General features: G+C 35.9%; 19 protein-coding genes and 1 pseudogene across 35 annotated transcripts; 12 read left to right on the forward strand and 8 right to left on the reverse strand.

Moving 5' to 3' along the window:
- Positions 1-9,631: 9,631 nt before the first annotated feature.
- LOC110611947 (xyloglucan 6-xylosyltransferase 2) lies at positions 9,632-11,513 on the forward strand. Its single transcript, XM_021752531.2, has one exon. The coding sequence runs from the start codon at positions 9,893-9,895 to the stop codon at positions 11,273-11,275; it is 1,383 nt and encodes a 460-aa protein (XP_021608223.1). The 5' UTR covers positions 9,632-9,892; the 3' UTR covers positions 11,276-11,513.
- Positions 11,514-13,756: 2,243 nt separating this feature from the next.
- Positions 13,757-20,538, forward strand: LOC110612056 (probable histone-arginine methyltransferase 1.4). Of its 2 annotated transcripts, XM_021752702.2 has the most exons (16): positions 13,757-14,212; positions 14,810-14,878; positions 15,212-15,311; positions 15,998-16,141; positions 16,346-16,449; positions 16,557-16,655; positions 16,742-16,811; positions 17,127-17,223; positions 17,505-17,559; positions 17,742-17,825; positions 18,056-18,133; positions 18,547-18,650; positions 18,780-18,952; positions 19,035-19,186; positions 19,881-19,937; positions 20,216-20,495. In XM_021752702.2, the coding sequence occupies exons 1-16, from the start codon at positions 13,988-13,990 to the stop codon at positions 20,297-20,299; spliced, it is 1,695 nt and encodes a 564-aa protein (XP_021608394.1). In that variant the 5' UTR covers positions 13,757-13,987; the 3' UTR covers positions 20,300-20,495. The 2 variants fall into 2 exon arrangements, with proteins under 2 accessions (XP_021608394.1, XP_021608395.1); XM_021752703.2 differs by lacking the exon at positions 19,881-19,937 and having other exon boundaries at positions 13,760-14,212; positions 20,216-20,538.
- A 607-nt stretch (positions 20,539-21,145) lies between these two features.
- LOC110611383 (isoleucine--tRNA ligase, chloroplastic/mitochondrial) lies at positions 21,146-33,533 on the reverse strand. Its single transcript, XM_021751677.2, has 22 exons — positions 33,309-33,533; positions 32,365-32,551; positions 32,061-32,212; positions 31,883-31,984; positions 31,311-31,380; positions 30,817-30,929; positions 30,581-30,649; positions 30,217-30,324; positions 29,070-29,220; positions 28,509-28,737; positions 27,916-28,202; positions 27,653-27,789; positions 27,309-27,456; positions 25,200-25,331; positions 24,818-24,946; positions 24,136-24,257; positions 23,884-24,048; positions 23,583-23,708; positions 22,938-23,011; positions 22,534-22,780; positions 21,912-22,091; positions 21,146-21,666 (listed from the first exon to the last, which is right to left on the reverse strand). The coding sequence occupies exons 1-22, from the start codon at positions 33,381-33,383 to the stop codon at positions 21,424-21,426; spliced, it is 3,246 nt and encodes a 1,081-aa protein (XP_021607369.1). The 5' UTR covers positions 33,384-33,533; the 3' UTR covers positions 21,146-21,423.
- A 3,261-nt stretch (positions 33,534-36,794) lies between these two features.
- Positions 36,795-43,527, reverse strand: LOC110610360 (translocase of chloroplast 101, chloroplastic). 4 transcript variants are annotated; one of them, XM_021750245.2, is made up of 3 exons: positions 38,984-43,527; positions 37,325-37,385; positions 36,795-36,833 (listed from the first exon to the last, which is right to left on the reverse strand). In XM_021750245.2, the coding sequence occupies exons 1-2, from the start codon at positions 43,125-43,127 to the stop codon at positions 37,351-37,353; spliced, it is 4,179 nt and encodes a 1,392-aa protein (XP_021605937.1). In that variant the 5' UTR covers positions 43,128-43,527; the 3' UTR covers positions 36,795-36,833; positions 37,325-37,350. The 4 variants fall into 4 exon arrangements, with proteins under 4 accessions (XP_021605937.1, XP_043811446.1, XP_043811445.1 ...); XM_043955511.1 differs by lacking the exon at positions 36,795-36,833 and having other exon boundaries at positions 36,852-37,385; positions 38,984-40,106; positions 40,209-43,527; XM_021750246.2 differs by lacking the exon at positions 36,795-36,833 and adding an exon at positions 36,853-37,183.
- A 251-nt stretch (positions 43,528-43,778) lies between these two features.
- Positions 43,779-43,958, reverse strand: LOC122723388 (annotated as a pseudogene).
- LOC110612088 lies at positions 43,804-46,893 on the forward strand. The gene is made up of 4 exons (XM_021752749.2): positions 43,804-45,201; positions 45,491-45,747; positions 45,859-46,059; positions 46,229-46,893. The coding sequence occupies exons 1-4, from the start codon at positions 44,121-44,123 to the stop codon at positions 46,367-46,369; spliced, it is 1,680 nt and encodes a 559-aa protein (XP_021608441.1). The 5' UTR covers positions 43,804-44,120; the 3' UTR covers positions 46,370-46,893.
- A 65-nt stretch (positions 46,894-46,958) lies between these two features.
- Positions 46,959-48,598, reverse strand: LOC110612089. Its single transcript, XM_021752750.2, has 5 exons — positions 48,252-48,598; positions 48,047-48,153; positions 47,796-47,940; positions 47,436-47,630; positions 46,959-47,347 (listed from the first exon to the last, which is right to left on the reverse strand). Exons 1-5 carry the CDS (start codon positions 48,459-48,461, stop codon positions 47,114-47,116), a joined length of 891 nt encoding a protein of 296 aa, XP_021608442.1. The 5' UTR covers positions 48,462-48,598; the 3' UTR covers positions 46,959-47,113.
- Positions 48,599-49,525: 927 nt separating this feature from the next.
- On the reverse strand, positions 49,526-53,206 carry LOC110610938 (pentatricopeptide repeat-containing protein At3g06920). The gene is made up of 2 exons (XM_021751020.2): positions 52,956-53,206; positions 49,526-52,861 (listed from the first exon to the last, which is right to left on the reverse strand). Exons 1-2 carry the CDS (start codon positions 52,972-52,974, stop codon positions 50,181-50,183), a joined length of 2,700 nt encoding a protein of 899 aa, XP_021606712.1. The 5' UTR covers positions 52,975-53,206; the 3' UTR covers positions 49,526-50,180.
- A 109-nt stretch (positions 53,207-53,315) lies between these two features.
- LOC110610939 lies at positions 53,316-59,084 on the forward strand. Of its 2 annotated transcripts, none has more exons than XM_043955190.1 (12): positions 53,316-53,735; positions 53,845-54,028; positions 54,132-54,200; positions 54,286-54,384; positions 55,198-55,277; positions 55,377-56,181; positions 56,523-57,217; positions 57,648-57,732; positions 57,850-57,901; positions 58,018-58,067; positions 58,261-58,337; positions 58,432-59,084. In XM_043955190.1, exons 1-12 carry the CDS (start codon positions 53,476-53,478, stop codon positions 58,433-58,435), a joined length of 2,460 nt encoding a protein of 819 aa, XP_043811125.1. In that variant the 5' UTR covers positions 53,316-53,475; the 3' UTR covers positions 58,436-59,084. The 2 variants fall into 2 exon arrangements, with proteins under 2 accessions (XP_043811125.1, XP_021606714.1); XM_021751022.2 differs by having other exon boundaries at positions 53,319-53,735; positions 58,290-58,337.
- A 1,295-nt stretch (positions 59,085-60,379) lies between these two features.
- LOC110612093 (ubiquitin-like-specific protease ESD4) lies at positions 60,380-64,897 on the forward strand. Of its 4 annotated transcripts, none has more exons than XR_002487422.2 (9): positions 60,380-61,600; positions 61,717-61,796; positions 61,874-61,967; positions 62,064-62,162; positions 62,656-62,751; positions 62,846-62,965; positions 63,281-63,331; positions 64,071-64,143; positions 64,452-64,528. XR_002487422.2 is itself a non-coding variant. In XM_021752756.2 (9 exons), exons 1-9 carry the CDS (start codon positions 60,812-60,814, stop codon positions 64,512-64,514), a joined length of 1,518 nt encoding a protein of 505 aa, XP_021608448.1. In that variant the 5' UTR covers positions 60,382-60,811; the 3' UTR covers positions 64,515-64,897. The 4 variants fall into 4 exon arrangements, 2 of the variants coding, with proteins under 2 accessions (XP_021608449.1, XP_021608448.1); XM_021752756.2 differs by having other exon boundaries at positions 60,382-61,600; positions 63,281-63,384; positions 64,452-64,897; XR_002487423.2 differs by lacking the exon at positions 62,846-62,965.
- A 304-nt stretch (positions 64,898-65,201) lies between these two features.
- LOC110611714 (kinesin-like protein KIN-13A) lies at positions 65,202-73,383 on the reverse strand. 3 transcript variants are annotated; one of them, XR_002487378.2, is made up of 15 exons: positions 73,111-73,383; positions 72,939-73,037; positions 72,552-72,816; positions 71,865-72,086; positions 70,509-70,694; positions 69,706-69,807; positions 69,480-69,557; positions 69,045-69,126; positions 68,486-68,648; positions 67,918-68,247; positions 66,933-67,151; positions 66,254-66,845; positions 66,113-66,178; positions 65,614-65,888; positions 65,202-65,524 (listed from the first exon to the last, which is right to left on the reverse strand). XR_002487378.2 is itself a non-coding variant. In XM_021752106.2 (15 exons), the coding sequence occupies exons 3-14, from the start codon at positions 72,762-72,764 to the stop codon at positions 65,706-65,708; spliced, it is 2,436 nt and encodes an 811-aa protein (XP_021607798.1). In that variant the 5' UTR covers positions 72,765-72,803; positions 72,939-73,037; positions 73,111-73,378; the 3' UTR covers positions 65,202-65,524; positions 65,658-65,705. The 3 variants fall into 3 exon arrangements, 2 of the variants coding, with proteins under 2 accessions (XP_021607798.1, XP_021607797.1); XM_021752106.2 differs by having other exon boundaries at positions 65,658-65,888; positions 72,552-72,803; positions 73,111-73,378; XM_021752105.2 differs by having other exon boundaries at positions 65,658-65,888; positions 73,111-73,376.
- A 1,409-nt stretch (positions 73,384-74,792) lies between these two features.
- LOC110611267 (pentatricopeptide repeat-containing protein At3g61360) lies at positions 74,793-78,408 on the reverse strand. 2 transcript variants are annotated; one of them, XM_021751474.2, is made up of 3 exons: positions 78,232-78,408; positions 76,590-76,773; positions 74,793-76,476 (listed from the first exon to the last, which is right to left on the reverse strand). In XM_021751474.2, the coding sequence occupies exon 3, from the start codon at positions 76,414-76,416 to the stop codon at positions 74,887-74,889; it is 1,530 nt and encodes a 509-aa protein (XP_021607166.1). In that variant the 5' UTR covers positions 76,417-76,476; positions 76,590-76,773; positions 78,232-78,408; the 3' UTR covers positions 74,793-74,886. The 2 variants fall into 2 exon arrangements, with proteins under 2 accessions (XP_021607166.1, XP_021607165.1); XM_021751473.2 differs by lacking the exon at positions 76,590-76,773.
- Positions 78,409-79,929: 1,521 nt separating this feature from the next.
- Positions 79,930-92,287, forward strand: LOC110611268. Of its 4 annotated transcripts, none has more exons than XM_021751475.2 (6): positions 79,930-80,243; positions 80,576-80,733; positions 81,822-81,856; positions 82,118-82,164; positions 88,601-88,874; positions 89,234-92,287. In XM_021751475.2, exons 1-6 carry the CDS (start codon positions 80,129-80,131, stop codon positions 89,583-89,585), a joined length of 981 nt encoding a protein of 326 aa, XP_021607167.1. In that variant the 5' UTR covers positions 79,930-80,128; the 3' UTR covers positions 89,586-92,287. The 4 variants fall into 4 exon arrangements, with proteins under 4 accessions (XP_021607167.1, XP_021607168.1, XP_021607169.1 ...); XM_021751476.2 differs by having other exon boundaries at positions 81,825-81,856; XM_021751477.2 differs by having other exon boundaries at positions 79,931-80,243; positions 82,139-82,164.
- A 3,503-nt stretch (positions 92,288-95,790) lies between these two features.
- LOC110610423 (condensin-2 complex subunit D3) lies at positions 95,791-101,768 on the forward strand. The gene is made up of 9 exons (XM_021750337.2): positions 95,791-97,475; positions 97,677-98,402; positions 98,987-99,481; positions 99,693-99,784; positions 99,896-99,983; positions 100,087-100,201; positions 100,298-100,424; positions 100,509-100,683; positions 100,817-101,768. Exons 1-9 carry the CDS (start codon positions 95,958-95,960, stop codon positions 101,522-101,524), a joined length of 4,044 nt encoding a protein of 1,347 aa, XP_021606029.1. The 5' UTR covers positions 95,791-95,957; the 3' UTR covers positions 101,525-101,768.
- An 839-nt stretch (positions 101,769-102,607) lies between these two features.
- LOC110612312 (chaperone protein dnaJ 49) lies at positions 102,608-105,842 on the forward strand. 2 transcript variants are annotated; one of them, XM_021753066.2, is made up of 3 exons: positions 102,608-102,797; positions 102,984-104,069; positions 105,251-105,842. In XM_021753066.2, the coding sequence occupies exons 1-2, from the start codon at positions 102,775-102,777 to the stop codon at positions 104,065-104,067; spliced, it is 1,107 nt and encodes a 368-aa protein (XP_021608758.1). In that variant the 5' UTR covers positions 102,608-102,774; the 3' UTR covers positions 104,068-104,069; positions 105,251-105,842. The 2 variants fall into 2 exon arrangements, with proteins under 2 accessions (XP_021608758.1, XP_021608759.1); XM_021753067.2 differs by having other exon boundaries at positions 102,610-102,797; positions 102,920-104,069.
- Positions 105,843-107,211: 1,369 nt separating this feature from the next.
- Positions 107,212-107,926, reverse strand: LOC122723195. Its single transcript, XM_043954669.1, has one exon. It carries the CDS (start codon positions 107,818-107,820, stop codon positions 107,458-107,460), a length of 363 nt encoding a protein of 120 aa, XP_043810604.1. The 5' UTR covers positions 107,821-107,926; the 3' UTR covers positions 107,212-107,457.
- Positions 107,927-110,790: 2,864 nt separating this feature from the next.
- LOC110612309 (putative E3 ubiquitin-protein ligase LIN-1) lies at positions 110,791-117,744 on the forward strand. Its single transcript, XM_021753063.2, has 17 exons — positions 110,791-111,758; positions 111,974-112,040; positions 112,154-112,411; positions 112,497-112,570; positions 112,669-113,817; positions 114,053-114,194; positions 114,365-114,610; positions 114,693-114,987; positions 115,204-115,325; positions 115,419-115,538; positions 115,646-115,777; positions 115,870-115,992; positions 116,105-116,215; positions 116,391-116,537; positions 116,615-116,740; positions 117,331-117,447; positions 117,533-117,744. Exons 1-17 carry the CDS (start codon positions 111,013-111,015, stop codon positions 117,548-117,550), a joined length of 3,993 nt encoding a protein of 1,330 aa, XP_021608755.1. The 5' UTR covers positions 110,791-111,012; the 3' UTR covers positions 117,551-117,744.
- Positions 117,745-118,547: 803 nt separating this feature from the next.
- LOC110611866 (protein pleiotropic regulatory locus 1) lies at positions 118,548-124,347 on the forward strand. The gene is made up of 17 exons (XM_021752397.2): positions 118,548-118,772; positions 118,860-118,884; positions 119,001-119,118; positions 119,733-119,814; positions 119,948-120,010; positions 120,348-120,429; positions 120,837-120,929; positions 121,133-121,196; positions 121,282-121,367; positions 121,482-121,583; positions 121,734-121,817; positions 122,016-122,076; positions 122,190-122,256; positions 122,369-122,446; positions 123,236-123,300; positions 123,780-123,857; positions 123,941-124,347. Exons 1-17 carry the CDS (start codon positions 118,639-118,641, stop codon positions 124,111-124,113), a joined length of 1,455 nt encoding a protein of 484 aa, XP_021608089.1. The 5' UTR covers positions 118,548-118,638; the 3' UTR covers positions 124,114-124,347.
- Positions 124,348-126,164: 1,817 nt separating this feature from the next.
- Positions 126,165-127,435, forward strand: LOC110610705 (60S ribosomal protein L22-2). 2 transcript variants are annotated; one of them, XM_021750752.2, is made up of 3 exons: positions 126,165-126,321; positions 126,418-126,683; positions 127,097-127,435. In XM_021750752.2, the coding sequence occupies exons 2-3, from the start codon at positions 126,445-126,447 to the stop codon at positions 127,239-127,241; spliced, it is 384 nt and encodes a 127-aa protein (XP_021606444.1). In that variant the 5' UTR covers positions 126,165-126,321; positions 126,418-126,444; the 3' UTR covers positions 127,242-127,435. The 2 variants fall into 2 exon arrangements, with proteins under 2 accessions (XP_021606444.1, XP_043810550.1); XM_043954615.1 differs by lacking the exon at positions 126,165-126,321 and having other exon boundaries at positions 126,324-126,683.
- A 1,873-nt stretch (positions 127,436-129,308) lies between these two features.
- Positions 129,309-130,217, forward strand: LOC110610555 (late embryogenesis abundant protein Lea5). The gene is made up of 2 exons (XM_021750533.2): positions 129,309-129,542; positions 129,803-130,217. Exons 1-2 carry the CDS (start codon positions 129,481-129,483, stop codon positions 130,032-130,034), a joined length of 294 nt encoding a protein of 97 aa, XP_021606225.1. The 5' UTR covers positions 129,309-129,480; the 3' UTR covers positions 130,035-130,217.
- Positions 130,218-138,300: the final 8,083 nt, after the last annotated feature.

Genomic DNA, 138,300 nt, shown 5'->3' on the forward strand with positions numbered 1-138,300 from the left:
GGCCTCACCTGGACTTCTCTATCTGAGTCAGGTCAAACTGTCTATCTCATAGTACCAGGAGCGACCTGGACTATCCAGGGGCGACCTGGTATGGCTACCTCATGCCATAACTCTATATCTGTACTCTGTGCTCTATCAAGGGCTAAGGATCATCCAACATTCATCCACATAAACAACATCTTATGCAATGCATCATCTTCGTGAATTCTAATGCAATACAACCTAATACATAACATGGCAGTTTATGATGCATGGATCATGCTAGAATCGTGTCATTTTTCAAAATAAAATATTCAGTTTAGTTCCACTCACCTCTGCTCTTCTGGCAGATACTGTACTGACTCTGATATCTCTAACTCTGATGACCTCCTCGAACTCTCGGGTCCAATCCTACACAAATGGACTCGAATGAGGTGTCACACATACTTTGAATAACTCTTAAACAAATCCCCATAATCCCCTCTAAACCTCTGAAAATAATCACATAACTCATGCAAAAGAAGGCTGGACAGAACACATTCGGCAGCAGGTTCGGCGGCCAAATGTCCTCTCCAGAGCCGAAACTCATGCATGTTCGGCGGCACCTTCGGCGGCCGAATGTGCATGACAGATCCGAAAGTCCATTCTTTCGGAGGCAACCTTAGGCAGCCGAAACTACCTCCACAAGGGGTTCGGCGGCCGAATCTTCACTTCGGCGGCCGAAGCTGGGTTCTCCAGAAGGCAGAACCTTGCTTCCTCTCATGCACAACGTCTCCAACACACTCTAACATGCATAACTCAGCGTCTTCACTCACATATACTCTGGTATATGCACAAAGGGGTCCCAAACTACCTATTAACCCCAACAAAACAACTAACACAACACATAATCATGCTTTCACCATTAACACATCAAAACTAAACTCTAAACCCTAAACATACAACTCTACCCGTAACCGCTTTAAAAGCTGTTAAAACCATAAACAAGTATCAAGACCTCTCTTACCTCCTGAAACTAGAAGAGGAACAACTTGAACTCACCAAATCCCCTTCACAAGCTTCAAACCACCAAAACCTCTTTTTTTCTCTTGCAAACGAGCAACCCTCTGCATGAGCTGCTTAAAAGCTTGCAGATGAGTCAAGGGAGACGTGGCCTAACCTCTGGTCATGATCTGGAGGTGAACACCTGGCCAAACCACGGACTGAGGAGCATGCACAACGAACCGACCACCTCAGCTTCGGCTGCCGAAACTGCATGCAAAACCATGCAACTTTCGGGGGCCGAACATAACCTTCGGGGGCCGAACATTGGGCACTTTCGGCGGCCGAACTTAACCTTCGGGGGCCGAACATGACAGAAACTCCTTTGGCCAATTCTCCACAAAACTCAACTCGTTTTCTACCCTAAACCTTTAAAATACTTGAAAATATTTTAGAAAACCTTTCTCTTACCCTTCTAGAAACCTCTGACATCCTTGAATTCCACCGGACGGTAGAAATTCCGATGTCTGAATCTGCCGGGTATTACACTCATCCTCAGGTGGCACTCCAGTCAATCTTGCAGATCGACGAGTTCCTCTCATCCTATTCTCTGAAAAACAGCTCATAACAAGCAAACATTAGCATCATATGGTTCATGTGGGCACACATGAACCCTCATCACATACATCACATAGCATATCATATCATCAATGCACATGCATAAAGTCATGGCATTTCACATCATCATGCAAGACAGGACTCAACATCCTATCCTAGTGGACATGACTTTTCCTATTGTGCTTGACCTTCTATAACATCTATGAGCCCAACACTCTAGGTCCGACCATATGAACCTAGGGCTCTGATACCACTCTGTAACAGCCCGAAAATCCGGACCGCTACCGGCGCTAGGATTCAGATCGGCATAAGGCCGCCGGGAACCGTAGCAAGCCTGACATAACCTGTAATCCTGTTTTAATCCCATACATGATCAACAATACTCATAAACCTGTAAACATTTTCATATAACAACCAAGCTCAACCTGTACATAAGCATAAACATAACATAAACCTCCACTGGAGCCCTCATCAAATGCTCCAATGGGGTATCTCATCATACATCAGCTTGGTTGAAACATAACCTCATATCTCATATCATAAAGACCATGTACATACAAGTGGGATTAACAATCTGTATTGGTCAAGCACAACTCTATTCTCAATATTCAAATTACATAACATAACTTAAAACTCTTTTACATTACATCATAATACAATTTTCATGTCCACAATCTAACTATTACATAACATCACTTCATACTCTGGCTAACCTCCTGGTCTACCCTGTACCTGCACATCTGGGGTTAGGGGAGAGGGGTGAGCTATAAAGCCCAGTGAGCAGAATAGAGAAAAACATATATTAATTATTTCATGCTTCCATGAAATGCAACACATCACAAACATATCATATAAGGATGGTATTGTCACCTATAGTCCTCAACATAGTCCATTCGTGCCAGGGGCGTAGAATGGGCCTCACTGGTCTTTCTCTTACATACATAACATAACATAACATTCCAATATGCCAGGGGCGTAGAATGGGCCTCACTGGTCTTTCTCTTACATACATAACATAACATAACATTCCAATATGCCAGGGGCGTAGAATGGGCCTCACTGGTCTTTCTCTTAACATAGTCCAGGGGCGTAGAATGGGCCTCACTGGCAATCCATACCGTATCATCATCATATCATACCATAGGAGGACTAGAGGATCATTCAATAGCCAATCCGCATCCACATCATATTATGCAATGCAACATATTCGTGAATACTAACGTAAACAACCTAGAATATATCATGGCATATATGATGCATGAACATGCTCCAAAAAGTTATGTTTCATTTATTTAAAAACTTAAGGTTCATTCCACTCACCTCTGGCTGAAGCTCTACAAACTCTGAAGCAGCTATCTCACTGCTGAGGTCCTCGGTTCCTCGGGTCCGAACCTACACGGGTGGACTCCAATGAGGGACCAATCATACATAAACATAACTCTAATAAACTTCCCTAAAAAACCCCTAAAACATCCTGAAACATTACATAGAAATATGCATGAAATGGCTGAACAGGGCACTTTCGGCGGCACCTTCGGCGGCCGAAAGTCCTGGACAGATCCGAAAGTCGGGCACTTTCGGCGGCACCTTCGGCGGCCGAAAGTCCCAGACAGAGACGAAAGTCTCTTTTCGGGGGCAACTTCGGCAGCCGAATGCTGCCTCCACAAAAGGGGTTCGGTGGCCGAAAGTCACTTCGGCGGCCGAACCTGAGCTTCTCCCGAAGGGCAGAAACTCAGCTCCTCTATGCACATTTTGCCTCCCAAGCTCAAATCATGCAAAAACTTGCTCTACAACATGTATACTCTACATACATTACACCTAGGGGTCTCAAACTATCCTATACCCCATCTACAACACTTCAAACACACAAAAACCAGCTACATTGTGCATCAAAGCATCAAAACCCATAAACTCAATATATATACCCTAACATGCATTTCTACCCATAGATCTTGCATAAAACTTAGTTAAAACACATAAGGAGCTTAAGATCGGCTCTTACCTCTTGAAGATCGAGAGAGAGACGACCTAAACTTGGAGATCCACAAAAGTGAGCTCCTGAGTTCCCAAAGCTCCAAAACTTGGTTTTAAAAGCTCAAAACTTGCAATGTGAGTTTAAAACTCAAGAAATATGGAAGAGATTTGGAAGAAGAACACAAGAGTTGCAAAGGGAAGGTCAGAAGCTTGCTGTGGCCGAAAATGGGAGAAAGCTCACCCATTTCGGCTAAGTGCCCCTTTTATAGGTGGCTGGCCAGGCCACGTTCGGGGGCCGAACATGCCTCCGCATCCATGCAATGTTCGGCGGCCGAACTTGACTTTCGGTGGCCGAACCTGGACTTCCCCAACTCATGTTTTCGGGGGCCTAACGTGCCTCCAAAACGCATGCATGTTCGGCGGCCGAACTTGACTTTCGGCGGCCGAACCTGGGTTTTCCTCCAATGCTATTTTCATGTAAAAACTCATTTTCTTTTATACTTCAAACATTAAAATACATGAAAACATTTTATAAAACATGCTTTTACCCTTCTAGAGGTTTCCGACATCCGAGATTCCACCGGACGGTAGAAATTCCGATACCGGAGTCTAGCCGGGTATTACAGCTATCATGAGCTCAAACCAATGCATGAGACTAGCATATAATACAACTAATATAACAAAAATAATGAGGAATCATATTAGCTTGTCATTGAACCCTACTCAAAATTCAATCTGGTTTTCGCATAAAACTTGCATAATTTGACCAAATTCAAAAATATTGTTCCCACCGGAATTAACAACAGTCACACAAGAATATTGTACCCACCCGAAATAACCTTTTTGGCTATATATAAAGTATATTTTTTTATAACATATTTTTACAACCAAACAATATAAGATGAGAATAAGCATTGAAATGTAATAAATTAATACTTAAATAATGTTGATTAATTTTATTTTTTTTATTCTATTAACGCTTTAAAAAAAATTTATTCATCGAATTTATTCTTCATATATAAAAATTTTAACCATACATTATTAAAAGAAAAAAAATTTTAATACACAATATGAAAGTTCAACATAAGATCATTTTATCTATTTTTAATTCTCTTATCGTATCATGATAAATAAAATTAAATATTTAAAATATATTTATATTAGATGTTAAATTTATTGTTAAGGTATTTCTAAAAAAAAATATCAAGGTGAAATAAATTTTGCATATTGACATTAATTTTTATATTAAAAATTGAATTTCTAATTTAAATTACATTCTATACACAATTTATTTTTATTTAAAAGAGAAATAAATGCCAAATATAATAGTTAGGTCGGGAGATTGCACTCAATGTATACTCCTAATTAGATTATATATACGAGTTACATATATTCAAAAGAAATAATTTTATAATTTTTTCTTAATTTTAACATATAAATTATTATTGATCACGCCTTTTGCCCTGTGTGTTAAACCAAATTATTAAAATGGGAAATAAATACACACACACAAAGAGAAAGGATTCCTAAAGAATTAGGGATAAATTTGCTCAAGAACCGTAACGTTTCCCTCATCAAATGCTTTTTATTTAATTACACAACTCACAAGATCTTCCCCACTAAGTTTATTTGTCTCCTCTTCTTCTTTGAATCTGTCACGATCCTCAATATCCATTATCAATGGCTGCCAAAACTCATCAAAACGACACCAAATACCACCAAATTTCCCCCACCAAACCCAAAACTACAAAACCTAAATCCAATATTCTGTCGTTTTGTTCACTATTTGTAATCACAGTGATTCCCCTCTGCCTAAACATTGCCATAATTTATCTGTTTGGTTCAAGCAAGAAATACCAAGCCATAGTCAAGCCATTGTGGTTCCCTTCACTGACCTTAATCCACATAGCCTCCGTGGGTTCAACCCTCCTCATGGGCGTGGCGGCCTGGCTGGTGTGGGTGGACGGCGGGCTCCTTGTGGATTCGGATGCGTTGCCTCTGTATATTTCTCAAGTCTCTTTGAGCATTGTTTGGGACCCTCTTGTGCTGCGGATTGGGGAGGCATGGCTTGGAGTTATCTTCTGTTTGGTCAATTTAGGGACTTTGTTCGCTTGCTATTGCACCTTCCGTGATGTGAGCCCTTCCTGTAAATATCTTGTTATGCCTTGTTTGGCTTGGCTTGGGTATCTCACCCTTTGTACTTCCATGCTCCTTTAATTTTTCGTTTTCTATGACAAAAAAAAAAGTCAATATCAAATATTTTATTTAAATTAATAATATTCTTATTGAAAATTTGTTTGGTTTTATTGCAGTAGCTCTTAATATTCTATGATTTAAATAATAGTTTTTAAAAAAATTTATTATTTAATTCATATATTATAAAAAAATTCATTAATAAATTTCTAAATATATTAAAATGTTGATAACATTTTAAAAAATTTATTAATTAATTTTTTTCAAATCATATGAATTAAATAGTAAAATATATTAAAAACTTAATTAAACTACTAATTTTTTTTTAAAATGTAATGAATTAATCGATAATTTTTTTTAAATTATAAAAATTAAATTTAAAACTTTAACGGCTAAAAATTAACGCATAATTAACTAATATAATTTTTAAAATATTAAAGACATCAATTAATTATTACTTAACCTGCTAATTATTTAATTTATTTCATATAATTCTTGTATGGATTAAATTAAAAGAAATAAAATAAAATAAAATATTAATGAAAATTATTATATTTTTTAGATGTAGCTCTAACTATTAATAGATTATTGTTATTTCAAAATCAATTTTTTTTTAAATTGTAGGCTATAATGCATTTTTAATACGATCTATTTTATGCTGGAAAAATTGTAAAATTACCATAGTTTAAATGTCATAACATCTTGCTCCCTCACCTAATCACTTCTACTTTGAAAGTTCAAGCTTTAATTAAATAATTTTTTGCTGAAACACAACTTTAATTTAATCTAGAAAGAACAATAAATTAATAAGGATTTACAAAAATCAATAATATTAATATCTATTTATTAAGCTAATAAAATATCAAATTGATTGCTTAATTGATTAACTTGATTCCTCAGATATTAACGTGGGGTTATATTATTGACAGAATTAAATTATAAAAAATATTTTGATTTACATTTGAATTTACAGAGATTTACATATCATAGCTCATATTAGTTCGGTCGATCGTCATTTTAAAGGTTTTTTTGAGAAATTTTTAACTTAATGTGGTTTACTATACACTCAATAAATATTAAAATGGGTGATATTTGTTTTTAATAAAGTGACAATTTATTTATATACTGAAAGTATTTTGATTTATAGTAAATCGGATTAAGGTAAATATTTTTAATTAATGTAATTTTATTGTATTTTTTAAAATTTATTAAATTAATATAGAAAATTAAAATGTTAGAATATAATCCAAGAGTTCAAAAGAAAATAATCCAAATTATAGTCCAAAACAGTCAAAATCACTGTTCAAAATTTATAAATCAACTCAGTATACAGAGTGTCTAAACTTAATTCAGACCAATCCACACTCGTATTTTCATACGTTCATCAAAACACTGAAATATTATATGAATCACCAAAGATTAGGGCATGTGAAAAAAAAGCTAAGAAATAAAAATGGCAACCCAAAGTCCAATCCATCGACAAATAAACAAACAACTAATAGAAATGGAGTAGGGAGAACAACAAGCATGCATACAACCAAGACAAGAAAGGAAAGGAATGTGGCTAGACAGAAGCAACTCATTAGAGACTATGCAAATAAAGAGAAGGTGCAACAGAACTTTTGGCTACTCATCACCTTACAAGAGCATAACCCATTGAATACATCGGTGCAATGCTACAAAGTTAAAAGATCCTCCCCAATAGCCAAAATCATATAGCCATCAACCCTTGAATAAGATATAGAAGAAATAACTCTCACTGAAGAGCAAAGCAAAGGACTTGTAACAAAAAATAAGAGTAAAATAGAATTAAAACCAACAGCGACCATCTAATTGTGATGAAAAAAATCGATGAATGGAATCATTTCTCTTATCAGAGATAAAAAAAAAAAAGAAAAAATGAAAGGAGGTATGAAAAATAAAAACAACCAACAGACACTGAAGAGATGCAAACCCTTGTCGACGCTAACTATCGCTTGTCTACCCTTTCTCCCTAGGGATGTCAGTCGGGCGGGTTTTCGCGGGTATCCGATCCGCCCAAACCCTATTAGGACGGATTTGGGTTTTTACAAAACGGATTTGGGCGGGTTCGGATTTGAAAAATGCTACCCGTCTCGGATTCGGGTAGGGTTCGGGAATAGGTGCTCGGATACCCGTTACCCGAACCCGATTAGCTATATTAACAAAACTAAGTGAAGTAACCCTAATCCCTAATTCCTTTTTTCATTTTACTCTGCTTTCCTCTCTTCGTCGGCGCCTCTCTCCCTCTCTTCCCTTCCCATAGTTCTCAGTCACGCCTCTCCCCCACTTCACTGACGACTGCCGGCACCCCAGTCGGCACCGGCGACGTCTCCTTTCTCTCCCCAGTCAGCAATCTCCCCAGTCAGCGATATCTCCTCTCTCTCCAGCGGCGACATCTCCGACTTCCCAGTTGGAGACAACTCTTCCCTCTCCCCGGTCGGCATCGGCGATATCTCCTTCTCTCTCCAGTCGGTGACATCTACTCTTTTCAATTGACGCTTCTCTCCTCCACTTCACTGATGCTAGAGACAACCCTTCCCCTCCTCAATCGGCGTCGGCGACATCTCTTGGAACTCTCTTCAGGTTTACAATTAAATTTTTTGATAATCAAGATCTTTTGTGTGTATGTTCTTGAAAAATTTTTAGTTGCTATTCAAGATTTTTAGAATTTAGGAACTATTTATTTAATTATTTGGATACTGTTAAAAAATCTAATTATTTGCTATTTGATTAATGTAATACTGTTGATTTTTAGAATTTATGGAATTAATCTGATTATATGATTATAAATCATTATTTGCTGGGTTGCTGAGTTGCTGGTTCTTGTTATTGAACACACTGCTGGGTCTGCTGGGTTGTGCAACTGTTAGGTGTAGTTTATTTGTCAGTTTTTCTCATCGAATTGAATTAAAAAAATCGGGTTCGGGTATTGTGCGAGTATTGTTAAACGGGTTCGGGACGGATTCGGATAGTAAAAATAAAATATTAAACGGATTTGGGACGGGTTCGGATTTTATAAATATAATCGGTTTTCGGATTTGAATACCCTGAATTTCGCGGGTACCCTACCCGTTGCCATCCCTATTTCTCCCGCTTCTTCGTTAAGGGCTTTTTTAACTGAGCAATTTTAAAGGCTAAACAGGAGCTATAGTGGCAAATTTTAAAGAAACCGCGAAATCATTTTGTCAAAATATTTACTTACATGCTATTAAAAAATAAATTACAAATTTTCAGTTAATATTTAAAAATATGTTTTAACAATAAAACCAAATAATTGGTTAAAAAAAAACTCATCATGACCCACGAAGCTGACACAAGCGACGCAGGAGAAAAGGTATGAAATATCTACTTGATCTTCGCTTACATCTGAACAAAATCAAATGTGGTTAATCTCGTAGACATACATGTGCTTAGTATAAATGCGTGTTCACACAGACATGTGCAATCTGTCTTTTTCCTCCACCATCTAACAACTGCTTTAGCCTTTAGAAATTTTTACTTACATATATAACACTTTAATTTCTAATTTTTTTAAAAATATTAAATAAAAAAACAAAGTAACTATTCGCTAAACAAACCAGCAGTTTTTACGTTAGTGTATTTGCCTTTTTATTTTAAGAAAACTAGATTTATTAATTATTATTATTGGCTGGACCTGCGAACTTTGCGAAGCGTAGATCACAGCCAGCCAGAACCGCGTGATCCGCAGTACACAGTCCCAACGTGTACGATTTACCGTTTACGCTCCACATCAAGTGATCATCCTTTCATTGATTGATCTCATCAACGTGCTTACGTGCAACATTACACACAAAAGAAGTTATTCTGCCCAAAAATAAATAAATAAATAATAAATCAAAATAAAAAATTATTTCTGCCCTTTCTGTCTTTCTTCTTCTTCCTGGATGAAACCTTTCCGTTTCGAGCTCTCACTTCCCCCACTCAATCCGCCGGCTCTCTCCTTCGCATTTACCCCTTATTCTTCCCTTATTTACAACCATACCCTTTTAACAGTTTTTTCCTTTTTCTTCTTCGAACAAAGCCAAAGCGAAATCTTCGGTTTTTGGCTCAAAGGAAGGAGATTAGGATTAGGGAAGGGAAGCTCTCCAACTCGGGCTGAGTCAAGATGCTGGCGCGGTGTCTCGGGACTCACCGAGTCCTTCGTATTCGGCGAGCAATTCGCCAAGGAAAACTCACCCTCTTTTGCTTCTTCATGACCGTCATCGTCCTACGTGGCATCATCGGCGCCGGTAAGTTTGGTACTCCAGAGCAGGACTTCAATGAACTCCGGGATCGCTTTTATGCCTCCCGCAAGCACGCTGAGCCCCACCGAGTCCTCGTCGAAGCCCAACCCGCCACCGAGACAACTCAAAATAACATCAATAGTAACAACGATCCAAACAATTATGCCACATTTGATATCACTAAGATCTTGGTGGATGAAGGGCAAGACGAGAAGCCGGATCCCAACAAGCCGTACAGTCTCGGACCCAAGATTTCGGATTGGGACGAGCAGAGAGCTGACTGGTTGAGGAAAAACCCTAATTTCCCCAATTTTATTGGACCAAACAAGCCGAGAGTGCTCTTGGTGACGGGATCTTCGCCTAAACCTTGTGAGAATCCGGTCGGGGATCATTACTTGTTGAAGTCGATTAAGAACAAGATCGATTACTGCAGGCTTCATGGGATTGAGATTTTTTATAACATGGCTCTGCTTGATGCGGAAATGGCTGGTTTCTGGGCGAAGCTTCCGTTGATAAGGAAGCTATTGCTGTCCCATCCGGAGATCGAGTTTTTGTGGTGGATGGATAGTGATGCCATGTTTTCAGATATGGCATTTGAGGTCCCTTGGGAGAGGTACAAAGATTCCAATTTTGTGATGCACGGGTGGAATGAAATGGTATACGATCAGAAAAATTGGATTGGATTGAATACTGGGAGTTTTCTGTTGAGGAATTGTCAGTGGGCATTGGATATTTTGGATGCCTGGGCGCCAATGGGGCCTAAAGGGAAGATTAGGGAAGAAGCTGGGAAGGTACTCACTAGGGAGCTTAAGGATAGACCCGTTTTTGAAGCTGATGATCAGTCTGCAATGGTTTATCTATTGGCTACACAGAGGGATAAGTGGGGTGAGAAGGTTTATCTTGAGAGTGCTTATTATTTGCATGGTTACTGGGGGATTTTAGTTGATCGATACGAGGAAATGATCGAGAATTATCATCCAGGTCTTGGTGATCACCGGTGGCCACTTGTGACTCACTTTGTGGGTTGCAAGCCATGTGGAAAGTTTGGTGATTATCCAGTGGAGAGGTGTTTGAAGCAGATGGATCGAGCTTTCAATTTTGGAGACAATCAAATTTTGCAGATGTATGGGTTTACTCATAAATCACTGGCTAGCCGAAGAGTTAAAAGAGTGAGAAATGAGAGTAGCAATCCACTTGAAGTAAAAGATGAGCTTGGGTTGCTTCACCCTGCATTCAAAGCTGTCAAGTTATCAACATCATCTTAGAGCTAAGGTACCGACGTCATCTTGAGGGCTTTGAAACTGTAATGTGCTGCTGCCGCTGTCTGTTGTTGTTTAAAGTTACAGTACATGTCGAAGTGCACGTAATTGCTATTTATTTCTTGTGGTGGAAATGGATATTGTATTCTCTCTTTTTCTTTTTGGCTTTTTTCCTAATTTCTGTATTACTAGTGTTTAAATTGTATTGATTCTTGAAAGATAAGAAAATTCTTGCTTATAGCACTATGTTCTCTGTATTCATGCTAACAAAAATAAGTGAAACTCTCAAGGGTCTGGGTCCTTGGTACTCCACTATCATGCTTGGCTAGGTGAGCTTTCTTAATTTATCATTGCAACCGTTACATGAGGACAAGTGGACAATGTTTAGGCAGAAATATGGAAGATCTATTGAACTCACGAGCATGGTAATTGTTTGTCTTCTTATATGGTTCCATAGTCTGGGTTGATCTAGTTCCACTTTTACGTACACTGAATACTTTTTATGGGATATCAAGCCTGAACTCTGATATGCTATCGCATTCCCTTCAGAATTCTTTTAGGATAAAATTAGGATATGAGGCTCATTTCCTCTGGTTGTTTATTTGATTGATCCTGCTTACCCTTCACATTGACATTGTTCAAGACAAATGCATTGAATTAAGAATAATTTTTGAATGGGAAGTGGATGTGTTTATTTCAGGGGTAATAGTACACAAGGAATTGAAACTTCTGCATCCAATTCATAATGAATTTCTATCATTTAAATTATTATTTGCTATAATTTAAATATTACCAAGAAGCATCACTTATGCAAATGTTGGAAATTTGTAGATCGTCTCCCTTCTTGCTAGGTTTATACCATTGCTAAATAAATCATGTGCTGTCTACATTTTGTCCGGAGTTGAATTTCCTACCATCATATTCATATGGTCTTTCTATGAAACGGGTGGGGAGTTTGGGTTGGTGGGGTTGGGCTTCTAATGGTGTATAATATATTAATGCTATTTCATGATTCAGTGTTCAATGGAATGTTAATTTCCTAGTAAAGAGTACTCGCATTTGCACTAGGGATGATGTAATTATGAAGACCAATTGCATGTATTGGGGTATTTTTTGGCTTATTGTTGAATAAGCTAAACGTGCATTAGAATCAGGTTCCAAGAAAGGGCAGAATCTATCATTTACACAATGAATGTATTTTCTTTAAGAAAAGAAATCAATTTAATTTAATTTTTATAAAATTTTTAATTCTAAATGGAGTTATAATTCTGAAAACTTTTTCACTTTATTTTGAATTTAAGTTTAGATTTGTTTGGTTTAAATGTTTTGCTTTTGATAATCACCTTATAAAAGTAACTTAACTAGATTGGAATAAGAAATAAAAACTATTGACCTTATAAAAAGTAAAAAAATAATATGAAATAATTTTTATATTTTTTGAAAATTTTAAATTCTCTAATTAAGTTACTCTTAACTAAATAAGATTTTAGTACCTAAACTGTTTAATTGCTTCATATTGATCTCTAAAATGAACGCAACACCGAGTTTGATTAAAAGCCATTGTATGTTCAAAAGGGCAAATTTTTCCCCAAATTAAAGGGAACCGAAGATGTGTATATGAGTTATATTCTGAAGAAACAACTGGCTATTGTTTCTCTCGCCCTTGTCCAAATCAAAATCTTAAAACTCAAAAACCATATAACAGACATGGTTGATGATGTAAAAATTTTGGAGAAAACCCTAAAACTCAAAAATCATATAATAGACATGGTTGATGATGCAAAAGTTTATTTTTAAGAGGCATATGATACAAAACAAAAAGAAAAAAGTGCTTCTGGTTAATGACTTTTGGCGATGGTTATTTGGTGAAATGTAAAAAGAACGAGATCCAAACATCTCTGACTTGGTCATTTGAAGTACAGCGTCATTGCCTTAACTGGTTGAGGCGTTGGAGATTTGTTTGTTACCGTTGAAAGCGACGGTAGAGCTTTTGCTCAAGCGTTTCTGGTTCACCGATTTCAACAAACTTCTCATCATGTCTTGGAATTTCTTCCACACCTTAGTAATTGAAAAATTCAATTTATGCTTTAAAATTAATTTTAATAATAACGATAAATTTAGTGGATAAATTGAGATTTTTTTTTTGGGGGTTAATTTGATTAGAAAGCTTAGAATAATGCGACACTTTTAAGTATGCGATGGATTAAAGCTCCATAAACGCTTCCAATTGCAGCTCTCCCACGTGGTCAAAAGTATAGTGAATATATCCACTTTCCCACTTGAGCAAAGTAGCCCAAACGCATCCTCGCCGATCATCCTTGGTCGCACAATCAAAATATAATCGGACGGCTCATTTTCACTTCATCAGATCCATTAGATGCTCACACGTCATACTGTGAAATCACCAATTACAAAATCATGATTAAGAAAAGTTATGCTCTTAATATGGAGTTAAAGACTGAAATGAAGCAAACAAATTTATTGAAACATATGGAGTATAAAATGCCGAGTTAGAGTTTTTCATTGCTTTCTCCTTGGCGGCCCTAAGCTCTCTCTCCTCCGCTCTCTCAAGCTTCGCGCTTTTTGTAAAACCCTAATTTCACTTGGTGCATACGCTTCATATGCCACCTGCCTTATAGCTGGGCTCTCGAGTATATCTCTTTTTCTTCATTTTTCTATATATTTCAATTAAAGGGATTGAGCCTGGAGGAGGCTGTAATGGAGGTTTCAGCTGCCCAAAAACATAACAAACAACAACAGTTTGCTTTGGCATCCATAACTGATTTATATCCTCCTTCATCATCATCAACTTCTTCTTCTTCTTCTTCTTTAGCTTCTCCAGTGGTTGCTAGGTTTAGCGCCGATAATGGAGTTGTGGAGCTTCGATTTTTTCACGAGTCTGACGCTACTGATTCTATTAATGTCGATCTTAATACTGCTCAGGTGAGTGTCATTTCTTGTTTCGAGTATGCAAGTTGTATTTTTTGTTCTTTTGATTGGTTGCTGAGGAAGTGGAGAGAATGTCGAAGAAAATAAAATCAGTGAGGTGGGTAGTCTTCCTTGATCTTTGTTCAAGGAATGCAGAGTTCATTTAGGCTTGTGAATAGAGAAGTCTGGTGTTTTTTTTTTCGGATTCTGAATCATTGAGAGAATAGTTTTTTTTCCCCTGATTTCTTTGTCGTTCCAAGCTCATCGTAAGTAGTCTTTTTTTTTTTTTTTTTCTTTTTCTAATTATTTCCCCTTTTTAAAGAAAATAGGTGCTTTCCCTACTGTCAATGGAAAAGTTTGGAAATTGTAAATCAAATATAAGTTGCTGTGCCGTAAGTGAAATAAGTCTTTCATAAGTTTTGAGCCTCTCACTTGTTCTGTGTATTTCTCACTGACCAAACTAATGCCAAGTATATAAGCATGTATTCGTGTATTATTTCTTTGATATTTGTAAAAATCAACGACTTGTAGTCTAGATACGAAGTTTGTGATAGATTGTGGCTAAAGAGTGTGCCTGACCATATATGTTTATTAAATTTAAATGTTGACCAGTTATTCAAGCTAGGACCTGCTCAATTAGTTTGCATATGTGAAGGTTCAGCATCTGATACCAGTAAAGAGGTACTGAATTCATTTTATAGTTGATTTTTTTTTTTGTTCTTCTATCCTTCCCATATTATGCAGCTAACCTTGACTCACTGTTGTGTTGGATGCTTTGTATTTTTGCATTATCGTCTTATTTTATTGGATGAGAATATGGGACAACTGGAAATTCTCTAATAAAAGGACAATCTTTTGAAAAAGATACAGCCAATAGAAATATAGCAATATCTCCTTGCCACAAGTTACTTTTTAATGAATGTGGACAATGATTGGTGCTGCAGCAGAATATGCTTGTATGATTTTTGAAGTGTTACCAGATGTCCATGACTTAACAGTATTACTTTTTACCAGAAATATTCAAGAGGAATCACTGTCCAATTTAGAAATGAGGAGGAGAGCAGGGCCTTCCATTGTGCATTTGAGCAATGGAAGAAGGAAGTCATTGTTCAAGGTGCTGCTTTGGAAATTTTTGTCACAGTTTATTGCAGATGTCTCTCTAATATAAGTTGTCATGTAAAGTTGGATGTTGGAGATATCCCATATAACATTTCCGAATTTCATCTTTGCTGATTCCCTTTTTCTTGTTCTTGGAAAAAATAATTTCCTGTATATTTAGTTTGAAATTTGCGTTAATTGCAATTGAAATTCTAGTGATTGGAGGCCTAAAGGACTTGAACTTTTTCATTCCTAACAACATTTACAGAAGCATGCTCATAGGGATTCTTACTATTTCTCAATATTAATATGGAAGAACTAAGCATTTGTTAATTGTATAAAATTTGGAAGGGTAATTTCCTTCAGAAATGTACATTTTTAAATGAAGAAAATAGTGTCATATTTGTATACAAAGTCCAATTTGTGAATTGAATATTAAAAGAATTCTCCTCTTCTCAACCAGAAAATTGGTATAATTGCAATCACCTATGCTCAGACGAAGCAGAATAGATTGGGATTCATATCTGTACCTTAATCTCTTAAATTGAATGGAAATGTTTCAAAATGGATTCTGTCCAATCCGCAATCAGTTCTGCTGTCTGTCCAGTTCATTTAGCTTTCTCCACAAAGATGCTTCTACTTAAACTTCTGCATTTTATTATGCCGTCATTTGCTCCTTATTGTTTATTATTTCTCTTCCAGGAATAAGTTTACCAAATGGAGCAGTCACAACTCATAGAAGCAAGTTCGATAATAAAATAGAGGCATCATCAGCTAAAATGTATTTTCATTATTATGGACAATTGCTACATCAACAAAATATGCTGCAGGATTATGTGAGGACAGGTTATATCACTTGCTGTACTGTATTTCTCCCTTTGATATTGTGCTCCTATTCATTTTCAGTTTTGTTGTTCAGAAGCTTGATTAAGCCTCAACTGTCATGACTCGTTAGTTTGTTTCATGTACTCTAAATGCCTGGAAAAATAAATTTATAATGGATATCTATTATTGGTGAGTATAACTATGACGCCACACTGTTTGTTTCAGGAACCTATTATGCTGCTGTCATTGAGAACCGAGCAGATTTTTTTGGTCGTATTGTTGTTGATGTTGGTGCTGGTAGTGGTATTTTGTCTTTATTTGCTGCTCAGGTATATGAATTAAAATTTTTATCTTGTCTGAATATTACATATGTGCATTTTTTTTGTAGATGTTACTGTAGGCTAATCTTGTATTCACCCCCCTTCTCTTTCATCAGGCTGGTGCAAAGCATGTTTATGCTGTGGAAGCATCTGAAATGGCAGAATATGCTCGCAAACTAATTGCTGGGAATCCATCACTGGGTGAAAGGATTACAGTAAGATTCTGTCATGCTATATTACTTTGTTAATTTGTTTCCTACAAGTTCCATTTCCTTATGGCTAATGTTTATTTTGAATGTAGGTAATAAAGGGTAAAATCGAGGAAGTTGAATTGCCAGAGAAAGCAGATATTCTGATCTCTGAACCAATGGGTAACCACATGCATCTTCTTTTTATTTTTTATTTTATTCTAGTGGATGGTGATTCTTATTTATTGATGTTGCACCTGCTTGTTCTCCACTTAAATTTGTCGATGACCTGGCCTGTTTATTTGTTCTTTAATACAAATTTTTGCCTCAAGGGATCCTTTATTGGGAATGAGTTTTGTCGGACCAAAGATGAAAAATTTTGGATATGTTGAAATTAGCACCAAATTTCCTAAGCTTCATTTTATAATTTATAGTACATGTTGAAGCGAGTTAATACTCATATTTTTTCTAACTTTCTCAGTGATGTGACTTGTGTAGGCACCTTATTAGTTAATGAAAGAATGTTAGAATCCTATGTAATTGCCAGAGATCGGTTTCTTCTCCCTAATGGAAAAATGTTCCCTACAGTTGGAAGGTAAGTGTTATTCTTCAAACACTTCCTCTTCAAGTCATGCTTTCCTAGATTTTGGATGTAATTGTACTTACTCACATTGAAGTTCAATGTGATCTGATGGTCATGATCTTACTTAGAGTTGCCTTGTTCTCATAACAATCCTGTTGGTGTAATCCTTTTGGCTTAAGCCTATTTTGGATTTTTAATGTGTGCATGTCTTGTGCTTCTATTATTTGCACATCCAAATTGTTAATACTATGTTATTTTAGACATTATTAAGTTGACATTGCATGCTCTTGCAGAATCCATATGGCACCTTTCAGTGATGAATATTTATTTGTTGAAATTGCTAATAAGGTATGTATTTGAAATGATTATGTTGAAGTTTTCTGGACCAATTCATTTTTTTCAACTAGTGGAGCTATCTTATTGTGGTTGCCTATTTTTGTACTCGCATTGACTTTTTGTTTTAGGTATAGATTGATCCAAATAAGTTATAGTGTTCCGTTTGTGATATATTTTTTGTTATGAAATTGCAGGCTCTCTTTTGGCAGCAACAAAACTATTATGGAGTTGATTTAACACCTCTATATGGATCGGCATTCCAGGGATACTTCTCTCAGGTCTACTTTACCTGCATGTTTCTGATATACAGCTAAATACCGTTTTTGCCACTTGGATTTACTTCAAAACCTTGAAATTGTCCATTTTCTATTTTTTACATACTGTATGTGTATTTTTTTGCGGGAAGAAAATACCTCCCAGAACAATTGTCCAATATTGTTATAATATTATGCTTACATATGATTTTTTTTTTCATTGTTTTATGGGGTCTGTTGTGCTATGCATACAGCCTGTGGTGGATGCTTTTGACCCAAGATTACTGGTGGCTCCTGCAATTTTTCATGTGTTAGACTTTACTGAAATAAAGGTATTGGTTCACCCTTGTAGACCTGTTCTTGTGCTTCTTATCAGTTGTGCATGTTTTATATAAATCCTATTTCTGAAGGAAGATAATATATATTCGTTTCTTGCTTACTGCCTTGAAGTGTTCCTTAATGATAAACTTGTTTTCTATTATGGAAAATTTTCTTATCCATAATGATCCCATGAGTGTGTAATCTTGTTTTACTCTCTATGGATTTCATATCTTATCCTTGGTATCTCAATGTTTTATATCCGAAAGAAATTTTGCTTGGAATGCTTTTAAAACATGGGTTTTGGACAATAAAATGCATTTTACAGGCTGTGCTGTGTTTGTTTTGTTTGGCCCTGAAAGGGTAATTGAAGAAGAAAAGCTCATTCTTCCATGATGTAAACTATTTCTTATTTCTTTTTTTGCAGGAAGAGGAATTATATGAAATTGATATTCCCTTAAAATTCATGGCTTCTGTGGGGACCAGAGTGCATGGATTGGCTTGTTGGTTTGATGTGTTGTTTAATGGAAGGTAATCTTTGACCTGATTAATATTGTCTTTTATTTTTTTTTCCTTTTTGAGCATTTGCAACAGGTCTGCATTTTACATCTTTGCCTTATGAATCTATTGGGTTTACATGTAAACTGTCTTGGTCTACAGTACTGTACAAAGGTGGCTTACAACTGCCCCTGGTGCTCCTACAACCCACTGGTATCAATTACGCTGTGTTCTGTCTCAGCCACTCTATGTCATGGCAGGACAAGAAATTACTGGCAGGCTTCGCATGGTTGCCCACAATGCTCAAAGTTATACCATATATTTAACACTGTCAGGTTGTATTTTTTTTTCCTTCTCTTATTTCCTCTCCTGCTGATTTGTTCTATCAGTTTCTAACAACTTGCTCAACATAAATAGCTAAAATGTGGGGTCCTGGGGCTGAACAAGGAGGAATACTTCAAACGTCATCATGCAAACTCGACCTAAAGGAACCATATTATAGAATGTCTCAGCCACAAGCCTATGCAATGGCACAAGATCAGCAGCCACACCAACTGATACATGCACAGGTATTTGCTAATCCTTTCAACTGCTTTTAACTGTTTGATTGTATAAATATTGATTAGGGGAATAAACTTCCAACACTTAGTTGAGCATGGGCAAGGTATCCAATACAAACAAATCTTTAACGTTCATGTCTGTGCCTTCAAATATTTTCTTGTTAAGTGAATGTTTTACTTCAATACTTTATACTGTTTGCGGGGTGGAATTAAAATCTTTACTGTGGAGGGCCATACTCTCTGTTTCTTTCAAAGGTTTGCAGCATGGAACACAGCTTGTAGTGTCTTTTAGTCGTTGGACACAATACTTGAACTTGTTGATCCTCATGTATTTGGTCAAGAACCTGCATCCCATGCATAATTTGGTCACACAAAGTTTGAGTATGTTTGACCCTGGTAACGTGTTTTTTTTCAAGTACCTTGATAATCTGTCATATCTTGTTCTCTGCAGCACATAATCATTATAGTGAGTTGCGAGTTCAGGTGCTTGTTGAAGTTGAGTTGATATGTCATGTGGGTGTGAAATCACAAGTTTTCAATTTTCATGCGTAGAAGTTGTTTTGCAATTAGGACATAGTTACATAGCTCTGTTTTTGGGTTGGATTTACTTCCTAAATCTGTTTAAACAGTGTAATGTACATTGCTGTAAAATTCTGTTGCTCTGTCAATCCTCTGCCAATTTTAATATCTGTACTCATACCAGCGTTCCCATCAGCCTTCAGAAAATTTGAAACTCCAAGGTTTATCTATGAAGTTGGAGGTGCATTTCTGAATCTGCTTACTTAATTATGTGTGTTCTTATGTGCTTTTCTTTTATGACTTGCTCTTGTCTTGCCTATTCATGCAACTTAAAAGGAAAATAGTGAAGTGGCTTAGTTGCCTCATCTTCTCATTTTACTTTTGCATTTGGTTCCAATTAGGATTCATACTCTAGACTTCATAGTTTTTGAGACGACTCTATGAATGCATTGGTGATACGTTGTTGTTGTATGATAGGTTAATACTGCTAAGTGATGATAGTTATGTGGCTTATTTCAGGATATACAGATTCAGTCAGAAGATTTAGAGGAACCTGAGTTGATACAGCCACAGTGTCAAAATTTGGAGGCTCAGCTCCAGTAAGTTTGTTGATGGAATTTTAAAAGAAATCAATTTTTAAAGTGGCATATGTTTGAAATTGAAAAACCCCAGCATTAATCTTATGTACTCTTTTTCTCTGCACTGCTTCAGTTCCCTTGTAAATTAAGATCATCATTAATTATTGAACAATTTTTGTATTATTGATTGCATAATTCATCCTGTGTGTGCTATTTGATCATATGCTTAATCAAAATCCCTTATGGTCCATGAGTCATTATTCATTTTCTTTTCTTATTCTTTTTTTAATTTGCTTTAGTTGTAAGATTTGCCCCATAATTTGCGTGAAAGGTTAATGATCAAATTATATTTATGTCCTATTATAAAATACTTTAGCTCATTAAAAAATTTATATTCTTCCTCACGACAAGGATTAAGTGCACTTATACCCAAAAAAGAATAGAAAAAGGTACCAAAGCAGTTCCGTTGCTTATGGATGGATTTTGACTTCAATCAAGGGTTATGGACCGATTTTTCCAATTTAATAATATGTAATTTTTGTCTTTTCTTTTCAAGGCAAGTCAGATTAAACTGGTTAGTTTTATTAAAACAAATCGAATTCTAAATTTTAAATTACAGGGATTCCCAATCTCGCGATGCTACGCCTAGCTGGCGCCAAATAATAATTTGTCTGTCCAATTTGAAATACAGTTAATTATATACATGATGGTTTTTTCTTACAATCGTTGATTATAGTGAACCATATGAGAATTCCAACACATCATCAAAATTTGTCTTAACAGTTGCTTCGACAAAGTGAGTTTTATCTTTCAGATGCTTTCTTCATATTCTGCCCTTCGGAATCATTTACGTCAATTTGCAAAACATAAATGTCAAATATTATCCCAGGATAATTTTATTTCGTGAATGTTCAAATCCAAATAATAGAAAATCATATTCTGTGTAGTCAAATAGTTCTTTACACTGTCCTCTCCTGATGTTGGATTTGCTCTTTCCCCCAAATGAAATCTACAATATCAAATTCTCAACTTTGACAGCCAAAATTGTGACTTCAAATGTGATAAATCACATTGGAAAGTAAGCAAATCACCCAATTGAATCATGTAAAAATATTGCAATGATCGTAATTTATAAATGGATAGTAGCCCTCAACTAACTGCTGCAACTGCGGGTTCAGGTTGAACAGCAACCACTTTATAACACCGGCTGCAGAGAGTTGGGTGTTCGGCAAAAGAACCAACTTGAGCCGTGTAATTCCAGCATCTCTCACATTTCAAGCCCTCTGCACGTGACACACCAATCCAAACTCTGTTGCTTCCTTGAATCAGAAACTCTCCGGTGTATGGTATAGTTTCAATAAGTTTGTTATCCAAACGTGTAAGAACTTCTGCCTGAATATTGCCATTTGAAATCGAAATAATTCAATGAGTTCATAAAACAAGACTCATGCCCAGAAGGAAAACAGACATGGGTAAATGAAAAGAGGGTGAAATACAGTAACTATGTCCAACTGGGCATCCTCCCCCAATAGCAACAATAAAATAAGTAACTTGTGTATGTACCAACGCAAGTTAGCACAGCTAATTAAATCACTCGTACACGAATCAGGGTAAATTAACACAATTACCATATATACCTGAGATGTGATGAATATGCGATGCAGTGCATCTGCCTCATTGCTGGCTGCACACATTTCATGTAATCTTGAAGCCAAACTAGCATCGGGTGTATGCAGACAAACCTTTGCTTCTAAACTAGGACCTATTAACTTCCCCACTCGAGCAGCTTCCAGAACTTTGTTCACCTCTGTTCTCATCTGTTCAAATTTATTCAATTTAGAGAGAAGCAAATTATGACCAGAGAGATATATCATCACAAATATCAGCAACTTAAAACTTTTCAATGTAAAGAGCTTGGTGTTATTATTTGTCTGCATTTATCTCGTAGAGGAATGATGAAAAAATGCTGGGTTCATGTGAAATTAACAAATGTGCATTAGTAATTATCAAATTGCATTTTAAGGCACTACACAGTGTAAGGGAAAACATTATTTGCAAATTTCAGTTGAATGTACTTGAAGCAAAACATTTATTAGAAATTCACTGAAATTGGCATCGTTTTAGTTTTTAAGACTCCAGGTTTCTTGAACCAATGTTTTAGCAATGCTTTTACAAATGCACTTGAATTTTTCAAAATGAACGAGATGGCACATGTCGCTATAGGTTAGCTTGCCAGTGCTTCAGCTGAACAGTTATTACCTCCAGAATTTTTCCCCAGAAATCAATTTCTTCATTGGGAAAAGAAAGCCATTTCTCATTCAAAGCAGGCCACTTTGATTCAAAAACAAACTTTGCAATGGAACCATCTTCAGCCGATGGAAAAGGGAGATTCTGCCATACATCCTCAGCTAAATGAGGTAGTATTGGAGCAATAACCTTCACAATGGAAAGGAGGTGTTCCGCAAGAACTGTTTGACAACTTCTCCTTGTAAAAGTTGTTGAGCCCCTGAGAATTATTAATTTTAGAGTCACAGATATCTTTTTCCTGTTGGCCAATACTTGCAGTGTGCACACATGTAAATATGTGGAAAGATTTCAACTACTTAAGGAAAAACTTCTAAAAGCAAATATAATTAAAAATTTGTAAACTGAAGAATGATTACCCAACATAGAGTCGATCTTTGGCAACATCAAAATAGAAATTTGATAGGTCAACGATAACAAACCGTTGTATGATCTAAAACACAAAACATATCCGTAAGTGAGAATAAAGGGGAAGATCAAATTTTTATAAAGCAAAGTAAGGATATCAAATGAATACATAAAGAAAGGAATGCATGCATTTCTGTGGGATTTGACAATTTTACGTAGAAAATTTCACCATTGACATATTTAAAGTTCTTCTAGATCTCAGGCTAAAACTTTTCTCAATATACTGATTGCATTCTTCTGTTTATTTGGAATACATAAAAATGAAGCTTCCCTTTTCCCATGTATTTTCGCTTTTAAGCTTACATCGACTTGTAGTAACATAAAATGAAATAACTATGTTTTAACTCTATTTTCCCCTCACAAATATATGCCTGCGGTTCTATTAACACGTGGATGAAACCATGAATGAGCATATGCATGTTTTACCGTGTACCTATTGCCTACAGCTCTATGTTGTCAATGCCAGCTAATACATATTAAAAGAGCTTTAATCACTGTAGTAGTGAATTAAATGGAGGAAAAAGTAGAAACTCAATCACATACATCAAATTGAAGAATAAAAGTAGTTGAATACTTAGCCACTTGAGGATTTTTACCTGGAATATTTTAGAAAACTGATAGTTTTCATAACTCTCTCTTATATGTTTTACAACATTTTCCAGCTGAAAAAGTGCATGCTTATCAATCATGGGGAGATCATCATATGGAACTGCATTATCAGGCTGTCAATAGCACAGAATCAGGTTAGAGGAGAATGGGGGGGGGGGGGGGTTAATTATGAAAGAAAAACTAATCAAATGTGAATAATCAGTAGCTTTAACCATATTAAAAAAATTTCTGCTCCATTCCAAAAATGCGTTGAAACTCTAGCTTTAACAGGAGAACAGCTCAGCTTACTTTCCAATCATGTAGATTTCCCAAAAGATATCTCAATGTTCCTCGCAGCTTCCTATATATCTCAGACAATTGCTTGAGAGTTTGAGGACCAATCATAACATCGCCTGTGTAGTCTACACTAGAAACCCAGAGTCGCAGGACATCAGCTCCATAAGCTGGTGCTCCCTGAGAACAGCAGACATATTTATACGACTATTTCTGCACAGAAACAATAAAAAATGAAATCTCCAAATAAAATCCATTGCAACTAACCCCTGCATTTCCTTCTATTACACTGCGTGGATCTACAACATTACCCATAGATTTGCTCATCTTAAAACCTTTTTCATCCAACACAAATCCATGGGTTATGACACTAGAAAATGGAGCCTTTCCTGCAGAAAGAGAATAAAAAGAATGATACAGCATTCTACTGGTTTCGTGACATAATGTTTTCCAGAGACTTTTAAGTGATATGCCAAGTGAAAGAAACAAAATGCATCTCCTGAAGAATTACTAGCACTCTAGAAATCAAAACTAAACTTCCAATCCATTGCATCTCTTCTTAAACAAAGATGACCTGGAAACTGGATTGCGCTTCATTTTACACAACAAACTTGCTGGTTGCTACTATATGTTTTGCAGCAGTAATAATTTCTATCCTTATTATGTTCATATGAATGATTTAAAAGGATCATCACACTGCTACTTATCAAATCACAGACAGGATAAGACTTGTTTATTTATCAGAAAAAGTCAAATGCATGAATTTCTTTCATCTCTTAAAGAAGCTTTTCTAATTTATCTTTGCTGAACGAAAGTGCAGTTTAAGCACAACTACATTTCACTTGGTAAGTTCCACAATCAGAATCATCTTTTCAAAATGAACATGTTCAACAAAAAGATTTCATCTCTTTGTATAGCATGGTCAAAATTAAATTCACATTCTCATTACCTTTTGTAGCAATACTTGTTAATAAGGAGCTCTGGAACCACCCACGATGTTGATCTGAACCTTCAAGATAAATATCTGCAGGATAACTAAGGCCATTTCTTTTCCCCAACACAGCAGCCCATGAAGAACCTGAATATATCCAACCACCAATGCACATAATGCATGTGAAGAAAGAAGACATTCTACAGTTCAAAATGCAGGAAAAGTCCTGTGGAACACTGGAACTGCTGAGACTAACAAATATACAATTCTATCAAACTATAGAAGTTATCAAAATGTTATCAATCTAGCAGCAGAACAATTTCCTTCATGTTAGTTCATGGAAAACAAGGTCCAGCTAAGCTTATAATTAAATTTTTGCACTTTTGCATCTTTTAACTACCTGAATCAAACCATACATCCATTGTATCCATTCCTTTTTCATAGTCTGATGCCCTATCACGATACTTTTCAGGAAGTAGATCCTCCACTTTCATATACCACCATGCATCACTACCCTTTTGGGCTATTATAGCTGCAAAAATTATTGTCAAGAATCATCAGATATCTGGACATAAAACTGCAAATAATATCAATTGCATGAGAAGAGTTTACTAAATGCTAAAAACCACAGGGACAATAAGAGCAAGAAACAAACTGAGGTCAGTAGAAAAGCAAATGGAAGAAAACATGCTATGAGACTGGAAAGCAAATGAATTTTAGTATTATTTACTCTATAATATATATAAAAGTGATGAGGTATCCACAGCAATTTAGTATAATTACAATGCAAGTGAAATTTAATTGGCTAGTAAAAGAATAATTTATTTTAAAATTTTATTATTTAAATGAATTTGGAGTTTATATAAAATAAAAAATTTTAGTCCTATTTGTAATTAAATTCTATTTTAATTATACTTCTAATAAATTTCTATGATGAAATAGTTATCATTACTTTTAACAAAAGTTAATTTCTTTTTTAAAAATTCAATTGCTTTCTATGAAAAATTGAAAAAATGAAAATTCAGAGTTTTAAATTTTTTGATCCATTTTTAATAAAAATTAACTGAAAAATTAAATATTTTTACTTTTTTGTATTTTCATTCTATATATTAATAAATATAATAATTTATAATTCTATATATTATTTGTAAAATTAATAAATAATTAGAGAATTATCATTTAATTTTTATTAATATGCTATTTTTATAATTGATTTATAATATGATGTCGTGTCTATGTATAATTTATAATAAATCTATCATCCATAATATACATATAAAAGTACAATTGAGGGCAAAAGACAAAAATACTCTTTTTGTTTAACATTGTTTACTATATTAAGTTAAAAATTGATATTATATAATAATTTTTACATTATGCATGTAAAAAAATTGCTGCCTTTTCTTATTTTTTTTAGGATTTGAATTTTTTACTATATAAGCATAAAAACTCATTAGATCTCAAATTTTTAATTTAAGGTATTAATAAATTTAACTAATAGTAAAAGAGTTAATATGTAAAGATAAAAACTTTTGCAATGAAAAAAAATAAAATAAAAGATAAATAAATTATACAATTAATTAAATAATAAAAAACTCAACCTCTATAATGTTAGCAATTATATACATTTCCGATAAAATAGAACAATGTATTATTTAAATTTCATTGAAAAACATATTTAAGCTAATATTTTTAAGTACATTATTCAATTTCATTCAAATTAAAGGTATGATATAAAATTTTTAATTTATATAAAAGTTTTTAGATTTAAATTTTACATAGGTCAAATATAATTATATTTAGAAATTAGCATATGCATATATAGTCAATTTAATTTGAATACAATATGATTTCATATACTAAATAATTATTTATCATATAATATATATACAATTTATAATTATTGAAATAGAAATGTCAAAAATTTTATATAATATTTTATTAAAAAATTGTATTCAAATATATAATATTTTAAAATTAATTATATATTTTTAAATTACTAAATAATCATAGTTTGAAAAAGAAATAAATATATATATATATTTTACTTTAGAAGTGTGCATTATGCTTGTAACGATTTACTATTTGTCACACATTTCTTTTGTTTAAACTTTAATTTGATTTTCAATTTTTGTGTTAAAATTCCAATTCAAGTTAAATTAAAAAAAAAAGGATTTATAATTTCAAAAAAATGCCATTATAGCACAAATTTTTATACTCAAAATGAAATATTTGAATTTAAAATTTTCATGATAAATTCTCACCTCCTCTCCTATTATTTTTACAAATTTATGTTTTTTTTATATAATTTCAGTAGCATTTTTAATTAATTTATTTTTTTTGAAAATTAAATTTAACATTTATAATTTAATTATAAACAAGTATAAATATGATTCATATAAATAATAAATCATATGATACACATACAATGCTTGTGCTTTGAAGACTAGACCAACTAATAATAAAACTAAAAGAAAGTGAAAGCAACTGCTGTTTTTAGAACACTTACACTTAATATGATCAATAGTCTGTGCATTCATAAGGGGTTCTTTTGACTCCACATGATAAAAGACTGGAATGGGGACACCCCACGTCCTTTGCCTTGATATGCACCAGTCGGAGCGACTCGAAGTCATCGCAGAAATTCTGTTTTCTGCCTGATAATGGTTATGCATTTGAATATTAAACAAGAAGTCACTAATGTAACCATTTAAAAAGGAACATGAATCACATTATGCATAGGGCTTAATTAATCATTATAAGTTATAGACAAAATTATAACAAATAATCAATAGAAAGCGCTGGAAATGACTACAACATTTCCAATGTAATTAAAGTACTAAACACAAATACCTGAGGTGGGATCCATTTGACATGGCCAATTGCATCCATAGCAGCTAGACGAAAACCTTCCACAGATGCAAACCATTGCTCAGTTGCTCTAAAAATTGTTGGTTTTTTGGTTCGCCAATCATATGGATACTTGTGTTCTGCATAAGAGAAAGGATAGAACAGTCATACTCTTATATATGGCTACTTCTTTCTCATCTATAAAGAAATGGCTACCAGAAAAGGGGGACAACAGATTCTTGATTGCTGCCAAGGGTCGAACTTACCATATGATTCTTCCATAACAATTGAGGATTGTTCATCCAGATATTTCACTACAGCAGCATTACCATCCCCAAGAACATCAAGCCCACAAAACTGTGGAGCTTCTTCGGTGAACTTCCCATCATCATCAACAGGGGAAAGTAAAGGCAGCCCATACTTCATGCCAGTTACATAATCCTCCTGACCATGACCAGGAGCTGTATGCACTAGTCCAGTTCCTGATTCTGTTGTAATATAATCTCCTCCAATGACAACCTGGCATTCTCTGTTATCTATTGGATGCAAGTACCTGAAACCAAAATTAAAAACCAGATTTTAATTAACAAATAATATCTGCAATAGATCAACCATACATTATTATCATAGATAGTTTTAAATATCATTCTTGAGTTGAATTTAGAAGTATATATGTCTTCTACCAGGGTCATTTTTTATTTTTAATGATTTAATCATAGAATCAAAATTTTTTCAACTCATGGACAGTTGTGATAGACAAAGTACGTTTCAATTTTATAGTTTATTGGGAGAAAAATAAATTCATTGCATTCCTTGAATTCTTTTTGAAATAGGTACATAATTAAATTTCATTTCTAACCTGCAGTTTTCCAGATCTGAACCTGACAGGGTTTTCTTGATCACAAGCTTCACACCCCATTTTACTTCTAGTGTTGGCACAAGATCAGATGCCACTATAAGAAAAGGCTTCTTTTGCTCCCTCAGAACACTGCCAATTCGTCGTTTTTTATTTCCAGAGGATGTAAAAACATCTTCCAAAAACTGCATTTCAACTACAGCATATTGAAGCTTGGCATTGACTGCAACAGCTGAGGAGAGAGGACCACGAAAGGTTAAAAGGAAAAAAAAATGCAGTGGAGAGGGATGAAGATATAACAGTTATCACAAGGAAACTAAACAAAATTTTCCACACATCAAGGTGGGGAATGAAATTAGGACTGAATGAATACACGGGAGAGGCAATGTAAGGTTAAAAGAAAAGGTTTATGGAAGATAATGGTTTGGGCAAAGAACATAATGGTAGATGCCAAAGTTTGCGCTGATCATTTGAATTATAACTCCTGTAATATGAACATAAAAGATGAACCTCTTATATAAATACTTGGATCAATGTACAATAATGTTACTGCAAGTAACTCACCAGCGTTGGCTGGCACAGTCCAGGGCGTAGTGGTCCATATGGCCAAGAACAAATTTGGAAAGAATTCCTCTAGTAACCCACTAGAAGTTGGTGTTGCACTTACCATTCGAAATATGGCATAAATGCTTCTTGAAACATGCCCCTCCGGATACTGTATAAAATGGACTTCAGCTAAGTAATAAAAGGATACCATGACTACTTTGCAAGCTCAAAAGTAAGAGCAACCCAAACCAAAATACTTTAGATTTCAGTAGAAACATTGATTTGCCTCAAAAAACTTATGGATTTTAGTCTATTGACCCCATCAATGAATACTAGATTTCAACAACTAAAGCATTTTATAATATAATAATTTTAGAACTGAAGTGTAATTAAATTTAAACCTTAGGTATCAATGTGTAATCTAATTTAAAAAGTCAAGAACTAAACTACGACAAAAAAATCCATAATTTATAATCAAGGGCTAAAATGTTTATCATTAAGAAATATCATGATAATTGCTAATTTTGTAACAGTAAGAACCTGTTATGACGAAGCAATAAAGTAGTAGTGGATTAGTCCATCAACAGAATAGTATTCTCTTCAGTAAGTTGTAATTGTAGAAGGCAGTTATAGGACCCAAAGTAGTATAAATGAGAACTTAATTGTAAAAAGGAAACTATCCAAGATCTTTAGCAATCAAAATCTCTCTTTATTTCTGCTCTATCCTCTTTTCTAATTCTCTCTTACTTCTCTTTCTATTTCTTTTCTCAACCCAATCTATTTCTATCTCTCTCTCTACCTATTTCTCTGTTTCAAAGCACAGGTCTGACATGTAACTGAACCAAAGCATATATTGTAGATAACCCGAGAGGATGTTTGTGATTAGCTCCACTTTTAAGTCACAACACAGTAGTCTGAAGAGATGTTGATAGAAATTAAAAGCTATACTAAAGAAATTGTGGCTACAATGTAAATTAAGTAGAAAAATTTGAAGATACGTGTATAATTTCTAACTGCCAATCAGAAAAGGATTTTATACATGAAACAATGCAAGTAAAATTGAAAGAACCAATAGCAGAGCATATTTAATCCATCAATTCTATTATTTAAGAATATCAGTTCAAAACAGGGATGAACATGCTTGTACTTTCAAAACTTAAGTTACCTCTAACTCAGCCTCTGCAAGAGCAGTACGAGATGAGGGACTCCAATGAACTGGTTTCCTGCCTCTATAAATGTATCCATGAAGGGCCATCTGGCCAAACACTTCAATCTGTGACAGAACAGGATGCAACTATCTCTTAGTCATAATGATTCACTGACCCAAAAAGAACTTGTCCAGTTTTTTTTCCAGGGCCAAGGTATTGATGTATCATTTTTTTATTGGTTCAAGTTCATCAAATTGTTAAGATTATCGCTGTCTAGGTACCTGCCAAATATATTTACCCAACTACTACAGGAGGAAAATAAAACCAGCATGACTACCCTATACACATGCAAGAATAATGGAGCAAAGCTGTACCAGCTACCTGGGCAGCTTCATATTCTGGATCTAGGGTTAGATAAGGATTATCCCAGTCTGCCCAAACTCCATAGCGCTGCAACATCAGAATTGATTAATCAACTGTTTACTAGCATGGCACGTGCATCTAATAGTTTGACATTAATAGTAGTAATAATAAAAGATGATTCATTAAACAACTAAATCTGCAATGTCAGTGTATCAGCTTTAAAGGATCATAATATAGATAGAATGGGGTACAACCTTAAATGATGTCATCTGAGTTTTGACAGTTGCTTTAGCAAATTTGGCTGCCTTTGCTCTTAATTTCAATGGTGTCAGATCCTTTCTGGCATCCTCATCCAATGATTGCAGAACTGTAAAATTTATGATGACAGTCAACTTTCTTTCCTTTTTTTTTTTTTTTCTTTTCTTTTCAAACTTTTATTTCCTCTAAGTTCCCAAATTATCCAGCATCGAGGTTTGAAACCTTTTTTTTATCAAATAGAACTGACTTGGTAGTCAAACACTTGATAAAGTGATATATCTCTCATTTTGAGGCAATCAATTGATGGCGAAAAGGCAAGTCATGATAAGAGATTCACAATATGATGTGATAGAAATAATATCCAGAATAATGACATACAGTTCAATCATCAGGACCAATTCAATATTTGTTTAGTTTTTGCAATTTAGATAGTTTCCCAGCGGCAGGACCTGATATCAACATTTTAACCTGAAAAGAAAACAATACTTGCCTTTCAACTCAATTGGCAACCCATGACAATCCCAACCAGGCACATAATGCACCTTGTGATTTTGAAGAATCTGCAAATCACATTAAGATCATTTTACACCTGGATCAAACATAAGTGGTGGCTACAGATTACATATTTTCTGATCGTGTTTAATCACTTATTGGAAGTAATGCATACACCCTGATAAATCTTGTAGTGACAGCCAGTATTCTCATTATTAGCATAGTGCGGGCCACATTCATGCTAGGAAATTGACACCTACATTGGATCTTGAGGACATGACAAATACAATTTTTTAGCCTAAAAGTTAAGTGATTTCCTTTTTTTTCCTTTCCCTTTCTCTTATTGTCTCTCAGTGTATCCGTTTCAGTATAGAGATTGCAGGAAGCACAAAATTCAGAATTCATTATTTTCATCTATTCCTTCTTTCACACTAAATTGCAGTAGCAATAGCATTGGTGATTCTCAAACTGAAATTATACTTCTTGATTGTTACCTTGATTTTTTCCCCCTTTATATCAGTGAAGATGTGAAAGGGAAGGCAGTATTCAAGTGTCTTAAGGAAAACACACCTTATAACGGTTAATTATATCCTTCAAGATTTTATTCAGGGCATGACCAATGTGTAGGTCACCATTGGCATAAGGAGGACCATCATGAAGCACAAAAATTCCCTGACAAAGTAAGTGGAAGTCAGGTAATAAGTTCATATACATAGAACTGGTGGACAAGGGTAGCTACAGAACCCACCCCATCATTTTTATCGACAACTCTCTTGAACACCTGATTTTCTTCCCATAATTTTTGAATCTCAGGCTCCCTAGTCAAAGCATTCGCTCTCATGCCAAATGTCGTCTTTGGTAAATCAACTGTGTGCTTGTACTTTCCATCTTGTTTTTCTCCTAAATGATATTAAGCTAGATCATTAAACAGAAGAACAAAAAGAAGAAACTGCACATTGCTTGCACATAATGTTATGCGCCTATATAGTATAAGGCCATATTTTTTGAAATTTCTTGTTGTGTTTCTAATTCCAAAATCAGTAAATACACACCCTCAGATGCTTTTTTGGCTGCCATCATAGGTCCCCGAGATCTCCGCTTTGAAGAACCAAATTCACCACTGGAATATGTACAATTGTGTCTTCTATTCCAGAAAGAGAATCCTTTAACCAAAGAGCTTCCTCTATGGTAGAATAAGCCAGCATTACTAAAAGATGAACAAGTTCTTTGTGACATAACCTGAGAACATAAAACAACAAAATTTATCAGTAAGAACTGCAAACATGCCATTAGCATGAGATTTAAAAAAAAAAAAAAAACTTCGCATAATTTACAGTGATCAAACTTAACGATAAAGCATCCACAATATCAATGCTGGAGATTTTAAATATAGTAGGTCATGCTTAAACAATTGCCTTCAAGCTATACCTAAACCAGTTCTCAGTTTAACAGCACACCAACCACTAAAACCTCCCTAAAGAACTCACTACTCATCGCATATACAAGGAATATTCTTAATTAATAAGTTTAATCTCTATGGGGAAAACTCATACTTCTTCAAAAGGTAAAAAAGAAACAGGAAGTAATTGGGCAACTCATAAGCAAAAGGAAGAGATAGTGATGATAGATGGAAATGTAGAACATAATATCTACATCCCAGAACTCTCTCTCTCAACTCCCTGTGACATTTTATCAAGCACGTGGTGTGACAGAGAAAAACCAATAATCATAAGCCAGCTACGGCTCAAATACAATGGAAAGCTAACAAGAAGCTTAAAACTGAACTAGTTTCGACAAACCTCATCTTCAGTGCACCTTACAGCCCCTAATTTTAGTAGTTTAACTTCCGCCATTGATATCATAAATAGTAGTAATAATAATAATAATAATAAGAAGAAGAAGAAGAAGAAGAAGATTATCATACAGAACGGAGTGGTTTCCAAGTTGGAAAAAGCTAAGGAAGCGAAAGAGAAACAGAGCATGTGGGTATGCACACCTTAGAAGAAGATGATTGAATCATGGCAATTGTGGCTTCGGTGGGGCTGAACGCCAAGGATTTGAGAAGGGACATGCTTGGCTAATGGCGAATCACAAATTGCTATGGGTCCAGTTTGCGATTGAATACCTCAGAGAGTTTAAAGAAGAAGACATATTCTGTGGATAAATGAAGCCAACCAGTTCAGCCTTTTATTTTCAGTAGCAGACTGCTCATAAGCGTTGGCAATTGGGGTTAATAAAATCTAAAATAATATATATACATACAAACACAAATATTTTTTTTCTCTCTTCACCGTTTTAGCAAATTATTAGAGAACTTACTTGGAAATAACAAATGATCGAAGGGATGAAAACAAAAATTTTATAAAAAGAATATAATTATTTTTAATTTTTAATTCAAAATTTTAAATTAATATAAAGCACAAAATTTATTGGTTAAATTTATTCATTTAAACCATTAAAAATATTTAATTTTTTAAATTTTGAGTTAAATTGAATTTAAAGGGAAACACTTAAATTAATTTAAATAAAAATTAATTAATAAACAAATTTATACTTTTAATTTTATTACAATTATACATATATATTTTTCATCAATTAAAATATAATATTTTAAAGTTATTTCAATTATATACTATTAAAATTTAAAAAATTATTATATTAATGTTACATCAATATATTTTAAGATAAAATTAATAATAATTTAAAATTTTAAGTAAAATTATAATAAAATTAGGAGTATAAAATCTTTTAGCAATTTTTTTATTAATATTTTTTAAGAACTAAAAAAATTATAAGTTATATTTTTTAAGTAAAATTATAATAAAATTAAAAGTATAGCAATTATTTTTTATTAATACTTTTAAAAAATAAAAAAATTATAAATTATATTTTTTAGCCACTTAATCAAATCACTTATTAGAAAATCAAATATTTAATTGATAATTTTTTTAAAAAAAATTCACTTTAAATATTAATATAATTAAAAAAAAGTCACGGATTAATATTATGTTTAAAGATAAAAAAAATTTTAAAAAAATATATTTTTTAATATTTTCAAATTAAATCATATTAAATATTATTTTAAATTATTTTTTAATATTTCATAATTAATATATTTAATAAGATTATTTTCTAAATTAATTTTAAAAATAATATTAAATAGTAAGTATATAAAATAAATTTAAAACAAAATTGATCAATAATGATTTTAGTTAAAATAAAATTAAAATAAATTATTATTATTATAAAATTATTAATAAAAATTAAATAAAATAATAATAATAATAAATTTTAAATATATTTAATAGTAAAAAAGAGTAATTTAATAATTTTGTAAATTTTACATGTAACGTTTTATTTAATGAAATATTAAAAGAATAGAATTTAATTAAAAAACTAAAAATATGAAATAAAATTATAATAAAAATAAAGTATATAATTTTTAAATAATTAATTTAAACATTATGCGATAATATAATATTGATAATTTTATTATTTTTTAACTATATAAATAACAGTAAAGTATAATTAAAATAAAATAGAGTAAAATTAAAATAATTTTAAAAGATTAAATTTTAATTAATAAAAAATATATGAAATATAATTACAATAAATTTAAAACTACAAATTTTTTTCCAATTAACTCTTTAAATAATAAAAAAAATCTGAATTAAACTTTTTCAATAAGTAAAAAGATGAATTGAGTATTAAATCAAAATATTAGCATTGATCTTAGGAGGAACTTCTGGAACCAGCTCTGGGACGGTTCTATTAATCTTTCATCTCTATATTTAGAGATCAGAAAATAATTTATATTTGAAAATATATTTTAATAAAATAATTTATTTTTAATTTAAAAAAATATATTAACAAATTTATATATAAAGCTTAAAATAGAAAAATAATTTTATTTTTAAAAGATAAAGTTATTTTATTTAAAATAATTTATTTTTTTATAAAAAAATATTTTTTATTAACTAAATTTTCTCAATATACCAAATGCTAAAAAAATAAAAAAAATATTTTACTTATGAAACAAATAAAATCTTTTGAGTTAGAATGGTTTTATACATTAGCATTAGGGTTGAGCATTCGGTCGGTTCAGCTTTGAACCGAATAAACTGAAAATCAAAATTTTAGTATTTACAAAGACCAAACCGAACCGATTTTGGTTAGAAACTGAATCAAACCGAACCGGTCTGATTCGGTTCGGTTTGATCGGTTTTGATTTTAATAATTTTTAATTTTTTTACACTTTATTTTTAATATTTTAAAATTTAATTAAAATATTTTAATCTTAATATGATTTAATTTATCTATATTATTGAAAAAAGATATTATTATTCCTAATCGGTTCGGTTCGGTTTTTTCGATTTTTTTCTGATTAAAACTGAACTGAACCAAAATAACTGAAATTTCTGAAATTAAAAATTGAACCGAACTAAAATGTATAAAAAATCAAACTAAAATTTTAAATCAATTCGATTCAATCGATTTTTTCGATTTGAACCGAATACTGCTCACCCTAATTAGGATCGCTCCGAACCGCCATTAGAGTTTCCTTTGACTTTGCCTTGCTTAAACTGGTTATTATTATTATTAGGGGCTACTAAAAAAAATTATGTGATTTAGTGCCTTTTTTAAAACTAATCTTTCATGTTCATTAAATTTAATCTTTTATATGTTCAACTATAATTAATAAAAAAAAATTGAATCAATAATTTTGATTATTGTATCTTAAATCAAGACTAAGAAATTCTTTTACATTTAACTTTTCTCTTTTGATTTAATTAGGATAAAAAGAAAATGGTGTTATTTTTCGCCTATAAAATATTAAAATTTAATAAAAATATAGATTAATTTATAAATATAAAGACTTATTTGTAGTTATAATTTTTAGAAATCAATTTATAAAAATATATGAATTAATTTAAATTAAAAATATAAAATTTAAATTAAAGAATTATTTTATTAATCAGGGCCAAATTTTAAAAATACAAAAATACATATATAGTTTTCACTAAAGTTTAAAGATTAAATTATAATTTAACTGTAATATTTATCGGTTTCGGAGGACTAACTGTAATGATTTGGAAACCGGGCCGCTATCGGCGCTAGAATTCAGATCGACTTAAGATCGCCGGAATCCGTAACAAGCCTAACATACATCCTGTTATACCGGATGAAATCCCATACATGATCATATATTTTTTAAAAAACTTAAACTTTACATATACCAAACTTGACCTGTGCATGCATCATAACTGTAAACATAAAATTCTCATACTAGAGCCCTCATCAAATACTCTAGTAGGGTCCACATCTCATACATCAAGCTTGGTTCAACATATCTCATCATCAAAAATATTTACATAAAGATCATGTACAAAAGAGATAACAATCTATCAATAGGGCCAAACACAATATTATCCACAATACATTACATGTGCATTACTAATCTATTACATAGACATAACCATTATCCTTACTGACCTCCTGAGCTCTCTCTGACCCTGCAAACCTGGGGTTAGGGGAAAGGGGTGAGCTACTAAAGCCCAGTGAGCAGAACAATAAAACAATTTATAAACATATGCTTTTATGAAATGCATCACAACACAAACAATTCACATCACAGATGGACTTGTCACCAGTAACCCTCTGCATATCCAAGTGCCCGGCCCACAACGGGAGCTCCTTAGGACTTTCACTTAATCATAACATAACATATCCAACTGTGCCAGGGGCATAGACTGGGCAACCCTGATCTTTCCCTTACATAGTGCCAGGACGCGTAGAATGGGCGGCCTTGGTCTTCCATATCCGTATCATATCATAACCTGCTCGAGGGCTAGTGGGTCATTCAATATCTATCTACATCAACAGCAAATTATGCAATACATCATATTCGTGAATTCTAATGCAACAACCTATAAACATGGCAATCGTGATGCATGAATATGCTCGAAAGTTTAGTTACTTTAAAAAAATAATAAGTAGTTTTGTTCTACTCACCTCTGCCTGACACTGGAACAACTAACTCACTGATGGTCTCCTCGGTTTCTCAGGTCCGATCCTACACAGGTGGACTCAAATGAGGGACCAAACAAACTCTAACATGACACTAAACATCTCCCCAAAAACTCTCTAAAACATCATAAAACATGCATAGAAAACAAGCAAAGGAAGGCTGGGCAGGGGACTTTCGGCGGCAAGTTCGGCGGCCGAAGGTCCCTACATATCCGAAAGTCAGGCACTTTCGGGGGCAAGGTTCGGTGGCCGAAAGTCTTCACAGATCCGAAAGTCACTAACATTCGGGGGCAGGTTCGGCGGCCGAAACTCTCCTCCAGAGCCGAAAGTCCAACTTTCAGGGGCGAGTTTAGGCGGCCAAAATTGCCTCCCCTGGCAGGTTCGGTGGCCGAACCTTGCTTCGACTGCCGAACCTGGGTCTTCCTGGGTGACAGAAACCGATTCTGCCTCGCCCATCCAGCCACCAAAACTCTCCAAAACACACATCCAACTGTTCTAAAACATGCATATACATTCATTCATGCATAAGGGGTATAAAACTAGCATAAACCCCAACAAACATCAACATAGCATCACATTTTTCATTAAACTAACATAAACCCTAACATTTTAGATCTAACCAAAACATGTATCAATACCCCTTAACCTTTCATAAAACTTACTTAAAAACATAAGAGAAGATGAGGATCTACACTTACCTCTTGAAGACCAAGGGTAGATGCGACCCAAACTTGGAGATGAGGAGGAAACGAGTTCCGGAGGTCTCCAAGCTTCAAAACTTTGGATTAAGCTTAAAATCTTCAAAAACAAGATAGAAACTCATAAAAATCATGAGAAACTTGAAGGAAAAGCACAAGATCGACAAGGGGTGGCGGAGACTCACCTTGCCCGGAAATGGAGAGAGAAAACTCGCCCATTTTCGGACAGAGGGCCTTTTATAGGTGGCTGGCCAGACCACCTTCGGGGGCCAAAGGTGCCTCCGCATCCACCCCATGTTCGACGGCCGAACCTGGTCCCTTCTCTCAATCTCTTTTATTTTCTTCTTTAAAACTTTAACTCAAAACTAACCATTAAAATCATGAAAAACATTTTGAAAAAACATGTTTTACCCTCCTAGAGGTCCCGACATCCGAGATTCCAAATTCCAATGGAGATTCCGTCGGAAGGTTGGAATTCCGACGCTGGAGTCTAGCCGGGTATTACACTAACGGCTTAAAAGTATAAAAGCTTTTTATCTTATAAATGAAAATGCATTAAACCACGTCTTACTATGCAGTTCTACTTGTTAAGACAGATGAAACAAGCTAAAATCCTAGGACATGATAACTAGCACTCGTTGAATGTTTAGCCTTTCAACGGAGATTCCGTCAGAAGGTTGGAATTCCGACGCCGAAGTCTAACCAGGTATTACACTAACGGCTTAAAAGTATAAAAGCTTTTTATCTTATAAATGAAAATGCATTAAACCACGTCTTACTATGCAGTTCTACTTGTTAAGACAGATGAAACAAGCTAAAATCCTAGGACATGATAACTAGCACTTGCTGAATGTTTAGCCTTTCAAAAATTTACTGATAATTGAGATAGTAGATGCTATAGAAGCACCCCTAATAATCTAGCTTATTTGAGTTTTTGCTGCACCACCTGGATAAATACTCTTCAATAAGGATATTGCCATTGGGATCATACTGATGAGTGCAATCTGCAGTTCTGAGCTACTGGTCTTGATGGTGATCTGTCCACTTTGTCTGTTGTTCATTCCAACATTGATAGCCATTTTCGAGTTTCGACCAATAGAGAATTGAGATTGTAAATTGGCCATTACACCAAGATCACCTCTCCACTTCATTAGAGACAATCCTAATGTCGATTCATCTTGCTCTACTGGAAACTCTTTGCTCTTGAGGTGAACTTCCAAGTTGGCTCCATATGCTGTATCACCTCCAGATCTTACAGCACCAGCATTTCCCACCAAAGCCAAGAGCTTTCCGATACCAATTTGGTCCTCAATTTTCAGTCCTGTGGCCACATTTTTACTCAGCTTAGTAATGGATATCCCAGCAGATGTTTTGTTTATCTTAAAATTTTTGAATTTTGTTTCGCTCCTGAGGATATATCCAAGTTGGCTCCCAATTGTCTGGATGTCAAATCCTGCCATTGTTGATCCATTTTCTCCATGCTTTGCAGAAATTGAGGAATCTAAGTGGATATTAAAATCTTTCTTGTCCTTTGTGATTTGAACAGTAAATGCACCTGGGAACTGACCAGCAAGGGCAAGATTTCCTTCAAGACTAACACCATCATACCCACAATCATGGTCCCAACCCTTTGAGTCCAGAACTGGTCTCACAAGAAGCTGTGGCGCAGGCTCTAACATTCGGTACCTGTAAGAAGGATTGTCACTGTCGAAGGAATGCGGGAGGACAAATTCAGGCATGGGAACTGGCACTGTTGCTGGACTTGCATCTTCCTGGTCCACATCTTCTCTTCTGCTATCTTTGCTTTTCTTCTTGAGCACCTTCAACCTTTTCACCTCCTCTCTCCACTGCTTCTTTTGTAGGAGTTTCACTCGATAATCATACTCATCAAAATATGCTTTCTTTTGCTTTCTGGAGAGCTTATTAACCTGAGATTTCTTCAGAGGCTTGAATGGTGGAAGTCGGTCATACTCATTTTCTCCATCAGAATCTGATAAATCTATCAATTCCACATCCGAATCAACATCATCACCACCTTGCTCAGCAGCGAGTTTTGGATGAGGGCGAGACTGCAATAGAGAAGATACCAAGTGGGCCAGAGGTAGATGTAGTTGTAAGCCAAACAGCTTCTTGTGATCAAAAGGATCTACAGGCTTGGTTAGAGAACTCACTTTTGATAAAATCTTCAATGAGTAACACAAAAGTAACAATTGGGGTCTCCAACTTTGTCCATTGGGGAGGATACTTTGTCCTTCTTTGTTCCTTTCACATGACGGATGATTCTCAGCAAGACATACAGGACGCATCATACTTGGATGCATTAGACGCAGATCACCAACTGCTTGGCTGATAGCCAGCTGAACACTATGTGATCGTTGAGCAACAAAAACCTCAAAACTTAAGGGTGATCCAAATGGTCCATCTGGAGGAGTAGCTGCTGCATGGGTTAGAATGACAATGGCGTTTCGCCATACCGACGCAGTGAGAGAATTTGTGAGTGAGGCTAACAATGACAAGTCTAGGTCTCTTGTGTGAGCGTCTAGCCGATCAACATAAAGAACAACATCTGGAGGGTACTTCTTGGTTATCTTCTTTATGGATGCTAATATTCTCCTGTTGGTAGCTTCTTCCTTCATAGAGGATCTGAGACCTGGGGTGTCAAGGATTCTGAACCTAACTCCATCTATTATGCCGACAATCTCCCCAACTCTTGTTGTGCCAGATTCAAATGCATTGACCATGGCTTTCTTTTCACCAAAAATTGAATTTATAGTTGCACTTTTCCCCACTCCAGTTTTCCCAATAACTAAAATGTTTAAGCAGAAGTCTAAATCATCTTTGCCCTCTGCTTCAAGCTGTGCGGCCATTTTCTTAGAATCTTCAAGGTTAGATTCTTGGTGAACATGTAACCCTGAAGCTAGGACCAACCTGTGTAGCACATGTGTAACTATTGAATCTTCCAGAGAATGTCCAAGTCGCTGGACAAGCCTCAAGTACTTCACTCTAATGTGTTGTATCTTTTCAATCATCTTCTTTTCTTCCTTACCTGTATCATTATTCACAACATCCTTGATCATACCCGATTGAGAAGCTCGGCTTATTGTGTCAAATGAGGAACCTGAACCAGCAGGGCGCCCAACAGAAACTACACCAGAATCAACTAAAGTTTCAGTGGTACTGTCTCCATCCAACTCAGCTCCAGTTGCTGCTTTCAAAAGAGTCAATGTAGCAGAGTCAAATACTTTTGTTTCATGCTCCTTATCTGTCTCCAATTTTTCATCTGGGTCGAGAATAATCTGTCCATCAACCGTCTCTTGATGATCATGGAAATCATCAGCAATCGGAGAAGGAGAGGAGGTTGAACTTTTTTCCAATTTACTCAGGATATTCTCAATATTTCCAGTTCCTTCAAATATCAATTCTTCAACCCCTTCAGAAAGCAAACCTTTTTGCCCTCCTACCTCTTCTGAATCATGGTTTGCTTCATCTCTTATACCAAGGGAAATCGTATCTCCCTGAGATGCTTCTTCCAATCTATCACCTCCACATATTTCAGGCAAGTCACTATCCCCTAACAAATCCTCAGTCTGAATTTCATTCACCTCAAATGCATTGTCTACATATTCAACTAAACTAGCGTCCTCACTGCCTTTCTCAAGAGCAAGACTTCCATTGAAGACGCGGCCCTTATCACCCTTCATGAAATCTATAGCATTTTCTTCCTCCACTCCCACAACTTCCACTTTCATTTCTTGAGGTTCTGGCACAATCTTCTGAATTGACTCATCATCAGGGTTAATTACATCTATAAATGTATGGTTAAAACTGTTAACTATCTCACTCATCTGTTGCTTTAGCAGAATAGTACCATCTCCCTTCAATTCTCCTATATGTGGCAAAATGTTATGAACCTGATTCATTTCACTCTCACAGGAATCACCACAACCATTAATTACTTCAGCAATCTGTTCCTTTAGCTGGCTGGCACCGCATGGCTCATATACATGATCCATGAAATCATTCTCCAAACTCTTTCTGTTGTGCCCATCTATACCAATCCGCTCAATTTTTTCTTGCTCCAAATTGTCAAGTTGCAACCTTTCTTCAACAAATTGCCTAGCATCGCCGCCCGTTTGAGACAAAAAGGCGTCATCCTTGCTCTCCATGGAAAACTCAATAGAAGCCTTTGGGACAACAACTTGACCACCATCCTTGCGCAATTCAATTGAAACAAGATCATCAACAACATGCTTAACTTTTTCTTTCATTTCTGAATTCTCTTTATTTTCCATCTCAACTTGAGCTTCCAATGTAACCACGTCAGAATCATCCTCGGTCAATGCAACTGAAACAAAACCATTAGGAGAAGCCTTTCCTGCAAATTTACCATCTTCGCACCTTGGAACACTATGATCTGCTGCTCTAACAGAATTGCCTGAGAGCAAATCATCATTATCTTCAACTGGTAGTAGCTCAATCTTGTTCACAACATATGGATCTCTTCGCAACAATAACTCATCTTTATCTTCTTCAGCAGCCGGCACTTTGACTCTAGGTGCAATAAAAATAGCCGAAAATCTGCCATCTCCTTCGTTGCTTATTAACTCCTCAAAATCATCTTCATCCATTGACAATTGCGCGACAGGCATGTTATGCTGCAAATCGGGACTATAGGATCCAACAGCATGACTATGTTCATTAGTAACGCCACTCTCCTGCTCGTTTACAGTGGAATTTCCCGAACTTTCTTCATCTGGGTTGGGCACAAAAGGCTTAGAGAGTTGATATTTGTCCAAAATGCGACTCTCCTCAGGCTTTTCATCATCTGGGTCACCTGCAAAAAACTTCTCCGATGCACTTTCAAACTCCTCGCAACTAACATACTCCTCAGACCCATGATCAATACTACTGCTAGTGTCAGTATCACTATAAGCATGATCAATATAATCGGCAGATTCATAATCAAGAGAATCATCATCAGGAGTGATAGGAGCTCGGATAGGAAGAGAAGCTGCAGGCAATAATAATGAAGTGGACAAAGAAGGGGACCCTTGTACCTTGGAAAGAGAAACATGGGGCATTGAGGCCATGACCTGGAGCTCTTGTTTTTATTGGAAATAGAGAAAACAAAAGGGGAGTGTCGTGATGATTCTTGAATCTTGGGTTTATGGCTGGTGGTGTCCTTCTGGGTAGTTGAGAAAAAAGGGAGCTATTGAGGCACAGAGGAGATTCCGTTTTGGAGGCTTGTGAAAGATGGACATACGGGGATAGGTTTTGTCTCTTGTGATTATTATGTTTGGTTCTATTAGTTTTGAAAGCAATGAGCCACACATAGCTGGTCCATGAACCCTTCCACACCATCCAGGTTACTCAGCCTTTAGCCTGAATTTTCTTTTCCTTTTTTTTTTCTTTTAGCATACAACACTAAAGAAAAAAGATCAAGAAGAAAATCAAGAGCGGCGGCTTAAAAACCCTTAATGGCGGTTTGACTGAGCTTATCTTCCGTTGGACGACCTTACACTTACCGAGATGATACACGAGCAGTTGGCCAACTTCATTTATTAAATCTTTTAGTACCTAAAACTCCGCATTAAACCTAAAATAATGCTAGCTAAAATAGTAGTTAGCTTGGAAAGATCATCTTACGGTGGTAAATCGATCAACCGTACATTAAATAACTTATTTCAAAGCTGATGATCAACTATTATTTACTGAATGCATAAGTTTTAGAAACTAGCATTCGAGGGTGCGCCAAGCCAGTGCAGCAGTGCAACGCACGAGCAGTGGCAAGCCACTGTTCTTAGCCCTTCCGTAATAAAAATTAATTTAATATTATGTGAACTATCAGTCCACGTATGAGTTATTACACTGATAAGAACAGAGAGTACACTTGATTTTGGCCAAAAGGCCCAGAAAGGTATGCTTTTGTAGCGCTTGAGTTTCCTTACTTATAGACCTCGTCTCCGCTCTTACGCTCTTTTATTTTTCTGGGAATTTGCATGTGGTCTTGGCCTGAGCAGCCGTCACTTAAAAGCTTTTCAAATTGAGCCCAAACTTCTTGTTCGCTTCTTCCTCCGCTTCCAATGGCGAGCGCATACCGCGCTATCTTCTCTTTCCACGCGCCACCCAAAATCACCTCTGGCACCGTCTACAGGCACCGGCTAAGCTGCCTTGCCTCTTCTGTTCCTGCCCCATTTCCATCAAAACGCACGAACAGGAAAAATCACTTACGCCCCAAAATCCATAAAACCCTAACTAAACCCTTAACCCCCGCTCCTCTTCCTCATATAGTTCCAGTAGAGCACACGATTCCCATTCCCATTCCTCTCCCGCCTGCAAACGACGCTGTTTTAGATGCTCCCTGGGGTGAAATTTCCAGCGGAAGCCTTCTCGCTGAAGAAACCGATAGGTTTGAAGAATTTGGTGTTTCGGAGACTATAGGCGCCGCCGGACAATATAGTTGCATTGTTGGTAAATTTTCCGCCAAGTCTCTAATGAAATTCTGTGGTTATTTGGTTGGGGTTACAATTTGTGCTGTTTGGGTGCTGGGGAACTCCAGTTCATCTAAGAAAGAAGTGAGATTGAATAATTTGGATAGTAAGGGGAGAATTTTTCTGAACGGAAACAACGTGGCTTACTTTGATGGCACTGATCAGGAAGAGAAAATCAGTGAAATTAGGGCAATGGCAAGGGAGGCGAGGGAGAAAGAGAAAAGGGGGAGGAAGGAGGGTAACGAAGAAAGTGACATTGAAAAGGAGATTGGAGAAAGATTGGTTAAATTGGAAAAGAGATTGAATTCCAAGAAAGAAAAGTTGCCTGAATCATTTATGAATTATTTGGGCCTGTTTGGGAATGATGATGATGATGATGATGAAGGGCTTAGCGAGAATAGTTTGGACCCAAAAGAGGATCTCAAAGCACTGATGTTCAAGAAAAAGTTTAAGTTTAAAAGCCCTTCAATGAACTCGCGAAATAGTCCAAAGGGATTTTCAGGTTCAAGTAGCATAAATGGAAGTTATCCAAATGGTGAATCTACAAGCAGTAATTCTGGAACTATGAAAATAGATGGGGGAATGAAAGCGGCGGGTGTTCAGTTGAATTCATCAAAAGGTGGCAACAAGTTAGAGAAGGAAAAAGAGGATTTGCCGAAGGAATTACAGTCTGGTAATGTAAAAGAAAGACCTTATGGTGCATGATTTAATCATTTATTTATTCAAGTAATTGTGACTTTTCTTCATAATTTCGATGTATCATTTCTTTTATTGATCTGCGAATGCGTGTTCTTTAGTGTTGTATGGTGTTTGAAATTTCAGGCCTTATTAGAGATAGGTTTTGATTTAACATATTAAAAGGAGATTTTGAAGATGCTGAACATTGGCATTGCCACTTTTCCTATCTGGTGATTTTCTGTTAAAACTCTGTATGAACCTGGGCCATTTCTAAATATTTTTAGGCACTGATCAGAAGACTAGGAAAGGAAGATTATCAAGTGAAGTAACCAAGTCATGGAAATCAAGAGATTTGGAGAAACAGAAGTCTCTAAGGTTAACAAAAGAGAACCAGCAAACTACTACAAATTTAGATGTTCCATCTTCATCAAGAAGAAATAGCAGCAGCAACACTGGAAAGAGACCAGTAGCCAACAAAGTGGGGGATAAAAAATCAGCTGTGCAAACAAATTTGTGGTGGTTGAAGCTTCCTTATGCTCTAGTATGCAATTGAAACTTGTGAATCTCTTATTGTGTACTATGTTCTCTCTCAGTAGTTGTGCTAAACCTCTTAGATTAATTTCATAAAACAATAGTTATGTGTTCATTTCAGGCTATCCTTATGCGTAGAGGCTCAGAAAAAGAAGAACCAGCTGGGCTTTATGCTTTAAGAACACCTTATCAGGCAGGCGACCAAGCTTGCACTGTTGCTTTTGAGGACCGTGGTGATGCCAATAACTTCTGCTATTTACTTGAATCCTACTTTGAAGATTTAGGGGACTTCAGTGCTGACATTGTTCCACTGTCAATTCAAGTAAGTGCTAAGGGAATATCATCGACTTTGTTTGACAATTTCATGTCATTGAATGACACCTTTCATACTAATTTTTTGGTTGGGTATGAAGGAATTAGTGCATGTATACTAGTACTGTGAGCCTTGTAATTGATGCTAATTTCAGAGAGGAAAAATTAAAATCTTACAGGAACTTCATGAGGGAGTAAAATCTCGTTCCAAGAAGGTAATTGTTGTAAAGAAGGGGCAGCTTAAGCTTTATGCTGGTCAGCCATTTGCTGAAGTTGAGATGGCTTTGCTCTCTTTGATTGATCAAGATCAAGGTATCTAGTTTTCCTTGGTTCATTGGATGAGCGACATAATGAGGCGTAGGCGGCTCTGTCTCCTATCCGCCAATCATTTTAGCGGAAACCAAACATGAGATCTGATGGAAATTAGAAGCCTTTACTATTGGAGATATCCGATTGGGACATTAGGGTATTTGTGGAAGAAATTAATGATCAGACCTGGAATTCTTCTTCATTACGTGGATAAATTCTTATCATAGATTTCCTGAATCTATGGAGGACTTCTGACGGCAAGTTCTGGTCAGAGGAAGCAACCGTCTCAATGCTGCTGGTATTATACAGCAATTGGTGTGTGAACTGTGAAGCATGAAGCTATAGATGTGTTGATTTTTGTTAGGAAAACGTGCGGTCTTCTCTCCGAATCATTTTATTTTTTAATTGTCTTTGTTGATGTCTCTTTGTTTTTAGGTGTTTGTGACTTGAAAATTTAACTTGTAAATAAGAAAGTTAAAACAAATGAACCCATTCAATATTGGATCTTTTGTGGTAATCAATCATGTTCAAGCAACTTGTCAGTTGCCACCGGTATTGTAACTAAGCTACGAATTTCTCTGAATAAATAAGCAAATGGGATCAGCACAAAAATGACCTACACTTTTATTGCTATATTCATGTAAAATAGAATTTACATGAAAGGGTAGAACAAATAAGTTCAGTTTTTAAATTTTTTTATGACCATAACTTTTAGTGCCCTGCTACAATGGTAAACATCAGCACATCATTGCATTTTATTGCGAACTAGTAATTTTCGCAATAGACTGAGCATGAGCAGACGGCAAATTGGATTGGCAAAACTTTTGCCATGACTCCTGCTTATGCTCTTCGTTCTCTGTATACGCTTCAAATATCGAAATCACAGTATTTCGTGCTGCTTCTCTTGCCTCCGGCAACCTATCATTCAACAAATCGACAGCCACTTGTACCAATGAAACCAATCCGAACTCTTTCATTCCTTCCAGATCCTGAAACCGACGTTCGTACTAGTCAATATAGGCAGCAAATATCATCACACGAGCCTGTGAGTTAAGCAAAAGAGAAAAAAAAAATTACCATTTTGGAGATGGAGTTGGAGATGCACAAGGCAACTTTGGCTCTGACTCTAAGGTTGGCATGTCTAACATATGCTCGGAGCTTATGGAGCAGATGCAGAGGAGTCATGGAACCCACCATTGCACTCAGTGCTCTATCTGCTTCTTCACACACAAACCTTTTATCTTGAGAAGCTTTGAGCAGCAGCTGCAACAGCTGTGTACCCACAAGACAAGCTAAGTCATAAACAAAAAATAAGGAAAATTCTTATCTAAATTCTATTTATCATGTATGCAAAGGCAAATTTCACACATTTGTGTTTTAAGAACAATAGACTGATCTAGAAAGAAATACAGTAGAATCAGAGAGGTTGGAACTCACCAAGTTATCAAAAGCATCAGTAGTGGCGTCAAGTAATTTATCACCAAAGGCATTGAAAATATCTGATGAAGCCATTATCGAGGTTTTACACAGAGCACTTCTAGGATTCTTCATGGCCTTCACCACCACCAACATTACCTTCTCCCTATACAAATAAAATAAACATCCATGTTTAGCGAATTCTGTCCCATCATTTAAATAAATAGTTAAAAGCTTGTCCATGTCCACATTCTGTGAGGAAGCTCGCATACAAGATTGGGAGCAAAAGAGAGTTGTGATGCAACGCAAATCTCCTAGCATTATTCAGTGACTCGCAAACCTTTGTCCAATCCTTTGAATCTAAGCCTTCAATCAGACCCTGGAAATTCAAAGAATCAAAGCAAAATAACCAATCAAATGAAAAATCTATCGTAAATCCAGGGAGACCCACTTGATATAGAGATATATAAGACTTACCTGGATCTTGGATTCAGGGTCTGGTATAGCTTTGAGATTCTCAGAAGAGATATAATCGATAACAGCATCTGCAGAGGGTGGCAATGGAACCTTATTTTCATCATTTACACCGAACTCTGCTTGTTTTTGAATCGGAGCTGAGACTTTTGCTTGTTTTTTGGGTCTTTCTGGAGTTATTGGGAGAGCATTATCAATGGGCCTCAACGCCATTTTTGCTTTGTGTAGAAGAAGACTGAAGATGAGATATCTGAAGAGTTTGATGTGCGAGGATTCACAGATGGTTTATTTATTCGTGGGCCTGCGAGACAAATGTAGAAAGCTAGCAAATTTTACCTCTTTTAAAAATTTAAATTTTGAAAAAAAGTTCAAAAGAGACGTTGGATGGACTTTCAGGGTAACGGTCGCCATTTATTGGCGTAGGAGTGAGGGTTCTTTAAAGTTGGTAAAGTTAGATATATATTTATTTATTTATTTATTTTTAATCAAAGGTATATTTGTCTCTGTTAGTGGTCCTTCCTTTTAATCATGAAAAATTTTCATATGTTTATCTATTTTGCTGAAGAGTGTAACACTAAATAAAATTTATTGAATTTAATTTATTTTTAAAATTTTATGGGTAATACAAGGGATTATATAAAATACGATTTTTTTTCAAGTGCAAGAATCCACTTATTAAAGTTCATTAAGTATTATTTCAAAAAAAATTCATTAAATGTAATTTATTTATTATTAATTTTGCATGTGTAATATAAAAAATTATATAAAATTACATAAATATCTCTCCTAAAATATATAATTTCTTATGCAATATCACCTAGAATATATAATTTCTTATTCTTATCAATGCAAAACTATTATTCCATTTCTGTTATTAAGGTGTTTATACGGTGATTAAAGCAATTAAATCATAGAAATCTCAATAATTTATCACTAATACATAAAATAATTACAAATTCGTTTCTTAAAAATTTTTGAAATTCGATGCTCATAGAAATTATGTTTGGTAATATAATATAAATAGCTAAATACATCATTCTTTTTTCCTTTAAGAGAACAATATCTATAATTTTTTATTTTTATAATAATGATAATATAAAAATATATGCTTAAGAATGTATCAATTTCATGTCAAATGGAAAAACATAAAAAGCCATCACAATAAAAAATTGATTTTTTTTTTTTACTTTATAAAAGTAAACTTTTAATTCATAGTTTCCTACCAAATTTGAAATAAATAGATAATAAAAAAAATATGCTATAATTGAGATATTACTGAAAGAAACTAAAGCACTTCTTTATAAAAATAATGTACATTACATATAAATTATTATATGAACTGAAACTAGAGTATGTCTTCCAAGAAAATGTACATCACACCTGAAATCCTTACATAATTGAAATACACTTTAAAAAAAATCAGCTAGAAACTACTAATTCGCCTTGCACAGACCTGTATCTCCTCTTTTGAGAATCGGAAAACCTTAAGAAACTGCCAAATCCGGGCTTATGTGTCTGGAACACCAATATATAGGGTAATTTACTACAAATATTGAATTGAACTCACATCACAAACAAATGGTCTCCTAGAAAACATGTGTTGTACCATCCTAGCCAAGTATTGAATACCATTTGCATAAGCATGTCTCAAGGTCTATTGCTTATTGGTGAGCAGAAGAATATATTTTGCTTACCCAACACTAACAAAAATGTGTCGCTATTGTTTCTGGAGGCACACCTATTGTATAGCCCCAGTTATTACAAAATTTGCAGGACTATCACTGCTTGAAATGACTTGGTATAATTAATAAGTTGAAAGAATACCCTTGCAGAGAACTGGTCCAAATGAAGAAATGAGCATGTAAAGGAAGAAAACCCTTGCCAAGCTACCACAATAACCAGCCCCTTAAAACTGAAAAAGAAAACCTGATACTACCAAGATCTTGCCGCATGTTGAGAATGTGCTACTTCCCTCATAACAGCCCCAACGATTGCTGCCTGCTCAACACATTCAGCCCTACACAGGGCATCCCAAAGAGCAATGCAAGTTTTGGCATGAATTTTCTGACCTTTTAACCGAGTTTCCTCAAAAAGTCCATATGCATCCATAGCGCTATCTGCATAACTTAATCCTTCTATGATAGCATTATAACAAGCAGAATCAGGTGTACCCCCCCTTGCCTTGAACCTTTCAAAGAGTGAATTAGCCTCTCCAACGTTCCCAGCCTTGGCAAGTCCAGCAATCATAGTGGTGTAAGTAATGGCACTGGGTTCTAACCCTTGCTTCATCATCTCTTGCCAAAACACAAAGGCTTTGTTAAATTTTCTAACCATGCAGAGACCATTTATGAGAATGCCGTAAGTTACATGATTGGGAGTGCATTTCAAGTTTTTCATGGACTGAAAGCATACAAGAGCTTCATTAATTTCCTCTGCTTTCACCAATGCATCAAGCAAGCAATTCCATGTGTACACATTAGGTGTTAAACCTTTCTGCATTAACTCTTCCATGATTAGATAAGCCTCATCAATTCTACCCACTTTTCCAAACCCATCAATTAGACTGCTATAGATAACAACATTTAACTTTAAGCCATTTGACTTAGCTTCTTCAAAGAGCATATATGCTTCATCAAGCCTATCAATTTTGGCTAGGCCATCGATGACAGAACCATAGGTGACAATGGTTGGTTGGTTGCCCTTAGTCTTCATTTCTTCCAGCAGCTGATAAGCTTTGTTCACTTGACCTGATTTGCAGAACCCATCAATAACTGTGTTGTAAGCACGAGTGTCCAGAACACATCCCTGGTCCTTCATAGCATAGAACAATTCATAGGTTTCACGCGCAAAACCAGCTTTCACAAGGCCATGAATTAGGATAGAATAACTTCTCACATCCGGAACAAATCCTCGAGCTTTTATTTCCTCAAACAAAGCTCTTCCTTTCTCAGTTTCACCTGCTTTGAAAACACAATCCATGTATGTGTTAAGAAGCATAAGGTCAGGAGAACAACCCCTATGGATCATTTCCTTGTATATCTTGTGACCATCCTCCTTCCGGCCACATAGGAAGAAGTTCCTCAACAGGGATGTATACACAATAGCATTGGGGATTTTATCAGAATCCAACATCTGCTCATAAAGCCTGTAGGCATCATCCACCCTACCTTTTTTGCCCAAACCATCTATAAGTGAACAAAATGTAACCTCATCTGGGGTGCAAACTTTATGGTTCATTTCTTCAAATATAGAACAAGCCTCGCTAAGTTTTTTAGCTTTACATAGTCTATCAATCATTATGTTTACAGTCATGACATTAGGAAACAAGCCAGCTTCTTCCATTGCACCCCGAACCTTGAAAGCCGACTCAACTTCTCCTGCTCTGCATAGCATGTCTACTAGAATATTATATGTTGTAAGACTGGGCGCTGCATCTTTCTTCATCTCCTCAAAGATGCTTAACGCCTCCCTTAATCTTCCCACCTTCCCTAGGCATGTCAGAATGCAATTGTATGCAATCACGCTTGGAATGCACCCCTTTGCTTTTTGTCTCTCAAGTAAACTGTAAGCCTCGTCAAATTTCCCAGCTGATCCATACCCCATGATCATGGTGTTGTATGCATATGCACATGGGACCTTTCTGTTTTGTTCCATCTGCTCAAATATTTCCACTGCTTCGTCCAGTCTGTTTGCTTTGCAGAGAACACCTATCATGCTTGTATAAGTCACGTCATCTGGCAATAAACCATGTGCTTTCATCTCATGAAAGAACTTCCAAGCCATATCCACCTTACCCACCTTACCAAAGCAATCTATACAGACATTATAAAGAACAATATCAGCCTTAAAACAGTTGCTTTTCATCTCATCCAACAGGGAGAGAGCAGAATCAAGACGACCCTCCCTGGCAAACACACGAATCAGAGTTGTAAACAAGTGTACGCTTACTTCATAACCAATTTCCTGCATTTGATGAAAGAGAGTAAGCATGAGGTCAGATTCATGAACTTCCGACAGAGCACCAATCAGAGCCGTGTAAGCTGAAAATGCAGGGCGAAATTTGAATTTCCTCATGCACTGAATAAGATCAAAGGCTTCTCTGAGCTTCCGCGACTTGACACAGTTCAAAATTAACTCAATACATGTGTTATTAGATGGGCCAAATCCGGCGATACTCATTTCTCCCAGAATTTGTTCCAAGTAATCATACTTCCGGGTTTTAGCCATCACCATGAGGAGTGAATTGTATGCTTCGGGACATAATGCTTGGTCAGTTTTTTTCCCAGCCCACCTAAAATAATTTACTGCTTGCTTAGCATCCTTCAGCCTCCTTAAGACGCCAATAATAAATTCTGGTTGAGGACTTTCATCAAGCATTGACAAAGCACTCTCAACTGCGGGTCCCCAAGGACCGCTTTCCAATATACGGCACACATCATCGACTCCTTGCCTTATGCTGCCGATTTTTCTCTGGTTTTTTTGATGATTCCCCTCCATAAAGGAAGAAAATTTCCCAACCGATTCAGAAGAATGAGGCCCATTAGACATGGAAGCCAACTTCCTGGAATTGGTAACAACATGCCGGCACATTGAATCACAGCGGAATAGTATTCCTAACCAGACCATAAGCAAGAAGAATCTTAGCTAATAAGATCAGAATTCCGGATCATCAGATAATGGAACAAGAAAGCAGCTAGCCTAGTTTACCTGGGTTCTTCAAGAGCATCTTCACATATGCATGTCTGGCCAGCTGCTATGCCTTTTACTTTCCAGATTTATCTTCAATAACAAGAAATCCTACAGAGTATTTCAGGGTTCCGAGGGTTTAGGGTTTAAGAGGGAGGAAGAGAGCGTTGAAGGCAGAGATCAAGCATCAAAGGAAATAGTGACCAAAGAGGAGGAAAAGACTTGTTAAACGACATCGTTTGAAACGTAAGAACTCAAAGTGTTCAGTAGTCGTCAAAAGTCATAAAAACTCGGGAGCAGAGGGATCATTTTTAGATTCCGCGCCAAAAACGCGTCGTTTCTTCGAACTTTATAGTTTGAAACGCTGCGTTTTATCCGTGACTATTGTGTGTAGTGTCACTCGCATATCCGATCATTAGCTTTTCCCAAAACACAAACAAAAGCTTTTTTTCTCTGGTCTCCACTCTCCTATGGCTTCCTCTTCTCTTTTGATCTACATTCTGTAGCTCTGAACTCCAAAAAGGACCTCAATTACCTAGCAATGGAAGGTCAATATCAACAGCAGCCTCGAACATATGGACCTCACCTGATGAAAATGACGATTCAACCCTCGCCGCAGCTCGCGGATAATGACCGGAGCAGCAGCGAGCTCCGGGCACTGGATTGCAATCTCACCTCCCTTTGTGACCACATTCAGATGGAGGGATTCAGTTCCGGCTCCTTCTCCGACATCGTTGTCCACTCTATGGGCTCCACCTACCACCTCCATCGCCTCATTCTCTCTCGCAGTTCCTACTTCAGGTCTCAAATTTAGCTCTCAACTTGATCGATTCACTGAACGTACTAATGGCGATGTTTGTAGAATAATTGGTTCATTTATGTTTCGATTTTTTTTTAATGTGCTTGGCAGGAACATGCTACATGGTCCTTGGAAAGAAGCCAATTCTCCTATTGTGAACTTGCATGTGGATGATAAGAATGTTAACGCAGAGGCAATTGAAATGGCTTTGGCTTATCTTTATGGTCACCATCCTAAGCTTAACGATAACAATGCATTTCGTGTGTTGGCTGCTGCTTCCTTTCTTGACCTTCAGGTATCAATTACATTACTTGCTGCCAGCTTCTTGAGTCTCTGATTCTTAGAGATCATTCTCTATGTTTGGGTTGCAATATAACTTTTGGGCATTTTCCATGCAGGATTTATGTGCTATATGTACGGACTTCATTATATCTGAACTGTGGACTTCTAACTTCTTGGCATATCAGGTTAAAGTTTGAATAGTTGCTACTTATATATGCACCATTACATGCTTCCAAAATTTTGATATTGAGGAGTACTTTTGGAAGTCAGGTGTTTGCTGAGAGCCAAGATTATGGCTTACATGGAGAGCGTGTGAGAAATGCTTGCTGGGGCTACCTTTGTCAAAGTGGTGCCATGGAATTAAAGGAGGTAAAAGTAGTTGGCTAGTTGCACATGTATATTTGGCGGTAGGTTGATAACTAGAGTAAACTTAGTCATTTCTCATGAAAATGATCCTTATTTATATTTTGGGTTTTGGAGGTTACTCATATTCTCATTGTCATAAGGATACACTTTCTCTTTCTTGGTAGAGGGGACAAAATGTATGGCAACACAAGTAAGATGGAACAAGATAAAGTTGATAACATCTGAACTTATCAACAATAACAAGGATAATTTCATAGCAACAACATTAGGACTTCTAATTATTGTCTGTTAGTTTCAGTGTTTTAGATATAGTGCATGCTAGGTTATTTTATCTTCTAATGAGAGTCCTATGACTTTTTGCTGGTGTGAAGACACAAGCATCTGCTACTAGTGTTCATATTATTGGGGAAGCCTACAAATATGAGAAAAATCATAATAAGTAATTGAATATCTATATTACTTAAATTTGGATTCACAATTTCACATTTTGACAAACACATTTCATCTTTTTGTTTGCTCACTTGAGTATGTATTCAAACAATTTTAAAACTTTTTGAAGTGCAATTGCCACTCTTTTGCTTGTATGTGTTGCACATTTCAATCTAGTGTAGTTCTCTATGCATTTGACTAATGTTTCAGCTTTCATGGTTTTGCATCCTTGTTTACATTGTGAAATTATAATTTGTAATGTACTAGAATCCTTTAACTTTGTCTGCAGCTTGTAGTTAAGTTGTATTATCTAATAGGTATATGTTCATTTTCAAGCAGTTGGTTAATTGTCTCCCACTCACCCGTGTTAATCTTCTGTTGTTGTAGGTGCTTCCAAAACTTTCTTCCCAAACTCTGCATGCATTACTGACCTCAGATGAATTATGGGTACCTAGTGAAGAGAAAAGGTAAGGGTGTATATAGGTTGCCATAGAATTGGGTTTATTGGACACTGGTTGAAGTCTTATTCAAGTTGTATAACTCCGTGTTTCCTTTTCTATTAAAAGGTTTGAATTGGCATTATACGCACTTCTAGCAAAAGGTTCTCTTTGCAAGACAGAACTTCCTGAGCAAGTTAATTCTAATTCTGACATGGGTGTGGGTGTTCATTCTGACTCTTCTAAAGCAAAGGGGAAAAATGTGGTTGGTAGCTGCTCTAGAAAGAGGTCGGATTCAGAGCCAGGATGCTGTTTAAAAGATGAACTGAAATGTCAAAATGCAGCTCATGGTCTTCTCGTTGAACTTGTTGATTCTGTAGATAACTTCCAAGTAGTAGTTTCTGATTCCAAACAGTCAAATTTGGACTCTTCACAACTCCATGAGGTGGAACCATCTTCATCAATAAGTAACACATTTTCAGAAATGAATGGAAATAGAACATCATATTCTTATGTTGAAATGCCAATTGGTGTTGGAATGAGTGGATTAGGAACCAGTGGAATGGCTATGGAGGGGCCATCTGAATCAGGCTCATACAACTTCAATAACACCAATTGGATTGCAGGTGATCAATCTAGGCATTGTACATCAATTGAATCGTCCTGTAATGGACTTATACTGAATGATTGGGGAAGATGCGGCATGCCTCCTCTTTCATGGGGTGGTAGGGTTGTGGGGAAAAGAGAGGTAAAAGGTTATGCTAAAGGAAATTGTGGGGTTCGTGGGGAGGAATATGATACTTTTGTCAATATATTTGAAGGGGGTTCACTTTTATATTGCAACATGTCTTTTGAGGCACTTTTAAATGTGAGAAAGCAGCTTGAAGAATTGGGATTTCCTTGCAAAGCTGTGAATAATGGCCTTTGGCTGCAGGTTCATCACTGACATCTGTTTGCTTCTAAAATTTATTTATTTATTTATTTTGCCAAATAATGGAAGTTATGTGTTGCTAGAAAGAGAGAGGAGAAACTGGACTTGTTACTGCTCTGCTTTTGGCATATGAAATGATTCAGTGACTTGGTTTTCGGCTTGAATCTCAGAAGCTACCTAGTCATTTCATTCATTTGACTGCATTTTGATGCATGCATTCTTGGTTCAATCTAGGAACCGGAGGATAGTGCAACTAAAGATGTCTATTTCTGTCTATTGGAAGTTACATCTTTGAATACAAGCATTCACTTAATTTTTTTTTTCATTTGTTGCCTATTATGTAGATGCTTTTAAGCCAAAGGGTGCGAGAAATTGGTGCTGACACATGTAAAGGTTGCTGTAGTATGGCATGCACTTGCAGGCAACCATGTGGATTTTCACAAGGAGTTACTGCAACTGGTTGTTACATGCAAGGCCATGAGCAAAATAATTCTCCTGGTAGCATGGGGAATATATATGTTGCTGATTCTGCTCAAGCTGAGGGTAATGGCCTCTTTAGGCCAGTACGAGTGCAGGTCAGGGGACCTATTGATGGGCTTGCAGGTATTGGACGTGGAACTACATATGTGCCAACAGCAGCATGGCCCCCGACACGTGTTGTCTTTTCCCGTGTGCCTTTTGGCATGGGCAACAGAAATTGCCAGCAATCTATTGCTAATGAAGATTCAGAGAGTAGAACTGATCACAATGGAGACCCATCAGGAGATGGGTTGACAGCTTTGGTTGGATTAAGCCAAGGAGGAAGCAACTCCGCTAATGCTCAAGGGGAGCATATAGATAGAGGGTACGAGTCAGAACTGCAAAGTAGATTGTCAGGAACATCCATTTCAGTATCCAGTTCCATTGGCAGTGGTGTTGCTGTCCAAATGCTTGAGTCTCCAGAGCATGCGATTGGAATTGATTGGGAGAATTCGAATGGTTCCTCTATATCTCTAGACATGAAAACGCCTTTAAGCCATTTCCCTCCATTTCGTTTTGGGTGAGTTATTTTCTTTTTGCATGTCTAGCCAATCTTTTTTTTTTTTAGTACTAGTAATTATCTTTTGAAATATGCCGCACTGGAAGCTTCTGCAGACTGCAATGAGATGTATTAACTCCTTTAGATTACCACCCAATGTTGAAAATATTCTCCATCATTCATTTGTCTCTTTCAATTGCCCATGCATTTAGTTCTATTGGTTGGTCATGAACCTTCCTATTGGCAGCCTTTTCTTTACAGTGCCCTTTGACCTGATATGTGGGAAATCCCAAAGTTATGCCTTCTCCTTCTAGTCTCAAGGAAAGGTCATCATGATTTTGGCCTATCCTCATAATTTGGATGAATACACATATCCCTACTTTTGAATAATGACTGATTATTCAACTAATTTTTGCCTTGTTATTGTATGAATTTGTTATGGTTACCACAGGGTTGAATTTGAGGATGTGCATAGGCTCAGTGATGGCCAAGTAAAGCACTCCCCAGAATTTTTTTATGCTGGATCTTTGTGGAAGGTATTTGAATTCTACTAAATTCAGCATGTATCAGTTTCTAATTGGCTCAGGCTCTGTCTTTCAACGTTTAATGCTGTATATGAGTTAAAAATGTATATGATCCGTTTTATTTTATAGGTTAGTGTTCAGGCCTTTAATGATGAAGATCCTCAAGGACGCAGAACTCTTGGTACTATTCTTTTGACTAGAGGAGGCTTACATTTTGAAAAACATGCAATTCCATGTTAATGAGGAGGAAAAAAAAAATTCAGTTGTATTAAATTAAAATGTTTTGCAACATTGCAGGATTATTTCTTCACCGACGCAAGGCGGAGATTACCGACTCCCTTAGAAAGGTTAGCATTACTATAGCAAATCTAAGTGATATGATATATTTGCATGAATCGTCACAGTGTTTTTTATTCCTTGCAGTGGTTCTAGTTCTATTTCCTGATAACTGTGGTGTTCTGTATTTTGTTCATCAAATGTCAGTTAAAAGCTAGAATATAGCAATTATTGCTCCTTTTTATAATTTAATTTTTCAATCAGTACTCAAGATCAAGCCTACCTGCTTTCAGGTTCATATGTATGTGGACTCCCGTGAAAAGGTTACTGCTCGTTATCAGGTACACGTTGCTGTCAATATAACTATATGCACATAGTTCATGCATTGTGATATATTTTGGTAACTCAGGGATCTGTCATTGCTTCATTTTTCAGTTGATTTGTCCATCAAAGAGAGAAGTGATGGTATTCGGAAGCTTTAAACAACGTGGTACTCTTTTACCAAAAGCTCCCAAGGGATGGGGCTGGCGGACTGCTTTGCTTTTTGATGAACTTGCGGAACTACTGCAAAATGGGACCTTGCGAGTGGCTGCTGTGGTGCAGCTTGTGTAAACTAAGAACTGGTGGAAGCAATTATCAAGTTGCTCATCTTTTGTTCTTCTGTTTCAGATGTAAATCACAGGAGTACTTCCCCTTTGCCCCATTCTGATTGCTTTGTTGTGCAAGGCCAAGCATGATATCCGGCAGCCATAAAAGCTAATTTGCTGTAATTTTGGGCTAACTTTTTCCTGCGCTCAAGCTGATGTGACCCAATATTTATTGAAAAATTTGTTGGTCGAATGCTAAAAGAAATTTTTTCTTAGAAGCCAGAAAATATATTTGACATTTTTTTAGCTTTCGATTATATGAATATTTAGAGCAAAACAATATATATGTGAATAGTCGAGTGCAAGTTATAATTATGTATTATGCTTACATGACATATCATTGATGTCTTATTGTACTGTGTGATATGAATTGTAAAGGTATTCTCCTTCGTTTGAGAACACCATTATTGTTAATAATGATATAATTTTTAAGTTTTTTTATTGCATTGGGAGCAAAAGGTGCAGATTATATAGGTTAATCTTTTTTTATGAATTTTAGCTCATTTTATTTAAATCATAATTTTTTTAAAAAAAAAATATCAAAATAATAAAAAAATCTGAGCAATTTTATTAACATGGCTCTTATATTTTTTGAATAATGATAATATAAATATTATTTTTCTAAAATTTTGAGAGATCTCTAAGAGAATAACAATTTTTATTAGTCAAAATTTAATTTTTATCAATATTTTTAAAAATTTTAAATATATTAAATTGATGTGATTAAATAAGACTTATTAAAATTATATGAAAAATTGATTTTTTTTTTTTTTTTGAAGGTAAAAGGACTTCATCGACCAAGCTCAAGCTAGAAAATTAAACGTCACACTAGGTTAGAAATAAAGGTTTTTGAAGGGAAGGAAAACAAAAAGGAGGGGAAAAAAGAGGAGAAAAAAAAAATTCAATCCTGATGGAACGGTTGCCCTCTTCTTTACTTCTCCCAACATGCTATTAAAAAGAAATGTGTAAAAGCATAAGTCCGGAAAAATACTCTTTAAATATATTAATTAAAAAATATTTGAAATTATTTTTTAATTAAGTAAAAAGGTAAATTTTCAATTTTATTTTTTATCCTTTAATTGTTACTATTTGTTTTGTTGTTGATATTAGATGATTATTAAATAATTATCATTAATTATTAATTGCTATCATTGAATTATAAGATTGTTTACCATTGTTCTTAGCTATTATAAAAAAATACTTAGTTAATTAATTAAATAATATTAAAAATTTAATTTAAATTTAACTAATTTGATCTTAATAATAATAACTTGAATAATTTTTTAAGAATTAAGTTCATAATTTATTCTCCTATCTTTTCATGAAAAATTTTCAAAAAATTCTTTAAGCAGTTTAATTCTACTGTCAGTCTTTTATTATTTTAAAAACTTTTTGCAAAATTATTTTAGCAATATAATTTTATGTTTATTCTGTTTATTGATTAGATTTTAAATTATAAATAAATTTATTTATAAAAAAAAGAGCATATTTTACTCCTTATGTTTAATTGGAATAACTTAATTTCTCTATTCTGCTGTAATAATTAAATTATTCAATAATTTAAAAATTAAATAAAATAAAATTATGCGTGTAAAATGTCTTTTTATGTATCAAACTAAAAATGTACGTGGATTAGATTATGATGGGACAGGTTTAGATCCATCAAAACCCGGCCCAGCCCGGCCCAGCCTTGTTCTTAAAATTACAATTCCCGAGAACCAGGAAAAAGTCCAACGTGCAATAAATTCTATGCCCGCGAAAGCTCGTAAGTGTTTACTTTCCTCAACACGTCAAGTGGTTAACATCTTTCTCATCTCACTTCTCATCCTTTTAGATCTTACAAACAAACAAAAATCCCTTCTTTAGCTGTTCTCTTCTTCCCCATTTGCAATTGCGCCTGCTGTTTCAGTCCCTTGCTTTTCGAAAATTTTGGATTTCTAATTATATCTATATCGAAATCACGCCACTTTCTCAGCGTTTCCTAAGCTATTCACATTCAAATTCTTCCCACGCAAAAACCCTAATTTTTGTAGCCAAATTGTTTGTCTAGAGGTTTCTTTCTCTCCAGAAGGTCGCTTATTGTCGAAATTAATTACATTTTCAGACTAAAATGCATTTCCCTAGATGAGTTTTAAATTTTTAAGCTTGTTAAGCTCTACTTTCGAACAATGGGTGCCTTAACCTGCATCAGCAGGCAAGACCCATATTCAAATTCTCCTGATTTTCACATTTCAAAAAAGCCCAGATTGTCGTTCATGTGTCAAGCTTCGAACCAAACCCTTGGATCCTCCAACAGTACAGTCTCTAGAATCTCCCGGTACCCAGCAACAACCTCAAAATTTCGCCGGGAAGTTCATGCACCTTGCAGAATACTTAAGTTTGGTTTCTCCAGGTCCAACTATACTGATTACAGTGAAACAAAGAAATCTAGTGCTGATGGTATGGGGAATTTCCTGAGTAAACAGCTGGATTTTGCCAGGAGAAGCGCAATTGATGCCTTTAGGTATTTGCTTAAATATAAGCAAGTTATTGATGTTGACAATGAACTTGAGCAGTCTGGGAAGGAGATGCTATCTGATGATTCCAGTATAGAAGAAGTTGAGGCTATTGAAGAAAATGGAAGAGAAGGGACGTCTACGGTTTTGGACCAGAGGTCACGAGATGGCCTTGTGTGTAATGAGGATGATAATGATGTTAAGATTGTGGAGGAGAGATCTGTGGTTACCGTGGACGAGAATGTAGGGTTGCAAAATGCGAGGAAAATGTTGGATTCATTGGTATTGAATGGCGAAGTGGATGTATCCAGTGTTGACGTGTACAAGAAATTGTTGGAGAGTGCGGAAAGAAGGAACGGGCGATTAAAAGCATTGGATTCTGAGATTGAGTTGAATCAAAAGAAGCTGAGCTTTTACCAGTCAACACGGCCTGTGAAGAAACTCGAAGAGAAAGCCGTGGAGGTAACGGTTTTTGTTCTTTCCTTTTTATGTTTGATGAACCCAGAAATTAGGTAGTTGCCATTGTTTTGTTGGTGAATCAGAATATATGTGTGAAACGCGTTTTAATTGACTTGCAGGAGATACCTCATGAACCCTTTATTCCGCTTACCAAGGAGGAGGAGTCCTTGGTCAAACGTGCCTTTTCACCCAACAACGGGTATGGTTTGATCAATTTTAATTTTGGTAGTTTAGCGGGTGCATGTTACAATGTTATTGGTGTTTATTTTCCTACAGACGGAAGGTCTTGGTCACTCACAAGAATTCAAATATTGATATCACCGGAGAAATTTTGCAATGCCTTGGACCAGGCGCATGGTTAAATGACGAGGCTCGTAGAGCTTTATTTATGCATTCATTCAAAGTATGGCGTTTAAAAATTAACTGATTTCTATGGGTCATTATATGTTTGCTCATTGTCTTGCAGGTCATAAATTTGTACCTTGAGTTGCTAAAAGAAAGAGAAAAGAGAGAGCCACAGAAGTTTTTGAAATGCCATTTCTTCACCACTTTTTTCTACAAAAAGGTGGTTTCCTTTTTTCTGACTCCAGTCTCTCTTACCCTTTACGCATGAATCAATGGTTGTTTCTTGTAATGTTAAAATGGTTGTCTTGGGAACTTTGGTGTGTGTCGTCAAATTTTCTGTTCTTTCATATTCACCTTTATGTTGTCCTTTTGGTTGTTCACTAACATAAAACAAATAACCAAGTTCCCCATATTTAAGGCACACTATTCTTAGTTCTCAGTTTCTGTACTGGCAATGTCTATATCTTGTCCTTGAAGCTCATATTGTTTTGCAAGAATAATTATATCACCAGTCATTTGAGCTTGCTGAACATATAGAAAGATAAAAGGGAAATATGTTATTGGAATTCAGAACATTGTTTTTTTTCTATATTTTCCCCTTTGTATTTTGGTTTTCTTGCAAAAGTTTGCTCTTTTGTTGATTGTGTTTTCTTTTCTTCAAAATTTGCACTATTAGTATCCATGTGTTTATTTATTTAATATTTAATTTCCAGTTAACAAATGGGGAGAAGAACATCTATGATTATAGAGCTGTCAGAAGATGGACTACAGAAAGAAAGTTGGGTTACTACCTGATTGAATGTGATAAAGTAAGTGAATCACATTGTTTTTATTTCTATCTTATCAATCATCTCATCCTTTTAGTAGGGATCTTAGTATTGAGCAATTTTATTTTGAACTCAGATATTTGTTCCTGTTCATAGAGAGATACATTGGTGTTTGGCAATTATTAATAAAAAGGATCGGGAGTTCCAATATCTTGATTCACTCAAAGGAAGGGACTTAAGAGTGCTAGAAAACCTGGTATGCTTTTTGGTGTTACTTTCAAATGTCACATGTTGAGAGGCTTGCTACTAAGTTAGGTCAGATAGCACACTGCAGACTCTAGTTCTAACCTAGTTCACTTGTGTACATGTAGTATTATAGGTTAAATAAGATTACTTTTGGATTACTGATGTGAATTTAGGCAGTTGTTTAGTCCGATCCAACTAATGAATTGCTCCGCATCAAATGCGGGGTTCTCATTTAGACATTAGCTAATATGTAATATGTCTGACTTGTAAAAGGGGGACAAATAAAAGATTAACTAATCCGCTGCTTCTAATTGTTGTGTGCCAGGCTAAATACTATGTTGATGAAGTGAAAGACAAGAGTAAAAAAGACATTGATGTAAGCAATTGGAAACGTGAATTTCTTGAAGAACTTCCTGAACAGCAGAATGGGTGTGTATCTTCTTGCTTTCTGCTAGTAGTAAGACACTATTAATCATATTAGTGATCCAGTTAAATGCATGTATAAAACATTGGCTTTATAATTGAAAGTTAGATTTATACTTACTAACCATTTCCCTAGTTTTGTGTAAAATGGCCTTATCTAATTTACATTAGTATTTACTAATTTGATAATAGAATATTACTAGAACCTCCTTAGTTTAAATTTTAAACATGATTAATACTTAGGTCTCTTAAATCCTTGCATTTTATATTGATTTTGTCAGAAGAGTATGTGTACTGTGAACAGCAGGGACCCAAGTATTAGTTGGACTAAACCTCGGGAGGGTTTTAGTAATCTCACTGCAAAGATATGATACCTTCATTCATTATTATTGTTTTACCACTTAGTTCAAACGATTTTTTGTTCAAAACTGGTTTGTATAATTATTTTTCTACATTTGGCCTTGTTTACACCAAACTCTTTAATGGCTGTCATTATATGAAATCATTTTTTTCATGCCAAATTCTGTTGTATGGTTGTCTATATTAATTCTGTTTTTGAAAAGTTCCCTTGAGGAATTTGCATATAACATTCTGAAGTACTATACTTATGAAACTTTAAATGTCTCATCTTCTTTTCATGGCTAATTCAAGTCTGCATTGGATTCTGATTCAACTCTATTTTTAATTAACAGGTATGACTGTGGTGTGTTCATGATCAAATACGCTGATTTTTATAGTAGAAATGTGGGGCTTTGTTTCAGCCAGGTAAAAAATGTATGAAGGTGTTCTCATGCATAACAATTATGGTTAAAATGCTGGCTAGTTTTCTTTCGTATCCTAGAAGGTTTTGGAAGGTTTGCTGTATATCTGTTATTTGTAGCCACTGACCTGCATAAACAAGTGTGCCATGTTCCTCATTCTAATGCATCCAAGTCATGATTCAGGCTAGACTGCTGAAAAAAAATTTTTTTTGGCGCAATAAACTTCAATTCTTGCAACTCAATCTGTGTTTGTTGAAGCATAGCGATTCGTTTTGATCTCAATCTCTCTTCCTCTTTTTTCCCTTTTTCAAGGATCACATTTCTTACTTCCGCATGAGGACAGCCAAGGAGATCCTACAATTAAGGGCTGACTGATTAGAGAAGTGAACATGCTACTAAAGTAACGTGGAATAATATGCATTTTGTTTTACTGATTCAGATGTGTCATCTTTTGAGAGATGATTGTAAAGGAACTTGAACTCGTGCTTACTTTGTGAATAGGGATCTTTTTTCAACCCTTGTCAACAGTGTGGTAGAAAAGCAGTTTTGTTTTGTCTAGTTGGATTAATTGTTCAAGGATTGTTCTGATGCAGAACTCTAGGCAAGCTTGTATACACCCGGGTCAGTGCAAGTTGGGTTCTATTTTTTTTGTAGAGTTGATCCTGGAGATAATAGGCTTTATTTGTAACTTTTGAAGACATGTTTCTTCTCTCCTATGAGTGGTTCCCTGAATGAAATCAGAGACTGGAATTTCTTTAGGTAGTTGAGAGTTTGGGATTGTTAAAAAATAAATAATATAAATGGTTATTGACGTTGAAAACCGTAGTTGTTGGAGTCCATCCGATTGAGGGGTGAGTTAGTGCGTCATTGGATTAATGATTTTCTAAAAAATAATAAGCAAATGAAATTTTTTTTATAAATAAATAATTGTTTGATTAATTGATTATTCCAAAACCCTTTCTCGTTCAGTTCAAATGAATACCCGACTCTTTGAGTTGGGGCAAAGAAAATCAATAAAAAGATTAAATGCAATTTATGCAAAGCCGCATCAAACTCCAGAAGTTGCAAGAAAATAATTTCAGAACATATGCGTAAATATATATTTCACATTTTTGTTTTTCCCTTTCTTTCCTACAAGAGAAATGTTATCCAATCATCTTTTAACAACCTTTCACAGAGCCCACAAACCTTAACCCAACAAATCAGATGCATTCAAAATTACACATTTAACAAACCTATCTATCACCAGCAATGAATGTGAATGCACATTGCCCACCACCACTCCAAAAGCAAGAAAGCCTGGATGTGAAAACTGAATATCAACGGTTGCCATGCAGTGGCATCAGATCCTTGATTAATCCTAAAGATGGTTCTCTGCCTCAGGACTGCGAGAATGAAAAATAGAATCATGAGTAAATATATGTAAAGATTCTAGCACAACTGAAAGTAAATCCACATTAGAGGAACCAATTACATTAAATCAACAGAAGTATTGAAATATGACAGAAGTATGATTACATGATAGGATCAGATCCCATCAGTGGAATAGACGAAATAAGTGCTCCTTTAACGAGGGACTCTTTTCCGACTCAGTATCTCTTGTTCTTTCAACCGATGTTGGAATCTAGCCAGGCGAGCTTGAAGACTAACTAGACCTGCTGCCTTGCGTGAGAGCACAAAGCTTAACTGGGTCACGTAGCTATCAATGAGACTGCCTGGTTGATCAACTTCTGCCAGCAGTTTCATTTCCTGAACACCCAAAATCAACAAATAATCAGTTGATTCTTAATACCAGAAAAATATATTATTCATTTAAATTACAATTAGAAAATAATTTTTTACATGTTGAAGCTAATCTTCATAGCAAGGAACATTCAAGCATTCACGAAATAAGTCAATAATTAAAAATCCCACAGTTATATTAAGCAACTGTCTACAGTTAGAATTTAACAATAAGATGTATTTTCACTTGCCTCACGAACAATCTCCATTGTGTCCTCTATTTCTTTTCTATGAGCGGCAATTAGGGCCTCTTCTTCCTAGAAACACAACACAATAGAAAGAGATCAATAGAAGCCATAATACAAATAATAGACATACATTAGATAGCAAACCTCAAGTATGGCATTGATATTCCCATCTGAAGGAGGATCAGGTTCATGCTGCAGTGATCCAGTACTATAGTTTCCTGTGCTCGGCTGCCTAGAATTTGTGGAAGGAAGATCAGAACCGACACCATTATCTTTCTTCAACCAGTTACCCAGCTTTTCAGATTTTTCCTCCTTAGGTCCTTTTCTGCGAGGTGGTGACACCTTTTGCATCTTCTCCTCTGTATCTACAGAGTTTTGGGAGTATGATGAGGGGATTTTTTTATTTGTAGCACCACCATAAGAATTATTAATTTCAATCCTCTCCTTATCCACTGTGCCAGAAGGCCCAGTTTCGTCTCGTCCACTCAAGGGATAACTAGAAGTGAAGCTTGAGGACTGTTTGTCAAAATCAGCCGTAGGATTGTAAGAAAAAGTTCCTTTTTCTACCATCCTTCTACCTGCATCCGCTGCTGTCACTGCTTGTTGTTCAAAAACATCATCTACATCAGAAGAAACCAGTAAAGGTGTTGCAGAAGGCACATCCTTGCTGGTTGGAGGCAACGAATTTACTGGCTGGTCTTTTCTTGGATTTCCACTTTTTGAAAGACTTTTAACCCTGTCCAATTCAACAAGAGCAAAAACAATGAATTGCTGTAGAGAAAGGACATAAAAATAGTTATGCACAAAACAGGAATCCACATACCGATCTGCATATCTCAAAGTATTGAGTGTATGTTCACATGAGCCTGCATTTGGAGAAATACAAGAGATCATAACAGTCCTAGAATTTCCAACAAAGGAATCTCGGAGTACTTCTGTAAGTTTGCTTCCACGAAATGGTATATGAATCTGGTCATTGTCCAGAGCACGAATGCATTCCTTCAGGGCCAAAAGGCTCTTATTAATTTCAGCACCTTCAATCCTGCAATAAACCAAATGGGTAGCTATGATATTCTTCGACTCAGAGGGTGTGGTTAACAGTCTGCAACGGTCTATATTTTGAGTTTGGGGTTTCCTTCATCAAATCAGCTTAAGCCAATTTGGCTTGACTTCCCTTGCTATATATACTCATAGTTAATTTTGTTGTTTCTAACCGATGTGAGGCACAAGTAAATGGACAGCCAGAGAACACTTGCAATGGGAAAAGGCCAATTCATACTTGATACTTCACAAGTGCTTTCTAGCAGTGCTAGAGGGCTAGTTTCAAATACACAAAAGAAAGAAATCTACCACAAATTTTAAGACATTAAGGCTTTAAGTTTTTTTTTTTATAATTTAGAAAACCACCCCAGAATTTATACCAGCAGTTAACCATCAACACTGAGACTGATACCCTTTTAATTATAACTTTGCAGATGAAAAGCATATTGCCCACGAGATAAGGAACAGGTTAATAAACATCATGCCCATGTAACCTATTATATGCACACTGCTAAAAAAGCTTCCTGCCAAATAAGTTAATAAGACCCATATTAAAGAATCTCACCCGTATTACACGCTATACATGCAAAAACAGGTCTCAATCTTTTAATGAAAAACTATATCACATTAAGTACAAGATAAACTTTCGTTGACAGATACTAGATAATATTCAATGAACAACCAAACAGTGGAAGAAAACACAAATCTCACAGAGCAATTTACAATTGATCAAATAAAAATAGAGTAGTTTAGAGAAAAGGAGATACCTAGTTTGCCGGTCATTATCAGTGGTGTCAGCACCTCGTTCGCTACCAGCAAGATCAATAAATGAAATTTTTCCAACCAATTTCCCACTTTTGGGCTCATTTCCATCATTATTCCTCCTGGAATCTTTTACCTCACTGTGCTTCTTAACAGCAAGCTGTAGGATAGCATGTGACCTTGAAGATTCCTCGTTAGCACCAGTAGATCCTGTACTTCTCGCTGCATTTCCCTTCTCAATATATTCCTTAACAATCTGTATATCAGAAACTTCAAATTCTTGCAGTCCAACGATACAAACTTGTTGTCGCCCATCTTCTCTCATGCAAAGTTTCCTATTTCAGAACAAAGTTTTCAGTAACCTATCAGACAGTGACCATTCACAAGTACAACCACAAAGACAATTTCGGCAGATGTTTCAAAGAAGACAACATAGTAGTATGGATGACCTTGGGGGAAAAATCATCAGATTTTTCTAAACAATTTTCTTGATTAACAAACCAATCCATTCCAAGAAAATTATTTTAATTGAAAAAAAAAAAAAGACGAATACAATTAATGAGAAATACTTACTTTCTATCACCGAGAAGATCAAAGAGTTTTCCACCATATATTTCAAAAAAGCTTAGCCACAGTTTAAATTTCTGATTTCGATAAACAGGTTGGTGCAACAATCTAACAAGGTCTTCCACAGCTCTTAGAGGCAATGGTTGCATGGTGAACGTCTTACCACTACCTGAAAATAAAAGCTTTAAAGTGTTTTAGTTATCCAGAACAGTTTATATGATGCTTATATTCAGAAACAGGCACTGGCATCAGGCACATGAGAATCTCATAAAACAATATGAATGAAAATATGCACCTATGCACGAGCACAAACACACTCTTTATTCTTCTTTTCCCCCACTCAATTCCTAAGGTAAAGCATCTGAACAAAGTTATGAATGTCTTCATTGTAAATTTGATTCTTCCCTCTTTTTCGAAGAATAAAAGATGCTTCCAGCTATTGCTGGTTTTCAGAGCATTTCACCAACTTCCAAAGTTTATGCATATGTACTCTAGCATAAATTTTCTTCAGTCCTAATCAAATAAGTTTAATATACAATAGACAAAGGATGAACTAAAATTTTACCTGTCTGACCATATGCAAAACATGTAGCTTTTGTTCGCTGGAAAATGGTGGGAATAATTGGCTCCACTGTAACACGATAAACCTGTTTAAGCATGTGAAGCAATCATTTTTACCTTCTTGGATCAAACTAATGAGCAACAAAGATGAGCACCTAAATTACCCAATCAACTTCATGTGCCCAAGATGACAGAAAAGGTCAGAAGGGTGATCAATGGAGAGAGAGAGAGAGAAAAGTGAAGAGGAAAAGGAAAACATATTTTTATTTCTCATTTAAAAATAAATTTTAGTTTTTTTATCATAATATTAACTGATCGGCTAGAATTGAAACTTAGAAATGGCTTTTTTCAGTTGTTGGGCCCTAAATTCTCATATATTCTCACGGTTAATATACATGCTAATGCAGCAGTAACATATAAAACTAAGAGCATATGTTACCTCATCATTTGTGACATGCTGATCTAGAACAGCATCAAAACAAAATTCATGCTTCTCGACATATGCAGTCAAGTCCACCTAACACATATCAAAGAGAAATGTTAGTCCTTTCAAAATTAAAAAAAACAAGGAAGAAGAGAAGCTACAAGGATAGAAATCATCAAAATTTCCTATCTAAATCAGAAAATTCCAAAAATAATGCTGTATGTGATGGAAAGGGACAAACCTTTAGCTTGGGTTCATGAACTGTTAAAGAATTATCAGATACAGTTACAATATCATCTTCCTTTCGAGCAACCTCCTTCTTGTTAAGTGGTCTCTTGCGTACCTGCAACAAAAAGCAACAAATTAAAAACTTTTCACTATATGCCTGTGAATCAAGAGAAAAATTGAGAATATCATCTACATGAGGGCATGAATAAGCTGTATGCATGTATAAAAGTCACCAGAATGCGAGTCAAAGTTTTATAAGGGTAGATTTGAAAGATTCAAAAACTATCAACCACAAATAAGCTCGTATCCACATTCAAGAATCCATTTAATAAAATAATATGTAACTTTCATTCAAACAATTTAACTAAGTCAAACCCCTCAATATTCTTCGATCCACACAACATTTTATAATTATGAAACAATATGTATACAGTCATTTCTTAACATGGTATGTCTTCTGAAAACTTGGGCTTCTTGTGTATTCCCACAAACCAAGATCACTATTGTAGCTTGACTAGACAAAAAAAAACCTATAATTTGGAATCAAATGAATGAGAAAATATGATAACTTTACTTGGTATATCTAGACAATTAGCAGTAAAATAACCAAGTCAAGCAAATTACATATGAGAACTCAGTAATTAAATTGTCTTCATTTATGATAGAAATAACAATTACATGCAAAATGGATCACTCTCTACGATAGAAATAACATTTACATGCGAAACAGATCACACCATTTATGCACCACACATGCACATGCAAGAGAGAGGAAAGGGAAGAGATGAAGATATGCTACATGTATAAATAACTTACCACAACTTTAATTTTAGCCACGTTATTTTCCCTAGTGTTCTCCTTTTCATTAGTAGTATATTGAATGGAAGGATCAGGATTATTTTGCTCCCTTAGCTGGTTACCAGTAGTTGCATTTAATTCATCAAATCCTTTTGAACCACCAGGTATGAATGGTGATGGCTCAAAAGGTTCTGAGATGACATGCTGCCAAGACATCAAAACAACAATCACTAACACAGGGAAAAGAAATAATTAAATCCTTAGAATATTCAAAAAGAAAGGAAATTTGATATATAAAAAAATAATAATAAAATCTGCAATTTCTTGTTTCTTATAAAACTGATTATTACTAAACATTCAAGAGAGATCACTGGCGAATCCATTATAGCTGTACGAACTTCAATATACAATCCATTAAGCAGCAAAAGAGGTAACAACATGAACAATAAAGAAACACCAAAACAGAACTCCTTAAGCTCATTGGGATCCATTCTAAATAGGTCTGTGCAATTGGTCGGTTCGGTTCCAAACCGAACTGAAAAAACCGAAAACTGAATTTTAAAAATATTAGAAATCAAACCAAACTGAATCGATTAAGCAAACCGAACCAAACCGATAAAAATCAGTTCAGTTCAGTTATATCAAAACCGAAGTTTGCAAATTTAACACATTTGAGCTTGGGCTGCTAGCTGGGTTGAGTAAGGGAGGGGAGAAGAGGTTGGGCTTGGGCTGCTGGCAGGGTTGAGTAAGAGAGGAGGGAAAGAGGTTGGACTTGGGCTGCTGGCTAGGTTGGTCAGGATTAGTATAATAGTATATAGTAAAATCGGTTAGATCAGTTAGTCGGTTATTTAACACGTTTAAGCCTAACCGAACCGAAAACCGAATAATATGAAAAATACTAATTGAATAAAATCGAATGTTCCGACTAACCGAACCACTGAACCGAAATCGGTCAGTTCAGTTTCTCGATTTGAAACAAGATATGCTCTCTCCTAATTCTAAACACCTGGATTTCATTTTGTAGTTAGTAACTATTAACACACTTTTACTAACTGAGAAGGAGAAATGGGAAAGGCAAATAATAAGAAGTGCCAAAACAGATGGAGGAAAAGACTGGAAACTACTTTTATCAGTAGCACCATTTTAAGGTCACAGAAGCAACAACCGTCAAATTATCCTGCATATTTTAGTGGATGATTCTTTATGGATAAGCAAACTTCCTGCAACTTTTTCATATTTTTTTTCCTGTAAATAACCCTCCCTTATTACAGGGCCCTTGATACTCATATCCGTAGCCCAAAAAGAAAAAAGAAGAAAAGAAAAGAAAAATAAGTGTACTTGCACCTTGGACAAAGTACTCCATAAGAGCCGTACCTCAGATAGAAGCTCTGTATCATCCATGGCATGAAGATCTAAAAGGCCAGCTCCAAAATCACCTCTAAACTCTTGAGAATAAAAACTATCTGATACAGCCATACCAGCTGAAGTTTGAGCAGTTGGTGTGTAAGGATCAGAACCTGATTCTCCATTGAAATTGAGGTTTCTCATTAGCTTGAAAAGCCTTTGCTTTTCTTCAGCAGATTGTGCTCCATAACCCTTTAATAAAGACATAAAAATATGGATGCTATTCATAAATTAGTTAAATTACAAATATATGAGAACATAATGACTGTACTCATGGTCCACAGAATTTTTAGACAGACAACAAGCCGTAAAATCATCAAAGAGACAAACATTGTTCTATGGATCGCTGAAACGGAACGAACTGATTATCACTAAAGAAGCTCAAATATTAATAGTGTGTCAACTAGTCAGGCCAAAGATAAGCATGTTTGCATGAAGCACGTGACTCCACAAAGAAAACTAAAAATTGAACCCAATAAACTTCTACAAACTCCTGCACCTAAGCAAAACCATAATTCAGATGTGGCAGTACTCCAAAAGGTTATCAAAACCACCGCTCAAAACATAAAAGATATCTATCACATGCTACAAAATAAAATATGCAACTCCTAGTCCATGAATCCACTATATATGTGTGTGTGAGCACGAAAATGTTACCTGCATTAGGAGATTAGGAAGGAGACGGTGATCGATGCCAGTAGAAGCCAAAGGAGAGGCCAAATGCTGCAAGCCTGCAGACTGGAGCCACCGTGCCATGACCGCATCGCCAGCATCGCTTGCGGGGCCCGCATTATGCAGAGGCCCACCGCCGGCATGATCATATAGAGCGGTCGCCGCAGCAGCATTGCTCTGCTGCATCTGGCCACCCATGTGGCGCTGCGAGCGCTTTTGCGGAGCCAATTTCAAGATCTATTTACCACCGCTTCACACAAAAAAACAGAAACAAAATATTTATAGGAATACAAATCCATAAAACAAAATAAACATAAATACAAACATAATTAGCTATTCAAAAAAAAAAAAAAAAAAAAAAAAAACACCCACGAGGAGGAGAGAATTCGAATCCAAAGCAGAACATGAAAATAATTCGTCTAGAACGTGACTCGTTCCGCAATCCAACCAAACCCGATCTGAATTCAAAACCTAAATCCATTCCTCAAGAATCAGCAACAGCATTTCACGCAAGAACACAAAAGAATGAGAAAGAGAGAGTTACCAGATGGAAACGAATAAAGAGAACGAGATCTGTGCAGCGGTAAAAAACAAAGCGAAATTAAAGATTCACGATCAGATCTAAAACTGTAGAAACAACAAAAACACCAAGAATTTTTGGTTTGTAAATGAGATTGAAGGAGAAGAAGGAGGCTATGTTTGAATTTTTCTGCGTCCGCAACCAGTTAGAGAGAGAGAGAGAGAGAGATCACAATGTAATTTGCGAAGGAGATATAAGTAATATGGGTTTTTTAACTATAATTTTTCAAAATTTTATTGAACGGCTATTTTAAATTTAGCGAAATGATTAGTCCATCCTCAAATTTGTTACCGATTTTCTTTTTTTTTATTTTTGGTTTTCCTTTAACGGACACGACGGAGCTCCTAAATGGCAAAACAAAACAATAGCGAGTTTAACAAATACCGTCCTATTTAATTTTTACATGGAGCTTATCACTTATTTATATCTAAATTTAATATAAATCGGGTCTCTTTTTTTCTTGCTCTCAAATAAATTTATGCACTTTAAAATGAAATTCACTTTTTATAATAATATTAAAAGTGTCATTAATTTTATGATAATTCTTAAAATAAAAACATTGGAAATTTGGTGTTTCAAAAAAAAAATAGAGAGTTTGGCCTCATGTAGTGATGAATTTAACGAAGATTAAATTAAATATTTGTGCTTAAATTTAGGTATTTAATATATACATTTCAATTAATTATAATATAAATATTTGAAGGAAATTTATAGGTATGTTTTTCCTCTTTATTAGCACATACTACAACACTCAGCACCATCACCAACTATATCATCTCCTCCCCTCCTTTTTTTTTCTAATATATTTCCTGAAAAATGGGAGAAATAAACTATTAATAACATTATAAAAAAATCATATATCTTGATATCAACATATTCATTGAAATCTTCTCTTTTTTTTTACTAAATTGAAGATGCATTTTTAAATTAACTAACTATATTTGGAATATAATGATTTTTGAAAAAATCATACCTACTTATTAAAACACTCTCCCCATTCAAGCTCCCAATTAGATTTTTTCTTTTCGGCTTGTAACACGAGTCTTTCAAGGTTGGGGCCATTGTGGGACCATGAGAAGGAATGAATAATACCTTGGTGGATCTTCTTGCTTAAATGCATACTTTGCCGTCTTTACATTTTTGTAAACAACATTTTACTCACTAAATTTTATAATTATTTTATTTACTCTCCCCCTTTATAAACTAAGGTTGGGGCAATTATTCTCCAAATGTGTGTATGCGGGACTATAACTTGCATGGCTTAAATTATTTCACAATGTATAATTTAAAAAATAAATAGAATGATTATAAATCGAAAATATAATAAAGAGACAAAACTATACATCGGGGTCGAATCCCCTTCAAATCCTTTTCAAAATGGGTCTAGGCTACCATACCTTGGAGTTTACTCTTCTTTCTTTGATGCATAAAGCCTTGCTTTAAGTTAAGGTGTATGAGGTTGACATCTAGCAAATTAATTAAAGTTTAATGATTCCGTTGACATAATTAGCCAAAAATTAGCATCCTTTCTAGGTGAGCATCAAACTCATTTTAGACCGCTCAACCATAGGTTGTTTTATTTGTAATTTATTACAAACATTATTTTTACAATTTTCATTTCAAGCATTAATCATATATCAAGATAATTAATCAATATAAGTATTCCCATAGTCGAATCAATGATTTTGAGTGAATTCAAATGGGATAGATTACAAGAAGAATATTTTACAACAGAAAATGCTACTCTATTGCAATGGAGGAAGAATGAGCAAAGGCATGTCCCTTTGATGGAGCCAAAACAGATTGTAATTTCTTTATCATTTCATTGAGCTCCCTCAGCTTGTCCTTATTGTCAGATTGCTGTAAAAATCTCTCCAATATCCGATACACAACTTCGCTCAATCGCATTCCTCTTTCCAAATATTGTTTTGAGCACTCGAAAGCTTCTTGCAACCTCCCCCGTGAGCACAATCCTGTTACTAACAGATCTAATGCATGACCATGAGGACAATATCCCTTCTCCAACAGGTATTGCCAAAAATGCAAACCCAAATCAAGCCGGCTATTTACACAAAAGAATTTCATCAACATAACCACTGTATGAGTTTTTGGAACAAATTTTCTGTCAATCATCCTGTGGTAAAGCTGACAAATACCATCAGTATCATTCTTCTTCAACAATCCCAAGAAAATTGTGTGATAGGTCACACCATCATGACCAATATCCTTCTCTTCCATCTCATCCATCAAACTCATGGCAGAATTCAATTCTCCACATTTAATTAGTGCGCTGATCAATGCATTATAAGCCCCAGTATCTGGCTGCAAGTTTCTCTTGCAAATTTCATCAAATAACTGCCTAGCCTTGACTAAATTTCGAGCAATCCCGGCTCCATGAATCAAAGTTGTGATTGTTTCTAGTGTAGGCAGGCAATTGGTCCGTTCCATTTCTTCAAAAATTCTCAAACCATCACCAAAGTAACCTTTCTTACAGTAAGCATCAATCCGAATATTATAAGTTAGAGCGGTTGGCTTGAAGCCTCTTCGGATAACCTCATGGTAAAACAGCTCCATCGCAGTAACATCGCCTGATCCCTTAAATCCCAAGAGCAAGATATTCATGGTCTTGGTATTTGGATTAAACCGTGCGTGCATTTTCTGAAACACTGATCGTGCCTCCTTCACCTCCCTTTGAGTGCAAAATGCTCGCAGGAGAACATTGAACTCTTCAGTACCAAATGTCTTCCCAACAAAAACCTTCTTCTCCATACTATCAAATGCTTCCAAAGTATCTTCATATGATTGAAACTTAGCAATTTTGGATAGCATTATGCTCATTGCCTTTAGGGTAAGCAAGGAAGGGTGTGTTCTTCCAATTTCCATCATTAGTTCCCAAGCTTTCTCAAAATACCGCATCCTTGTAAGGATGTGGAGAGTCATTTCAAAGGAAAATGAGCTCGGAATAAAATGGGATTGTTGGAGGCAAAATTTGAAGAACTCCATTGCTTTAAGGCCATTGGAATGAGCTGCGAAGAGGCGGCCAAGGGCATTCTCAACAAACACTGTAGAAATTGACCCTGGTGGGAGATGCTTCAAGAGGGTAGGGTGCAGAGGTTCCTCAGGAAAGCGATTATCATTGATGACTTTGGTAATTCTTTCAACATCAGTCAAGCTGAATGATTTACAAGCAACAAGGAGAAAAAGAGGATGTCGCTTGCAAGTGATCTGGGATAGTTTATTACCTCTGCTCAATGTAAAGAAAGAAAGCATTATCCTTTTCCCTTGTGAAATTAAGATTGCAGCTAGTCTTCCATTTTCAGGCCACTGCACCTATGATCATCGAGTACCCAAAGAAATTTCAAGTTAATTATCCACTTTTGAGTAAAGATTTTGATTGAAAAACAGAGCTCATCGAAAACCCAAATCGCACACTTCACTTATACCTTGAAATATAATAAAAAGAAGCAACAAGACCATGGAGAGAGTTATCTAGAGCAAGAATTTGGCAGGTACTGATGTTGCAGAGGAAGGGTCCAAGGAGAGAAGCTTTTTAACCTAGTCTATCTCCTCCGTGGTGACCTTAAAAGCTCTTATAAGCTCATTGAAAAGGCAATCCTTTCCATTAAGCTAGAGAAGAATAAAGAAGGAAAGTATAGTTAGAAGATTCAGTTGGAACTTCATAGTGAAAAAATAAAATTTATGTGGTGAACATCTGGACTATCCAAAGAAAGCCATAAATTGACAACTTTCCTTTAAAGTAAATTACAAAATCTTTCAGGCGAGCAAGGCCAACTACTCAAGACCCAAATCAATGTAAGAAGATCTATATTGCATAAAAACGAATAACTAGACTACTAGACCAGCTAAGGAAGACAATCAGAGCCTACAAAGGAAAAACTAATGTGCAATAAGATGTATAGATGGACGAGATAATGACAAGAAAAAACAAATCACCAGCATGAAATAAACTGTCACTTGATATTAAAATCCAATCAGCTAGCAACAAATTCTTAAAAGTTTCTAAAAGCCATCGATCAATAACATATTCTTAAAACACATAACATGAAATTTTGCTACTTTTTACATCTAAAATAAGAGGCATTCCACACTGTTACTAGACTCCAACTACTAGAAACAAACTGTTGCAAAGAGTAAATTCATTAGGAAACAAGGAAATAGTTCTATTAGAATCACCCATTCAAATGGAAGACTGAAAGAGAAAGAAAAACCACTAAATTGAACCAAATAAGCTAGAAAGCTTCAGATACCCATGTACACGACAACAAACAAGTGTTGGATCGAAAAACTAAAACAAAATGCCATGATGGAGATCACAAAAAGATCACAGTATCAGACCAAGATGAGGTAGGATATCGCAAAATTCAAGATACTAAAAAATGAACCCGTTAATATCTATAGTACCCAAACCCGTCCCATATACCTTTAGAAAATATATTTCACTAACCACATCCGTCTGAAAGTAAATGAAATGCTAATACCTGAATAACTTTTTAACTATTCTGCTGAAATGATAATCACAAAATATATTTACCAGTTAAAAACTCTGAACCCAAACCAAATTATTAAAAAATAATCAAAGTTAAATTTAGCCTATGTCTATAACGCCGCATACTCATCCATAAGAACCCATAAACAAAAGAAGAAGCTGCTATTCCTATATAGTAGCCTAGACAAACATTAGAATTCGTTATTAGCCAAGTTGCATGGGTGCTTCTAACGATTCTGCAATCATTTTAAGTTGATTGGAAATACAAAATTGAGTTAATAAGTTATAGGTTATGGGTCTCAACAATAACAAACCCATCATTTTCTTAATCAAAATTAGCAATTAATAACAGATAAAGTATGTTTTGTGGTTTGTGTTAAGATTTGCGAAAACCCCTTTTCGCAATTCTGATTTCAGCAATATATTAGTGCACAAAAGCGCGGCCAATAAATACATACACACTAATTCAGCGACAGAACAATTATTCAAAGACATATGGAGACCGTGGGAGAGAGAAACCCATTTCAGCAAACCACTCTAGAAACCCATTCAGTAAAAAACTCAACTATTCAACGAACCTGCTTCGTGACCATGGGAGACAGGAGCAGCGGCGATGGAGGATGAGCAGCACCGCGAGACAGAGTCAGAGTCGAGAGATAGCAGCGGATGCGATGGAGGAGTGAGCGTGCAATAGCGCGAGGTTTAGAATTGGAGGCTTTCAGTTTCCAGAAGAAAAAAAAAGATTTCCTTTTTATTCTTTTAATTTTTTTCAATTAATTTTTTCAAACTATTTAAATAATTTGGGTAATAATTTAATGGTATTAAAAACATTTTTGAATAAATTGAAATATTGAATTAAAATATTTAATAAAGTTGACATTATTGTTACCTTTGTCATTTAAATTTAAGTATTTCATTTATTTTATGGGTAGGATTATGTTTTTCTTTTAATTTTAATGGGTTATTTTTCTTCCGTTAATTGTTTTTACAGACAAATAATAAGATTATAAAAAGTATTGTAAATTCAATTATATTGATGCTCAAAAAATAAAATTTAAACTTTTTTAAACAAAGCATGAAATATTTTTGCTAATTAACGTCCTGTATGTATTTAAAAAATAATTCTTCTGGACTAGTTTCTTCATGTATCCTTGACATGTATAATATATACTTTTTATTTTAAAATGACTATGATATAACATATAACCTACCGTAATTGTTGATTATAAAAAATTAATTACACATATCATATTTGTAATTTAATTTTTATTTATTTTAAGTACATTAAATTTTTTAAATAAGTTTAAACATTAAAAGATTAATAAATTAAGGAAGATGACAACTATTTACCGTTTTTAATAACCAAAACATACCACATATCAATTAAACGTAAAAATAATTACAATAATATATAATTAATGTATTTACTATCGTATTTTGATCAATGACAATTCAAAATATTAATGCTAAATAAATTGTATGGAAAGTTATTGCTTGTACTTATATTTATATATAGTTTTTAGTAAACAGTTAAAACACCATAAATCTAGGATAATTCTATCATAATTTTAAATTATTTTTACCATAATTTCATATAATATAGCATTTATAAATTAGTTCAATGTATATACTCATTATTGATAAAACCTATTCATATTAAATAATTTAAATTAAAATAATAATACATCGCATTATATATATATTAATTATTAATTGGCCACATATAAAATAATTTATATTTATTCACTAATTTGGTGTAGAGGTAAATATGTCTGTATTTTACACGGTAATAAACTTATATATACATTAAAATCTGCGTTTACCACTTAAAATTTAAAAGATTTATACTAAATTTAATACATAATAATTATACTATATTATTTATTAAATACACTAAAAACTAGGATCTTAGAGCACTACGCATTATATTCTCATTATATTTCAATTATCAGATGAAATAAAATATAATTTCCACAAATATTTTTGCCAGACATAAATAAAATCATCTCAATATACGAATGAAACAAGAGTTTCATTAATATGGTAAATTAATATAAAAAAATAAAAAAAAGTTTTTTTTATAATTCATAGTAAATTTCCTCCCCCTCTAAATTAGACAGCAGAAGCAAAATAGACATGATTTTTCCATTTAAATTTAAAAAAAATATATTAATTCTTTGGTGATAAGATTAAGAGTTCATACGTGGCAAATTATCATTGCTTAAAGAATTCGCTGGCAAAGAAATAGTGTGTATAGAAGATAATCTCCTAAAATCCCAAATGTATATAAATGGCCGAGGAGCATTGAAGTAGCTTCCAAATTTGGAGTTTCCTCTCTGACAAGAGCACACAGATGTTTCCTATCAAAACCATGAGCCACCAATACATATATAACTGTCTATCCGTTCTCCCTTTCTGGTTTTATATATCTCTATTCTTCAATTCCCAATTTAGGGTTCCAAACGCAGAGCTTTTATGGCTAATCCTGTACCCGGATCATCTGTTAAATGCTCCGTTTGCTGGGAGGAGGTTTCTGATACCTCTGGCCGTACAGTCGTCAAGCTTCGCTGCTCTCATATGTTTCATCTTGGTGAGTCACAGACCAAAACTCTATTTTTCTTTGGTTTTATCTTCATTCTCGACAATCGCACCAAACACCTCCAATAAAAGTAGCAGAGAGATTTTGTTATGGTTAATTTATTTCGATTGGCTCTCTTAAGCATCCACAGGTTTTTTGTTTGTGCCATTGGCTTTACGCCGTATATGCTGATTAGCTTAGAAGTTGGTAGTGTTTTTGGGGAATTAATATGTATTTGATTTATGAAGATTTACGGATCGTTTATTTGCATATGGCATTATTGTTGCTTGATATTTGCAGAATTTCGCAATTCCCTTTTAATGATCTGCACCTGGCCTTTTCAGATTGCATTGGTTCAGCTTTTAATGCTTCAGGTTCTATGCAATGCCCCAACTGCCGAAAAGTTGAAATTGGCTTATGGAGGCGTTTTGAGAATAATAGTCCTGAGGAAAGCATAGATGAAGATGATAATGACGAGGATGTTGATGATTTTACTGAATTGGTAAAAACAAGGGCATTGGTGATTTATATTTATTGTTATTCCGTTCAATCAACTTTTATATGCATTCATTGGGGAACACTTGAAATGTCCTTTAGCGGTCCAAATTATGTCATCTTAACTAGTAGAGGGTTGTTTGGTCTTTGTGAATCCTTTGATCTTGTTGCGTGCAAAAGAATGCATTTTTGAATTCAAATATAAAGCTTATGCGCTTGGTAGAACATATTAATTAGGTTAAATTATTTCAATTTTATAAATAGGCTAAATTTTCATTTTTTAATTAATCTTGAAACTTTGACCATGGGACCACATGCCTGATTGCAGGCATGATAAGCCACATTTATTTATTTTTAGATCGATCATACTTAGCTTCCTTATCATGATTATGGGAAAGACTTAACTTGCTATAATCAATGTGTTAATTCCCACTGCAAAAAATTGCTAATGGTACAGACTTGATATTGGAGTTATCTTATCCTTTGTTGCTTGGACTCGGATACACGTGTTAGAAATGGGTGCATATGCATATGTCTGACTTGTCGGCTTCCTAAATAGAAAATCGGGGATATGTATCTAAATTTAGAAATGAGTGCTTGAATACGTTATGTTATAAGAGAATAAACTAGAATAAAAAAATATAAGTCATATAGCAATAATTATAGTCTAAATAGATGATCAAATACAATCAAATATATCATCTAAAATACAACCAAATAACTATTTTTATCTGAATACATACTCTTCATCTTAAGAGAAAAAAATGCCCTCTAAACTATACATGAATATGTCATTGAAGTGTCCAAGTACATGAATATGTGCATGACAAATATTTCATGTTTTATCTCATGAAGTATCATGTTGACACGGGTATGGCATGGCAAAATGAAGAGTCAGAGTATGAGACATCTGATGTACACTTAGCTCCACTAAACTAGTATCAAAACTTAGCTCCACTAAACTAGTATCTTTTTATACAATAATTTATGGTGCAATTATTGAGAAAATATATTGTTCCCATGTAAGTATTTGTATATAATTTGTGATTGGTTCTTGAAGATCTTTCTAATATTGTCATTTTATTGTTGTTTCAGCAGCTAGATGATGATTTTTGTCCTCTTGATGAACTGTAAGAAAACACAATCTCTTGTATCTGAATTCTATGGGTGTTTCCATCTCTGATTCATTTATCAATTCTCAATTTGGATATCAAAGTTTCACAAGTACACGAAAACGCCATATCCTTTTGAATGCTACTTTTTTGTTGGAACATTCTATCTCCTTGCTCCCTTTTTTTGGACAAAATTTATAGCACAGCTCCATGCTTCCTTAAGGATGGTGTATGCCCATGACATTGGGCTCTTATGACATCGGTTTCTTTTTCTCACAGACTGATATTCAAATTTTGCAGGTCAAACTACTTGTTATGGCTTTCATGTAAGTCCTCAATGTATTCAGTTTATGTATTTTACTGCTATCATTTTCTTCCATATTTTAATAACAATTTGGGGGGGTGATAAAAGACTATTTGGACTCCGTCAGAGACTTTCGAGGGCAGGTTCGGCGGCCTAAACCCTTCACAGATCCGAAAGTCCATGCTTTCGGGGGCAGGTTAGGCGGCCAAAAGGCTGCCTTTACAAGCAGGTTCGGCGGTTGAACTTGGGTTCTCCAGCAAGGCAGAACCCGATTCTGGCCTATGTACACTGCCACCCAACTCTCCGATCCTCACACCCAACCACTAAAAAACATGCATAGACACTCAAACATGCATAAGGGATATAAAAAACTAGTCTAATCCCCAACAAGCAACAACAAAACAACACAAGAGCAAACATCCATTAACAACCCAACTCAAACCCTATAACTTTAGATCTAACCATTTCATGCATTTTTAACCCTTTACCACTTCTTAAAACTTATTTAAAACATAAGAAAAGCAAAGATCTAGGCTTTTATCTCTAGGAGATCTAAGGGTAGCAGCAACCCAAATTTGGAGATGAGAGAAAAACGATCTCCGGAGGTCTCTAAGATTTAAAAACTTGGATTCAACTCAAATCTTCAAAAACAAGAGAAAACTCATAAATTTCTTAAGAGATTTGAAAAAAAACCACAAAAGCATCAAAGGATGGCAAGGACTCACCTCTGCCAAAAAATGGAGAGAAAACTTTCTGATTTTCGGGCTGAAGGCCTCTTATAGGTGGCTGGACAAACACCTTCGGGGACCGAAAGGGAAGGTCCTGCGGCGGCACCACCTTCAGCGGCCAAACTTGAAGGTTCGACGACCGAACCTGAGGTTTTCCTTCCAAAACTATTTTCTTTCTTTTCAACTCAAAACCTTAAAATTTTTAAATTCATTTTATAAAAACCTTATTTTACCCTTCCTAAGGAGATTCCAGCTTTGAGATTCCGGGTTCCAATGGGGATTCCGTTAGAAGGTTGGAATTTCGACACCGGAATTTAGCCAGGTATTATAGTAGATATCGCTGACTGGGGAGAGAGAAGATTTATCGTCGCTGGGAGAGAAAGGAGACGTCGTCGGTGTCGACTGGGCTGCCGGCAGTCGTCAGTGAAGTGGGGGAGAAAGGCGTAGATTGGGAATTATGAGAAGAGAAGCGGGGGAGAGAGGCGCCGACGGAGAGAGGGAGCAGTGTATGACTCGAATAAAATGAAAAAATGAATTAGGGATTAGGGTTAGTTTTGTTAGTATAGTTAACCGGGTTCGGGTAACGAGTATCCGATCACCAAATCCCGAACCCTACTCGAACTCGAGACGGGTAAAATTTTTCAAACCCGAATCCGCCCAAATCCGTTTTGTAAAAACCTAAATCCGTCCTAATAGGGTTTGGGCAGATCGGGTGCCCGTAAAAACCCGCCCGCCTGCCATCCCTAGCTAGAATAGGCAGTGGAGTGTATAAGCCTGTATTCTGCGAATGTCCCTTCTGAGTTTGACACACTGGGCACTTTTGAACCATTCGACCTGTATCCCTTTTTAATTGTGGCCAGTAAAAACATTCCTCCAACCCAGCAAAAGTCTTGTAACGCCTCAAATGACCACTCAAACCTCCTCCATAGACCTCCCGAATAAGCTTTTCCCGCAAAGAAGATCGAGGAATGCATAACGTGTTCTCTTTAAAAAGAAAGTCATCATATATCAAGAACACATCAGTAGACTGGTGAGTCTGGACTCTAGCCCATATATCAGCAAAGTCATCATCTGTAGCATACAAATCCTTCAGGATTTCAAAACCTACAATCTCCTGATTAACTGTAATCAACAGAGCAGCCCTCCTACTTAAAGCATCTGCCACCTTATTACTATGGCCAGCCTTATGTTTGATGACATAATGAAAGGCTCCAAAGTAAGCTGCCCATCGAGCATGCATCTTATTCACATGTTTTTGAGTTTTAAAATGGATCAAAGATTGATGATTTGTGTGAATAATAAACTCTCGCCCCATCAAATACTGCTCCCAAGTTTTAAAAGCCTGGAATACTGCATATAGCTCCTGCTCATAAATAGACCACTTCTTTCTAGCTTCTTTCAGTTTCTCACTAAAGAAGGCAATAGGCCTTTTAGAATGTGACAATACTCCACCAATCCCAACTCCACAAGCATCACATTCAACCTCAAATAGTTTATTAAAATTGGGTAGAGCAAGAATAGGGGCAGAAGTAAGCTTATCTTTAATCTCTTCAAAGCTCTTGTTGGCAGCTTCAATCCATGCAAATTTTTGCACTCTCTTTTTCTTCAAGCAATCTGTGATAGGGGCAACGATGTTGCTAAAATTTCTGATAAACCGTCGATAGAAAGTAGCAAGGCCATGAAAGCTGCGAACTTCAGAAATAGTTTTGGGGATGGGCCAATTCCGTATTGCTTCTACCTTCTTCTCATCAACATGTATCCCTTCTGCACTAACAACGAACCCCAGGAACAGAACGCGCTCCGTCATATAAATGCACTTCTTAAGTTTAATAACCAGCTCACTTTCTTGCAAGGCTGTCATGACTTGACGGAGATGCTGTAGATGTTCTTCCTCATTGGGACTAAAAATCAAGATGTCATCAAAATAAACAACCACAAATTTGCGTAAGAAAGGACGCAAAACCTGGTTTATAAGTCGTATAAAAGTGCTAGGTGCATTCGTTAAACCAAAGGGCATAACTAGCCACTCATACAAGCCTTCCTTAGTCTTGAAGGCAGTCTTCCATTCATCTCCCTCCTTGATCCGAACTTGGTGATAGCCACTTTTAAGGTCAATTTTAGAAAAGACTTTAGACCCCGATAGCTGATCCAGCATGTCATCCAATCGTGGAATAGGAAATCGATATTGAACTGTAATTTTGTTGATGACCCTGCTATCCATGCACATTCTCCAAGTCCCATCTTTCTTTGGAACTAATAGGGCAGGTACTCCGCAAGGGCTAATGCTCTCCCGAATATGCCCCTTCTTCAGTAATTCTTCCACCTGTTCTTGGAGGATTTCACTCTCCTTTGGACTCATCTTGTAATGAGGCAGATTCAGTAATTTTGATACAGGAATGAGATCAATCTAATGTTGGATATCCCGCAGAGGTGGAAGCTTGGATGATCCCTCCATTATCTTAGGAAACTCCTTCAACAGCTCTTTGACGGGTGGTGGTAAAGATGGTGCATCCTCCATTGTACCTTTTGCTCTCACCAATAAAGCCAGTGTGCCTCCAGATTTTCTCAACTGCTCTTGATAGCCTCTGCACTCCCGTGGAAACAGCAACAACATTCTTCCCTTCCACTTTAGAATGTTTCGTAGAATCGGAGGGCAAGATAGTAATCTTCTTTTGATTCCATGTGAACATGTATGAATTCTCCTTCCCCTTATGCAAAGCATCAACATCGAATTGCCAAGGGCGACCTAGCAAAATGTCACAGCAATCCATATCCACAACATCACAATTAACAGGTTCAGTATAAGATTTACCGATTGAGATAGGCACGCTGCAGATTCTGTTGATATCAATTGTCGGACCTTCCTTAATCTAACCGACTTTGTATGGCGAAGGGTGCGGCTGTGTAGGCAACTGCAATTTCTCCACCAATTGCTTAGCTATCAAATTCTCACAACTGCAGCTATCTATAATTAGCCTGCAAATTGCCTCTCCTACTCGACACTTTGCCTGGAAAATCTTTTGCGTCTCATCCTCCTGTTTAGTTAAGCATAAGATTTTCTTCACCACATAGGTGACCTCTCCATCTTCAGAACCAGCAATAGATCCGTCATCGTCATCCACTTTCTCGTCAGTTTCAGCCACCTGCTCAAATATATTAACCTGTCGGCGATCAGTATTAACTCCTCTACGTTCTGGACAATTGTTTGATCGATGACTAGGTTGCCTGCGGCGGTAACATATGTCTCCCGTTGGCTTCTGATAAGGATTGGTTCTGCCTCCTTTGTCTGTTGTAGTGGTGACTGTCTTTCCCTTATTGTCTCTCCTTTCTTCCATGGTATTCTGAGGATTGCCAGAATTTACAACCTTAGAAGGCTGCCCGCTGTAATTGCATCTATACTGCTGCGTCCCCGTTGAACCAGAATTTCTATAATTGAAATTCCGGTTGTATTGCTATCGTGGGTGCTAATCAACACGCTATTCTGCCTTTTTTGCCATCTCAATAGCGTCTACCAAGATGAAAATTGCAACTACTCCCATCTTACAACGAATTTCGTGATTCAGGCCCCTCTGATAATGAGCAACCTGTTGGGCTTCATTCTCACAGTTTTCACACCTCGCCTGCAACCTCAAAAACTCTTTAGTATATTCATTCACCCTTCGGTTCCCCTGTACACAGTCATGATACCGGTTACACAAAACCTGAGCGTGATCGCTAGGCAAGAACCGTTGTTCAAGCATATGTTTCATCAACACCCAGTTTCGTATGGGTTCCAGCCTCCTCCGATAGCGTTCGTTTTGAATCGAATTCCACCAGGCTATTTCACCCCCTTTTAACTTATAGGCCACAATCAGAACCTTGCGATCCTCTTCCACGTTCATAACTTCGAAAAAACGTTCAACTTCTGCCAGCCAATCAAGAACAGATTCCACATTTAGCGAACCAGAAAAGTTTTGAAGGTCTATCTTGATCTTGTAAACTTCCTGGTAATTTTGATGGAGATTTGCAGGTACAGGATTGGCGACCACATGATTTTCGACTGGGGGGTGTGTGGCGGCAGCGGGTTGGTGGAGTCCTTGCTGGAGGGTCAACTGTCCGATCATCTCCCTCAATTTTGCCAAAGATGCCTTAATCGCAGCAAGTCGCGCCTCTTGGTTATCTGACATGGTCGAACTTAGCTCTGATACCAATATGATAAAGGACTATTTAGACTCCGTCAGGAGTTTTAACCAATATCGTTTGGCTAAGACGAAATAAGAGAAAAGATAGGCTAGAAGACTAAAAGTCTTATTGAAATTCCTCAAAGATTGAAAAGTGAGTTTCTAATAGTCAAGGGAGACTATTTATAATAGAAAACAAAACCCTAATATGCAAAATTACGAAAATACCCAAAATATCTAAAAAATAATTAAAAATGCAAAATTGACCCCCTAAACGATGGAATTTCCATATCGAACTTTGTGACTAGGCTTGCTGCCCTTGTCATACTTTTGAAAGTCATGCGTCTCAAAATTCTCTTTTCGAAAAGCTATCGTGAGTCTCTGTTAGACGTCGGCAGCAAAAGTTAGGCCCGGTCCAAGTCTGCCGTAAAGTCCAAGGCTAATTGCTCCATGTCAGGGAGAATTTGTTAAAAAAATGAGCATCTCACGTTTTGTTTATTTTCCGATTAAATTGGGGCAACTTCGTCAATGAGTTATCGTAGTTAAATCTATCCATTGGACACTAGTTGGCTTGCTGAGTTGGAAATGTTAGCCAACCAGGAATCTAGGTAACATCTCCAATTTTCCATTACTACAAAATCATGCCATTTTAGTCAGCAAGGCAACACCTTTCCTACCAAATGTTGTTTGACACCTGGTACATGTCATTTACACCATTCTTAAAATCAACATGACCTGCATCCTATTTTGATCTTATCATCACACTTACCTGACTTTTCCATCTTCTAATACCATCAACCACCAAGCCAACCATGACGTAGCCACTATTAGTAGGCAAATCCAGTGTAGCCCAATTCAAAGTTTAACCCTTTTTTTGGAGAAGTTGGCCATGGATTTTGAAATCTATATCATGAGCTTTAATTTGTGCATGTGTTTTGACATTCAGTTAGGGATTTAAAGGAAGGTCATAGAGAGATTAATAGCTTAGTGCTTTTTTTTTAAAGTACAAGTCCTTAATGGATTCATGAACTTTTAACAAAAATGAGGCGAATGAAGTTATGCTTTGTATGTGATGCTCATGGAATTTTGTGGTTATATGGGGAAAGGGAAAACGAAATGGGTTTATCATAGATCTTATTGAGCCAATACATTTATTTTCTTATTGGTTTTTGTTCATTATTTTGCAAAATGATTCACACTTCCTCTGATGGTTAAATTGTAAAACAAATATGATGAGAATCATGAGACTGCTTCAAAGTAGTGTGGTTGAAAATGGATGAAGCCACTTGCTTGCCTGGTTCAAGGTCGTAGGAGGGAATTCTCTCTATGCTCTAAATTAGCTTTCTAATTGTGCACATATCCCTTCCCAGTCTGAGTGCAAAATTACAATGCTCATCTAGTCAGCTATAGTTGTCCACTCGATTGGCTAGCTAGTATCACAGTCAATGATATCAAACGTGTTATGATTGCTTTGGCTAATGTGGTATGATAATGGGCAAAGTCAAGTTTCCTTTTTGTTTGGGCATTGTTCCTAAAGAATGCTCTGGAAATTTATTTTTTGTTGATGCAGATCAGAATAGGATTCAGCGACAGGAAATATTTGCTGGTGATCTTAATTTTAATCATTTCATGACTGGGCCGCTTCTGCCTAGTGAGGCTGCTGCTCTCCATGTTCTCCCTCATCACTATCAAAGGAATTGCTCTTGCATGTTTGATATGCCGTGTGCCCTTCATATGGCTGTTAGTCAGATTTCAGCTCAGGAAGTTCCATCATCTAACATGAGAACGGTTCCTGTCAATATACCTCAAATATCCATCGCACATCAGGCTATTCTCAATCCTTGGTAAGTTTTATTTTTGATCCTGTCCTTGTTTTGATAATTTGATACATGTTCAATAAGTATGTGCAAAGTCCCTGAAATTAGTAACCAATATGTAAATTTCTCTGCTTCATTGTTTGGTCTAGTTAAAAATTTAATTAGTGAGAGTTGTGCTATGATTGCTGATTTTTCATTACACCCTTAATATTTCACAAGGTAAATGGACATATGGTCAAGTATATTATGTTTCTCTGATTTTCTCCAGGGAGGTCTATGATCTATAAAGTTTTTCAAAAGCTTCCCTGCGATTTTGAATTGGGATCTTTTCTTCTTTCTTCTAGAGCATTTTGAGTAATTTTATTTCTGCATTTTCATCAATACAGGCAGGGTGCTCAAAGTTCTTTCAGATCTTCAATAGAGTCTCATTCTCTTGGCTATTACAGTTCAGTTTATCGCAATTTTGAATGGGTGCAGCCACGTAGAAATTCACCAGCACCAGCTGTGCATAATATGTCAGCTGGCGGGACTGCAGCTAATGGCATGCAGGGATGGTCTCTAGAAATGAATGCTGTGCCACTGCCTGAACAAACTAGTACGTACAGCTATATATGTCCCTCCAGTGGATCCCTGCAGAGCCACCCACTGCCGGTAAATTTTCATCGTCACCGTGTTCAAGATGGGAATATTGTGACGCCTCCTGAATGTTTGCGCAGTGACATTAATCCTTTCTGGTAGCGGTATGAGTAAGCTCCTGGTAGATGCTGCTGGCCAAATAGTCCGGATTTCTTGCAGAAACCAAATTCTACCTTAAATTATGACAGTGCACAGCATGAACATTTTGTTTATCTGAAGTATATGACTTCAATGATGAAATTACAGCAGCAAACTGCAAAATCAGGAAGGTTTTTTCCTTCTTGCTTCTAGTTATGTATAAATGTGATTTTCATAGGGATCAAACCGTTAATATTATGCTGATTGCACAAAAAAAAAATTGCATTCCTGCTGGATGCTGCTGATCCCACCAAAATGGCCAAAGATGATTTGATCCTGATATTATATCTCGTCACATTCTAAGGGACACTGATTTTCTGGGGTATAATATCATGGGTTTTACTATTTCAGTCATTTCAGTCTTGGAGAAGGTTGTCCATCTTCGCCCGCCGAGTATAAAGACTCAATAAAGAGTTGGGTTGAGACCTTCGTGGTGGTCGAGTTGAAGTGGTCGAGTTGAAGGAGAGTTCGGAAATCAATTGAGATGTTGATCTCTCTTGGGGACCTTGATAAAGGTTGGGTTGAGACTTTTATGGTGGTCGAGCTGAAAAAGAGCTTTCTGGCTGATCCTGTTGGATCAAATATGTCTTCTCCGACTGACCTCTGCATAGAAGATATACGGAAATATGATGTCGAGAAGTGCATATTCATGTCCAACCTCTAAGACTGTCGAGAAGATGGTATTGCTAATAATTATTTTCTTGTTTTTCCTTTTTTTGTGTGTGTTTTCTTTTGTCGTTCTAAACTCTAACTTGAGTTGATTTCTTTTTTTCAGCTTTTGTCCAATAACATTAAACTCCCAAAGAATTTTACCCTGTCCCGAGAGAGCATGAAGGCCATGCTGAACGCCTTCAAGGTCGGTAAAACCGTGGCAAATGTGACCTGCAAGGTCTTCTAGGTCGCTACCTCTGCCTCTGCGAATCGGACCCCTACCTCATCTTTGGCATTGGTACCTGCAGGGGCCTCTTGTTCTGCAGCTTGAGGGCCTCCATCCTCGCTAAGGCGTCGGCTTCAGCCAAATTCTCGGCAACCTCTAAGCCGATTTTCAAGGAGCCCATAGCCATCAGTGAATCTGCTAAGAGTGGTTCTAAGAGGGACGCTGAGGTTGCTCCTTTGGACATTCAGCCTCTCTAGACTGTTGCCTCCTGACTATTGCCGCTATCGTGATTGGAGGGGCTGCCAATAAGTGAGCCCGGACCTCTGAGCCTACTTTCAAAGGCAGGGCTACCAAGAGGGCTTGTACTGCAGAGCTTGCAAAGACAGCGCCTCCCCTCTCTGCTGACAAAGGGAAGGGAGCTGTAGAGCAATTGTCCTCAGCTCTTGACAACGAGCTCTTCAATGCTATCGAGGTTACTCCCGAGTCTATACCAGTTTCGATAGCTGACATGCTCTGTGGCAAGATGTTTGAGGGTCTCCGAATGCCTCAGATCCTCATTTTCTCACCCTCATCAGCCATCTTGCTCACTCCACAAAGCAACAAACCGTGTTTAACACTCGTTCCTTGGACAATCTCGGAAATAGCTCGAGGGAGATGGAAGAAGGTGCAGAACAACTCAATAGAAGAAGCGAAACTCCAGCACAGATAAACGGACTCGAAACAGCACATGAACGAGATAGAATTAGAGAATAGCATCCAAGGAGTCACCCTAAAGTGACGGAAGAATAATGAAGGGTAAAAGGAAAGGTCAGGTCAAAATCGCGTTGTTTGATAAAAAAGACCAAGTTGCGCTCTTACTAGACGTTTATCAAGCCTGCCGGCAGTGGGCAAGGGAGAACAATCCACTTATTAGGTAAATGAGCTCTAATTCTACAGGTGGTAGTGTCAGAATAATCACTGAAAAAGTAGTGAGAAAATGAGGAAGGCCCCTATCAAGCTTGTTAGTGGTGGTAAGGGAGAACAATCCGCTTATTACATATAGGAGTTCTAATTCTATAGATAATAGTGTTAGAATAGTCACTAGAAAAGTAGTGAGAAAAGGAACATAAAGGAGCTCTAATTCTATAGATAATAGTGTTAGAATAGTCACTAAAAAAGTAGTGAGAAAAGGAGAAAGGGTGATGGAGAACATTAGACCTACTATTTCGGGAATCCTAGCATAAGTTATGAGGATGGTAGGACGTACCTTGAATTGAAAAGGCAAGCACTACATAGAAGAGAAGAGCAAGGAATTACATATAAGAGAAGAGCAAGATAGCAGAAGCAGCGCAAAAGGCAGAGTAACAAGTAAAATCAAGAGCGTAAGTTTAAAATGGATAAAGGATATGAGACATTTTGACAAGAACTCTCCTAGAGTTGCGCAATAATAATTAGATTTTCGGGATTTGCTAAGTAGGGAAATGTGAACTTGATGATAATTAAACTCTGGACACCCCGGCCCTAGTTGAGCTCGCGTTGGAAAGGTCAAGCCTTAATTCTATTAAGGTTCAATGTATAGGTCTGCTTTACATGTAAGCTCAAGCTCCCGACCATGTTTATTCCTCTAGTCTCGTGGAATAATAAACTCAGTGACGCTCAAGATCATGTTCATATGGTGCCGGATGAAATTAAATACCTACTTGATGATAGAAAATGATACAGTACGTTTATACGTACGGTCAGCGTGACTACGATAAAAGGGTCGTATGTGCATAACTATGATAAGAGGGTACAAATGTAAGACGACAGTTACACGTTATTAAAAAAAATAAAAAGGAAAAAAATAAAGTAAAAAAAACAATTCAAATTAAATTTATTAAAATAAGTTTTGAGTCTACCTTTTATTGAATTTCAGACATTTCAAATATTATCAAAAACTTTATATGTAAACCGATCAAATAGAGGGAGATAAAATTGTCCACCATAGCTAATTTTTAATCACAAAACAATAATTAACAATAGACCTATAGGAGTAAAAAGATTGAAAACACAAGAAATAATGTAATTGAAATCAAATAATAGAAATTTTCAATCACAAAACAATAATTAACAATCGACCAATAGGAGTAAAAAGATTGAAAATACACAAAAAGATTGAAAACACACAAGAAATAATGTAATTGAAATCAAATAATAGAAATTTTCAATCACAAAACAATAATTAACAATCGACCAATAGGAGTAAAAAGATTGAAAATACACAAGAAATAATGTAATTGAAATTAAATAATAGAAATTCTATCAATCAAATGAAAAAGAAGAGATGAATAAAATATTATTTAGTTTATGTATGCAGAAAAATAGAGATTTTTTTACACATGATTTATGCAAAAATTACATCCCAAAATAAATAGCGAGATAGATATTAAATTTAAATATTTGATGGAGTTACTTTAATTTTAAATAAAAATAAATTTATTTTTTTATAGATAAATGATAAAAAAGAAGACAACAGATTAGATATTTTCGATTATTCCATCCGATTGAATTTTATTTTAATAAAATGAATTTTATTAATTATAATCAGATTTGAGATGAGTTTAAATTTAAAAAATAATATTCGTGATGTGTTGGAATCGGGTTTAAATTTTATTTATAGGTATTTATCATCTAAATCTGTTGATATAAATATTAATTTAATATAAAACTATATATTTTACAATAATATTTATAAAATATTTTATATATATATATATATTTTTGAAAATGAGGGATAGAGCCCTTTAATTTATTATACGATCATGAAAAATATTCATACAGTCAACATATAAGAGGAGCTTAATACTAGATGAAGGTAAATCAATAAGACTCATACCAAAAACTCCACCATGCGCACTATTTGCAAGATAATCAGTTACCATGTTAGTTTTCCTATATATTTACTCGACCTTAACCTCCCATTTTCGCCGGATAAGAGCTCTGCATTTATATATTTTTACTTAAAAATTAAAATTTAAATAATTTTTAAAAATATTAAATTTTTAAATGAAAATTATTAATGAAAAATATTTTTTATATAAATAATTAATTAAAGTAGGTGAAACTAAACGAGTTGAGTTTTACTCGGATTATAATAATTAAATTTGAAATAGATTCAAATAATTTATATTAATTTTTAATTAAATTTAAAATAGATTCGAATATTGTTAATATGAATCGAGTTCGAATTTAAGTTTAAATATTTTAATCCAGTTCAAATTTAAGTCGAAATACTTTAATTTTCATGGATTGAATAATTATATGCGAACTATAAATTTTTTTATCATAAAGATAAATAATTAAAATTAAAGTAATTAATTTAATATGAAAGTATATATTTTATAATTTTTTTATATGTTTTATTTAAAAATTAAAATTTAATTATTTTTTAGAAATATTAATATTTTAAAATAAAAATTATTAATAAAAAATAATTTTTATATAAAATATTAATTAAAATATATAAAATTAATTTTATTCGAATAATAATAATTAAATTTGAATAGTTTATATTAATTTTGTATTAAATTTAAAATGAATTTAAATATTATTAATATAAATAAAATTTAAATATTCTAATTTTTATAGATAGTCAAATATTGTTAATACTAATGGAATTCAAATATTTTAATTTTTATGGATACACTGTCCGATGATATTCCTGACGATAATTATCGCATTGAAAAAAAGGAAAACAGGTTTTTTAATGCAAAACTGTTATTGTTTATTCTAAAAGAAATAAATTTAGTTTTAGATTTAATTCATATAAATAGATTTTTGGATTACCAAGTATTTATTTCACGCCGGTAGAAATTTCTTTTATGGCTATTGATATTGGAGGTAATGTACTAAACTTTAACCGCTTGAGGAACTTGTGTTGATTTTAATTTTAGATTTAATTTATCTAAATAGATTTTTCATATTGTTGGATAGCATGAAGTATTTGATTTACACTGTGGTAGAAATTACTGTTATGGCCATTGATATTGGAGGTAATGTGGTAAATTTTAACCAATTGAAGGACTTGTGTTCCAAGATTTTGTCCCAAATTTTGAAATCTGATCATGGAGAGGAGGGGAAACGGGACCGAGGTTTTGAAGTCGTTAGCGCGGTTGAATAGACTATTATATGCAGAGAGATAGAGATTTTCTTACACATGGTTTATACAGAAATTCTATCCAAAAATAAATAGTGAGATAGAAATTAGATTTAAAGAATTTATAGAAGAGTTATTTAAATTTTAAATAATGTCAAATTTATTTTTTTTATAGACAAATGGAATGTGTTTGCTTTATTGATATTGAAGCAAATGGTAATTATGGCAATGAAAAATATTTTTTTTTTTGTTTTGAAGAAGTTGATTTTTAGTTTTAAATTTGATTCATCTAAATAGATTTTCAAATAGCCTGAAGTCTATGATTTAGATTTTGGTGGAAATTCTTGATATGGCTATTGATACAGGAGGTAATATGGTAAATTTTAACCAATTGACTGACCTGTGTTCCAAGATTTTGTCCCAAGTCTTGAAATCTAACGATGGAGAGGAAGGGAAAACTGCAGCCGAGGTTAGGTTTTGAAGTTGTTAGGGCCGTTGAATAGAATATTATATGCAGAGGGATAAGATTTTCTTACACATCTGCAGAAAGTGCACCCAAAAATCAATAGAATTAGAAATTAATTTTAAAGCTTTTATGGAGTTATTTTAATTTTAAATAAGATCAAATTTATCTTCTTTCTAGCATTAGAGTTATTTTAATTTTAAATAAGATCAAATTTATCAAGTTTAAAGATTATTTTTTTTACGAATATTAAAGGCTTTTAAGAGATTACAATCATTAATTTTTTGTGAGTATTGGATTTAACTGAATTATAATAGAATAGATTTGAGATCGATTTAAATTTAAAAAATAATATTTCTGATATATTTGGATTGGTTGAATTTTATTTTATTATATAAATAAGTAATTTTTTTATGGCCTATTATAATTTATCATTAATTTTTTTAAATTTAATTTAATTATATTCGTGATAAATTTAAAAAATATCTAATTTTATTATTTAAACTTTATGATTTTAATATAAATCTGTATTAATATAAATATTTGAATTTTTTTATTTGGTAGGTGTTTTAAAAAATAGTCATAGATGGATGGAGATTATAAAATTTTTGTATCAAAATTAATAGAAAAAATTAATTTTATTATTAAAATTTAAATTTTAAAATATAAACGTAAAAAGACATCAATCTTGAGAATTTTTCATTTACTTATTTAAATATTTGCACCAAGGCTTAATAATCTCTTATTTTGAGACTTGAAAAAACAAAAAATAAAAGCGGGAAGCCCAAAATTCGAAAGCATTTCCAGCCAGAAAAGGCGGCACTCTTCTGTGAGACCTCACTTCAATTCCCACCCTAAACTCCACCACCACCGCCATCTGCCATGGAAGACACCATAACTAGAATAATCGCTGACTTGGAAGAGACCCACTGCAACCAAAACCCTCAACCATTTCTCTCTCGCTCAACTCTCGAAGATCTCCAATCCCTCTTAGATGTCAATGACCCTCAACTCCTCGACCAGTTCTTCTTTGATCTCTCCTCTAAATCCATATCTCCTTCCCTTCTTCTTCCACCTCTCACCTCCACCATGGATTCTGGCCCCACCCATCTCTCCCTCATTTCCTCCAAAGTTTACCTCTCTCTCCTTCTCTCTCCTAATTCTCCTGTTTTCACTCTCTTCACCCCTATGTCTTTTCTCACTCTTCTCCGCTCTCTTCGTCGTTACTTCAAGCACCGCCCACCGCCTCCAATGGGGGAAGGCCATTCCTCTGCCTCCGGTTGCGGTGGGGCCCTGGTAAAGAAGAGGAAAGGGCGAGCCTCCAAACAAAACGGGAGGAATAAGGGTGATAATATTGAAGCAAATAGTAATTATGGCCATGGGGAAAGAGAAAGTGAGTTTTTTGATGCGAGACTGTTATTTTTTGTTCTCGAAAAGTTAATTTTAGTTTTAGATTTGATTCATCTAAATAGATTTCCGGATAGCATGAAGTCTTTGATTCACACTGTGGTGGAAATTCCTGCTATGGCTATTGATATCGGAGGTAGTGTGCTAAACTTTAACCAATTGACGGTCTTGTGTTCCAAGATTTTGTCTCAATTATTGAAATCTGACCATGGAGAGGAAGGGGAGACTGCGGCCGAGGTTTTGAAGTCGTTAGCGCCCTTGATTTTGGCTCCCAAGTCGCCAGCTAGGAGCTTTGCTTTGGGTTTTGTGAAGCATTTAATGACTGGGAAAGCTAAAAAGAACGAGGGAGTTAAAAGAGCTCTTGTACATTTGCCACGCTATCTGGCACAGAAGGCACCGGAGAAAGCGGAGCCTAGAGTGCTGATTGTGGAGGCGATAACTGAAATTGTTAGAGCAATGGAGTTAACCGATCAAATTGAGTTTGCAGAGTATGCTATCAAAATGACACAGGGGAAAGCTAATCTCAGGCTCATGGGCGTCGATTTGACTTTGAATTTAATGATGTTTTTAAAAGACCCATTTGGTGTGTACTTGGATTGTGAAGTGAAGGACTTGTGGGGTTTTCATTGCTTGGAGGCGTTGATTCAGCGTTGCTCAGACTCAAGTGCTGGCATTAGAACTCGTGCATTGTCAAATTTGGCGCAGTTGGTAGGGTTCTTGTCAAGTGATGATAAGAATTGTGCGGTTTTGAAGGAAATAATGGGACTGGGAGAAGGGGGCACTAAAAGAATGGAAGGTGGGATAAATGATATGTTGAGGAAAAGATGTATGGATGAGAAGGCAAATGTTAGGAGGGCTGCACTTGTTTTAGTTACTAAGTTGACAGCTCTTATGGATGCCAACTTTGATGGTGTTGTGCTCAAGATTATGGGAATGGCTTGTTCAGATCCGCTAGTGAGCATTCGTAAAGCTGCAATATCAGCCCTTTCAGAGGTTAGCTCACTCTGGCTCTTCACTTAATATGCCGTGATGTATTTAGGCTCTTGATTACCACTAGGAGAGGCATTTGATAATTGATATATGTTGCTCTATTGTTTAGTAGTATCTTCTACATCATACGCTACTAAACTCTTTCCTCTGTGTGTGTGTGTGACACTATAAGCTGAAGGCATACGTATTTTAATTGAGTTGCAGGCATTGAGAATATTTTCAGACGAAATTGTGACAATTGAATGGCTACATTCTGTTCCACGGTTAATAACTGATAATGAACCTAGTATTCAAGAAGAATGTGAGAACTTGTTCCTGGAACTGGTTCTGGATCGCATCTCAAGAGCAGGATCTGTTGAGACACCAGACAGTGATTCCACTTTCTCTCATTCAAACATGAGAGCAAAAGGTTTCCAAAGGGAAATTGAGACCTTATTTCCTGAAGGTGTATTGGTTCTTTTGAAAGAGGTCTGCAATGGAGAGGTGATACCTTGGGTGAGGAAAATCTGCTCAAACCTAGGTAAAAAGAAACGATTAAAACCCAAATTAGCTACTGCCCTACAGAATATCATAAAGACTTCCGAGTCTCTTTGGTTGAGTCATTCCAAACCAATAGAAAAGTGGACAGCCCCCCCTGGTACTTGGTTTCTTCTATCAGAGGTGTCAGCCTACCTTTCAAAAGCTGTTGGGTGGGAGTTTCTCTGTCATCATTGGCAGCTCCTTGACAAGTTTGGGACAGCATCTGGTGTAGAAAATATGTATGAACATGAAGAGGGTTCAGAATCAAATTCTGTTGCATGGGCTGGGGATCGTGTTTTCCTCCTGCAAACAATCTCTAATGTCTCTGTAGAGCTGCCACCTGAATCAGCTGCGGATTTGGCTCATAACTTACTTAAAAGAATTGAAGAATTCAACATGCATTCGACAGAGGTAATTATAGCATGTTTGTCGGGATCTTAAATAGTAGCAACTCTTCTTTTGATTCCTTCTGCTGATTGCCTTATTGGATAATACACTTGCTGTTATTAGATGGTGTAATAGCAATGGACTCTACTATTTGCTTAAATTGCATTTGCCAAGTTTATTTGATCTTCATAGGGCTTCCCGTTCTACTCATTTTGGTAGTGGTTAAAATTTTCAATAGATTTAGGAATCCAAAGTGCACAAGTTTCAAACATTTTTTATGTTTCATAATATTGTATTTTTGTTCTTGGAACGTATGTCAAATGGGGCTCTAATGTGATGCTTCATAATCTCGACGGCGCTTTTGCTTTGATCTAAGGAAACAATTTTCTTTCTTCCTTTTTACCAACTGAAACATGTTTGCTTTGAATTTCAGTCAGAATAGTTTAGTCACCCAGGATAAGACTTGGTGAAGTTCTTTCCAGTAAAGGGTGAGCGCAATAAATCAGCTTTGGTGAATTTTTGATACTAAATAGTGCCAGTGACATAAGGAAGTCAGTGCAAGCTATTGGTTTATATCCATTTCCTTCATTTGGTGTATTTGCTGGCAGGTTAGTGCTCATGTTAAGGCTCTCAGAACATTATGCAAAAGGAAGGCTTTGAACCCTGATGAAGCTGATGCACTTGTCATAAAATGGGTACGTCAAGTTCTCTCTAAGGCTTCTAAAATCTTAGAGAAGTACATTTCTGGGGATTTGGCGGCAAATAACAGAAATAGTTTCTTCACACCACCTAGAAGTGAAAGCACAAAAAGCAAGAGAGCAGCTGCTATGTGTCAATTGCAGTCAGAAGCGGTAACTGCAGCTTACACTATTGGATCTTTGGTTACCGTTTGTCCTTCGGCTGATGTCAGTTCTATTGTCCCTATATTACACACCATCATCACTTCAGGAAATTCAGATCCAAAACTGAGTAAATTACCAGGTTCTACAGTAAATATGAAACAGAAAGCCCTCTCTTTGTACATTCATGGATGGTTGACGATGGGGAAGATATGCTTAGCTGATGGGAAACTTGCCAAGAGTTATATTCCTCTGTTTGTGCAGGTCTGCTTCAACAACCATTTCATTAGTTTCATTTGGGAGACTTCTAAGAAACACAATAATGTGCTGCTTGATGTTTATGAAAGAATTTCTATTTGTTGTATGATCGCTGAACATTTTGCAGCTATTAGAATATCATTTTTTTTTTCAAATTGAATTGTTGGCAGCTCTTTTTGCAGATAGTTTCTAAATGCCTTTGTGCCTGATATTGCAGGAGATTGACAAGAGTGATTGTGCAGCTCTTCGCAACAATCTTATAGTTACTATGTCTGATTTTTGTGTTCGCTATACTGCTTTAGTTGATTGGTGAGGCCTGCATGGAACAGACACTATTTTGGATAGACTCTTAAATCGTTAAATCAAAAAGTGCTAATGCTATGGTTGCCATTCTACCTAATCATTTTTTTATGTCAACAGTTACATATCAAAGATCACCAAGTGTCTCTGTGATCCATGTGAACTTGTGAGGAGGCAGACATTTATATTGCTGTCAAGATTGTTGCAGGTTGAAGTCTCACTAGTTTTTATTTTTTATTACGTTTCCCGTGTCAGTAATGGTTATTAATGAGTGGACTATTTTTTCACTTAATTTTATCCTCACCATGCAGAGGGACTATGTGAAGTGGAGAGGAGTTCTCTTCCTCCGATTCCTTTTATCTCTTGTTGATGAGTCAGAAAAGATAAGACAGCTTGCTGATTTCCTCTTTGGGAATATTCTAAAAGGTAATAGGTTTTCACAAATTAGTTTTGCTTGTTATTGATAATGCAAGATGGTGAAATATTTTAAAGTTTTGATTAATGTGTAGAAATTATGTGCAGTCAAAGCACCGCTTCTGGCTTATAACAGTTTTGTGGAAGCCATTTATGTCCTCAATGACTGCAACGCCCATAATGGACATAGTGGATCAAAGAATTCAAGGACAGAAAACCGTATTTTTTCCATAAGGTAGGCCATTAATGTTCTGCTAGTGGATGAAAAATGTAAAAAATATTGAGGTGAAGTTTTATTTCCAGTGATTGTCATTTACAGGGGCAGTGATGAAAATTCACGGTCTAAACGAATGCACATCTATGTTTCTTTGCTGAAACAAATGGCCCCAGAACATCTCCTGGCAACATTTGCGAAGTTGTGTGCTGAGATTCTTGCCTCTGCATCAGATGGCATGCTCAACGTAGAAGATGTCACAGGACAATCGGTTCTACAGGTACTGATCCTTTCACTTCAGGAAAACGTTAAACTGCAATGTCCTATTATTATGCATGTCTATGTGAAAGAGTTTGGTGATGATAGATCAATGTCTCTCTCTCTCTCACATCTGTAATTGTCCTACTAAGCAGGATGCTTTTCAAATTCTTGCCTGCAAAGAGATCCGAATTCCATTTGGCCGTGGATCACAGACTGATTCAGGAGAGATTGAGGAAGAAGGTGGAGACGGTGGAGCCTCTTCAGCAGCTGCCAAAGGAAGGGCTATTACTCAAGCAGTCAGGAAGGGCCTTGTGCAGAACACCATCCCCATCTTTATAGAGCTTAAACGTTTGTTTGAGAGCAAGAACAGTCCCCTCATAGGTTCCCTTATGGAATGTCTTCGGATTCTTCTCAAGGACTACAAGAATGAGATTGATGAAATATTGGTTGCTGATAAGCAACTTCAGAAAGAGCTTATTTATGACATGCAGAAGTATGAATCAACCAAGGCCAAATTAACTGCTGCAGAGGCTGTTGCAACCATGCAAAACGCCAGTGGCTTTCTTTCTCCTGGTGTTCCAAAGACTGTAGGCAGAACCAATGTTAAGGATAAGGTCACTGAAAAGTTGCATAATGATTCAAGAGTTGCTTCAGCAATGGCAGATGCAGCTGCTGCAGCCAGAGCTCGGTCTGTGCTCAGAGAAGTGAAGAAGGGAACACTGACACCACCACTTAGATCCATAAGTGTGCCAAAGCTCAAATCAAACCAAGGTGCAAGTGGTTCCCAAAGTGATCGACCCAGGGATGTATTGGAATCTCTGAGAAGGAGACAATCTTTCAATTCTGATGATGAAAACTGATGTACTTTGATATTTATTTTTATCAAAGCAACACATTTTTGACAAAATTTATGGCCTTAACCCCTCAAAGAAAAGTTCTATGTATGAACATTAGTTGACTGTATAATACCAGTTGTAGATTATTATGTATGCAAGAATAAGTAATGAGTACAACAGTATTATTATTTATTCTGTTTCAGAAAAAGTGACCTTCATGCCAATTTCTTTTACCATGAAGCTTCAATTGAAATTCAAACTATGATTATTTTAAGAAGTAACAGTTTTCCAACTTATTGTAGTTTTTAAAGAAGATATTAAATAATATTTCTTTTGTTTTATAATTTTTATCCAGATATATTAAAATATTTTTTTATAAAATTTTTAATTATATCCATTTTAATAGTATTAAATTTTATTAAATATTAATAAATGTTTTGAATTATTTCTTGAAAATAAAATAAAATTAAATAGAGTTATTATAATATAAAAGGAAACATGGACAATAATTTTAAAATAATTAAAAAAATAAATAAAAATTATTTTAAATTATAATAATTAAATAATATCTATAACTAAAATTATAAAAATTAAGTAATTTAATACAATTAATGTATTATAATATAAAGATGAGTTAATGAAAATAAGTTTAATTAAACTTTTATATTTTTACTTGATAGCTAAGTAAATTAAAATTATTTTTAGCCAACTAAGTATCTAAATTTTATTTTTAATGCCAAATAAATTTTAATCTATTTTTTTTTAATAATAAAATTTATTTTTATAATTTTAAAAATTATTTACTATTCTATATTAATTAGAATCCTAAATTTGTGATATTTTAAATTACAAAAGCTAATATTTTATTGGTAAAAAATAGTATTATATTAAGCAAAGAGTTATTCAGTCTTAAAGATAAAATTTAGAGTTTATTTAATAAAAAAATTGAATTATTGAGTAAAAAAATAAAAATTTAATTCAATTTATTAAGTATTTGAAATGAGAATGCATTAGTTAATTTCATAAAAATTTAGGGAGTTAATATTAATTTACCCAAATCTTTTTTTTTTTATATAATTTATGGCGACCGGTTAAACAGACGTGGCAAGTTTCCATAACCTGACGAACTTGATAGCTAGAGCCTAAGCAAATTCATCGTTGCATTCTCTCTATAAATAGCAAATCCAGACACAACCGTGTGATTTGGGTCTTCTTCTTCTCCGATTCTAAACTCATCCAGTTTCCTTCAAGTTTTAGATGTTTCTGTTTTCAGAATGTTTGAATCTCTATCCATCAGGTAACTCTCTGCTTCCATTCGTTTCACTTTTCCTTGTAATTCTCGCCTGATCTGTTCACTCTTCATTTGTTATTGTCCATTTCAAACTTTATTTTTTTCTCTCGGATTATGAATTCTCTTAGGAATTTCAGTTAGAGCAAAATTTCCCCTTCAAGGCTTCATATTTATTTATTGAGTATTGCCCAGAAAAAGTTGGGGAAGAAAAACTATGGATGGTAACAAAGATGAAGCTTTGAGATGTGTTCGAATTGCCGAAGAAGCAATTGCATCAGGAAATAAAGACCGAGCATTGAAATTTATTAGAATTGCTCAACGTCTGAATCACAATTTGTCTGTTGATGAGGTTTTAGCCGCCTGTGAGAAGCTTGATTCTTCTGGGTCAAATCTATCTTCTCTTGATAGAAAATCTGTTGTCCATGATGATAAGAATAGGACTAGACCAGCTAAAATTGATGGGGGTTTAAATGGAGAGCGGAGTTATACCGAAGAACATGTGGAATTGATTAGGCAGATTAAGAGGAGTAAGGATTACTATGCAATCCTTGGGGTGGAAAAGACATGTTCTGTCGAGGAGATTAGGAAGGCTTATAGGAAATTGTCTTTGAAAGTTCACCCAGATAAGAACAAGGCACCAGGATCCGAGGAAGCTTTCAAAAAGGTCTGCAAAGCGTTCAAGTGCTTGAGCGATGATTCTTCAAGGAGGCAGTATGATCAGACTGGTTTGGTTGATGAATTTGAGTATAATCAGCAGTATAATGTTAGGAGGACGAGGAGAAGGAGAACTGTACATGAGTTTTATGATGATGATGTTGATCCCGATGAAATATTTCGGTCATTTTTTGGTCATACTGACATGTTTAGGGCTCATCATGTTTATAGGAGTAGAGGAACCGGTGATAGACACAGAGAGGAGTTTAATGGAGGAGGGCCTAATCTGCTGCTGCTTCTGCAGATACTGCCTTTCTTGTTGATTTTTCTGCTTGCTTATCTGCCCTTTTCAGAGCCAGATTATTCATTGCATAAGAATTACTCCTATCAAATCCCCAAGACAACTGAGAAACATGGAGTGGAGTTTTTCGTCAAATCAGCAGCTTTTGATGAAAATTTTCCCGTTGGAAGTCCTGCAAGAGCCAGTATTGAGGACAATGTAATTAAGGATTATAGAAACTTGCTTTGGCGTCATTGTCACATAGAACTCCAGAGACGTCACTGGAGTAAGAATATGCCTACTCCTCATTGTGATAAACTACGGAATCTGGAATTAGCATAAAGGTGAGCTGATTTTACCATTTACTTGTAACTTGAAATTATACTAATGTGCGTCTATTTTGTTCCACATCAATTCGTAGTATTATGCACCTTGTCACCTTTCTTGTCTGTATTAGATTATTGCTAATGTTTTCTGTGTATTTTGTGCTTGATTAAGAGCTTTTATTTGGGTGTTGTTTTCTGTTCTGATTTTTATGCAGAACCAAGCTCTTTGATTTTTTTTTTTTTTTTTTGAACTGCGAAGTTTTATGAAGTTGCTTTTCCCTCTTTAAAGCTTGTCCTATAAGTTCTAGCTTGAGCATATTGTAGGAAGCTATTTATGTTGATATCTTTCGTAATTTGATCTCTATCTGTTGGTTAGGTGTTTTACTGGATTACATGTGATTTGTTCTAGTTTTAGTTATCAAAGGCTTCAAATGAACCGGAGTGATTGCAACAATTTGTGGGATTCTAAGTGGATGATATCAATATTTAATGGCATGGTGAAGTTTTGGTATCCGCCTAAGCACTATGCCATTTTAATATGAGACTATCAGAATATCACTTTATTTCAGTCAATTGATTTCTCCACTCTAGAAACTCTCACTGTTATTTCAACTTCGTATTAATGCTGAATCTTGTTCTTTCAATTAAAATAGTATTTATGCCTGAGAAATACAAATCAACATTCTCATGAAGGTGCTCATTTCATCCATAATAAGTTGTATGATGCCAGCTTATTGCCTTACAGTGTACATGTTCTTAATAACCAAGCCTGTCCATGGGCATGTGGATGAATGTGCTGGTGGTGGGAGGGTGGGCATTCAAGTATGCCAGTGTTCAGGTGGGCAGGCAGGCATATAGTCTCCATTTGAAACTTGATTGACAACATCAAATATAAGAATGGTCTGGAAAATCTTATAATTTAGGCATCAATCCATGTGATGATCTCAATTTAGCTCTTAAATTTTATCTGCCAATTCTTGCAACCAACCAACTATTAAACTCTAGTTTGCATTTGCATATATATAATCATCTGCTTCAGCTCAATCATTTGATGAAGAATCCAGATCAGATTTATCGGCTGCATGATATGACATGGTCAATCTTTTGTGTTAGTACACTGCAGTCTATAAGATTATGAACCATTTGTGTTTGAATGTGCCTTTTGCTGTATGTTCATCTGGTCTATATGTTTTGAGTAGGGAATGTGCTGGAGATGGGAAAGCTTTTACACAGAAGTTCGTTGATGAGCCTAGTCAGGAGCTCTCGATTTGTCTACAAACCAGATGGTTCAAATGGAGTTCCGTGGATGTGATGTGCATTTGCTGCCTTCATCAAAGGGGACATTTGGCCTTGCAGCGTATGTAAATGCAATTCTACTCCAGGCTTGCAGCAAGAAGGGATTTCAACACCCTCATCATGCCACAAGCTTTTTTGACACCAATAAATAGGTAGAGTATGTGATTTATGAATGGCTTGTTTAAGGTGTGCCTTGGAGGGTGAGGATTTGATGAATTTATTTTTGCAAAAAAAAAAATTGAAGTTTTTTCTTGGTTTGAAAGAATCAATTCCTTACCATAGATCTTCACGTATCTAGTACGTTTTAACTTTGGTAGAAAGTTTTTGTAGTTATAAACACCAGAGTCTTAGTTGCAAAGATCTGTTAATTAGTTGAGAAGCGTCGCCTTTATGCGAAATTCTACTGGTTTTCTGCACCCATCTTTGATTGATTATTAATAATAACTTGATACACTATGAAATAGGCTATTAGCTCTGTGGCCTTGATTTTGTATCCTTTGGGTGGGGTTGCTATATAAAAATTGGGTTGTGTAGAGGAAAGCCACCAGATTTTGGGTTGCCTATCTCCACAAAGCATTGCAATATTTCACAAGGATCAGAATTGTCATTTTCCTAATAGATTTGTTGTTATTCATATCATGGTTATGGAGCTCTTTTGTCTCTTTCGACAGTGACATTAAATAATAATTAAATATATGAAACAAAATGACCCAATTGCATAAAGCGATTTTACATTTTTAAGCTTTGAGGAATAATGTAAATAGCCTTTCCCCTCTCTGCCAAAAAACTGTTTTCGTGGCTGCAAAAATATGAATATGATCACTTGTCACAAATATATTATAGTAAAATATATATATATATATATAAAACTTTGATGGGTTTTTAGTTTTTAATTTTTTTACTTTTATGAGTGAATGCTAGTCCAGTTAAATTATTAAAAATTGATTATAAAAATCCGTAATGAGTATATGAAGCGTGTTGGTATTAGAAGTTTATCTTTTTTGGTAAAATGCAATTTGTTAATCGTTTCCTACCAATGTAGTTATCATTTATGAAAACAGAATTGCATTTGTGATGAGAATAGCAATCGCATCCCACAATTTTGTAGTTGCCAACTTTTAAAAAATAATTTATATGTGAAAAATACTTTTAATAATAAGCATATTTATTTTTTATTATTTTACTATAATATTTAAAAATAAAAGATACTAATAAATTTAAATATATAAAGTTTAGTAATATTAATGTAATTTTTAAAATATAGAAGGAATTTTCTCATCATTTAAAAAATAATAATAATGTTCTTTCAAACCAAAAAAATGTTCAGTTATAATTTTTTTGAGTTGTTGAAGGTTAAAATGTTTTTTTTTTTTAAATGTATGAAATAACCGAAACCAGAGTTTCAAGTAAGAAAAAAAGTTAAAAATGTCATTCAATAATAAAATTATTCATATAATTAGACGACTTGAGAATCAACTTTTTCAAAATGGAACATTACTTTAAAGTATGAGTGCACGCCAGTTTCTGGGTCAGCGAGTGAGCAACAGCAACTAGTTGCGTAGTCGCTTTCCATGTGTTGAAAAACTGTCCGCTTCTGATCACTTCCTCACTTACACCTGCCCCAATCAACTCTTTTCTACTCCATGCATCACATAATACACGCATGAATACCCTGCGTATACGCCCCCACATGCTCGCATGCCAGGGTTGAATAAAAACCACAATATGACCTCACAGGATAAGCCGACACTCCTGCTCCTCTGACTCCGGCGGAGAGAGATAGCAGCCATGGACCGACTCTACTCCGCCAGCCATCGGATCTGAAGTTTGCACGCATTCATTAGAAGACCACATTGGGCAAAAATGATATCAATGGCAATTTTGTCATTTCATTAAAAAAATACAGATATTTCATCTTCAACTTCCCACTTTTCATGGCAGTTACACTTCTCACAACTTTCAATTACCATAACGCCCTCGAACTAAAATTCTAAATACAAAAATACCATCCCGTTTTTATGCGAGAAAAATCTACGTACATACTGTACCGTATACAACAAAGGAAATTTATTTTTATAAACATAAAAATACTAGGCTAGATCCATGCAACTTAAGCGCCGGAATCATCATCGCCGCCGAAGATGGACATGCGATTATAAAGCAAAAACAAGATCAGAACCAGAAAAAGAGCAACGCCGAAAGGTGAGCCACTGACTCGGTGAATGGTGTCAGGTTCGCCGGTAGAGAAGATAGCGGAGACAAATGAGCCGCGATCGGAGGAGAGGAACTGGATGGTCAGGAGAAGGATAATGGGGAGGAGGAGGAGACCTACGGGGCTTAAGAGCTCGGTAATGGCTTCAGTAATGGCCTCGCCTTGGTCCCCTAAGAGGAAGGGAGCAAGCACCACCGTGCACACTACTACTGCTATTATGATTCCATGGGGTGTACCTCCGTGAGCTCTGTCTTGCATCATTTTGGGGGAATTGTGATTTTTCTAAGTAGCGAATCGGAAATGGGGCTGTGAACTGTGAACGCTGAACTGGTCTTAAAGTAGCTGCTGGGACGCGGTAGAGCTGCCTCTTGTTTATTTAATTTATCTTGAATAAAATATATTTACGCATTATTAAGCGTGACCAAACGTTGCCGTTTCAATTCTTTTATATGAAGCATTGACCACTTGAATGATGCTAAAAGATCAAATCAACTTAGTGTTTCATAATTTTGGTTATACATTTCTAATTTAATTATTGACGATAAAAATTTATATTTATTATTTTGAAAGATAAGAAATATATAAAATTTCAGATACAAATTTTAAAATAAACTAAATATGATTATTATGCATAAGGGTTACTATTTCCGTTCTACCATAATTGTTGTTTTAAAAAAAATTATATTATTTGTTATTTTGAGAATTACAAACTAACATTAATTTTTATTTTTTTATATATATTTTTACTAGTTTTTAAGTCATATAATATTAATATGTAAACAAATTATTATCTATTTTAGATAAATTATTATAATTTTTTTTTATAAATTAAGGTTATTAATTATTTTATTGATTTGGGTGAATAATGGGAGTAGTAATATTGAAAAAATTTTAAATTTAGGTGTCATATGATTAAAATATAATATTTAACTTGATTGATATTATAATGGATAAATAAAATATGGTGGATTCCAATTAACTAAAAAAAAGAGATTTTGACTTGTTTTCAAATAAATAATTTATTGATTTCAATTTGACCACAAAAAATTTATTTAAATATATTAATTAAAATTTAAAAATCTAATTTAACATGTTCTAGAGTTAAAATTTTCAAAATATTTTAACAATTTTTCAAATGATTTTTAATATTATATAAAATTATTACTATTACTATTTTCATAGTAATCCACAAGCATCAGTGGAGGAAAGGCCAGAAGCTCGACCATGGGCTCAGCATTTATAGGCTCAAGCCTGTCTCACACTGCAACCTGCAGAAACCCATAGAATTTCTCGATGGTTCGTTCAATAGGCCGAATTCTTGGCCCATGATATTGATTTCTGTAAGCCCAAATAGAAAAGGTTGGAATTTTTTTTTAAAATAAAATTTATTGGTTGGGAAGGAATCAACAAGAAACATTATCCTATTCCTGGTTAAATTATTATATGATATTTGCAGCTGGGTGTTAATCCAACACTCGTGGGGAAGAACTCATATGTAGCAAAGCAATCTTTTCTCCATTGCTGGATTGATGAGATGGCTGCATGTGAATATGATCCAATGCATAATACTTGCTCGTGACAGACAAGGTTGCAATCCATCCATCAATAGTAGGGTCACACCACCAGATACCCAATCATAACCCTTCAATAATTTCTTAAAACCCTTTGATTTATTATCAGAATCACAAACCTATTGATGTCAGTCATATTAAAATCGTTTTCAAATTGCAACATATCTATATAGATTCAAGAAAAGGGTTTTCTTGGGAATGTTGGGACAGTTACAGTATGATTTGTAAGTGTCTTAGCACTGTGAGTCTTGTGAAGGGTATTTGATTTATCTCTCCTTTATGAGTTAACTATTTGATGATAATTATATTAAAATTGAATTAAATAGGTTATGAGTTCAACTCATCCAATTCCGATGCATTTGGGTTCTTGGCTCTGCTGCTAGTTTAGGTAGTGTCATTTTCATGACAACCTCAAGATTGCTAGCATCATTTGCCAACTTCACACAAAACAAAAATACTATTGAACTGGAAAATTCCTTGCTTTCACTGGTTCAGCTTCAGCAGACCCCCATGGATTCAGAACATAATCACAGCCTGAATTTAGTAATAAAAGCGTTGCACTCATTTCTACTGGATAACAGTCAGTTTGATCACAATTTTTTCTTTACTTCTCACAAAGAGATAAATAAATTTGCAATCAATTCAATAAGATTAGCCCTAATGAGTAAGGAAAAAATATTTTAATATATTTTACAAAAAGCCGAAATACTGATTAATAAATTTTTTATTACCTTATCAATCCGATAGTAATTTTCGTAAGAGGTGAGTAAAAGAAAAGGGGAAGAATTGAAATAACCACTGAAAGGACATGGTGGTAAATTCCAAAGTGTATTCATATGGGGAAGCTTCTGCTGTCAAGTCAGAATAGTTTCCATAATGGGTCTTGGTACATGTGTGTGTTTATGTGTGCCAAAGAATTGCAAAAATAAATACAATTTTCTGTGCTTTTGATGCTTTACAATAGTGCTCATGATTTTCTGATCATTCCACTGTCCTCCCTGACCTGGCTCATCTGCTTCTGAACCACCTTTGAAAAGGGAATTTATTTTAATTAATATTGCCATTTAGTATTTTTATAATTTGGATTAGATTAATGGGTGCTTTAAAAAACCACATGATTCAATGATAATGCAAGTCCAGCTATATATTTTTCTCATAATCATAGTGAAAAGCAGCAAGAACAAGAATCTTTTAAGTTTTAATATACCCATGAGTTTTAACAAGTGCTTATGGAGTTGTTTCCACCATTACAGAGTTTTAAATTCATTTTGATTAGAGAAATCAAGCATGATAATTAGCAACTAGGCCTTGATAAATTCAATATAATCCAAAATAACATATTTGTTATAATAATAGTATAATATAATTTAATTATGAATTCTATAGTTTACGATTCCAACCATAAAAAAGATGTAGTTAAAATTCAAACCGCATATTTAACAACAGCAAAATTTAACACAGATAAATCTTAAAAGTATTTGGTTTTCCTATTAAGGCAATAATTGTGAAGAATATTTAGTGTCTCTCTTTCTCCTAAAAGGTAAAGGTTAACTAAAGCAAGAAAAGAGAAAAAGAAAGAAAAGAACTTGGAAGTGATATTGATGAAGGGCATGTGAAGATAAAACAGCAAACTTTGTTTTCTTTTTCCTTCTTTCCCTCTCTGAATGGGAAGCAACGGTCAATCTTTTGTCCTTTAGCAGGTGCTGAGAAATTGAGGGACCAAGGATGTTTGGAATTTGGCTACTACAGTCACGAGAAATTTTTCTAAACCTTCAATTTTCTGCCAACAACTTATATATCTCTTTCTTCTCTCTCTCTCTCTTATCCTCCATGGTTTGTTTCTCTTTTTCTTCAAGAAAAATTGTACAGGTCTAAAAGCTCCATGGCTTCTAGTTCTTCCTTTTCTTGCTCACCTTTATCTCATGATTATGAGAAACCTGACCTTGAATCCATAGAAGCACTTGTACTTGCAATAAATGGATACTTTCTTGAGTTCTTAGCGGATGCTAGATTATGGAATGCTTTGAAATCCCAGTGCATTTCCAAGCTAAATATTAGAAAGCAGGAGTTTTTTGAATTCTCTGAACATTCAGTCCTCTCAAATCTTTACTGGGGCATTCAAAACGTTGAAGCTGCAATACAGGCAAATTGCACAGAAGAGAAAACTGCTCGGTTAATGAACTCAGAAAGAATGCTTCAGGCCCCAGCATTGCTCGATGAACATGGAGTTACAGCTGGAATTCAAAACCATTATTTGGTTTGCTGTTCATATTTTTACCTCTCAGCAGTTAGGAAGCTCCAAAATGATGAGTGGCAGGTTGCCCTGCATTTTCTGCAAGCAATTTTAGTCTCTCCAAGACTTGTTCGAACCGAACTTGCGCCAGAACTTTGTTCAACTCTATTTCCTTCAAGCATTGATTTGGAAATGGAGATCATGGGCGGGAAGAATGATAAAGAATCTGTCACAAATTTTCTTAATGAGGTCAATATCAATGATGCAATCAGGAAGATTACAAGGAGATATAAACACTGGCTAATGTATTATCAGATCATGTTACATGGAGCAACTCAGTGGCACTGCAGTAGCAGAAGTACTTCATCCTATAATGGCGAATTGCAGCGTTTTCGGTAAGTTCTCTCAACTGCCATCATATGTAATGCACAAAGAACTCCAGTGACTGTAGATTGAGATATGATCATAAAGACATGATCATCATTTGATTAGTTTGTCTTCATTTATTGTTTTTGGTTGTAGAAATACCATTCAATTTCTCTATTCATTTAGAAACTATAACAATTTTAATGCCCTTGAAACTTCCATAATCGTTGGCTTATCATGACAGGCAAGTGACCAAGAACTGTAACTCCTCAAATTCAATTGAGGAAGGACACTTCTTGCAAAAATACAAGGTAAGCCCAAAACTTATGTAAAATATTATTCAGACTATGTGCAAATACAGATATTCTCTTATGTGAAAATTGGTTAGCTCTGAATTTTTTTTTAAATAACATATTTAATGCAGGATGAGAAAGTGCATCCACTTGATCCTCAAGAATATACAGCTGATAATAATGACCAACCTAAGACATGCATGAAAATTGAAGAACCTAATGATGATAACAAATCTATTCATTTGGAGCATGTTGCAAAGTTAAAAATTGACACTCAAAAGTCCACAAGCATCAAATACCTCCAGGAAGTATTATTGGAATCCCAATCAGATACACCAACGTCTGCAAATTCAAGCTGCAGTTATTACCTGGAAGAAGATGATGTGGAGGTAATGGTTTGAAACAAAACATAAGCATTTTTTTTTGGGGGAGAGTTATAGCTTTTGAATTGTCACTTACCCTTTTGCCCATCAGGTAAATTTCGATGGAAGTACAAGCTCAATAAGAACTACAGGTGAAGATGATCTGCAGGCAGAAGTTTGTGAACAGTTATGTTCAGAATTACAATTACAGGGCATTTTTACGTATTACACAGGAATAACTATAGAGAGTTTAAAATTGAAACTATGGTTTTATTTCTGTACAGGACACCACAGGCTTCTTGCTTCACATTAGACCAAACATGCACAATGATGGTTTTTCCACATGCTTCTCAACAAAAAGTGCAGGAAGTTGATCCAGTAAATATTAGTAGATTCTCTTCTGGCAGATTCCCAAGTTCTACCAGTGATTTTGATTCATCCATATTGGAACTTAGAAATAGAAAGTCAGGCACCCACCGGGATTCCAATGTTGAGAACAATTCAGCTCGGAGGCTATCATGGATACACAAAAACCAAGTGACTGATCAAGTAGCAACTGCAACACTGCAGAATATTAGGCTTGTGCAGAGTGATGACCACAGCCAAATTAACTTGAATGGATTTTGTCAGCTTTCAGGAAAGGATTCCAACAATGAGTTATTGGCAATATTTGAAAAAGCTGTTTCAAGGCTATGCTTCCCAGAAGGATTAGCTAAATGTGAAGAAGAATATGCTATAGAAGTTACAGCAATTTATGAAATGTTAGATAGCAAAAAAGGAATGAAATATACAATTTTAAAGGATGTTATACTGGATCAGCTGCTAACTGCTATATCAACTTCTAAAGAGGAAAATGTCATTAGGGCATCAATATCTATTCTTACAACTATTGCATCACTAAACAAGTCAGCTATAGAAGATATCAAGAAGAAGGGTTTGAGGCTATGTGATTTGGCAACAGCTCTAAAGCAAAATGTGCATGAGGCAGCTATTCTTATCTACCTGATAAATCCACCACCATTAGAAATAAAGACATTAGAACTTCTGCCAGAATTAATGGAGATTGTGCGCATTTCAAATAGCTACAAAGTAAAACCAGCTTCGGAACTGTTGACACCTCCTGCAGCATCATTGATGATTATTGAAATACTAGTAACTGCATTTGACTGTGCTACTAATAACATGCACTTGGCCGCAATCAACTCTCCCCGAATTCTTAGTAGGATCCTAGATGTTGCTAGAGAGAATAATTTGGAAGAGTGCATCTCTATGGCCAACATTTTGATAAAATGCATGCAGTTTGATGGACAATGCAGAAAACACATATCAAAACTTACTCCTGTGGCTCCATTTAAGCGTCTCTTACAAAGTAATGCAAAGCGTGCCAAGTTCACAGCTCTTCAGTTTTTCCATGAAATCCTTTGTATGCCAAGGTATGATTAACCGCAATTTGGTTCTCAAAATTTTCCAATCAGTATATGCATTATAATGTGAACTAGGATTTTGTCACCTGCATTTCTCCAGTAGTACAGTACAAAAAAAAAGGCACAGCACATGGTCATTACATAGAGCAAGGCATCTCATTTATCTCCAAGCAGAATAGAAGGAAAAATTAATAATAAATCAGAACTGGCCTTCAACATCATTTTTTTCCCACATTTTTGTCAGGTCATCAGCCATTAGCCTGTTGCAGCTGATACGTAAAGAAGGAAGTGATGAGATTATGAACTTGTTGTTGCAGTGTGTCCAACAACTTCAACCTAATTACCAACTTCTGGCTGCAAATTTGTTACTGCAACTAGATGTTCTGGTTAGTACTGCGACTTGGGAGCTAAAATCTCACATGATACTTTATTTATCGATCTCACATGCTTTATCCCTCAAAAAGTTTGGTTCTTTATATATTGAATTAGTTAATTATAACCGTATTTCAATTACCACATGGTATGATTGAACTGGTTAGATATTGAACATATGCAGGAACATTCATCTGGTAGAAATATGTTCATGGAAGAGGCCATGCAAATCATCCTCAAGTCAGTAGAATCCGAAGAAAACTCTACTTTGCAGCAACTATCTACTTTCATTCTGGCAAACGTTGGAGGAACTTATACTTGGGCAGGGGAACCATACACTGTGGCGTTGCTGGTGAAAAAGGCAGGTGTGACTTCCTTGCATCATCGGAATATGATGAAAAATTTTGACTGGTCAGACCAAAGCCTGCAGGTAAGTTGTAAGAAACAAATGAACAAATGAATCCAATCAATGTGTTTCTCCCAAGAGTAATAGAGAGGTTCATGAAATGCAGGATGCAGGAATTGACTCATGGTGTAGCAAGATTGCAAAGGGCATCTTTGGTATTGGGAAACCTGTCTTCCTTGCTTTAGATAAAGGGATAAGAAGTAAGATCAAGAGGGTCTCTCGGAATTCTCTTACTGCCATTACATGGATTGGATGTGAAATTTCCAAGTATCCAAACAGCCTAAGAAATTCTGCATGTGAAATACTGCTTAATGGGATAGAGCAATTTCTCCACCCAGGAGCAGCACTTGAAGAAAGACTTCTAGCCTGCCTGTGCATTTATAACTACACTTCAGGCAAAGGTAATCCCCTTACTGAATAACAACTGTCAGCTACCTTACAGAGAATCACGCCAATAAAAGATAGATTGTCAGTGGAAAATACCCAAGAACACAAACATAAACATATTCCCTCTGTTCCAAAGAATTCGATTCAATTGATTTCTTTTCTAGCAATTTTTTTATTTGGAACGAAAGAATTCAATTGTGCTTCCATTAAGATGCATGTTCTTTGTGTAGGGATGCAGAGACTAATCCATTTCTCAGAAGGAGTAAGGGAGTCCCTACGACGTTTTTCAAGTGTAACATGGATGGCTGAGGAACTACATAGAGTAGCAGACTTTTATTTGCCCAACAAATCTGTTAGTATTCTGAAAAATTAATGTTTTCCACAGAACCCAATTATGTCATATGCTTATGTTGTCTAATACAACTTCTTATAATGGCAAGAACAGCGTATATCTTGTGTACATACACAAATTTTAGAGGCAAAGCACAACACCAGTGGATCAGTAACTGCTCTTATCTACTACAGGGGACTGCTTTACAGTGGCTATTCTGATGGTTCTATTAAGGTATGTGCTACTGTTATATTTTGAAGTTGGATTCATGCTTCTTGCAAAGATTAAAAAAAAAAAAAAAACAAAGAAGAACTAACTTGTGTGCTAATGAATTAAAACAGGTGTGGGACATCAAGCAGCAGTCAGCCACTCTAGTATGGGACCTGAAAGAGCACAAAAAGGCAGTGACATGTTTTTCACTCTTTGAACCTGGGGAAAGCCTTCTAAGTGGATCTTCTGATAAGACAATAAGGGTATTTGCAAAACATATATGGCATTCAACTATTGATCTACCTAGCAGGAAATGTAAATCATCCATTTTCTAAACCATGCCTTAATCCTGCAGGTTTGGCAAATGGTAAATGGAAAATTGGAATGCATTGAAGTTATAGGAGTTAAAGAATCAATTCAAAAGATGGAAACATATGGCCAAATGATTTTTGTTATCACCCAAAGCCATGGGATGAAGGTAGTTTCATTGATTTTTTGACACATACAAATATGTTAGTTTGCTGATTTGTGCATAGACAAAATACATCTACAATGCCCTTGATTTAACTGTAGGATTTGTTATTTTTCAGGTTTTTGATTCATCCAGAATAGTAAGAGAGATAGGCAAGAAAAAGAAGGTGAAATGCATGAGTGCAATCCAGGGAAAGCTTTACGTAGGCTGCATGGATTCAAGCATACAGGTTGGTTGGATCTCGTACAAACTGGAAACAAAAGCGTGGTGATTACAGAAAATTAATGGATAAATGGAAAAAGTGAATGAATTATATGTAAATTATGCAAGAGATTTGAAAATTTTACATCTCAGTGTGACACTTTTCATTGCAGTACATTGTAAATGACACATTTCTTTTTCAGGAATTAACCATTGCAAACAATAGGGAGAGAGAGATCAAGCCACCAATACAGAGTTGGATGATGCAAAACAAACCCATCAATTCTATTGCTCTGCACAAAGATTGGCTTTACAGTGCAAGTTCAATCGTGGAGGGTTCAAAAGTTAAGGTAAGAACTAAAGAACCTTAAATGTGAATCTAATACAATACAAGCAAAAGCCTCCGGTGATTGGAAGAACGTTGCAGGAATGGAGAACACATTGCAAGCCGCAAATGTCAATAGTAACAGGGAAAGGCAGAAATATATTAGCAATGGAAGTAGTAGAAGACTTTCTATACTTGAATTGCAGCTCATCAACTAGCACTCTTCAGGTATTGAGTTTTCCCTCTTTCTCTCATGAAAAAACTAGGGGCGCAAAATGAACCAACTTATTCGAGGTTTGACCCCACAAAGTTGGACATCTAAACAAGTCAAGCTAAAGTTTAGATTTTAGGCTTGTTTAGTACACAATCCAAACTTAAATTCTACTGCATTCGGCTTGTTAAGCCTGTCTTATTTTTTTTTTAAGTTCATAAATATTCAAGAACTTAGTTTTTATAAATTTACGGGTTAACCATATATATATATACTTATTTAATTAATTTAATTTTAAATTTATTAATTTTAAATTAAAATTTATTATAGTTATAAATAAATTAAAGTATTTGATATTAAATTCGATAAAAATTCGATTAATTTTTAATACATTTACTAAACGAACTAAATTTAAACGTGTTAATATTCAATTTGAATTTTTTAAAAAAATTTTATCAAATCAAACTTTTAACTTCTCAAACTTCAGTTCATTTACACCCAAGAAAAACTATAGCCGGTCAAATCTTGCCCTAAGCAGCTATCTTGGGTTGCAACAAATGCCAAGTAATTTTCAAATTTTCACTATGAACATTACCCGTGAAATCAGATATGGCTGAGAGGGACACAGCAGAATGTGGGAAGGATATCCGCAGGCAGCAGAATTACAAGCCTCCTCACTGCCAACGACATTGTTATCTGTGGTACAGAGAAAGGATTAATCAAGGTTTGTTCATAATTTAAAATTACCATGTAATAAGCTGCTTCTGCTTTTGTTCATTCATTTCAATGGCTGTTATTCTTTGTTTCAGGGATGGATACCACTGTAAAGGCAGAAGTTTCATGTGAAGTGGGCTTGAATTTCCAGTAATGGTGTTTGGTGTGAGATTTAAATTTCATGTAAATATATAGCCAATATCATATGTTTTTGCAAAAATATAGTTTTGTTATTTGTATATTATAGTTCAATAACAAACCTGGTGGTTAATAAATTTATAGTCCTCCCAGCTTTTTTTTCCTTTAATTGATCAATATTTTCAGATTAATTTATGAGTATTATTGCTAAATTTACTCTTCAAATAATTTAAGGGCATTTTTTTATATTCCATGATTCACTCAATATTTTTAAGAATAATTCGAACATATTTTGCAATAATATTAAATTTTATTTAATAAGGGAATGATTGCTTTCATACTTATCAACTGAAACAAGTTAACCCATTAATTTTAATTTTAATTAAATATAATTTTTTATATTATTCCATATTTTCTATCTTTTTATATTTTGTGGAGAAGAAGGATGAACAAAAAATATTTATTAATGAATAATGATATAATCATCCATTTTTAATATTTACTTACTGATTGGTTATACTAAGTAAGAATGTTGCAAAACATTAACTGTTTATCCTTTTTTTTCTCCAATAACCTTTTTTTAACAAACATAAAATTAAACCCATTTGTTAAACAGGGAAAAAAAATATATCCTAAGTGATTATTTACAAAATGATAATAATCATTAATTAAATCATCTGGATGATTAATTTATAATAAAAAATAACACAATATTACTGTTAATCAATCAACATAAGTAAAAACAATATAAATTAAATAAATATACAAACATTTATGATTATTTTAATATTTTTATTTTATTTTATTTTCGGTTATCAAAATTTGCTTTTACTATTAAAAGTAATAGTAATAATAATAACAATGAATAAATAAATCCTGAAAGAACTCGTAATTCGGGCGGGTTACTAGCCAATGGGGGCCAACACTAACACTAAAACGGGCATTGAATCGGACCCGGGTTCCCTCTAATTTCTAAATCCCTCTTCATTTTATCAATCCTTCTCTCTCAAAAACCCTAGCGTTCCCTGGTGGTAGCTACTTACAGAGGCCATTGAAGGACGAAATGCCAGGGCCTACCCTGGAGATGGAGCCAGTGGAGCCACAGTCCGTGAAGAAGCTGAGTTTTAAATCCCTAAAGCGCGCTCTCGATCTCTTCTCTCCAATCCACGGCCAGCTAGCTCCTCCTGATCCCGAAAGGTCGCTGTCGAATCCTAAATTTTCCTGATTCTTTTTCAATTAGATCTCATCTGAGAAATAATTGGCGTTCTTATTGTCTTGATGCAGTAAAAAAATTCGCTTGAGCCATAAGGTTAGTGAACTATTTTTTATTTACTTGAATTGCGCTTTGGATTGGATGTTAGTATTGTTTGGGCAAGAAGCTGTTGTGTGAAGGGCTTGTAAGTCGAATTCTAATTCATTGTTTAGATAAATGCCGAGTACAAAGGAATTAAAAGCTCAAATGAACTTCCCAAACCAGTGAGTTCTACTACAACCGTTCGTGGCGATCAATCTTCAACGCCTTCTAATGCTCTCGCTCTTCCAGGTAAGTTGTTTGTTTGGCGTTGGGTGAGTTGGTTGCTTTTCTTATACATTCTGATGTATTATGAGGTTGTCCATGGATTGAGGACTTACCATGGTTGTGCTTAGCTTGAAATAAGAACGTAAACAAGTAGCTCATATAATGGGACACATGGCTCATGAACCTAAAGGTCTTGGTGTCAATTCAAAGCTTACTTGATATGTATTTCTATGTGCAATCATGTATCTGAGGCTTAATAAAGTCATAAATATTCTTCATCATCCATAAAGAAGGGTTGATCGGGTGAGATGGGATGAGAATACAGTTTATTATCTTTATGCATGCCAAAAACTGTTCTGGGCAACCGTTTCTTTCCTCTTTAAGAAAGTCCCTGGGCCTGTATCCACTATCTTTGTTGATGTGACCAAGAAGATGCTATGTTGAAGCAAGCAAAGAACTAAAGTAGATTTTCTTTTTTTCCGAGCAACATTGTTACAGAGGTAATGATTTTCTCTGCCAATTAATCGAGAAAAGGTGCCAAAATTTTGAGGGAATGTCTCAATAATATTGTTGACTTCGATAACATATTTTGAGCAATTAGCCTTGATATTTGCATAAACCTTGTCATTGTTGTTCAGGTCCAGATGATTCTAAGGACTCTCAGAAGGGTGGAGCTCAAAATGCATTGGTTGTTGGTCCATCTCTGCAACCAAAGGGACCGTGAGTGCTCTTCCTCCTTCGCACCTTATCTTCCTTTTTTCTTAGGAAGATCATGTTTCTTCTATTATATTTCTCATATCTTCCACTGCCTACATTTTTTTCCTTTTTTAATATATTTTTTTTCATTTTTCAGAAACGACCTTGGTGCTCAGGGCAAAAGCACTGCATTGATTTCTGCTCTTGGATCATCTGAAAGGTTTCAGTTTTTCCTCCATGTTGTGGTTGTTTTTGTTACTTGACTGGTTAGGTTTTTCTTCATTGCTTGAGTTTCAGAATTCATTTTTTTCTGTTACTATGTAGTGAAAATTTAATAGGATATGTCTTTTTCTTTTTTATAATATATAGCATGATGAAAGAAAAAAGAAATTGAAATAATTGTAGAGGGTAATGTTTAAATGTACTTGAGGAGCACAAGTTGATATTATGAGGTATTCCCTTATTTTGGTTGTCTAATATGCATTATATTCTTCATTGGTGTTTGCTAAATAATGTAGCTTGTTTTCATCTTAACATATATTCTCTCCATCTTCTAGGTTCTCTACATCTGCTATAATGGAAAGGATCCCAAGCAAATGGCCACGTCCTGTGTGGCATCCTCCATGGAAGAACTACAGGGTAAAGTTTTGTTATCATTGAGTGGGTGGATGTCAATGCAGTTGTATCAAATTTTTTATTGCTTGCAAATTCCAGAACTAATAATTACATGTCAGAAGAAATTGAAATTACAAAATTAATCAAATTTAGCTGGTCATAAGTGCCCTTAGTTATGATCATCAGACTTTTGGCTTCCCTGATAATCTTAGAACTTGAATCTGTATTATTGGTTAATCCCTTCTCTGAATGTCTCTATTTATAGCCTCTATAGCTTCTTCGTTTGGTTGATCTAGTTGTCATTATGTTAGTGATACTTAATGGTAAATACTGGGGCATATTATATAAAATTTTCTTCGTATCATGGTTTTTTTGCTGCAATTTCTTACAGTTTAGATTTGGTTTGGACATTCATTGAATCGATTGTGTAGGTCATAAGTGGCCATTTGGGATGGGTGAGATCTATTGCATTTGATCCAAGTAATTCATGGTTTTGTACTGGTTCTGCAGATCGTACAATTAAGGTATTAAATTCTGAACTCTTTTGCCTATTGCTTTATCTGAATATGTTATTACAGAAATTGGAGATGCACAAATTTCAAAAACTAATATGATTTCCTACTTTGTCAACCTATGCCTGATTTAGATTATAATGTGTTCGAGTTACCCATTTGGAGGATCATTTTTCTGACAGATTCTCTTCTCTTCCTGAATTTCGGTTGTTCAGATATGGGATGTAGCAAGTGGAAGGTTGAAGCTCACATTGACTGGACACATTGAACAAATCCGAGGTCAGTTGAGATGATTGTTGGTGGCATTCTGTTGATTAGTTGTGAGGTTAAGATTTTAATATGCAAAAGTATTTTTCCCTTGAAGGTCTTGCTGTCAGCCAAAGACATACCTATATGTTTTCTGCTGGTGATGACAAACAGGTGAAATGCTGGGACCTTGAACAGAACAAGGTGAGAACTTCAATTTAATTCAACTATTTAAACCTGCTTTATTGAAAAAAATAATGTTACAAGGCAGTCATGATTAAATTGGCTGATTGTTTAAATGGATGTTTGGCTGTTTAGGTTGTCCGGTCTTATCATGGTCATTTAAGTGGTGTCTATTGCTTGGCTCTTCATCCCACAATTGACCTTTTACTAACTGGGGGGCGTGATTCTGTTTGCCGGGTATGGTTTTCCCCTCAATTATAGATCACTTCAGGGGTGGATGCTCTATATTTGTTTATCCACTAAGAAATTCTTTCTCTTTTTTTTTTTTTTTTTTTTTTTTCTGTATTTGAGAGGATTAGAAAGATAATTTGTGGGAGAAATTTTCAGGTCTGGGATGTTCGTACAAAAGTTCAAGTTTTTGCACTGTCTGGACATGATAATACAGTGTGCTCAGTTTTTACTCGACCGACGGTGGGCAAGTCTTATTATTATTATTATTATTGTTTTTCCCCTTTGTTTTACTGCTTTCCTGCTTCAGTATTTGTTTTTCTAACTCTGGATGTGTTGATGTCATATTGCTAGTAATATGTACTATTTGAAGCTTAAGTTCTTATGTTTGTTGCTCACATGAAAACGTTTGATGGTTAATTATGCTTATGTCTATTCTAGGATCCACAAGTAGTCACTGGTTCCCATGACACAACAATTAAATTCTGGGATCTTAGATATGGTAATTTCTGTTTCTTATGAGATTTCTCTCTCTCTCTCTCTCTCTCTCTCTCTTTTCTCCTCATTGATGCTGTAGTTTTTGTCTTTTACATATCTATTGTTTTTGTCCTATAGGCAAGACTATGTTAACGCTCACGCACCACAAGAAATCTGTTCGAGCCATGGCACAGCATCCTACTGAGTAGGTGCCTTTATATGTCATCTGATGCTTTCTGTAAATCACAAGGCTATTTGATTATGTTGTGGTTTGTGCCATCATTGTTATTCATATTCTTTCATTTTATTTTGTTCAGGAATTGCTTTGCCTCTGCATCAGCTGACAACATAAAGAAATTCAGCCTTCCAAAGGGAGAATTCTTGCACAACATGCTGTAAGTTTTTAGCTATAGTATATTATACCGGTCAATGTAGCCAATCCCAATGAGTATGAGATTAATGCTTAGTTTAGTACTCGTACGCACCCATGTATATGTTTTGTGTGTGTGTTTTGATGACTCAAGATTGTTATTAATGACTCTTTGTGCTTAGTAAGATCAATTCCTTAGATAAAAAAGAGACGGTTGCAAGGAATCTTCTTAATATTTATCATTGATTGCTTTCTTTATTCTGATGAGTTAGAAATTGGTGTGGCGTATTTAATTGCACTTGTATGTCTATACTCTTTATCTCGTTATGTTGATATCATTCTTCATGGGTGGTAAGGTGGAATGCCTGTTAATCTAATTTAGACAGTGTTATTTTGTTCATGATATCCACCAGTGGAACCCACATCTTTCCAGCAAACAAGGATGATGAAATGGTGTTTCAATAATGATGTTCTGAGTGCTTGATTTGTTGTCAGTTTTGTTAAAATATGCAGAAAAGGTAGGTGCAAAATCTTGCTTGTCCAATGAAGTGAATCTGGTAACATCTGAAATGAAAAGAGTGAAAAGAGCTCTTTTATAGAGACAGAGAGAGTGTTGGGAGGGGGGGGAGGGGGAGTTGGATGTACATAATATCAGAAGGGCATTGTATGCTTCCCCTCAGATATTTTGACAGTCTACAAATGCAAAGTGCTATGACTTCTTTTGTGCCTCTTTGCATCAACTTTCAAAATTGTACTGTCATGTTGTAGTTGTTAATTTTAACAAACCTGACATTTTAACTTTTTGTTTGATCAGCTCTCAGCAGAAAACCATCATCAATGCAATGGCTATCAATGAGGATGGTGTAATGGTTACAGGAGGTGATAATCCGTATATAAATTAATAATAGTCAGTCCAGTATGAATTGTCATCTGTGTTCTACTTGGTGTCATACGTCCAGATATGGTAATTCGCATTTCTGGAGGTGACTATAGATCACCAAGCTGGGAATAGTAAGGCCAATATCCAGTGTCAGCCCTAGTGGTGTGTAATCATTGGCCATAAAAGCGTCAATTTGCCCCTCTATTACTTATAGGCATCTGAATCAATCAGTTGGGATATGCTCATCTATACTACATCAATTTTTAGGCTGATCCGAAAAGCTGTCAGGCCTTAGGTTTTGGCTCCTGGCAATCTGGCTCCCTGATGACCCTAAACAAACTTACCTATTCCATGCCGACATTTTTGTAGAAATATTGAGCTAAAATTTTTATTCAATTTTGTCTGAATGGATGGGAGGAGCAAAGTTCCATTTTGACCGAAATTTTTTTGTCATCGTTTGCCGTAAATGTTGTTGTAGGTGATAATGGGAGCATGTGGTTCTGGGATTGGAGGAGTGGTCATAATTTCCAGCAGGCCCAAACAATTGTTCAGCCTGGTATGTCCTTTTCCCTCTCCATCATTTCCCTTTTATCTTATTATGGAATAAAAAGTTTGACGATGATAACTATTTTGGTTCAGGTTCATTGGATAGTGAAGCTGGTATTTATGCACTGTCATATGATGTAACTGGTTCAAGGCTTGTTTCATGTGAGGCAGACAAGACTATTAAAATGTGGAAAGAAGATGAAACTGCAACCCCAGAAACTCATCCCCTCAACTTCAAGCCACCTAAGGATATCCGGCGGTTCTAGCAGTCATGTTCTTTGTCGTTTTTCACTGGTTGGCAATATATCATCTTGTTGGTCTTGCCAAAACGAACATGGCTAAACATAACTTCTTCAACACAGACAGAACGGCCTTGGATCGAGTTCCGAAACAGCTCAATCCAAATACGAATCACCCTGTGTAACTAGCATAATATCCCAAATTCTGGAACGAGATTGTTTAGTTATTCCCAAGAATTTATATATTTGTGTGTTCCTTTCTATAGAACAAGTAATGGGATTCTGACCAAAAAAAAAAAGAAAAAAGTACTGCGATGATTCATAGTTCCTTTCTATTATATTTATAACTTTGCGGATACTCCAAGCTGAGTGATGTCTTCAACATTCCTGCCCACTATTTCTCGTGAGATTTCACAGCTTATAAATGATGTTACTGAATTAAAGTTCATTCGTGCATCTGATAAGTAGACCTTATTATTTCTTTAACCCATCCCATCAAATTGGTTGGTTGGAGGATTACACTCCATCCCAATGCTCCGAAGGATTCTGCTTTTACCTGTGTTTGTATCGAGGAGTTCAGGAAAAATGTCAACCTTTCAAGATATTTCAGCGTCCAAATTTACATAAACTCTTAACAAATAATTTTATTAAAAATGGTAAATGAGGTCTAATTTGTGCTTCAAGTAGCTTTAATAGATATGATTATTCTCTTAAAACGAGCTGTTGTTTATGTAAGTATAATGGGTTTATAACTTATAAGTAAATCTCTTTTTTAACATTTCATAACTCTCCTTTTTTACTAATTTATAATTTTTATAAAAAAAATTCTGCAAATATTTAATTAAAAAGTGTTGCAAATATTGTATTTAATTTATTTAACGGGTTGAAAAAGTTGAACTTTTTTATTTCATAATTATGTCTATTTTTAAAAATTTAATAATCTTATCAATAAATTTATCAAATGCTAAAACAGGCTTGGAAGTGTTTAAAAAATATATTTTATAATAGTGAAATATACATACTTTAACTGTTTTTTTTTTTATAAAAAATAGAGTAAATTGCAATTTAGTCCATTTGGTTTAGTGAAATACAACCTTTCATCCTTCTGTTTTAAAAAACCTTCAATTTAATCTTCACATTTAAAAAAACTGTAAAATAGTCCATACCTTCAAATTTTCAGTTAACCTTCCATTTATTTTAATAAAAATGACAAAACTACCATTTTCTCCTCATCCTTCTTCTTTTCCCGATCCTCTTCTTCCTTTTCTCCTCATCTTCCTCCTCCTCCTCCTCCTTCTCCTTCTCCTTCTTTTCCCGATCCTTTCTCCTCCTTCTCCTTCCCCTCCTCCTCCCGATCCTCTTCTTCCTTTTCTCCTCGTCCTCGTCCTCGTCCTCGTCCTCGTCCGCCTGCTTCTTCTTCTTCTTCTTATTCTTCTCCCGATCCTTTCTCCTCCTCCTCCTCCTCCTCCTTCTGTGTTGGAATGGAGTGAATACTGTTTGGTTGAGTTTTTTTACTTAAATGGTAGTTTAGTCATTTTCATTAAAATAAACGGAAGGTTAACTGAAAATTTGACGATAGGGACTATTTTGCAGTTTTTTTAAATATGAAAAATTAAATTGGAGGTTTTTTAAAACAAAGGAACGAGATGTTATATTTCACTAAACCAGAAAGACTAAATTACAGTTTATTCTAAAAAATAACATTATAAAATGACTTAGATCTTACAATTTAAAATTAACATTTTCATTTTAATACTATATAATTGTATAATGTATGTCAAAATTTTGAAATTAGTGTAATACAATAATGATAACCTTATAATAGAATCATGATTTCATATCAATCATAGAAAGTACATATAAACGAATATATATTCTATAAATAAATGACCGCTAAAAACTACTTAGCAGTTTTTTTTGGGGAAAAAAAAACTGAATTCATCTGTATAATAATTTTGTAATGACTGATATATTTATATCAAATCACTTTTTTATTATATATATATTTTACAATTATTAGTAGAAATTTGATTTGTTTAAAAAAATCCAATATTATGAACTTTTGGGCCGAACTGTACCGTCTCGGGAGGCCCAATTCAAATCGGCGAGGCTGGAGACTTGAAGTTACAGGGGCAAATCGGCAATAAAACATTAAAACCCTAACTGCAAACCCTCGCCTTCTCTTCCATATCTGCGGCGCTCCATAGCCCTGCCGTCTCTATCCAATCCAATCTAGTAAATGGCTCTCTCTATCTATGCTTCTGTAGGTGTACAAGTATTTATATATATATATTTTTGCTATATCTTCGCATATGTTCTTTGTGTATATAGCAATCGAATTGAAGAGAACTGAAGAGAATGAGTAGAGGTGGAGCAGCTGGGGCCGGTGGAGCCAAGGGGAAGAAGAAGGGAGAAACATTTACGATTGATTGCTCGAAGCCAGTCGAAGATAAGATTATGGACATTGCCTCTCTCGAAAAGTTCCTCCAGGAACGCATCAAGGTCGGTGGCAAAGCCGGAGTTCTCGGTGATTCCGTCACCGTCACCCGTGAGAAGTCCAAGATCACCGTCACCTCCGACTCCCGCTTCTCCCAACGGTAAATTACTTGCACATGCGTGTATTTCTTATTGTAGTTACTAGTTAGACATGGTAATAAATAAGCTATTACACTGGAATTGGCAGAATGCTATAAGAATTCATTGAACTAAATTGCCATTGAAAATTGGCTGAAGCATTTTTATCTTGTGTAATGTAGCAAAGCAAAGTTAGGCCTTATTCAATTCCAAAAAAGCAGAATTATGAAGCAGTATATGTCGATGTTCATTCTGTTGTATTCACATTGAAGAGTTAAAAATTTTGGTATTTTTTGATGAATTTATATCTTTGCTTACAAGGGGGGAGTTGGACTTCTGCTTGCTTATTGTAGTAACATATATCTTGTTACCCACCTTGCTATGGTATCCCAATGGGTGTATCATCTTGGGTTAATTTATCAATTTGCCTTTGCAGGTATCTGAAATACTTGACAAAGAAGCACTTGAAGAAGCACAATGTGCGGGATTGGCTTCGGGTCATTGCTTCCAACAAGGATCCTAATGTTTACGAGCTAAGATACTTTAACATTGCTGAGAATGAAGGGGAGGATGAAGGATAGAATGTACCTATTTGACCTTTCCATTCCCCCAATCTCCTTTTTGTGTTTTATTTTGTTCCACACTTCATCTAGGTTCTTTTTTTTTTTTTAACTTTTTCGAATATTTTGAATTTGAAGAACTTGAAAATTTTTCAAAGCTATTTGCCATGTTGAAGTTTTATTTTTGCCCAATTGAAACAAGAATGCTTGCCTCGTGGTCTCGTCTCTTTCTTTCTTTTTGGCCGAGTATTGTTGGTATGTTATCCATAATAGCATTCATCACTCTTAATATGGAAAGAAACATTGATAAGCCATTAGTTTGTTAAGACTTTGGAACAATGGTAGAGTACTTGAGCATTCAAGCACTTTTGAAATTACATTGAAGAGATAGACCCTGTCACACCTTTTCATTCATTCAAGCATTTCAAAATCTGTAGTGTCATGTTTGAGTAGAGGCCTCAGCATACATGTATAGCCACGGTGGGATGGTGTGGCAGTGGTGTCTGCTGGTGCTTGGCAAATGAAAGATTGACGCTTTGGGAAAATTTGGAGAGGGGAAAAGGGTGGATTTGTTTTGTTTTACTTGGTTTGGGCGTTTAGATTTTCTCTTTGTAGCCTTCTTGTATTTGCTCACTGGGACATGAATAATGCAATCTTTGCGTGGTAGATGTATTGATTGCGCCAATTCATATGGCTGTTTGTCACTGGGGATAAGGCTGGAAATGTCATTTCTGAACAGTGTTTCCGAATTCGCACATTATTTTGTTGGGGAATAAAATAATTTTAATTTCTTTTTTTTTTTCGGATAAAAATAATTTTAATTTCAATACACATATATTTGAAAATTACTTGTCTAATTTTGATTCCAATTCATAATCGCGATAAACTGCACTATGAGAACTTAATTAAGCTCATCTATAGTGAGATAAGAATGAGACGACCCCAGTAGGATTGGTGAACAGTGTTTGGTGGCCCATAATGAAAATGTGATGACACGTGCGGAAGCAAACCAATCACACGATGATGAAAAGAACACTTGTCAATTAAACAAAGGGAAGAAAAGGACAGTTATGGAGTAAAGCAAAGGGAGGATTAGTAAGTGGGGGTTGGCGTGGCACTAATAATAGTAACCCATCAGTCGTGGCCGCCCAACGAACCTTCTCTTGAACTGAGGTCTTGGGGCTACAATTTACATTTTACAATGCAAAACCAATGGAGACGTGACGTTCCCTCTAAGCAACCACACACCGCATCTTCACCTCAATCATGTTTTATCGTTCATGCACTTTCCCACCCCACACTGTTGTCAATATGCAAATAATTTTTTGTTACACCGACTTTGTCATAAAATTTATATCCTTTTCCTTTGATTTAAAAAAAAAGGCTTCTTTTTAATAAATAATCTTTAATTAAATTTTTAAAAAACATGATTGTGCATATAAAATCACGCGTTGCATGAGAAGACTAAGGACAAACCATCATGGCCACAATTCCTCCACCATTTGCAAACTAATTTTAGTTATAAATGATTTTTTTTCAAAAAAAAATATGCATATTAATTGTGCGGCAATATCTGTTTTTTTTCAGAAGTTGCATGGCAAGATCTACTATTGTATAATCCGAATCCTTTATAAAAAAAAAAACACCCGGTCTTCAATTTACTATTTCATTTATTATTTTTTGTTATTTTTTAAAATATAAAAGTAAAAAATATTTAGATTTATTTTATTTAGAGACTTCTAAGTAAAATTATAAATAAAAATAATTTTCTGAACCGCAAATAATGAAAGGGATGTGGAATTTTTATTAATATATAAATAAGCAATTTAAGTATAATAAATATTAAAATAATTTGTAAAAATGTAAAATGTCCTATCTTGGAATCTCCATCCATTTAAATAAAATCCAAAGAATATCAACCCACTAAATTAATTGCACATACAATCAAGAAAAAGAGGCATTTATTAATAAAATTGAATTTTCATTTATATTAAAAAAATCTTCTAAATTATAATGTCTGAATTTCGAATCTCATTCAAACGGATCCCAAAAATAAATAATAAATAAATTTATGTATATAAACCCACGTTTACCCTAATCTTCTCCCTTCGCCATCACTTCAGCACCAGAGCAACGAGAGCGAGCCGCAAGCTTGGTGCTGCAGAAGAAGTGCTCTTCTTGAGAATCCATTTCTCAGAAGAATAGCTTCCTTCTGCGGAATATCACCTTCATATATATATATATATCTGAGCAATAAAAAATGGCTCGCTCTCCCGCCAACGCTAAGCTTCTCGTCGATGGTCTTTCCCTTTCTGTCTTCCGGTGAGAATACAACTCCTCTTGCTCTTCTCTTTTCTGGGTTTTTCATATTCTTGATACATATATCTAGACTGTGTTCTCTTCTATAATAAAACGAAGGAAAATCAAGGTTCTTGCAATTTTCTGGTCCTTTTATCCTCGAGAAACTGTGGTTTCTTTGTTGCATGATTAAGAAAGAAAAGGGTAGGTGTATTTTGAATTGATTGATTTCTTCTATTAATTTACGTGATTTGTTGATATTAAGTGAATATTAATGTGAACAGGAGGTGCTATGCGGCTGCGCCACAAGGGGCAGTGCTCGGTAGGGAAGGGTCAAGAAGTGGTACGATGAGGAAAGTGGAAGAAAGGGGTGCGATTAAAGAAGATTCAGGGGCGTCATCTGCATGGGCTCCAGATCCCATCACAGGGTACTACAGGCCAGCAAATTGTGGTGCTGAGATCGACCCAGCTGAGCTTCGAGAAATGTTATTGAACCACAGGGTTAGGCCACAGTAGAACGAGAAGAACTGGCGGCTGCCCACAAGGTTATGGTCTGTGGTGGTGTTCACTCTCGTCCCTTTTGGGCAGCTTATAACTTAATAGTTTGTTTTGGCTTTTTTTGTTATGATGATCTTCCATGAGGAGTAGTATTAGAAATATATCCAACTTCCTAGCTAGCTCTTTTTATGGGCTCTTGCATTTGGAGCTTTCAGTTTTATTTACAATATTATCTTGCTGCTTCGCTTGAGAAATTTTGAGTTTAAAATTTTAATTGATTTTTTTAATAATAATAAATTTAATCATTCATTCTAGAACATGCAATTTATATCTGATTGAGAAGATGAGATAAAAGAGGGAATACCGTAAATTAAGTAAACAACCAACTTATTGTGGCCAAGTTCCCATCCACCAAAGCATGGGCTTAAAGTTAAGTTTAAAGGACTGATTAGCCAGCCCATTAAGTCATGTGGTCTCCATTAAATTGAGAGTGACCATAAAAGGGCCCGCTTTATTTACTATCGATTCATATTTTGTCTGAATTCAAAAGAGGTTTATTAAAAATAAAATAAACTTTCATCCCAATTCTCTGCTCCTGGTTCCGTCTTTCTATGTTCACAACCTTCTGATCTCGGGAAACACCCAATTTGGAATCAAAACTTGAACTATAGGAGACTTGAAAAGATTGAGAAAAGAAGAAAGAGGAATGTCATATTCCACAATAAGCTCTAGCAAGAGGTGTCAGATAGCTTTATATATCAATTTCGGTGAAAGGGAAGGAAGAAAGATCATCTTGATGACCAAATTTTCACTTGGTACAAACCACATACACATGCTGCTCACACTTCTGTGATCCTTTTGGCTGTTGGCTTGATAGTAAAACTACAATGGACATGAACCCAAAATATTGCACGTACAACTGAATTTTACCATATGGCATAAACCTCTTTCTTTAACCCTTCACAATATCCAAAGTCTAATAGAGTAGCTTTGCATGTGAAGAGGGTACCCTCAAGCTTATGAAAAATCTAACTAAAAGAAGTACAAGTTTTAAGGGCCCACTCTAGTATTCATGTCTGCTCCAACATCAGTGTCCCTTAAGGCAGCCTTTTTGGCTTGTCTTTTTGCTCAATTTGATTGAAAGCCCTCCCCTTGCCACCTTTGCCCTTTCCTTTCCATGATGTTTCAGATTTTCTTTTCTTCCTTGGCTGTGAATTTCTTGACCTATCACTATAATTTCTTTGCTTATATGCTACATGACTAAAACATGATTAAACATCCACCTTGATTCATTCGAAATTAAAATAAGTTGTGTGTATAGTTAGGGTAAGATTTCTAATTGTTAAGATTTGAACTCTCAACATTAAATTGACAACTAATTAATCTAAACCATACTTATAATTCACCTCTATCTGTATACTTGTTGATGACCGCTGGATTTCTTCACCCCAGAACAGGGGGGTGACCGCAGCCAAAGGCCCATGATACAGAGGCCCACGCACTTGATACCCCCCAACAAGCCTGGCTCATTCCAGCTTCCGGGCCGGGCTCGACCAAGCTTCCTCACTCAGTCCAGTCTGATCCCTGACCAGCAGACCCCTCTCAGGCCCAGCGTCCAGCCCAACTCTCGGCCCAGCCCGGAGTCCAGAACAGTACTTACCAGACAGCCTGGCAGATCCGCTCGAACGTACGCATGAGGAGAATCAGAGGCCGTTACGCATGTAACAGGCAGCTGATACCCTAGTACACCCGAATCTGTATGGCAGAGACGCGTGGCCCAATCCTGGAGAGACCTTTACACGTCACCAGCAAGCAAGACAATGTATAAAAGAGGAGTCCCCTCCTCAGAATGAAAAAGCTTTATTATTCAATACAAGAACCCTATTCTATTGGATCTCAGATCATCAATTGGCGCCGTCTGTGGGAAACGACGGAGATCTTTTCATCACCGGAGTTTTCACTCTTAAAGAAACCCACTGAGATCCACGATGGCTAATCACCAAGAAAGTAACCTTAACGTCCCAAATGACCTAAGCTCTGCCCAAGAGGGGCAACAATTCTCCTTTTCTAGTCCTACGGCATTAAACAACCAAACACATGTTCCTCTTAATCCCTCACCAAGTTTGGCAGGGAACACTCCCGCTGTCACCTTGTCTAACCAAGATCTTCAAAACATGGCTTTCCAGTTACAGAATACAGCCCACTGGTTGGGGCAGATAATGCAACAAAGAGGCCTCAACACCCCAGCAAATACATTTCCGGTTGTAGAGGAACCTCAAACCAATGACCCCCGACCTGCACCTGACCGTCTTCAAACCAGCAGCCGCGATACTGAAGAAAGAGGGAGAAGAGCCGGCGAAGAGGAAGGACCGGAGGCCCGAATCCATGGGAGGAGGGCGAGAGAGATGATAGAAAATGAGGAGGTGGATAACTATTCCGCCGAACTAACCGGGTGGACGGGAACTGAAGCAGAGGAGCAGGAGTACCACCTGGAGAAAAAACTCAGCCCAGAAGACGAGAAGGTGGACCAAAAGTTGAAGAAACTGAGAGAACAGCTCCTCGCCGAGTTAGGTAAGAAAGACCAAAGCCAAACCTCCCTGCCTACTTCTTCTCCCTTCTCAAAGGTAATGCAGCAGGAGACTGTTCCCAAAAAGTTTATGATGCCGCCGATGGCGGCCTATAATGGGGCTGGAAACCCGAGAGAACATGTCATGAACTATAAGACCTTCATGGAGTTGCAAACGCTGTCAGATGCTCTGATGTGCAAGGTGTTCCCAACAACGCTCTCGGGACCAGCGAGGGCATGGTTCAACAGCCTGGAGGCCGGAAGCATTAAAAGTTTTGGAGACCTTGCCCTCCGCTTCATCAGCCGGTTCGTAGCCGGGGTGCCAGCAGATAGGAAGACAAGCTATCTGGAAACAGTTAGGCAAAAAGCTGGTGAATCTCTCAGAGAGTATGTCGCCCGTTTCAATACGGAGGCCCTGCAGATTCCCGAGCTCGACGAAGGAAGGGCGGTAGAGGCCATGCAAAAGGGAACAACCTCTGCCGAGTTCTTTGGTTCTTTGAGCAGGAAACCTCCGACCTCACTGGCCGAGTTGATGAAGAGGGCGGAAAAGTACATAAGGCAGGATGACGCCTTAGTAACGAGTAGATTTGCCAAAGGGGTGGCAGGAAAAGAGAAAGCCCCGGAGGAAGGAAGGCTGGAGAAACACGAGAAGAAGCGTGGGAAGAGGCCTGAGCCATATAAGCAGGCCTGGGAAAGAAGGGATCAAAGGCCCCCCCCTCCTCCCAGGGCTCATGAACCACGAGTGCTCCCCCCTTGGGTTCCTGAGAAGCCTACTCCCCTCAACGCTTCCAGAGCCGAAGTGCTCATGGCAGTCCAGGATAAGGAGTTGCTCCAATGGCCTAAACCCATGAGGTCGGAAGCAGATCAGAGGAATCCTGACAAGTATTGTCAGTACCACCGGACACATGGCCACGATACAAATAACTGTTTTCAGTTAATCACGGAGATTGAAAGATTGATAAAAAGGGGGCATCTCAAAAATTTTGTGAAGAAACCGGAGGGGCAGAGGCCTCCGCCCAGTCCGGCAGCCCAGATGCCCAGGAGAACCGGAGCTGGACCAGTGAATGATGGGTCTAGTGGGACTATTAATATGATTGTTGGAGGAACTGAAGGACGGATGAGCCGTCGAGGAAAGAAGAGAAACCGGGAAGGAGAGATCAGCAATGGCGAGGTCATGCAGATCGTTGAACACTCACCCATGGCCATCGTTTTCTCTTCAGAAGATGCACAGGGCATTCAGATGCCCCATGATGACGCGCTTGTTATTGAAGCAGTCATTCATAATTTTCGGGTGAAGAAGGTTCTGGTGGATGATGGGAGTAAGGTCAATTTATTGCCATATCGGGTTTTCCAGCAGATGGGAATCCCGGAGGAACAGCTGGTTCGGGACCAGTCACCCATCAAAGGGATCGGAGGAGCACCGGTATTTGTAGAAGGGAAGGTGAAGCTGGCCCTTACCTTGGGAGAAGCACCCAGAGCTCGCACCCATCATGAGGTGTTTTTGGTGGTTAAACTCCCACTGAGTTATAATGCGATTTTAGGGAGGCCGGCGTTGTTTAGCTTTGAAGCTGTCACCAGCATCAGGTATTTGGCACTTAAGTTTCCAACGGAAGAAGGAGTGGGAATGGTTCGGGGCAGCCAGGAAGAAGCAAGGGCGGTATACTTGGCCACAGTAACAGAACCGAGCTCAACTGGAGAAGCACTCGACTCGGAAATTCTGGAGGTCAGAGATGAAACAAAAGAAGCCCGGACAGAGCCAGTCGGAGAATTGGAGACCTTCCCCTTATCAGGAGCAGATGCAAGCAAGGTTTTCAGTCTTAACGCCAACCTCACCAAAGAACAAAAAGCTGAAGTCATGACTCTGATCCGAGGTCACGCGTCGACCTTCGCATGGAAGCCCTCAGACATGCCAGGAATTGACCCCAAAGTGATGACACACCGATTGAATGTCCTCCCCGAGGCCAGACCAGTGAAGCAAAAGAAGAGAGTAGTAGGAAGAGAAAAACAGCAAGCCACCCGGGAGGAAATGCAGAAGTTAGAAGAGGAAGGCTTTATTAGGGAAGTAATGTACCCACAATGGTTGGCAAATCCTGTGTTAGTCAAAAAAGCCAATGGCAAATACAGGATGTGCATAGATTTTACCGACCTAAATAAAGCCTGCCCCAAAGATTGTTACCCCCTCCCCGATATTAATAAAATGGTCGATTCAACGGCCGGATTTGATTATATGTCTTCTTTGGATGCTATGTCTGGTTATCACCAAATCCCAATGGAGAAGTCGGATGAGGAGAAAACCTCATTTATAACTGAAGATGGGACTTACTGCTACAAAGCTATGCCTTTCGGATTAAGAAACGCCGGGGCAACTTACCAACGATTAATGAATAAAATCTTTAAGAACCAGATTGGCAGGAATGTAGAAGTGTATGTGGATGACATGGTGGTTAAAAGTTCAACTTTTCAACAACACATAGCAGATCTAAGGGAGATATTTGGGGTGTTAGATCAATACAGAATGAAGTTAAACCCAGCAAAATGTGCTTTTTTCATCCGGGGAGGAAAGTTCTTGGGGTACATGGTGAGTGGAAGAGGCATTGAGCCTAATCCGGAGAAAGTAGAAGCCATATTGAATATGCCAGAGCCGACCTGCGTAAGGGACGTCCAGAGATTAACCGGGAGAGTGGTGGCGCTTAACCGATTTATGTCGAAGTCAGCAGAAAAGTGTTTACCATTCTTCAAAAAGTTGAGAAAGGTACCAAACTTCGAATGGACGGAAGACTGCCAAAAAGCTTTCGCGGAACTTAAGAAATATCTTAGCTCGCCTCACGTGCTCAGCAGTCCCATGAAAGGGGAAGAGCTTCTGATATATTTGGCAGCCTCAGAACAGGCAATCAGCGCGGTACTAGTAAGGGTAGAAGGAGGAGAGCAGAAACCTGTTTTCTACATCAGCAAGGTACTTAGAGACACTGAGGTCAGATACTCGAACATTGAAAAATTGGCTTATGCCTTGTTGTTAGCAGTCCGGAAATTCAAAGTTTATCTGGAAGGCCACCAAGGAGTTGTGATGACGAACCAACCCTTAAAGAAGATCCTACGTAGGCCGGAAACTTCAGGACGGATGTTAGCATGGTCCATGGAAATCAGCCCCTACTGTCTGGAATACCGACCTCGGACAGCAATAAAATCTCAAGCGCTGGCTGACTTCATAGCAGAATGCTCATTCAACGAGGAGAAGGAAGAATCATCCTCGGAGATGCCTAGAAAGGAAGGAGAGCGAGAGCTTTCCCAAGAATTTAGCTGGAAGCTATATGTAGATGGAGCATCAGGATCTGAGGGCAGCGGCGCAGGGATAATGCTTAAGGGGCCGGAGGGCTTCAAAGTGTGTTATGCGTTACGGTTAGAATTCAAGGCTTCTAACAATATGGCTGAGTACGAGGCCTTGGTGAATGGGATGTTGGTAGCCTCGGAAGTAGGGGTAACCGACCTCGAAGTAAATAGTGACTCTCAACTGGTGATCAACCAGGTAACCGGGGTATATCAAGCCAGAGACCCCATCATGCAGAACTATCTTGATAAAGTAAAAGCTATAGAAGCCGGGCTCACAGAGCGGGGAGTTATTGTCAGATTTCAAAGAATACCTCGAGATGAAAACGAGGAGGCAGACCTGCTTAGTCGATTGACCAAAGAAGAGTTAGAACAGCTCCCTGACGAAGTATACATACAGCATATCCGCACACCTGCTTTCCAAAAGACAAACACGGTACTGCAAGTGGATCAGAACCCAACGTGGATGAGCCCCTATCTAAAATATTTGGAGAAGGGCGAACTCCCTGAAGACAAAGACGAAGCCAGAAAGATAGCAGCTCGAGCTGCCAACTACCAAGTAATAAGGGGAACTTTGTACAGAAAGGGGAAGTCCAGCCCATGGCTCCGATGTGTGAGTCCGGAAGAAGCTGCAAAGATAATGGAGGAAATACATAGAGGCCTATGTGGGGCTCACGAGGGAGCAGGGACATTAGCTAACAAAATATTCAGGCAAGGATACTACTGGCCTACTGTTAAGAAAGAAGCAGAAGAGTTTGTCCGAAGGTGCGACGTATGTCAGAGATTTGCTAATGCCATCAGGACCCCTGCCACTCCTCAAGCAAGCATATCCAGTCCATGGCCTTTCTCACAATGGGGAATTGACATCCTGGGACCTTTCCCCAAGACTACGGGGCAAAGGAAATTTGTAGTAGTGGCTGTGGAATACTTCTCGAAATGGCCAGAGGCAGAAGCAATAGCAACAATCACAGCCAGAAAAATGATAGATTTTGTATGGGGGCATGTCATCTGCAGATTTGGCATACCTAGAGTGCTTATCTCAGACAACGGCAGACAATTTGACTGCAGCACCTTCAAAACCTTCACGACGAACATGGGCATATGGCATAAGTTCTCCTCCGTGGCCCATCCTCAGACCAATGGTCAAACGGAAGTCACTAACAGAGCAATCCTCCAAGGATTAAAAAAGCGGCTGGACGGTGCAAAGGAAAACTGGGCAGAAGAACTCAATAGTATCCTATGGGCACTCCGAACTACTCCCAAAGCACCCACTAAGGAAACACCGTTCGCACTCGCTTATGGTACAGAGGCCGTAGTTCCAGTTGAATTACAGATCCCCACTCATCGAGTTCAATTTCTCAGTGAGGACACCAATGGGGACAAGTTAAGAAGCAACCTGGATGCTCTTGAAGAAGTTAGGGAAGAAGCACAAGTCCGAACTGCTGCTTATCAACAACGAGCGGCAAGATATTATAATCAAAAGGTCAGAGAAAGAAGCTTAAAGGTGGGAGACCTAACTTTAAGAAACTTGGAAGCTACAGGAAAAAGAGCAGCCGCAGGCAAGCTAGCACCGACCTGGGAAGGTCCATTCAAGGTGACAAAAGTGGTTAAGCCCGAGGTATACCGAATTGAAGATATGCAAGGAAACCCCGAGCCCCACGCCTGGAACATCCAGCACTTAAAAAGGTACTTCCCTTGACATATATGTAAAGAAAAATATTGTACTCTGAAAGGCACAAATAAATAAAATAACGCCATTCTTTACGCAATGATGTTATCTCCATTAAGAATGTTACTTCTCTTTGAAAAAGAAAGAACAAAACTAGAAGACCGGGATCCCCAAGATCTCCCGGATGCAAGACCAGGATCCCCAAGATCTCCTGGCGAAAGAAGACCTCCTTGAGACATAGAGACCTCCTGGAGGTAGAAGGCCGGGATCCCCAAGGTCGTCCCGGAATTACAAGACCAGGATCCCCAAGATCTCCTGGCGAAAGAAGACCTCCTTGAGACATAGAGACCTCCTGGAGGTAGAAGACCAGGATCCCCAAGATCTCCTGGCACTAAGAAGACCTCCTTGAGACATAGAGACCTCCTGGAGGTAGAAGACCAGGATCCCCAAGATCTCCTGGCACTAAGAAGACCTCCTTGAGACATAGAGACCTCCTGGAGGTAGAAGGCCGGGATCCCCAAGGTCGTCCCGGAATTACAAGACCAGGATCCCCAAGATCTCCTGGCGAAAGAAGACCTCCTTGAGACATAGAGACCTCCTGGAGGTAGAAGACCAGGATCCCCAAGATCTCCTGGCACTAAGAAGACCTCCTTGAGACATAGAGACCTCCTGGAGGTAGAAGACCGGGATCCCCAAGGTCGTCCCGGAATTACAAGACCAGGATC

This window comes from Manihot esculenta, chromosome 3 (assembly GCF_001659605.2).
Source record: "Manihot esculenta cultivar AM560-2 chromosome 3, M.esculenta_v8, whole genome shotgun sequence".
Lineage (NCBI taxonomy): Eukaryota > Viridiplantae > Streptophyta > Magnoliopsida > Malpighiales > Euphorbiaceae > Manihot > Manihot esculenta.

Bases quoted from the DNA above. Each gene is read 5' to 3' on its own strand.
- LOC110612056 (XM_021752702.2), top strand. From the start codon at position 13,988: ATGGAGGTTTCAGCTGCCCAAAAACATAACAAACAACAACAGTTTGCT. The intron at 17,826-18,055 runs GTCTACTTTACC...CTATGCATACAG, and splicing joins TCCAGGGATACTTCTCTCAG to CCTGTGGTGGATGCTTTTGA. The intron at 18,134-18,546 runs GTATTGGTTCAC...CTTTTTTTGCAG, and splicing joins TAGACTTTACTGAAATAAAG to GAAGAGGAATTATATGAAAT.
- LOC110611947 (XM_021752531.2), top strand. From the start codon at position 9,893: ATGCTGGCGCGGTGTCTCGGGACTCACCGAGTCCTTCGTATTCGGCGA.
- LOC110610360 (XM_021750245.2), bottom strand. From the start codon at position 43,127: ATGGCCTCAATGCCCCATGTTTCTCTTTCCAAGGTACAAGGGTCCCCT. The intron at 37,386-38,983 runs GTGGTGCAGCAA...CCACCTGTGTAG, and splicing joins ATTGAAGAGTATTTATCCAG to GATCGGACCTGAGAAACCGA.
- LOC122723195 (XM_043954669.1), bottom strand. From the start codon at position 107,820: ATGATGCAAGACAGAGCTCACGGAGGTACACCCCATGGAATCATAATA.
- LOC110611268 (XM_021751475.2), top strand. From the start codon at position 80,129: ATGGCTAATCCTGTACCCGGATCATCTGTTAAATGCTCCGTTTGCTGG. The intron at 80,734-81,821 runs GTAAAAACAAGG...TTGTTGTTTCAG, and splicing joins TTGATGATTTTACTGAATTG to CAGCTAGATGATGATTTTTG. The intron at 82,165-88,600 runs GTAAGTCCTCAA...TTGTTGATGCAG, and splicing joins CTACTTGTTATGGCTTTCAT to ATCAGAATAGGATTCAGCGA.
- LOC110612312 (XM_021753066.2), top strand. From the start codon at position 102,775: ATGTTTGAATCTCTATCCATCAG. The intron at 102,798-102,983 runs GTAACTCTCTGC...AGTATTGCCCAG, and splicing joins TTTGAATCTCTATCCATCAG to AAAAAGTTGGGGAAGAAAAA.
- LOC110610705 (XM_021750752.2), top strand. From the start codon at position 126,445: ATGAGTAGAGGTGGAGCAGCTGGGGCCGGTGGAGCCAAGGGGAAGAAG. The intron at 126,684-127,096 runs GTAAATTACTTG...TTGCCTTTGCAG, and splicing joins GACTCCCGCTTCTCCCAACG to GTATCTGAAATACTTGACAA.
- LOC110610555 (XM_021750533.2), top strand. From the start codon at position 129,481: ATGGCTCGCTCTCCCGCCAACGCTAAGCTTCTCGTCGATGGTCTTTCC. The intron at 129,543-129,802 runs GTGAGAATACAA...TAATGTGAACAG, and splicing joins CTTTCCCTTTCTGTCTTCCG to GAGGTGCTATGCGGCTGCGC.
- LOC110611866 (XM_021752397.2), top strand. From the start codon at position 118,639: ATGCCAGGGCCTACCCTGGAGATGGAGCCAGTGGAGCCACAGTCCGTG. The intron at 122,077-122,189 runs GTAATTTCTGTT...TTTGTCCTATAG, and splicing joins ATTCTGGGATCTTAGATATG to GCAAGACTATGTTAACGCTC. The intron at 123,301-123,779 runs GTGATAATCCGT...ATGTTGTTGTAG, and splicing joins TGGTGTAATGGTTACAGGAG to GTGATAATGGGAGCATGTGG.
- LOC110612089 (XM_021752750.2), bottom strand. From the start codon at position 48,461: ATGGCGTTGAGGCCCATTGATAATGCTCTCCCAATAACTCCAGAAAGA. The intron at 47,631-47,795 runs GTGAGTTCCAAC...GTGGGTACACAG, and splicing joins CTGATGCTTTTGATAACTTG to CTGTTGCAGCTGCTGCTCAA. The intron at 47,348-47,435 runs GTAATTTTTTTT...CGTCGGTTTCAG, and splicing joins CCAACTCCATCTCCAAAATG to GATCTGGAAGGAATGAAAGA.
- LOC110610423 (XM_021750337.2), top strand. From the start codon at position 95,958: ATGGAAGACACCATAACTAGAATAATCGCTGACTTGGAAGAGACCCAC. The intron at 97,476-97,676 runs GTTAGCTCACTC...ATTGAGTTGCAG, and splicing joins CAATATCAGCCCTTTCAGAG to GCATTGAGAATATTTTCAGA. The intron at 99,984-100,086 runs GTTGAAGTCTCA...CTCACCATGCAG, and splicing joins TGCTGTCAAGATTGTTGCAG to AGGGACTATGTGAAGTGGAG.
- LOC110610939 (XM_021751022.2), top strand. From the start codon at position 53,476: ATGGAAGGTCAATATCAACAGCAGCCTCGAACATATGGACCTCACCTG. The intron at 54,029-54,131 runs GTATCAATTACA...TTTTCCATGCAG, and splicing joins CTTCCTTTCTTGACCTTCAG to GATTTATGTGCTATATGTAC. The intron at 58,338-58,431 runs GTACACGTTGCT...TTCATTTTTCAG, and splicing joins AGGTTACTGCTCGTTATCAG to TTGATTTGTCCATCAAAGAG.
- LOC110612088 (XM_021752749.2), top strand. From the start codon at position 44,121: ATGGCGAGCGCATACCGCGCTATCTTCTCTTTCCACGCGCCACCCAAA. The intron at 45,748-45,858 runs GTATGCAATTGA...TGTTCATTTCAG, and splicing joins TGAAGCTTCCTTATGCTCTA to GCTATCCTTATGCGTAGAGG. The intron at 46,060-46,228 runs GTAAGTGCTAAG...AAAATCTTACAG, and splicing joins TTGTTCCACTGTCAATTCAA to GAACTTCATGAGGGAGTAAA.
- LOC110611383 (XM_021751677.2), bottom strand. From the start codon at position 33,383: ATGTCCCTTCTCAAATCCTTGGCGTTCAGCCCCACCGAAGCCACAATT. The intron at 31,985-32,060 runs GTGGGTTCTGTA...TTACTTTGTCAG, and splicing joins TTGTCGATAAAAATGATGGG to GGAATTTTTGTGCTTCATGA. The intron at 30,325-30,580 runs GTAGCTGGTACA...GTTCTGTCACAG, and splicing joins CAGAATATGAAGCTGCCCAG to ATTGAAGTGTTTGGCCAGAT.
- LOC110612309 (XM_021753063.2), top strand. From the start codon at position 111,013: ATGGCTTCTAGTTCTTCCTTTTCTTGCTCACCTTTATCTCATGATTAT. The intron at 115,326-115,418 runs GTTAGTATTCTG...TGGCAAGAACAG, and splicing joins TTTATTTGCCCAACAAATCT to CGTATATCTTGTGTACATAC. The intron at 116,538-116,614 runs GTAAGAACTAAA...AGAACGTTGCAG, and splicing joins TGGAGGGTTCAAAAGTTAAG to GAATGGAGAACACATTGCAA.
- LOC110612093 (XM_021752756.2), top strand. From the start codon at position 60,812: ATGGGTGCCTTAACCTGCATCAGCAGGCAAGACCCATATTCAAATTCT. The intron at 61,601-61,716 runs GTAACGGTTTTT...ATTGACTTGCAG, and splicing joins TCGAAGAGAAAGCCGTGGAG to GAGATACCTCATGAACCCTT. The intron at 61,968-62,063 runs GCTCGTAGAGCT...ATTGTCTTGCAG, and splicing joins GCGCATGGTTAAATGACGAG to GTCATAAATTTGTACCTTGA.
- LOC110611714 (XM_021752106.2), bottom strand. From the start codon at position 72,764: ATGGGTGGCCAGATGCAGCAGAGCAATGCTGCTGCGGCGACCGCTCTA. The intron at 68,248-68,485 runs GTAAGTATTTCT...GTTCTGAAATAG, and splicing joins GATCTTCTCGGTGATAGAAA to GAAACTTTGCATGAGAGAAG. The intron at 65,889-66,112 runs GCAAGTGAAAAT...TTGGGTGTTCAG, and splicing joins CAATGGAGATTGTTCGTGAG to GAAATGAAACTGCTGGCAGA.